General features: G+C 41.5%; 3 protein-coding genes across 3 annotated transcripts; 1 reads left to right on the forward strand and 2 right to left on the reverse strand.

Annotated features, from left to right (window-relative positions):
• Window positions 1-6,639: 6,639 nt before the first annotated feature.
• On the reverse strand, window positions 6,640-97,343 carry ntsr1 (neurotensin receptor 1 (high affinity)). The gene is made up of 4 exons (XM_085345120.1): window positions 96,660-97,343; window positions 56,753-56,954; window positions 39,468-39,552; window positions 6,640-6,895 (listed from the first exon to the last, which is right to left on the reverse strand). The coding sequence occupies exons 1-4, from the start codon at window positions 97,341-97,343 to the stop codon at window positions 6,640-6,642; spliced, it is 1,227 nt and encodes a 408-aa protein (XP_085201246.1).
• Window positions 97,344-123,464: 26,121 nt separating this feature from the next.
• LOC146610770 (uncharacterized) lies at window positions 123,465-128,615 on the forward strand. The gene is made up of 6 exons (XM_085344846.1): window positions 123,465-123,878; window positions 124,120-124,216; window positions 124,591-124,701; window positions 125,149-125,315; window positions 126,231-126,645; window positions 128,512-128,615. Exons 1-6 carry the CDS (start codon window positions 123,523-123,525, stop codon window positions 128,557-128,559), a joined length of 1,194 nt encoding a protein of 397 aa, XP_085200972.1. The 5' UTR covers window positions 123,465-123,522; the 3' UTR covers window positions 128,560-128,615.
• A 3,021-nt stretch (window positions 128,616-131,636) lies between these two features.
• LOC146610771 (uncharacterized) lies at window positions 131,637-136,675 on the reverse strand. Its single transcript, XM_085345075.1, has 10 exons — window positions 136,655-136,675; window positions 136,260-136,345; window positions 136,079-136,111; window positions 135,893-135,982; window positions 135,410-135,481; window positions 135,213-135,301; window positions 134,998-135,100; window positions 134,648-134,750; window positions 134,516-134,568; window positions 131,637-131,834 (listed from the first exon to the last, which is right to left on the reverse strand). The coding sequence occupies exons 1-10, from the start codon at window positions 136,659-136,661 to the stop codon at window positions 131,637-131,639; spliced, it is 834 nt and encodes a 277-aa protein (XP_085201201.1). The 5' UTR covers window positions 136,662-136,675.
• Between the last annotated feature and the right edge of the window lie 7,504 nt (window positions 136,676-144,179).

Below are 144,179 nucleotides of genomic sequence, written 5' to 3' on the forward strand. Positions count from 1 at the left end.
CTGTGGGTCAGAAAAAAATAATGTAACTCTTCAATCTTATATTTTTATATCCTCCTGAAGCAGAGGAAAAATAAATCTTCCCGTTTACCTTTTTTTTGGTAATTTCCTTCCTTTTTGGAGCTAAAAGAGGCCACCCAAATGCATGAGGTATTAATGGTATGCCAGGACTTATTAGGATAGCTCAAATAAGTCAAAAGAAAAAAGAGCAAAACACAAATGTCCATTACAGAGGACATAAATAAACAGGGTGGTTCTCAGGAGAATATTACCAGGCTGTACAGGTGCTGGCAAAGTGAAACTTTCTTTATCTGTTGCTTGTCGATTTCTGCAGCAATAACAGCGTAAAATCTCACTTGTTTCTTGTCAGACCAGCATTATGGAGAGGATGTGCTCTGTAGTGAGTGTTCAGAACAGCTGAACCTCTGCTAATCATGTGTAATGATTAATTAGAGAAATAAAAGCTTAACTTTAAACAAGGGTAAACAGAGTGTGGTACTTTACTCGAATGAGGATCCAACTTTAAGACAAAGGACGAGTGTCGACCAAAGAGCTTTAAGCTGATTAAAATGAAGAAGTCAACTAAGAAGTCAGACTAGGAAAACTGGTGAGTTTAAAAATGATATAGTTTACGAAAGTATGTATTGTAATTACAAGTTTCTTCATGGTTGAACTCTGTATCTTATTCTGTTCTGGAAAATTAGTAAAGGTGTTCACTTTAGATAGTGGAGGAGCTGCAGTGTTGAGGTTCTGAAAACTGAATCAAACAGGAGGCTCAGACCAGAGGCTTCTGTAGAGTTTCATTACCTGCTTCACAGATAAACATGTGCTAATACCTCATGTTATCCCAGAAAATCCCAGACAGTTTGACAGGAATAAGACAGACACAAACTGTAATCTGCATCTCTCCATTCTTTATTATTTCTTTTTATATAGAAACAAAAGCACATTCTGAGAGAAATGTTATACACATCTGCAGAACAGAATCATATAGTAAAAAAACAAAATACATTGTTAATTTTAACAGCAAGTTGAAAATGTACAACATTAAAAAAACCAAAAAAAACAACATATTATATGTATAAACTTAGTGATGTTTATCATTTATATTTATTTATTTAAGTACTATATGCTCACTTTTAATTTGATGGATCTACATGTTTTTGTTGTTTTTTTTTTTAAACTGAGACTTGGGCAATAAAAGACTGAAATTTTAACTGTTACAAATATAAGTGGTGGATCTCACTAGCTAAATTAGCAAGAGCCAAAACATTGGGTGTGAAAAAAAATCCCCCTAATGTAAAGATGGGAAGATCTACTCTGTGACAGAAATAGTTGTAATTGTTTTTCAGTGTAAAATGACAGAGAATAGGTTTAATCCCTCATCTGCTGTAAGTTATCTAATTAAAAGATTAAGGAAATTGTGGAATTGGTTCATAATTCCAATAATAATTCTCAAAAGTGTTTTAAACTCCACCATGCACTCTTCCAGCTAATGAATAGGGAGCCCATTTAGCTTTAAACTTTAAATAATAATAGTGCACATAAGTAATTTGCACATATATGTTGCATGCGGAAGAATGTCCAATTCAGTTCAATTCATTTTCATTTATATATATATATATATATATATATATATATATATATATATATATATATATATATATATATATATATATATATATATATATTTCATATTGTAAGATAACAATATTAGAAAGAAATCCCAACCACACAACTCCCTATGAGCAAGCACTTGACGACAGTGGGAAGGACAAACTCCCTCTGGCAGAAGAAACCTCCAGCAGAACCAAGCTCACATCTGTCCACCATGACTGGGGGATAAGAGGAGAGAGCAAAAAGAGATAGGACAAAAGGCAAACTTTAGGAGAGAGAGAGAGAGAGAGAAGGAACGGCCATTTCTTTTATTCAGCAAGACAATGTCAAAATATTCTGTGCATATTTCATCAGCATGGAAGCACAGTAAAAGAGTCTAGGTACTAAACTGACCTGCCTGCTCTCCACACCTGTCACCCGCTGGAAGCAGTTGACACATCAGGAAAGGACAATACAAAAAATGTCATGTTTAGTCTTTTCTGATGCACGTAGGAATCAAATTCAAAATGAGCATATGTTTTTTTGCTTTAAATAAAGCAGCCACAGTTTTAACATTTGATATCATCTAAAAAAAAAATCTCACCTTCACCATGTCACAAGATAATTGTCTGATTGGGTTTCATTATAGCTACTTGCTAAATAGACACATTCTCATAAGCTGTGTGTTTGCCAACTCTTATTCGAATGTTCACAAAAGACAAAATATTCTACAAAAACATAAGTAATTAAGGTTTATTGATAATGTGTTTTTTTTAGAACAAAATTCACAAAGTGCTTTACAATACAGAATAAGATACAACAATTAAAACTGTATAAATAGATCAAACTAAATGAAAGCAAAAAGCCTGAACAGGCTTAAGTTTCTTTTTAAGGGTATCAACAGTGTCCACTGATCTTTGGTCTAATGGAAGTGAGCTCCACAACTTCCACTGGATATAAGATCTACATAGCTCAAATATGTAAGTCTCTAATAGACACTGGCTGCCAATCACTTGTTGGATGGGCATTTCACGCAGTGTTCCACTTACAGTGGGGCAAAAAAGTATTTAGTCAGCCACCGATTGTGCAAGTTCCCCCACTTAAAATGATGACAGAGGTCAGTAATTTGCACCAGAGGTACACTTCAACTGTGAGAGACAGAATGTGAAAAAAAAAAATCCATGAATCCACATGGTAGGATTTGTAAAGAATTTATTCGTAAATTAGGGTGGAAAATAAGTATTTGGTCACCTCAAACAAGGAAAATCTCTGGCTCTCACAGACCTGTAACGTCTTCTGTAAGAAGCTTTTCTGTCCCCCACTCGTTACCTGTATGAATGGCACCTGTTTGAACTCATAATCTGTATAAAAGACACCTGTCCACAGCCTCAAACAGTCAGACTCCAAAATCCGCCATGGCCAAGACCAAAGAGCTTTCGAAGGACACCAGGAAAAGTATTGTAGACCTGCACCAGACTGGGAAGAGTGAATCTACAATAGGCAAGCAGCTTGGTGTGAAAAAATCAACTGTGGGAGCAATCATCAGAAAATGGATGATAATCTCCCTCGATCTGGGGCTCCACGCAAGATCTCATCCCGTGGGGTCAAAATGATCATGAGAACGGTGAGCAAAGATCCCAGAACCACACGGGGGAACCTGGTGAATGACCTGCAGAGAGCTGGGACCAAAGTAACAAAGGTCACCATCAGTAACACACTACAACGGCAGGGAATCAAATCCCGCAGTGCCAGACGTGTTCCGCTGCTGAAGCCAGTGCATGTCCAGGCCCGTCTGAAGTTTGCCAGAGAGCACATGGATGATACAGCAGAGGATTGGGAGAATGTCAGATGGTCAGATGAAACCAAAGTAGAACTTTTTGGTATAAACTCAACTCGTCGTGTTTGGAGGAAGAAGAATACTGAGTTGCATCCCAAGAACACCATACCTACTGTGAAGCATGGGGGTGGAAACATCATGCTATGGGGCTGTTTTTCTGCCAAGGGGACAGGACGACTGATCCGTGTTAAGGACAGAATGAATGGGGCCATGTATCGTGAGATTTTGAGCCAAAACCTCCTTCCATCAGTGAGAACTTTAAAGATGAAACGAGGCTGGGTCTTCCAACATGACAATGATCCAAAACACACCGCCCGGGCAACAAAGGAGTGGCTCCGTAAGAAGCATTCGAAAGTCCTGGAGTGACCTAGCCAGTCTCCAGACCTCAACCCCATAGAAAATCTGTGGCGGGAGTTGAAAGTTCGTGTTGCACAGCCCCAAAACATCACTGCTCTCGAGAAGATCTGCATGGAGGAATGGGCCAAAATACCAGCTACTGTGTGTGCAAACCTGGTAAAGACCTATAGTAAACGTTTGACCTCTGTTATTGCCAACAAAGGTTATGTTACAAAGTATTGAGTTGTATTTTTGTTATTGACCAAATACTTATTTTCCACCCTGATTTACGAATAAATTCTTTACAAATCCTACCATGTGGATTCATGGATTTTTTTTTCACATTCTGTCTCTCACAGTTGAAGTGTACCTCTGGTGCAAACTACTGACCTCTGTCATCATTTTAGGTGGGGGAACTTGCACAATCGGTGGCTGACTAAATACTTTTTTGCCCCACTGTAATTTGCTGTAGCAGAGGTATTACAATTATTTCTGGACTAGGAAAAATAACAATTAGAAAACATCTATGTAAAGGTTCTTACCGTATAGTTTACAAAACAACAAGTACATGTGCATTGTATTAATTTGTAAATTTTTTGTGTATTTTTGATTTAGGGTCAATTGATTTTGGGTCAATTTCTGTTTTAGGAAATCTATTGTCTGGCTGAAGTTCCAATGAGGCACATGCAAAAGAATATACAAACACAAACACATAGGAACACATTTCAAGTCGTATTACAACAAACAGCATATAACTGTCACCAATAATAATAAAAAAGGGTCAGTTTTTTAAAAGGAACAAACAAGACACAGAGGTTAAACCTTTTTGAAAACACTGACAACCTTTTTCTATATATGAAACAACACCATGTAGTTCACAAAGTTGTTGTTATGTGGAGAAAAAAAGGATTAACAACTATGAAATTGATATCCCAGAATATTCTGTGCATATTTTGCATATTTCGGCCCCAAAGTGTAGCCTTGATTTGTTTTTTTGTATTTTTGGAGGGGCGGTGATGTGAGCTGTTTTTGTTTATTTTTTCCCTCTGGGAAAAACTGCAATCATCTGGGGGTTATCACTTTATTTTTCCATCATAAGGTCAAGGTATTAGTTTGTTCAGTGCTTTGATTTATACCTAAATGTTTGGAAAACCCATGACACACCCATCAGCCACAGCTGCACTTTCTATTTAGCCAGTGCTTGTATGCTACAGGATCCTTTGATGTGTATGCTGGCAAACATAAAAGCAGGCTGCAAAAGTAAAACTCAAAAGTAAGACTTTTGCAATGAGTGATTCTACTTCTGTGATCTTCACCCTTTACCATTACTGCTTTTTTCTATTATGAATATCATTGATATCTCCAGGTAGGTTACATCAGTGCATAGAAGGTTCTGTTATAAATGAATTAAAAGCATGGGCTCTCTTGGTAGTTGCTGAAAATAACATCTTGTGCATCACATGGTTAACTGCTGCTAATTCACTGACACCACCGTATATATTAAATCAGAATAGGTGGTGTTGTATAAATTAGTGCTATAAGTTGTAAATCACTTGCACTACATGCACAACATATTATCTAAGAGCGGGTGATTAAAGTGTTTCTCTGACTTTACAACATACAACAAACAAGTTTAACATAGCAGGGCTTTTTCAGTATAAGCTGGCTTGACAAAACCTAAAACTCCAGTTAGAGATGCATAATGCGTTATTACAACACTGGTTATCAGCTTTCCTTATTAAACCAGTCTTTGTGCTTCGGGATCTGTGCACGGTATTATGCAGAGTGCTCTCTGCCATTTATTTCTTCAGCATCACAGCTTCAAATTAGAGCTAAAACTTTGACCTTGATGTATTCAAACATTAGTGTGTTACCTGAGTACTGCCCCATGGCCTGAAATATCAAGATCAGGAAATCACATTAGGTTTTATTTATGGGGGGATCAAAGTGTTTTAATGTTACTGGGTTTTTTTTATGTTGCTGGGCTTTTTTTATGGTTTTTATTTTACTGTTCACCTCCTCACTGATAAGTAGCCTATAAACAGATTCCCCCCCCCCCCCCTTTTTTGTGTCCCTTTTTTGTGTAGATAAAATTCTCATTCAGCAGGTTGCAAGTATAACACTTATTCCATATCAGCAATGAGTCTGCATATCACCAGGAAAAGAATGAAAATTGAAATGAAAAAGAATTTAGCTGAAAAGCTTGTTCTGCAAAAGCCAAATCACACAAGAGAAGTAAATTTTAATGATGCAAGAGATTCTTCCTATACAGCTGTCAATACAACTTAGATTTTAGAGAAATACATGATCCTTGCACTGTTTCTAACATCAAAGCACTGTTTCTAACATCAAAGCTAGGTTTCTCCTCAGATGAATCCATCCGAAAGGAAGGTTACATCATAGCTGTTGTTGTGGTCAAAGTATTTCTACAAGGCGTTGTTTTTGAGAAAATACTTTTAGGAGTTACATAAGCTAAATGTTTAGAAAAACTGAATCAGTGAGGTACACCACCCATTAAATTCATTTCAGTGATTGGTGAAATAAAAACATATATGTACAAACATACAGTATAAATAATTTACATCAGTATCTTTTGTAAAGTCTTGCCTCCCCCCCTCTTCTTCCATCCATCGTATTTTCTTTTTTGATTTAACAATCTCATGTTAAAGGTATGAAACACAATAATCCATGAGAAAATGTGTCTGAAATTAAATCAGAGCATTTAATGAGTGAGAATTTAACCTCACATGACGATGATGGTGACCACATTCTCCAACTCAATGCCATAATTTCCTCTGGGAAAATGTAATCAAGATGTGGCAATGTATGAATTTATGACAAAGTGAAAGAAGGTGTGTTTATCTGCAGCTTAATCAGTATGCCGTCTCTTTAATGATGTTAGTGGAAAGGGTGTGGCTACTGGAGATGCTAATGGAGTGGCGGTTGAGGGGGTATGGTTGATTCCTGTTTGTGTGACGGCAGGGCATGCAGAAGTACCGCAACGTGGAGAAGAAGATCTGACGGTAGGTGGCTGATACCAGGTTGTACAAGACAGGGTTTATGGCCGAGCTGACGTAGAACAGGACATTGGTCAGCATGTAGAAATAGTGGTAGAAGTCATATAACTCACTGGAAGAAAACACAAGGGAGAAGTATAAGGAAATAGTTATATGTCCAATGTTTAAGTCTAAACATAAATATATTACTTTTAATGCTTTGCATAAAAAAGATACACAGGTGCAGTGTGACTTGTACAGCAAAGTTAGTGCATTTGAACAGCCTCCGGAGCACCACATGGTGTCGAGACTCATCCAAAACTGGAAAAAAAAAAAAATCTCAACTACATGTGGTACTTGTACTGCCGAAAAACAATAAAATCAATTAAAAAAAACATGGCAGTTTCAAAATACTAACTTTAATAACTGACATTCAAAATGCAATATCGACATAAAGATAGACTAGTATTGTTGCAGTCTTCATTATTTATTTTTTGCCTGACCCGTTTGGTTCTTTAGCCTTCAGAATTGATGTCTTAAGGCCAACAAAGATACCAAATGGATTTACTTTATCAAGTGGACCACCGGGGCCTTGCCTTGATTGACCTTTGTTGTTATTATTCATTTTATTTTATTTTATTTTATTTTCAGTTGTTACAGACGGGACAGACATGGCTAGGGTATAGGAAAACAATGGGGAGGGGGGGGGGGGCTCCCCTGTGTGGGTGTGTGTGGTATAGTGGGAAGAGAAGAGGAAGGCAGTCGGGGATGGCAGTCGGGGATGGGAGGAAAGGAAGGGAAGGGAAAGCAGCCCCTCCCTGGGGCCAGCTCCCCCACTGACCCCAATAGGCACCCCCACCATCTGGAACCCACCAAGGCCATCCAGACCGGGGCCCACGGCAGCAGCACCGCCAAGCTCCACAGACCCGGAGCAGCCCACCTGACCCCACCGCAGAGGAAACTGTATCCACCCCATCCCACATAGCAAGAAAGTCTGGCCCAGATCTGGTATCAAGCCGGCACTGCTGGCTGACTTCTGGCATGATAAGACGTATGTCATCCAAATATGGGCCAGGCCTGGCATAGATGGCACTGTCTATGTGATGGCATGCCATATCTGGCTCTATTGTGGTTTGGATTATGTGGTCCAGGCCCATAGAAAACAGATCTGGCCCAGATCTGGCATCAAGCTGGCACTCATGCCCAGCCAGCGGGTGGCTGTAGCTCAGGAGCTAAAGCACGTCACCTACTGATCGGAAGGTTAGTAGTTCGATCACTGGCTCCTCCAGTCTGCAAGTCAAGAGTCTGAATGTGTAACAATGTACACATAACCTCAGCGACACACCAACGAGGACCCAAGGCCCAGCTAGAGCCCCAGCATGGAGGCGGAGCACCCTGAGAACCCCAAGCCCCCACCTTACACCAGCCCTGCTGCATGCAGCCATGAGGAAAACGCCATCTAAGAGCCTCCAGAGCCCAGTTGCAGCAGATGGCCGCCCCTCCCTGAGCCTGGTTCTGCCGGAGGTTTCTTCCTGTTAAAAGGGAGGTTTTCCTTCCCACTGTCGCCAAAGTGCTTGCTCATAGGGGGTCATATGATTGTTGGGTTTTTCTCTGTATCTATTATCGTCCGATCTACTGTACAATATAAAGCGCCTTGAGGTGACTGTTTGGCGCTAGTAAAGTAAAAACCATGAGGTTTATATTTATTAGGTATGTGTGTTGTTGAATGAATGCCAAATGCTATCATTTTTCTGTTGAGTAAATTTACCTTACCTACAGGTATGAAGAAAGTTACCTTACCTCACCTTACCTTACCTTACCATGTGGACTGTATTCATTTCTTTAGTGACATCATCCAATTTGCCCAACAAGCACACTAAAGGGGAGGTTGGAATTTTACATTTCAGACACTTTGATAAGTCTTCACATATCCTGCGCCAAAACATCTGAACTGGTGGACAGAACCAAAGAGCGTGGATGTAATTGTCCGTGGATGTGTATTGCCTTGACAATGTTGCAGTCTTAAATACAATCTTTAGAACCTGATTACCCGCTGATTTACTGGGAATTTTAAGTTTTTGGTCTCTTACTCTTAATATCTTTAACTTGCAGACTTCAATTCATTAATTGTACTTACAGTGAAATTGTGATTTAAACAAATGACATAACAGAAAACGAGTAGTTTTGCAGTAAACAGTGCTAACTACTTTTCCTGAAAGTAGACTTAAATTCACCTCACCCCCCGCTATGTGCCAATTGTGAGGTGGGAACCTGTGACCACCAGGACTGTTAGGAGGTGGTCAGAGGAGGCAATAGTGGAACTACAGGGCTGTTTCGAGGTGACCGACTGGGAAACACTCTGCGAGCCTCACGCCGAGGACATCAATGGGCTTACTGAGTGTATCACAGACTACATAACTTTCTGCACCGACTCCATTGTTCCAGCTCAGACTGTTCATTGTTACCCAAATAACAAGCCGTGGGTGACTAAGGACATCAAAGCCCTCCTCAACAACAAGAAGAGGGCTTTCAAAGGGGGCAACAAAGAGGAGGTGAGGAAGATCCAGGTGTTACTAAAGGACAAGATCAGAGAGGCTAAGGACAATTACAGGAGGAAGCTGGAGTGGAAACTCCAGCAGAACAGCATGAGAGAGGTGTGGAGGGGCATGAAGACCATCACTGGATTCAGGCCAACCAACAGCAGGGGAGCTGAGGGAGGTGAGAATAGAGCCAACGAGTTGAATCTGTTTTTCAATAGATTCGACACCACAGTGTCTGCTCCCACCCCCACAACCTCACCTGTAGTCAGCCTGGAATCCAGAGCCACACCACTGTGCCAGCCTCTCTCTTCACATGGCGCTGTTGCCTCCTGTGAGATTCCTGACACCCCTCCCCCACCCATCACCTTCACTCAATACCAGGTTGAGATGCAAATGAGGAGACTTCACTCAGGCAAGTCTGCTGGACCAGACGGAGTGAGTCCCCTTGTCCTCAAGACCTGTGCCCCCCAGCTGTGTGGAGTCTTTCATAAACTGTTTATGCTGAGTCGGAGTCTGCAGAGGGTCCCGGTGATGTGGAAGACATCATGCCTCGTCCCTGTACCAAAGACGCCACGTCCCAGTGGCCCCCAGGATTACAGGCCCGTGGCACTGACCTCTCACATCATGAAGACCCTGGAAAGGCTCATCCTGGACCAGCTGCGACCCATAGTAAGACCACATCTGGATCCCCTTCAGTTCGCTTATCAGCCTTGTCTCGGAACTGAGGATGCCATCATCTACCTGCTCAATCGTGTCTACACCCATCTGGACCAGCCGGCGAGCACTGTGAGGGTCATGTTTTTTGACTTTTCCAGTGCTTTCAACACCATCAGGCCGACCCTCCTGGGTGATAAGTTAGCAGCGATGCAGGTGGATGCTTCTCTGGTGTCCTGGATTGTTGATTACCTGACAGGAAGACCACAATATGTACGTCTCCCACAGTGTGTGTCTGACAAGGTAATCAGCAACACAGGGGCACCACAGGGGACTGTCCTCTCCCCCTTCCTCTTCACCCTCTACACCACAGACTTCAGCCACTGCACAGAGACCTGCCATCTTCAGAAGTTTTCTGATGACTCTGCGGTGGTTGGATGCACCAGCAGGGATGATGAGACAGAGTACCGGGCTGTGGTTGACTCCTTTGTCACGTGGTGTGAGCAGAATCATCTGCAGCTCAACGTGGCAAAGACCAAGGAACTGATCGTGGACTTCAGGAAGACCAGGAAACACTTGACCCCTGTTTCAATCCAGGGGGTCAGTGTTGACATTGTGGAGGACTATAAATACCTTGGAGTACACATTGACAATAAACTGGACTGGGCTAAAAACACCACAGCACTTTACAGGAAGGGCCAGAGTCGTCTCTATTTTTTGAGGCGACTGAGGTCCTTCAACATATGCCGGAAAATGCTGAAGATTTTCTATGAGTCTGTTGTGGCCAGTGCGATCCTCTATGCTGTTGCATGCTGAGGGAGCAGGCTGAGGGTCGCAGATGCCAACAGACTCAATAAACTAATCCGTAAGGCCAGCAATGTTGTGGGGATGGAGCTGGACTCCCTCAAGGTGGTGTCGGAGAGGCGGATGCTGTCCAAGATAAAGACATTGTTGGATAACACCTCCCACCCACTCCATGACATGCTGGTCAGTCACAGGAGCACGTTCAGTGAGAGACTGAGATTACTGAAAAGCACCACTGAACGACACAGGAAATCATTCCTGCCTGTGGCCATCTCCCTGTACAACGCATCCACTTAACACACTGTTTGCTGCTATAACTACACATGTTTCTTTTTCAGCTATTTATTTATGAGTGACTTATGTATGTATGTATGTATATATATGTATATATTGTACTATTCTTAGTTAGTGTATTGTCTGTCTTGTCTTAATGTTGGTTTATAATGGAGCACTGTAACAAAAAATTATTTCCCCCAGGGATCAATAAAGTATTCTGATTCTGATTAAATAAAAACAGCTGCAAGGTGATGAACATTTATTTTAAACGTTATATTACAAAATTACAAAGATAATCATGACCATTAATATTTTGTAATGAAATGGTGTATTTTAAAGTTAACTAAGCTTCTTTAAATACAAAAATTACAAAAAATGGTGACATAGTAACGCAGGTTCTCTGAGTGGCGGGACTATATCACCGTACTACATATTTCATATGTATGTGTGGACTGATCTCGAACAGTATAACTCACATGGATTGTGTTTAAGACACACCACCTGTGGTGGCAGTGCAGTAATAGACACTTCTTTGGTAGACCAGACCTTAATAGGAATGTCTTTCTAAGCGACTTGTAGCTAGACTACATATTTCATATATAAGGGGACTTGAAAACGAGATTTACGAGATTCAGCTCATGTTACAGATTTACAGATTAAAGAAATAACACAATATATGCAAATCACTCAACAATAAATATCAAGGATTGAAAGAGGTGAGTAGAAATAAATATCAAGAAAACTGACAGCAACATTACCGAGTAAGAAAAGAGTGTATGCAAAAAGGATGTAACTATTGCAGTGTTTACAGTGTATGGAGGAGTTATACAGGGAGATGGCCACAGGCAGGAATGATTTCCTGTGCCGTTCAGTGGTGCTTTTTGGTAATCACAGTCTCTCACTGAATGTGCTATCCTGTGGCTAGCCAGCACGTCATGGAGTGGGCGGGAGGTACTATCCTACATTGTCTTTATCTTGGACAACATCCACCTCTCCGGGAAGGAGTCCACCACGATCCCCACAATATTACTGGCCTCTGTTGGCATCTGTGACCCTCAATCTGCTGCTCCAACATGCAACAGCATACAGGATAGCACTGGCCACAACAGAATAATATAAAATCCAGAGCATTGTCCAGATGTTGAAGGACCTCAGCCGCCTCAGAAAATGGAGAGGACTCTTGCCTTTCCTGTAAAGTGCAGTGATGTTTTTAACCCAGTCCAGTATACTCCAAAGAATTTATAGGTATTTATAGTTTGAGAGTCGCACACAGGCTACATTCACTACACTTAACTCCAAAACAACAACTGAAGGAATAGAAGAGGTTACACACTTGTACTGCTTATATACACTGCAAATCCAGCATGTCCAAATTAACACTGTCGGATTTGATTTCAACACTATTAAAGTGTCTATATGGGTCCACACCAGAGAGTGTTAATTTAACTCTTTTTGGAGAGTTGGTACGTTAACTCTGATTTAGTGTTAAACACCAAATCTGTCTGGAGTTGATAATTTAACACTTGGTGTTAAGAGTTTATATATTAACTCTCAAAGAGTATTTTAGTTTAACTACGTAAGAGTTATCTTCTAATTCATTCTAAAAAGTGGGAATTTTACTGTTCTGAACTTCTAGAAATTTCTTTTGGAAATAAACATTTACTAAAAAGACGCAATGGTTTTTGAAAAACATTTATTCTGAACTGTGCACCACAATTTCAAAACATTTTCTGAAAGATGTAACAGTATACATGTTCTCACTTTCATTAGAATTTTGTTTATCAAAAGGTCTGACATGGTAAATGCAAATAACAGCATTCTCATCACTTATTTCTTCAATACAATATGCATGTCCTTCATTCATCCCTTTGTGGAACTTCAACGCACTTCTGCTCTCCCCCATATTCCATCTTCACAAGCATATCCTGTGCGGAGATTGAATAAAAATTAGTTGACACTAATTAATGGCACAAATAATCCAGTAAACAATTGCAGCACAGTAAAAAAAAAAAAAAAGGAATCCTCTTTGAGCCATTACTTGTGTAAAGTATTTTCCCAAAAGACAAGGACACAGGCAACAGGTAATACTGAACTAAATGTGAAACCTCAACCTTTTTCATTTTTACCTAAACCGTGTGCACAAAACTCTGGAGGGATCTAAATGCTACCGTAGAATCCAGTCAGGACGTCTGCTACTGCTGTTTGCTCGTGTTTTTTTGTTTTTTTTTATGGGCGATCGTTTTCAGGCTTCAAGTAGCACCATTATACCAACATTTCACATTCTAGACATTGTTTTAGGTGTATTTGACCAAAAGTTTGACTGAAAATTCACATGCAAGCTTTTTTTCAAGGCTGTGGTATTTGCCCGCAAACAATACCTTTCAGCTAGCTAAAACAGAATATTATGCTATCACCGAGCAACATGGCTAATGCCTTTCACACAGCTTTGTCTCAACTCCAAAGAGCCACAGAAGTAAAAGCTCATAATAATAATTGAAACAATCTTTGAAAAAATGACTTACCAAGCATGGCAAACAACTCAAATATGTAGAGCAAAATGTTCTGAAACAGCTTCACTTCAGCTTCGATTGGAGCCGTGCTGGGGGCGGAGTCTGTGAATTTACTCTGTTGGTGTCATAGCCCCTGTAGGAGTTCAGAGTTAAGAGGTCAAGAGTTAATGTTTCCATTGTAACACCTCCAGATTTGAAATAGAAACACTCATTTTTAACACTCGATTTTAACTACTATCATTTTACACCTCGGAGTTACATTAAAAGAATGTGACTCTGCTTAGAGTAAAATTAACTCTACTTTTGCAAGGAGACTATTAACACCAAAACATTTAACACTTTTGAATTTGCTGTGTACCCATGGCAGCAATTAGTGTGTGTGTGTGTGTGTGTGTGTGTGTGTGTGTGTGTGTGTATGTGTGTGTATAGACACTTTTTCCTCTTAATAAATAATAATATAAAAGCTACATTTTGTATTTTTCTCTGTGTAACATAAAAAAGTAGTAAGGGGTCAAATACTTTTCACAGCACTGTGTTGCACTGAACCTATAATGCTGATTTTAATCCTTGTTGGTCCACTACCAGAAACCCTTCCAACATCATTATCAGATCAACTTTTGAGGAAATTTGTAATCTAGGCTGCCCGCCAGTCTACAGATTTATTAATGATGTCAAAGCCCCTGCACGAAAAAGGGAAGAAAAACAATTTCCTACAAACGCTAGAATGTCCAAGTGGTACAAACTTAATCTTCAGTTGGCTGGAAAAAACACAGTATTTCTGATTCCTGTCTGGATGGATAGCCACAGAGAGAGTGCTACTGCAAGTGGAAATTAATCCTAAATAAAAGGAGCATTTATATTTCATATGAAAAGCTGAATATCACACTCCTTTCACAAATATTGCACTACTGTGGTGCAACAAAAAATGCATAAATTCAGACATAATTACATATTTCAGAAAAAAAAATCAATTCAGAAAAAAAGTTTTTAATTTACAAGAACATTTTTTTTTGCGAGGGACAACAGGGACACCATTGAACATGACCTTTTTGTTAAATATGCACTCAGGTAATTCTGTATACAACGTTTATTTAAGGAAGGTTGACATGGACTATAAGTGAGTCTCTGACAGAATTTTGAATCTCTCAGGTTTATTTTACACTAGTTTCCTGAGTTTTTGTACAAAACCAAACATATTTACCAGCTTACTCAAGAAATACTTCCCTCTGCCTTCACTCACTTCTTCTTGTTGATTTACAGTCATTTACAGACAATCTGATGTTGGCTCTCTTACATTGAATGGCTTTGATGCATGCTCTTTAATAGTGTAGCCTTTAAGTGTTTGAAAAAATGTTTAACTTAAAGTTTATATTTCAAATACCAAAAATATTTTAGGTTTACGTTTCTACAAAAACCATCCCTGTTTATCATTTCAAGTGTCTTAACTTTTAATGACGTATACATATATTGTATATAGCATACACTTTAAATGCAAACATTATAACAACTTTGCTCATTCCAGAGGAGTTTAACATCATTATATACAAAAGAACCCTGCGGTGAAGGACTTTGTTAATATAAGGCAGAATGTTGACCTGCACTTTAAGTCCATAAAATTGTGTATGAAAGCAAATTGTATCAGATTCCATTAGCAATGTTGACAAATTAAATAACACAACCCTCTGACAGACAAGTTGCAACCATAGGGCAAAAGAAATGGAAAAGTCTTAATTTCTCCCCTTCTATGACTAGTATCCTTATGGTGATGTTTTCACTAATTTTGAAAAAGCATAGAAAACATTATGGAAACAAATATGATGCTCAACCAATACATAAATTTTTTTTCATTATCATTGTGCAAAAGGTTATTTTGCTAAAAAGCTGTATGCTTTTATGATTGCCTGTTCAAAGAGGCCAAGATGACATTCAAAGCTCGTTACCCAGCGTGTAAGGCTGACATCCAGCTGTGTCTTCTGTATATTCTAGTATTTCAAGTAAACACATTTTGACAGTAGATTCACTAGCTTTTGAAGACGAGCTTTCCCAGTGATACGCAACTGCAAACTGTTTCTGTTACTGTCAAGCTCTTAAAATTCTTCACACAGTCTCTGAAAAATTGATGTTTTGCTATAAATCTCATTATCCAAATATGAATGAGTGGTCCAATTTTTAGAATTCACCTAGATTAGTGGACGATGAAATGATGTTTCAGATAAAGTTTTTTGATGGGTAGAGTTCTTTGAGGCTTTGGTCGTGTTGCATAATAATGGGCTTTAAATACTCTGTCATTGGTGACTGAGTATGAGAACACAATGTTTATAAAGTTCAAGAGCAACAAAATCAAGCTCCAGAGCAAATCCTCTGGTACAAGTCACCAAATATTAAAGGTATGTTTGTGTTGACATCAGATCTATCCCATGTCCTCCCCACACACTTTTCTTGTCCAGGTAGACATAGTTAAAAAATATATTCTATTTAAAAAGCTTTCTTTAGACAAAGACCTGAAGACCAAAATAGTTCTGGCCAGATCTGAATGAGGGTGGGGGAGGTTCAATTTGTCATGTTGCAACGAGCTTAGCTTCTGTCTTGCTAGCTTGTGCTGCGCTCAGTGGATCTGCGCTCGACAGTGCAGCCTAGGCGGAGTAGTCGAACGCAGATCCACTGAGATCTCAACACAGACAGCATCGTCAGAAGAAAAGTTGATAAAAAAATTTAAAATTTTGTATTGTTCGATACATATTCATACCGAACCGAAAGCACTGTATCGAACGGTTCAATATCGATACGAGTATCGTTGCACCCCTAATGTATGTATATATATATATATATATATATATATATATATATATATATATATATATATATATATATATATATATATCTATACTTAACACCCAGCACGCCCCTGCGGGCGGTTTATCCTTCAAGCTTGGGTCCTCTACCAGAGGCCTGGGAGCTTGAGGGTCCTGCGCAGTATCTTAGCTGTTCCCAGGATTGCGCTCTTCTGGACAGAGATCTCCGATGTTGTTCCCGGGATCTGCTGGAGCCACTCGCCTAGCTTGGGAATCACCGCACCTAGTGCTCCGATTACCACTGGGACCACTGTTACCTTCACCCTCCACATCCTCTCGAGCTCTTCTCTGAGCCCTTGGTATTTCTCCAGCTTCTCGTGTTCCTTCTTCCTGATATTGCTGTCATTCGGAACCGCTACATCGATCACTACGGCCGTCTTCTTCTGTTTGTCTACCACCACTATGTCCGGTTGGTTAGCCACCACCATTTTGTCCGTCTGTATCTGGAAGTCCCACAGGATCTTACCTCGGTCATTCTCCACCACCCTTGGGGGCATCTCCCATTTTGACCTTGGGACTTCCAGGTTATACTCGGCACAGATGTTCCTGTACACTATGCCGGCCACTTGGTTATGGCGTTCCATGTATGCCTTGCCTGCTAACATCTTGCACCCTGCTGTTATGTGCTGGATTGTCTCTGGGGCATCTTTACACAGCCTGCACCTGGGGTCTTGCCTGGTGTGATAGACCCCAGCCTCTATGGATCTTGTACTCAGAGCTTGTTCTTGTGCTGCCATGATTAGTGCCTCTGTGCTGTCTTTCAGTCCAGCTTTGTCCAGCCACTGGTAGGATTTCTGGATATCAGCCACCTCCTCTATCTGCCAGTGGTACATACCATGCAGGGCCCTGTCCTTCCATGATGGTTCCTCGTCTTCCTCCTCTTTCTTGGGTTTCTGCTGCCTGAGGTATTCACTGAGCACTCGGTCAGTTGGGGCCATCTTCCCAATGTATTCTTGGATGTTCGCTGTCTCATCCTGGACTGTGGTGCTGACACTCACCAGTCCCCGGCCCACTTCCTTCCGCTTAGCGTATAGCCTCAGGGTGCTGGACTTGGGGTGAAACTCTCCATGCATGGTAAGGAGCTTTCTTGTCTTTATGTCAGTGGCTTCTATCTCCTCCTTTGGCCAGCCTATTACCCCAGCAGGGTACCTGATCACGGGCAGGGCGTAAGTGTTGATGGCCCGGATCTTGTTCTTACCGTTCAGCTGACTCCTCAGGACTTGCCTGACCCTCTGCAGGTACTTGGTGGTTGCAGCCTTTCTAGCGGCCTCTTCATGGTTCCCATTCGCCTGCGGGATCGATATTGAACCGTTCGATACAGTGCTTTTGGTTCGGTACGCATATGTATCAAACAATACAAAATTTGTCATTTATTTTATCAACTTTCCTTCTGACGATGCTGTCTGTGTTGAGCGCTCAGTGAATCTGCATTCGACTACTCCGCCTAGGCTGCACTGTCGAGCGCAGATCCACTGAGCGCTCAACACAGACAGCATCGTCATAAGGAAGAGCGCAGGGCAAGCTAGCGAGACAGAAGTGAAGCTCTCCTTGCAACATGGCAAATTTAACCTCCCCCACCCTCATTCAGATCTGGCATTTAGAATTATTTTGGTTTTCAAGTGACGTATGACCCTGAAGGTAAGCGCGTCATGGACTAAAGTAAAACAGTATGTTGGATGTGCCACGCAATGCTCAATTACATGGGTGGGAACTAGTGTGTTAGTGCAGTTAGCTCGTTAATGTGTTGGCCGTCTAGCCCCATGCACGAGGCGATCAGGGGTAGCTCATTAACGGAGATTTGCCGTGTTGTGGCGTTAAGGTCATTTCAATGAGATTAACGCTGACATCACTAGTGGGAACACAACAAATATGACTGCACATTTACGCCGACATCATCCTAGTGCAAAGACAAGTGGAAGCAGACAAAAACAACAAGCATGCATGCTACAAACTTTACCCGAGTCATTTAGACAGCCGTTAGCACATGATTCTCCTTATGGGGACCTGATATGTTTAATATCCTGCTGAGAATATAGCCCAGAAGAAGCGTATAGTATAGCTTTTATTTTGGAAAGAGCCATTTCTCTGTAATAAACTCTCTTGTCCAAAGATGAGGGATTCTTCAATCAGATACAGGGCTCGCAATATCGCTAGCCCGACGTCCTGGGGCTAGCGATTTTTCCAGTTGGGCTACCAAAATCTATCTCTGCCCTGCCCGTCGGGCTATTGTAGGAAGGAAAAATATATGTCAATGCTTTTGCATTCTTTCGGAAATGTAGCTGGGTAATTATGCCATTGGCATCGGTGAGCCACTGTCAATATGTGACATGTGACATATTGAAATCGCGTTTGAATTTGCGCTTGTTTTTTTGCTTTCACTTTGCAATCGCGCGAACTGTGTATAGAGAGCGACAGTACTGATTGGTGAGTGATGATAATTTGTGCACCAATTCCTCTGACATCGTCTTATTGATCGTTAGCTTACTACGCAAACATGACAAGTGAAATCTCCCGCAGCAACCTTAAACATGTGAGAGGTTGATCGCGCAGAGAATCGCTGAGCTTATGTGAGTGCGTGTGTAAAAGCAGCAGGATATATATTTTAGTTCTGCTGAGCCAAATAAGACAGGTCAGGGTGAAGAAGTGACAGCCAAAGAAAAGCTTACCACAAAACGGAGAAGTTATGACAAATCAGACTATAAGGCAAAAAGAAAGTGCAGCTTTATGGTTTCATGGACAAAATAATTTCTGTGGCTGCGATATGATGAGCTATATAACCAGGGGTGCACATAAGTGGTCCGCAGGTGCGCATTCGCTGTCAAAATAAAAAACACGCACAAGGGTTAGGGTTAAATTTAAAAACTGTATTTTTGAGTTAAAATATATATTAATAATTTTAAGAAATGACAAATTAAAAAGGCATGAACATTTTTTTTTGTATCGAAAAAATATCGAACCGTGACACCAAAGTATTGAACCGAACTGTGAATTTTGTGTATCGTTGCACCCCTAATAAAAAAAAAAACACCCAGCACGCCCCTGCGGGCGGTTTATCCTTCAAGCTCGGGTCCTCTACCAGAGGCCTGGGAGCTTGAGGGTCCTGCGCAGTATCTTAGCTGTTCCCAGGACTGCGCTCTTCTGGACAGAGATCTCCGATGTTGTTCCTGGGATCTGCTGGAGCCACTCGCCTAGCTTGGGAGTCACCGCACCTAGTGCTCCGATTACCACGGGGACCACCGTTACCTTCACCCTCCACATCCTCTCGAGCTCTTCTCTGAGCCCTTGGTATTTCTCCAGCTTCTCGTGTTCCTTCTTCCTGATATTGCTGTCATTCGGAACCGCTACATCGATCACTACGGCCATCTTCTTCTGTTTGTCTACCACCACTATGTCCGGTTGGTTAGCCACCACCATTTTGTCCGTCTGTATCTGGAAGTCCCACAGGATCTTAGCTCGGTCATTCTCCACCACCCTTGGGGGCATCTCCCATTTTGACCTTGGGACTTCCAGGTTATACTCGGCACAGATGTTCCTGTACACTATGCCGGCCACTTGGTTATGGCGTTCCATGTATGCCTTGCCTGCTAGCATCTTGCACCCTGCTGTTATGTGCTGGATTGTCTCTGGGGCATCTTTACACAGCCTGCACCTGGGGTCTTGCCTGGTGTGATAGACCCCAGCCTCTATGGATCTTGTGCTCAGAGCTTGTTCTTGTGCTGCCATGATTAGTGCCTCTGTGCTGTCTTTCAGTCCAGCTTTGTCCAGCCACTGGTAGGATTTCTGGATATCAGCCACCTCCTCTATCTGCCGGTGGTACATACCGTGCAGGGGCCTGTCCTTCCATGATGGTTCCTCGTCTCCCTCCTCTTTCTTGGGTTTCTGCTGCCTGAGGTATTCACTGAGCACTCGGTCAGTTGGGGCCATCTTCCTAATGTATTCTTGGATGTTCGTTGTCTCATCCTGGACTGTGGTGCTGACACTCACCAGTCCCCGGCCCCCTTCCTTCCGCTTAGCGTACAGCCTCAGGGTGCTGGATTTGGGGTGAAACCCACCATGCATGGTAAGGAGCTTTCTTGTCTTTATGTCAGTGGCTTCTATCTCCTCCTTTGGCCAGCCTATTACCCCAGCAGGGTACCTGATCACGGGCAGGGCGTACGTGTTGATGGCCCGGATCTTGTTCTTACCATTCAGCTGACTCCTCAGGACTTGCCTGACCCTCTGCAGGTACTTGGTGGTTGCAGCTTTTCTAGCGGCCTCTTCATGGTTCCCATTCGCCTGTGGGATCCCCAAGTACTTGTAACTGTCCTCTATGTCTGCAATGTTGCCTTCTGGTAGTTCAATCCCCTCAGTTCTGACTACCTTCCCTCTCTTTGTTACCATCCGACTACACTTCTCCAGTCCGAACGACATTCCAATGTCATTGCTGTATAGCCTGGTAGTGTGGATCAGTGAATCGATGTCTCGTTCACTCTTGGCATACAGCTTGATGTCATCCATGTACAGGAGGTGGCTGACAACTGCTCCGTTCTGTAGTCGGTATCCGTAGCCAGTCTTGTTAATGATCTCACTGAGGGGGTTCAGGCCTATGCAGAACAGCAGTGGGGACAGAGCATCTCCTTGGTAGATCCCGCACTTGATGGTGACTTGTGCTATGGGCTTGGAGTTGGCCTCTAGTGTTGTACGCCACATCCCCATTGAGTTCCTGATGAAGGCTCTTAGGGTCCCATTGATCTTGTACAATTCTAGGCATTCCAGTATCCAGCTGTGGGGCATTGAGTCATAGGCCTTCTTGTAATCAATCCAGGCAGTGCACAGGTTGGTCAGTCTGGTCTTGCAGTCTCGGCTGATTGTTCTGTCTACCAGTAGCTGGTGTTTTGCGCCTCTGGTATTCTTGCCAATTCCTTTCTGTGTCCCGCTCATGTATTGACCCATGTGCCTGTTCATCTTAGCCGATATGATGCCTGACAGGAGCTTCCATGTAGTACTGAGGCAGGTTATTGGTCGGTAGTTGGAGGGGACCGGTCCCTTCTTGGGGTCCTTGGGGATCAGGACCGTCCGGCCTTCAGTTAGCCATTCCGGGTGTCTCTCGTTAACTAGCAGCTGGTTCATTTGTGCTGCCAGACGCTCGTGGAGTGCAGTCAGCTTCTTCAGCCAGTAGGCGTGAACCATGTCGGGCCCTGGTGCTGTCCAACTCTTCATACTGGAGACCCTTTCTTGGATATCTGCCACTGTGATGGTTACTGGACCCTGTTCAGGGAGGTCGCTGTGGTCAGCCCTCAGATCCTCTAGCCACTGAGCATTGCCGTTATGGGTTGCATCCTTCTCCCATATGCTCTTCCAGTATTGCTCCGTCTCCAGCCTTGGTGGTGCTGTTCTCTTATTGTTCCCTTGCCACTGAGAGTACACCTTTGCTGGTTCTGTGGAGAACAGCTGGTTTATTCTCCTGCCTTCTATCTCTCTGGTGTACCTCCTCAAGCGGCTGGCCAAGGCTGTGAGTCTTTGCTTGGGAGTTTCCAAGGCCTCAGGTATGGACAGCTTGCTGTATTTCTTAGGCACCTTATTTGTCGCACCTTTCTGCAACTCCGTTAGTTGGCTAACCTCCCTCCGTGCTACTTTGATCTTGCCCTCTAGCCTCCTTCTCCATGGAGGGTACTGCCCCTTGTCGCTGTTCAACTTGTAGCCAAGCATCTCACTGATCACTGTTGCCGTATTGTAGATCAGCTTGTTAGTGTCGGTAATCGTGGTTGTAGGTATTGTCCGTAGTGCTGCATTAACATCATCTAGCAGACCTTCTGAGGGAACTTCATGTAATCTTGGTAACCGGCTACGCGGGATCCAGGTTTCAAGCTTGGCCATGATCCTATTTTTCAGGTCAGTTCCTCTCGCACTCAACGATCCTTCTCCTATCGCACTTGGGGCTATGTACCCAATCTCGGGTGGGGGTGATGATATCTCCCCCCTGACCTGGCGTCCTGACTCCTCCTTGCCGTATGTATGTATGTATGTATATATATATATATATATATATATATTCAAATAATTTGTGTACACAAGCAATAGACATATGCTTTCAACTGTGTAATTTAAGTGATCTAGGTAGCTCTGTTTTGGAAGTTCAGTTAATGTTAGCAATTTCTTTGGGAGTTTATATGTGCTTTGTGTCTGGGGCCCCCGTATATAAATAAAACCATGGTTTTTTTTACATTAGTAATTCCTATTGTGCATAATTTTATATTGTTTTTGATAATAAATTAATTAAAGCAACAAAACAACCTGAAAAGCCGGTTGGGAGCTGAAAGACCTGGCTCTTTTTAGTGAGCCGAGCCGGCTCTTTTTAGAGAACCGGCTCTTTTGGTTCAGCTCACTAAAAAGAGCTTGAATTCCCATCACTACTCTCAATAATACCTCCCCTGGAGGCATAGCGTAGGCACACCAAACAGATCACACCACTCTAGTGTTGACACTTATTTTAACCTTCATTTTATGTTCATTTCATGTTAAACAATTTTGTGTTCTCAGTCAAAAATGGCCATTACATTAAGACTCATGATACAAACTATAAATATATATTATCATTAGTTGTTGTGTTAGATTTTTTTCTTCAACCTAAAGCCTTGTTCTTCTTCTATTTGTTATTTATGGCCTGTAAGTTTCATTGATCTGAGGTTATATGCCTTGAATTAGAATTCTAAAAAACATCATATCTGGAATATTTTGTCTCTAGGAAATAATCAGATGAAACATAATAGAAAGTTACCAAGAACATTTGATTTCAATCCATTTAAAAATGTTTATACAGTCAAATAAAGTAACACCTGTTGTCTTCCCAGTCAAAAGTGACTGGGAACATTTTATTAATGAACAAAAGAAATTATCACAAAATTACATTTGTGTCAGAGACAGCTCACGTTATCTTATGCTTGGCTCTTTTCAGGAACACCATCTGCAGGTTTATCCATATAAACCTGCGTGTTCCAGGCATAACATTCTGGTATCATGGTTGCCCATATCTTTATGTCATATTTAAACTGGTTGCTTGGCATATACTATTTGAAAGGAGAGTGCTTCCTACAAACAGAGAAATGGTCATTAACTGTGACGTTTCGACTTTGGATATATATGAGTGGCTGGCGCTCCACACACTTCTCCCAGACTTCTCTGATCACTGCCATTTGTCTTGTTGACGGCGACCTGGTCGTGTATCATGATTGTCAAAGCGAATCACCCATAACAACATGTTAAACTTCTTGAATGACATGGTGGCCTGAAAAATTGTCTGACCATACTCTACATCCCATAAACTGCTGGTAGAATCCATTCTGGATCTGTGCACACCACTCAAAATCAAAAGACTCATGTATGCTTTCACATCATTCTGGATTATTTCCTTTCAAATGTCTTTGTAAGTTTGTTTTTTCCCTTCCAGGTTGGTTACGTTTACCACTGTGGTTTTGATGGACTGTCATAAACAACTCAAAGCAGGATTTGTCATCAGTCCAGGATGCGGCATATTTTCTAGGTCCTGAGACATTTTCAGCTGAAAGCCTAACTTGATTCTCAGGTGGGGATCATTTCCAATTCTTTGATTTAATTGTGACCATTATCACTGAATTCCTCCTCATCAGTCATTTCTTGGTCTGTGCCATCTTCCGCTCCTGACACTTCCTCCTCTAATCCATCCTCACTGTGAGTTTCCTGGTCTCTGTCTTCCTCATTAGTGTGTTGATCAAATATGTAATCAAGAGCCTCACTTAGGATCTATCGACATGCCACGATGCCATCACACAGTTGTGAGCAAGGCATCAAAAAAGCATTAAACACTACAGCTAGAAAAAAAGTTCAACGCTACTGAAACAATGTAGCCACTAAATCGGCCAAATTTGACCAAAACACAACATAACATTTAAAGATTACATTTTTATTTTAAAGTATGAGTAAAGAGTTCATTTCACTTTTTTAAACATGCATTACATGACTTACCATTTGATTTAATTTCTTACAAAAAGAAATACAGTGAACAATATTGATATACATATATGTCATGACCACATCGTTCAGTAACAAAGACAACTGAATATGATTGGAAACCTGGAAATGAAACAGAAAGGCAAGACATATGTTTTGATTGCATGTTGGGGAGAGGGCATGGATGTGGCCAGGGGGTTATTCCCTGCAATATTCTGAGCAGACAGACACTTCATTTCCTGCAGTCTGGTGATTATTTTATACACCAGTGCACATTCATTTCTTGGCGTAGTTTTATTTATTTATGCAAAGGAAAATACAAAATTAAGCAATAATGCAATTATCTTAAATCAGTTAAGCAATAATCGTAAAGCTCTTAGGCTATATGTGTTGTTTTCAGAGGTTCATTGTCCCTTAGAGCTTCCTGCTGAATCAACACATAAGCATGATTTACTATACTCTTCTCTTTTTTTTCTTTTTGTTGCCTCACAGCATGAAGGATCTAGGTTTCCTTGTGGAACTTGCATGTGCTCCCTGTCCAATCCAAAGTCATGCATATTATATTGATTAGTGATTCTAAATTGTCTACAGATGTATGTCTATAGATAGATGGATGTAGATGTAGTTGCTTTTTAGCTCAAAGTGAACCATGAGTGTTAAAAAGAAAAACTGCCATTTTTTGGGTTAGGGAACTGGGAGATCTACAGGTTAATATAGACAGGGATACAGTGTGGTCTAATCTGAGTTTGACTTCTAGGAACCTGGCGCATCAACTAATTCATTTCAAAACCATACACAGAACATATACAGTGGGGCAAAAAAGTATTTAGTCAGCCACCGATTGTGCAAGTTCCCCCACCTAAAATGATGACAGAGGTCAGTAATTTGCACCAGAGGTACACTTCAACTGTGAGAGACAGAATGTGAAAAAAAAAACCATGAATCCACATGGTAGGATTTGTAAAGAATTTATTCGTAAATCAGGGTGGAAAATAAGTATTTGGTCAATAACAAAAATACAACTCAATACTTTGTAACATAACCTTTGTTGGCAATAACAGAGGTCAAACGTTTACTATAGGTCTTTACCAGGTTTGCACACACAGTAGCTGGTATTTTGGCCCATTCCTCCATGCAGATCTTCTCGAGAGCAGTGATGTTTTGGGGCTGTGCAACACGGACTTTCAACTCCCGCCACAGATTTTCTATGGGGTTGAGGTCTGGAGACTGGCTAGGTCACTCCAGGACTTTCGAATGCTTCTTATGGAGCCACTCCTTTGTTGCCCGGGCGGTGTGTTTTGGATCATTGTCATGTTGGAAGACCCAGCCTCGTTTCATCTTTAAAGTTCTCACTGATGGAAGGAGGTTTTGGCTCAAAATCTCACGATACATGGCCCCATTCATTCTGTCCTTAACACGGATCAGTCGTCCTGTCCCCTTGGCAGAAAAACAGCCCCATAGCATGATGTTTCCACCCCCATGCTTCACAGTAGGTATGGTGTTCTTGGGATGCAACTCAGTATTCTTCTTCCTCCAAACACGACGAGTTGAGTTTATACCAAAAAGTTCTACTTTGGTTTCATCTGACCATCTGACATTCTCCCAATCCTCTGCTGTATCATCCATGTGCTCTCTGGCAAACTTCAGAGGGGCCTGGACATGCACTGGCTTCAGCAGCGGAACACGTCTGGCACTGCGGGATTTGATTCCCTGCCGTTGTAGTGTGTTACTGATGGTGACCTTTGTTACTTTGGTCCCAGCTCTCTGCAGGTCATTCACCAGGTTCCCCCGTGTGGTTCTGGGATCTTTGCTCACCGTTCTCATGATCATTTTGACCCCACGGGATGAGATCTTGCGTGGAGCCCCAGATCGAGGGAGATTATCATCCATTTTCTGATGATTGCTCCCACAGTTGATTTTTTCACACCAAGCTGCTTGCCTATTGTAGATTCACTCTTCCCAGTCTGGTGCAGGTCTACAATACTTTTCCTGGTGTCCTTCGAAAGCTCTTTGGTCTTGGCCATGGCGGATTTTGGAGTCTGACTGTTTGAGGCTGTGGACAGGTGTCTTTTATACAGATTATGAGTTCAAACAGGTGCCATTCATACAGGTAACGAGTGGGGGACAGAAAAGCTTCTTACAGAAGACGTTATAGGTCTGTGAGAGCCAGAGATTTTCCTTGTTTGAGGTGACCAAATACTTATTTTCCACCCTAATTTACGAATAAATTCTTTACAAATCCTACCATGTGGATTCATGGATTTTTTTTTTTCACATTCTGTCTCTCACAGTTGAAGTGTACCTCTGGTGCAAATTACTGACCTCTGTCATCATTTTAAGTGGGGGAACTTGCACAATCGGTGGCTGACTAAATACTTTTTTGCCCCACTGTATTACATCCCTTAAGAGATTCCAGATGAAACTACAGGCTACATATCACTGTCACATATGCAATGATTCGTCACCAGGCACGTTCTTACACATTTTTTGGGACGGTCCAGTTAGATCCGACTTTTGGGTCTTGGTAAACTCTGTGCTATCGAGGTGCTGGAAGTCTTTTATATCCCTGATCCTGGTCTTTGTCTCCATAATGATACCTCTGAAATCTCCTAAAAAAAATACAATGCAAAATATTGTTCGCCGGATTCACATCCGCAAGGAAGACAATTACAAATGTCAGTCCTGACATTTGTCATCCGTATCATTAATCTTGAACATACCACAGCAAAATTAAATATTTTAGACATACTCGGGAGAAAAGAAAAATCTATTTTGTTGTTCTGAAAATAAAGCCAACATAGTAGTGCTTTAAACCCGCATCTTTTAACAGTCGCCTGGGGCAACCCTCTGCCCTGACCTCTGTAAAAACTCTCCTGAGACTCAATCACTCATTTCGAGTTATATTGAATAAAACATTTTTATAAATTCTCAGTCCATTTTGTAAATGTTTTTTTTGAGTGTCAGAAAGAAAGATAATATCCCTCATTTGTCATATCCAGTTTTAAAATACCAAGATGATAGCAAAAACACTTGGGTATCAACAGTGGCTTTTATACTGTACACAGCAAAATCTCCAGTGTTAAATTAACACTTTTGACAGTGTTATATGTTTAAAAGTAACCTAGTCAGTTTTGAAGATTAACAATGGCTAACACTGAGCAGTGCTGATTTTCTAACACTGGAATATTTCTAACATTTTGAGTTATTTTCCAGTGTTAGAAAATCAGCACTGCTCAGTGTTAGCCATTGTTAATCTTCAAAACTGACTAGGTTACTTTTAAACATATAACACTGTCAAAAGTGTTAATTTAACACTCAACAGTGTTGTATTTAACACTCAGAGGTGTGGACCCATATAGACACTCTCCAGTGTTAATTTAACACTGGAGATTTTGCTGTGTACGATTTCAGACACTAATAAAAGGAAACCGAGGTCCTACCCTGCACTAGTGCTGTCACAATATCAGAATTTTACTTTACCTGTAATCTATATATAATTATGGTCAAAACTATTCACCACTGTGCAATTTGTATTTAAAATATAATTAAGCTGAAATAGGGCCCCAAACTGCAATGCAGTAACACAACAGTCACACCAACAAAAAGACAATAAAGAGTAATTAAATTAGGTATTAATTACTCATTATTCAGCTCAACCTAACAAAGTTACAGCAGCTTAACTGCTAACTGTGCAAGTGACTCAGTCTTACTTAACAGGTTTAATGCGAAAAGTGTGTGAAGTGATCGAAATTTCAAGAGTCTTCCTTTCCTCTATAAACTGCAATATGAGTCATGAGTATGAGTATAACTGTGGTGTCACTAAACTGATTATGATTTTATTATATTTAGGGGATAAAGTAGGCTGGAAGGATGTGGAACAGCATTTCAGGACCTTCATGACTAGATAGGCTTGTAGCTATCAGCCCTGCTGCTGGGTTAATGCCCTTCCGATCCAGCTCTTCTCATGTAATGACCTTTCTTGTGGCACCTCATCAGCATTCTTGAGACTCTTCTTGGGGGAGACTGCAAACGTGTTTGCGACTGCACATATGGATGTGCCGGATGTGAAAAAGCTGTAGGTGCTCTAGGTCTGTAGATCACATGCTAGTGACAAAGCCATTAGCAAAATCCAAAAATGGAGAAAAAAATCAGTTAAGAGGAATAATCTGTGGCCACAGCCTGAGAAATGTTATTCAAATTCATGTAAATAAATTGTTATTTAGCATATAATTCCTCTACTGTTATGTTCAGTGCCACGTGATATCACAGTGCAGAGCAACTACCTAAACTTTATTCCTAGTGTCAAATCTTCACTGCCTATGACCCTGACTCCTCTGCAAAAGGAATACCCAAATCAGTCAAAGTTCTTATCTCCCTGGTATGACTGACAAACATGCACCCTAAAGCAGATAATCTGTAAGCTGGACACGAAATGGTGTCTCACTAATTTAGAGGATCTTCATTTTGCCTGGAAAAAGGCAAAAAGATGTTACTCTGTAAAAAAAAAAAAAAAAAAAAAAAAAAGACAAAAAAGCCCTACATAAATTCATCACAGAACAGAAACAACATTGGTGAAAGTTACAAATGATCTTCTCTCTGACAGTGGACTCTTCTTCATGTTTCTCCTGCTAAACCTCAGTGCAGCTTTTGATACTGTTGACACAGTGTTATACTTATCACCATTACAGAGATAAGAACATGCTGTTGATAAAAAAAGGTACTGCATAAAACTTACATAAAACTGAGGTTGTTGTACTCAGCCCTTACAAATCTTAGAAACTGTCAATTCAATTCTGTTTTATTTATATAGTGCTAAATCACAACAGCAGTCACCTCAAGGTGCTTTATACTGTAAGGTAGAGACCCTACAATAATTCAAACATAATGTTGAACCAGATACTCTGGATGGCGTTAAGAGGGCAACACTTATAGTACTGCTTTCTTGCATGTGTGCAATGTCTCTAAAATCAGACAGATTGGGTCTCAGAGTGATGTTGACAAAACAATTCAAGCATTTTTTACTTTTAGTAACAAAGTCAGTAAGAAGGGAAACTCAACTTCAATTATATATACATTCAATTTTGTGTTTACTAGATTCTTTTTAATTAGAGATACTTGTACTTATTAGAACAGTTTTGTGACTTTGTAATATATTGTATTTTTTAATTTAGTTTAGTTAATTGCTATGTTTACTGTCTTAGAGCCACTGTGACCACATCTTTTTCTCTTGGATTAATAAAGTATTCTGAATGTGAAGGGGTTGACTATTGTATGTCATTATACACTCAACAAAAATATAAACGCAACACTTTTGTTTTTGCTCCCATTCCCCATGGGATGGACGTAGAGACCTAAAATTCATTCCAGATACACAATATAACCATCCCTCCCAAACAGTGGTCACAAATCAGTCCAAATGTGTGGTAGTGGGCACATCTGCTATATTGAGATAATCCATCCCACCTCACAGGTGTGCCACATCAGGTTGCTGATCTGACATCATGAGTAGTGCACAGGTGTACCTCAGACTGCCCACAACAAAAGGCCACCCTGGAATTTGCAGTTTTTTACGCTATTGGGGGTCTGGGGACCCAGAACCGGTCAGTATCTGGTGTGACCACCATTTGCCTCATGCAGTGCAACACATCGTCGCATGGAGTCTATCAGATTGTCAATTGTGGCCTGTGGAATGTTGGTCCACTCCACTTCAATGGCTGTGCGAGGTTGTTGGATATTCGTGGGAACTGGTACACGCTGTCGTATACGCCGGTCAAGCACATCCCGAACATGCTCAATGGGTGACATGTCCGGTGAGTATGCTGGCCATGCAAGAACTGGGACATTCTCAGCTGCCATCTGCCCTGAACAATGTGAACCATGATTCATCCGTGAAGCGCACACCTCTCCAACGTGCCAGACGCCATCGAATGTGAGCATTTGCCCACACAAGTCTGTTACAGCGACGAGCTGGAGTCAGGTCAAGACCCCGATGAGGACAACGGGCATGCAGTTGAGCGTCCCTGAGATGGTTTCTGGCAGTTTGTGCAGAAATTGTTTGGTTGTGCAAACCAATTGTTCCAGCAGCTGTCTGGGTGGCTGGTCTCAGACGATCTTGGAGGTGAACCTGCTGGATGTGGAGGTCCTGGGCTGGTGTGGTTACACGAGGTCTGCGGTTGTGAGGCCGGTTGGATGTGCTGCCATATTCTCTGAAACGCCCGTGGAGACGGCTTATGGTTGAGAAATGAACATTCAATGCACGGGCGTCAGATCTGGTTGACATTCCTGCTGTCAGCATGCCAATTGCACGCTCCCTCATTGCTTGTGGCATCTGTGGCATTTTGCTGTGAGACAAAACTGCACATTCCAGGGTGGCCTTTTGTTGTGGGCAGTCTGAGGTATACCTGTGCACTACTCATGATGTCAGATCAGCATCCTGATGTGGCACACCTGTGAGGTGGGATGGATTATCTCAATATAGCAGATGTGCCCACTACCACACATTTGGACTGATTTGTGACCACTGTTTGGGAGGGATGGTTATATTGTGTATCTGGAATGAATATTAGGTCTCTATGTCCATCCCATGGGGAATGGGAGCAAAAACAAAAGTGTTGCGTTTATATTTTTGTTCAGTGTATATCAGGTCATTCTAAAAAATCCCTGAAAAGCCTTCAGTTGATCCTAAATCCAGCAGCGAGAGTACTGACAGGGACTAGAGAGAGCGCATATTTCTCCGATGTTAGCTTTTCTTCATTGGCTACTTGTTAAATCCATAATTTAAAATTCTTCTCATTACACACAAGGCCCTGAATAATTAGGCATCATCTTGAAGAGTTCATAGTAGATTACCACATGAATAGAGTACTTCTCTCTCTTACAGCAGGCTTACTTGTGGTTCCTAGAGCCCCTCTTCTATGTAATCAGCTCCCAGTCTGGATTCAGGAACAAACAGCATCTTGACTTTAAATATTAGTCTTAAAATTTTCCTTTTTGATAATTTAAAGTAAGGGCTTGATCAAGTGACTCTGAACCCTTAACTTACTTATCATGTAAGAGGCCAAGCCTTCTGGGTGCTTCCCATGATGTATGGAACTCTGTCACTCACCTCTTTTCACTCTCTCTGTGTTCATATGATATTTTGCATTTAATCATTAGTTATTATTAATAACTAATGATTATGATAAAGAGCCTGGGACAGTGGTATAATGCCAATCTCAATGATACCTGGCAACTTGAACAACTACAGCAGAATATGGCTAATGACCTCAGGCGGATTAACAACACTGCACTCCCAGGGAAACTGAAGCTCTGTTGCTTCCAGTTTGGGTTGTTACCCAGACTACCGTGGCCGTTGACAAAGGTCTCACTCAATCATGCCAATCAATTGGAGAGGCTAGTGAGCTCCTACGTTAAGAAGTGGTTCGGACTTCCCAAATGACTCAGCAGTGTTGGGATACTATCATTGCCTATCCCTAGCCTGGTAGAGGAGTTTAAATGTGCAAAAGTGAGGCTTGAGATGTCACTCATGGACTCCCGGGTCTCACCTGTTTCAGAGAACTTTGTGCATATTTTGTTAGTTTCAACTGAAGGGTAAGACCTCTGCTGTAGAAACTTCACTGCATGCCAATGTTCAAGATTTTTCCCCATTTGCATGCAGATATTGAAGCTAATGTCTACATGGAAATGAGATGTCAGACATCAAATGAGACAGAAATCAGCTATGGCATGAAGTGGCAGACTCGACTCAGAAAAATACATGAATGATGTATTTTATTTGGAAAGTCTTCTGAACAGTTCAAGTCATATTAAAGAACCCTGTAACATAGTCAGTTTTGCATCTCTAATGAATAACTAAATGTTAAACTATCTGCTTGATGTTAACTCATAATGAGTAATTGCATTTCAGAATAAATGTAACACTGACCCCCGCATGAATGCGTCAAAAAGAGTTCGATCACATCATTATATTCTTTATTTACATATTCATGTTGTTGTTTATTATGACAAATATGTTTTTGTGGAATACAGTTTGACAGTTGAACATATTTAAATTCAGAGGTCCTAATTGAGCTGTATGTGATTTTCTGGTGTTTTTACTGAGGTTGAATACTACAAACTTATTTGTTAAAGTAAAGCTTTCTCACAGTTTCCCTGACAAAATGACAGTTATGCTACATGATCAAGATAGCTGCCAATACATTCTTTTAGACTTCATTCATATTTTTATCATCATAAAATATGTGTTACTGTATCCAAAGAGATTAATTAAGAGTTTCTTTCAGCTACAAGCAAATCAGGTTCACAGCTTAATATTTGGCCCTGTTGTATAAGGGCCATTCTGTCATGGTCCTGGGTCTATAACCCAGTGTTTTGTGTTTTTGAATTATTTATAGTTATTTATCCGGTTGTTCAGTGATGACGCGACGAATCCTACTTCCGGGCCTAAAGTAGTCTGCGTTTAATATGGCTTTTGGGTTGTTAACATGTTTAATGTTTTGTATTTTCTTCTATTTGATCTCAAAAAGCTCCTAAAACAGTCAGTGATCACTGTTGACTTCCCTCGGCCTTTATTACCGCTAATCATTTATTTAAGCTCAGTTTTTAAAACCTTAGGATGTAACTACAGCCCAGCCCATGCAGCAGTATATGAATGACTAACCTCGTATTGTGGATGGATTATCTCAGTTGTTCTCCTGGCTGAAGTTTGGTCCTTTTACAGCATCCTGCCATGCGATTACATTTGTTCCTGACCACCGAGAACACTCACGTTAACTTTTATCGAGTGGAAAAAAAGTTAGCTTGTTTATATTATGCTAACATAGCTGTGTCGCTAGCGGTCACGTAGCACATCATTATATACCAGCTAGCCCAACTTCAGTAACCCTACAAACGTCACTGCTGTTTAGTTTTCTGTCTTCATTTATGCTGGAAGTGATAGTAGAGCTGTACGATTTAATTTGTTTCCAAACCGCCGCAGTCAGGACGTGTTATATTGTATTTAGATAGAAGCTAGCGAGCTAACTCCCTGACTTCTAACTCCGTTAAATGTCATAAATTCCGTTTTCATGGATGCCTGGACGTCAAACTCAATTGTTACACCTGGTAGAGCAGAACGCTGATCATTTTATTAAAGATGAAAGACTTTAGACAGTTTTTCAACTCTCAGTAATGCCATAGTGATCGTTTGATATATGGACCTGCAGCGGAGTTTAGACCCAGACACGGCTAGTGACGTCAGACTGAACAACCGGATAGTTTCTAGTCTGTTGGGTTCCGTCTCTGTGTCTCCCCTGTGTTCCTTGTGTCATGTCTAGTCAACTTCAGTTTTCATGTCCGTTCTTCCCCGGTTCTCATTCTGTGTCTCATGTTTCCTGTTCTATTTTGACAGTTCCTTGTCTGGTGTGTGCAGCGTGTTCAGTTTTGCTTCTCCCCAGTCTCGTTGTGTGTGATTACTCCCAGCTGTGCTATCGTCCTGTGTCTCATTCCCCCGTTATCTCTCTGTGTATTTAAGCCCTGTGTTTCCCTCTGCCTGTTGTCACGTCGTCCCTCATGTTCCTGTGTGTCTCTCCCATGTTCCTTGTTTCCCCGAGTGGTTACTAGTTAGCTCCTGGCTCCTAGTTTTTCTGTTTATTGTTTTCCTAGCTCCCTAGTTTAGTTTCTTGTTTAGTTTACGTTTTATGTTTGCTATGCTCAGATGTTCACATCCATGTCCAATCCTGCCAGCCACACAATGCAATCTTCACAGAACAATGCGACCACACCATAGACCCAGCAGATTCTGCTCACCTCGAGAGGGAAAGGGATCTCACTCGCTGTGAGCCCAGGAGCTGGCCAATCTCATCAGTTCATACAGACTGTTTTTCTTTGAAGCTCGAAAACTTTGATTTTGTTTCTAAATCTGAAGAAGCAGAAGTTTCTGTTTCTGTTTGTGTTGAACCCAAACTGGGCCCCAAATAAACTGGACTGTGTGTTTCCCAGCTCTCAGAAGCTGTGTTTTCTTTTCCTAGGGTCACCCATTCAAAAACTGTGTATAGTGTTTTGTGCCACTCGGTCGGTACTCTGAGACTGTCTCCACTCTTAGCTGTCCCCAACTGTTCCTTGGGTGGGAACAGCTGGTGTCCAACCGTTACCTGTTCCCCAGGTGAAGGCAGCCGTGACTCAGTCTTCCTCTGCACCTGTATATGTCCCTCGGGTAGAGGCAACTTGGCCTGTTCATGAGTCTGTACTCGTTCCTAGGGTAAGGGCAGCTGGGACCCTGCCTGTCCTTGCACCCGTCCATGCTCCTTGGGTGGGGAGGGCTGGTAATTGGAAGGAAGGAAACAGGTTCTGGCTGTTGTGAGGCCAGCCCCTCACAATAACTTCAGCTGCTGCCGTTAGAGCATCCTGATCAGGCTTTGTAATTTGCTCCAACCCAGCTTCCTTTGCAGTCAGCTGGTGGCTCAGGTGAGCTGTCTCAGTTTTCTGTATCACCAACTGGGAGCTCAGATGAGTCGACCCAGCCTTCACCTGTTTCAGCTGGGAGCTCAGGTAAGCTTATCCAGCCAACTAGATACTCCACATTGCTGTTGATGCCAGTGGAGCCATTTGAACAGACTGCGTACACTGCACAGCCCCAGCCATAGCATCCTGGGCTGGCTGTGTGTCCTGCACAGCTCCACCTCACTCTGTCTCTGCCAGAGGTTTCTACACTGTCTGATTCAGGTCCTGTTTCTGATCTGCTAGAGGTTTCCACACCATCTGGTCCTGTCCCTGTGTAAGGGGCTGCTAGCCCCGTTATGTAAGGGTATAGAAGTGCACAAGCTGCCTTGAACGACTAGGGGGTAGTGGGATCTGGGTCCGTGACCTCCCCTAGTACAGTTGACCTGGATACTTACTACTGTAAGAATGGTTTTAGCTGTTGCTAGCGCAGAAGGGGGGGGGCTCCAGGGCTCAAACCTGCGAACAACGGCTGCCCGGAGTGCACTACGCTGTCGAGCATTAACTCAGCCTAGCCCCACATACCTGTACCCAACCAGATAACCCAGGTGCCCCTATTCCAAGACAACCTGGTTTGACAGAAACATACTACAGTCACTTTTAAATCACGTGTAACCCTTTTATTTGTTCAACTGGCCCTCATGAACCTACACCGTACACCAATGTTAACGGGGCCCTGAAGAACACAAGTAACAGAAAGAAAAACCCCAAAACACTCAAAAAAATAAAGAAATCCAATAAAACAAATAAAACAGGCCGTTATTCCCCAAAGTGGTGAGTTCTCACCCCCCTACCGAAAAAGGGCCCAACCATCACAATTCAGAAAACCAATGAAAGGTTAACACAGAAACTCTCTTATTTAGGATGGTTAACACAGCTTTACTTCTTTAAAGTAAAAGTCTGATCCAGTGTCAGCACCTGCAAATCTGAGGCCATGATCCTCAGCTGGAAAAGTGGGGGAACTCCACTAGATGGGAGAAAAGGATTCTTTTGAATGACACATATCTGGATAACCTAGGCAACTAGAGCAATGTTGGTACATGTTGGTATTGTGAGAGATGGAATGTACGTTATCATCTACCCATTTTCTTAACCATTTAAAATAACATTCATGTGCTTTTTGGGAGGAATCCAGAATAGAAAGGCTCAGGAGATTTAAATCTGAGAGTTTGTCTTTCTTGCTGTGAGGGGACTGTGCATACAACTATAAAGTTCTATACTAAAATACAAAAATGGAGTAGTTGTAATTGTATTAAAAATTTAAAACTTATGGGGCAGTACTTTTTAAATTCATTATTTACAGCGGGGAAAATAAGTATTTGACACATCAGCATTTTTATCAGTAAGGGGATTTCCAAGTGGACTATTGACACAACATTTCCACCAGATGTTGCCATCAAGCCAAATATTGAAGTCATACAATCAAATCAGAACATATAAGTATACAAGTTAAACCATAATAAATAAAGTGAAATGACACAGGGAATAAGTATTGAACACACTTTATTCAATACTTTGTAGAAAAGCCTTTGTTGGTGATTACAGCTTCTAGACGCCTCTTGTATGGATAGACCAGTCGTCTGCATTGCTCAGGAGTGATTCTGGCCCATTCTTCCACACAAACGGTCTTTAGATCTTGAAGGTTCCTTGGGCCTCTTTTATGAACTTTAATCTTCAGTTCTCTCCATAGATTTTCTATGGGATTTAGGTCAGGTGATTGACTGGGCCATTCAAGCAACTTGATTTTCTTTCTTTGAAACCACTTCATTGTTTCCTTGGCCTTGTGTTTGGGATCATTGTCTTGCTGAAATGTCCACCCTCTTTTCATTTTTAGCTTCCTGGTAGATGGCAGCAGATTTTTATCCAGAATGTCCCGGTACATCTCTCCATTCATCCTGCCTTCAATAATATGAAGTCTGCCAGTACCCCTTGCTGAAAAGCAGCCCCAAACCATGATGCTTCCACCCCCAAACTTGACTGTTGGTATGGTGTTCTTGGGGTGGTGAGCAGTGCCATTTCTTCTCCAAACATGGTGTGTAGAATGACTGCCAAAAAGTTCAATTTTGCTTTCATCTGACCATACTATAGTCGTCCAATAATCCACAGGCTTCTCCAAATGCTGTTGCGCAAATGTTAACCGAGCCTTGACATGCTTTTTGTTCAGCAATGGAGTCTTGCGTGGTGAGCGTGCATGGATGCCATGGCGGTTCAGTGCATTGCTTATAGTTTTCTTTGAAACAACAGTACCTGCTGATGCAAGGTCTTCCTGAAGTTCTGTCCGAGTGGTTCTTGGCTCTTGGAGAACCCTCCTGATTATTCTTTGGACTCCTCGGACAGGGATCTTGCGTGGAGCACCTGATCGTGGCAGGTTTATGGTGAACTGATGCACTTTCCATTTCCGGATAATGGCCCCCACAGTGCTCACAGGAACATTCAGCATTCTGGAAATGCACCTATAACCATTCCCATCAAAATGCTTTTCAACGATAAGATTACGAAGATCTTGAGAGAGTTCTTTGCTTTTACCCATCATGAAGTCTTTCCTGTGTGCCTTCTGGGTAATGAGGAGCCTTTATAGGCCATCAATTAGGACTAAAGCAGCTGATATCAATTAGTACTGATAGGGGACAGGATTTCTCTATCAATACTGACAGATTTCAGGTGATCTCCTGGCTTTCTATGTCATTTTGCCCCTTGTTATCTCCATGTATTCAATACTTATTCCCTGTGTCATTTCACTTTATTTATTGTGGTTTAACTTGTATACTTATATGTTCTGATTTGTTTGTATGACGTCAATATTTGGCTTGATGGCAACATCTGGTGGAAATGTTGTGTCAATGGTCCACTTGGAAATCCCCTTACTGATAAAAATGCTGATGTGTCAAATACTTATTTTCCCCGCTGTATCTGAGAACATTAGTTACTTTTATGTCAATAATATAAATTGTAGATTATACAGAAGCAGAACAGAAGACCTTGGTTAATTCACCAAACATATATTATAAACTATTTTGATAATTATTCATTATTCATAATTATTATGCACATCATCTAAAGTGTTTTGTTTTTTGTTTTGTTTTTTTGCAACAAGCAAACATGCTCTGCAACTTGTGTTGCTCTAATGGGGCGCCAGCCACAGAAGCCGTGTGGTTACTGTGTTTCATTGAATAGGAAGTGCATTTAATTACTCTGGATGTATGATTTTTCAGCTGCCACATTTACCAGCTGGTTATCCATTATTCATATGGAACAGAAGAAAGAGACTTTTTGAGTAGGACCATTCAGCTGCTGAGATGTTGTTTGTTTGATTTGATTAATGAAACAATGCAAAGGTTAATTGTGGGGGGGGGGCAAGAACGAGAGGTTGAGATTTTTAAATGAAGTCAGTCCAATTAGGATGAGATATATATAGACACTGGATAGATAGATAGATAGATAGATAGATAGATAGATAGATAGATAGATAGATAGATAGATAGATAGATAGATAGCTCCGTCTTGTCAGGCATTGCTAACATCTGGTCCTATAATGACCCCATGTAGGCCAATTATGGATCTTCGGGTCAACATTATGTCAGCAGCTGTTCTCCACCGTGAACTATGTTTAAAAACAAACATCGCTCACACCTCACAGATGACAGCTTACAGTCCTGCGTAAAGATGAAAGTGACTTCGTACCACGGCAGACCCGCTGCTTTTCAGCATCTCTTTATTGACCACTTTTCACACACGGTTGCTGTACGCATACAGCCGGCTGTAGCTTTTCAGCTCACAGCCCGACACATACCAACACAACAGCATAGATGGCACAGACGTTAAGGCAGCGAGGCGTGATTGCGGGTGCTGCTCAGGTGCGTCCGCCTCCCCTGCAGCGGCGCAGCAGGCCACACCCCGCCACACACATTAAAAAGGTAAAATACATATTTAGGCAGAATTTTGCAAGTATATATTTTTCACTTTCTAGCAGCATAGTGCTTTTTTTCCAATTACTTTTTGAAAGTCAGGTCAAGGCTCCAAAAGCCCAAAGGCGATATAAGGTTGGCGGCTCACAACAGTTTATGTTTGCCGGGTCATTTTAGTTCGGCTGGGTGTCTTTCCTTTTGTTATATTTCTTTAAGAGTTCAAATTTATGTGTTAATTACATAAATTAAATGTAATTTTCTCTGTAGCACTTCATGGATTTTATAAGCAACAAACCTTAGTTGCTCTGTGGATTTTTTTTAAAAGCAGTTAAAAACTTTTCTGTTCAAACAAGCCTTTTGTTGATCTACATATTTTATATTCTTTACATTATTTACATTTGATCTTTTAAATTGTGTATAATTCCTATTGATTATATTGTTTATTTTAATATTTGTGTACAGCGCTTTGTGACTGTCTGTCTGTGAAAAGCACTTAATAAATAAACTTTACTTATTCACACAAAGCATAAAGGTAAAAAAAAACAATGTATACAGTGTTATCTTCATTTTAGATTTCAAAAAGTATTTTCGGCTCCCAGTGTTTTCTTTTGCGTGGAAACCGAGTCCAAGTGGCTCTTTGGGTGTTAAAGGTTGCTGACCCGTGGACTAAACCAAGTAGTGAATGTTCCCTTGCATGAAAGACTGAGAGGAATCGTTACTCACTCTGACCACTCAGTCACGTAGCAAAACATGAGACGGCGAGCGTGATAGGGCAGCCAGCAGACCACAAAGGCTATTACCACAGCTCCTGAACACAAGGAAGAGGGGAAGTGTTAGACACCAGTAACTAGGCAAACAGACACAGAAAAACAGAAAATTGATTTGTTAATGGAAAATACTCATTTGCACACTGTGCAGGATGTTGACACAAGTAATTAGGAATCAGGCTTAAACAAATGCTTTGATTGTTGATTTATACCAAGGACATCAGAACAAAGAAACCAGTGAATTTTTGATTTAAAAGATCAACAGAACAGTATTGTGACAGTGTCAATAAATTTCCTGTACACATCACTGAAATTATTTTTCAGTTGAATTTTTGAAATCAAAAACCACATGGATTGAATCCAGTATCTCCTGTCATAATTTGTTAACAACCAGATGATTTATTTTGTAATAAAAGAGAGACCTTTTTTATGGATATTGGAAATTCCCTGTACTGATTATTTATCATGTTCATGATGACGCACTATGTCAACCAGCTGGCAAATATTTCAGTTTCACTTAAAACTCAGAGTAGATAATGCTGTAGGAGTCTTTCTGATCCAAAAGGGACTCGTACACTGTCAAAAATATTCAGGTAGAATATTCATTTTTAATAACTGGACAGGATCATAAATGTTCTGCTCAAACCAACACAGAGAGACTGAGACAATAAACACTATTATCAGCACTATGTGCTTAATTTATTTGATTAATTTACCCCTTTTTCCTGCAGATCTTTGCAGCTCGACCAGTCTGTTTCTGTTTTTATGGAACCTCCGTAATTGCTATAGTAATTACTATACTACCGAAGTATAGTATTTGAGTAGCCCTTAGCTCATGCAAATGTTTAACTTATGTGGACCTTGTGGTTAAGTTTGTATAATTCAATACTTGAAAAATGTATGTAAAAGTCAGACAGAACAAAAGAACCATTAATATTAGGTATATTTAAATTAGTTGTACATCATCAGTTGCATTATATATGACTAAAATCCATGTAAGAAAATTGATGAAATAAACTCAATAAATAGCCTTCAGAGACTGAGAGAATGATACAAACATTTATTGATAAAAGTTGAGCAAGGGAATTTACATATAGAAAAAAAGTGCAATGAACCCCAAGATTACTACTTTGCTGGATTCCATCCAACAGATTACATAAATACCCTCAGAACTCATCACCACACAAGGGTATTTGATTTGGAGTAACACAGGAGGGAAGAAAGACTCCTAGTTCAGTATTCTTTGGTCACTGGATACAGCATACTGGGGACCACTGTATTTGACCATATGGAAAAACTGCTTTGACGACCTCTTAAATCTTGCAAAATGCTGTCAGTGTCACATAAACTCCTTTTTTCCAAAAGAGTAAAGTACCTAGAGTAGTAGTAAAGAGAGTTGACAGTTTGTCTTGCAACCGGAAGATTGCCGGTTCGAGCCCCGGCTCGGACAGTCTCGGTCGTTGTGTCTTTGGGCAAGACACTTTACCTACCGCCTACTGGTGATGGCCAGAGGGGCCGATGGTGCGATATGGCAGCCTCACTTCTGTCAGTCTGCCCCAGAGCAGCTGTGGCTACAACTGTAGCTTGCCTCCACCAGTGTGTGAATGTGAGAGTGAACGAATAGTGGAACTGTACAGCGCTTTGAGGGCCCAAAAAGCGCTATATATATATGATCGGAAGGTCGGCGGTTCGAATCCACTTAACGGCTACCCTGAGGTACCCCTGAGCAAGGTACCGTCCCTACACACTGCTCCCCGGGCGCCTGCTTAGTGGGCTGCCCACTGCTTCACTGAGTGAATGGGTCAAATGCAGAGAAAAACAAGTAATTTCCCCATGGGGATCAATAAAGTATCCATTATTATTATTATTATTATAAATGCAATCCATTATTACCTAGATATGGCTGACGATTAAAGTTGAAAGCATAAATGTGAAACTCGCATTGGATCTCAGCTATAGCTAGGCATTATCCCCAAATAGCAGATTACTGTATACCTAACATGTAAGTTCACATCTCAGACAACCTCACCTGGACCACCAACACCACCTCCATCACCAAAAAGGCCCAGCAGCGCCTCCACTTCCTGAGATGTCTGAAGCGGGCCAACCTCTCTCCTCCCAACATCACTATGTTCTACAGAGGGACAATAGAGAGTGTTCTGACCAGCTGCATCTCCGTGTGGTTTGGAAACTGCAATGCTGATGATCTCAGCAAACTACAACGGATTGTTAAAGCAGCTACCAAGATCATTGGAACATCTCTCCCTCTGCTACAGTCATCTTTCAAATCGCTGCATCAGTAAGGCCTCAGGTATCGTGCTCGACCCGTCACACCCCTCACATGGACTCTTTTCTCTCCTCTCATCAGGCAGACGCTACCGCAGCATCGGGGCCAGATCCATCAGACTCCTGAACTCACTACCAGCCCTCCCTTCCCCCCCCACCACACACACCCACACAATCTGTTAACTGACTTTTTTTGCACTTTGCACACCACTACCTCTGTAAGACACGCTACTCTATGTGTAGCATCCCTGGCTGAATGATGGTCTCTTATACTGATGCTTCACAGAGGTTTTATTGGAAAAGTTTTTATTGAAACATTCAGTGAAGACACCGTAAGAGCTAGGAGCAAAACAAAACCAGCAATATTAATACCATAACATCAAAGGAAACAAATTTCTCCTGCTCACATATAGCATTTACATCAAATTTACATCACTCAATTCATTATATCACCTCACTAACTTACAACTACACATAAAGGTCAAGGTCAAGGTTAACAACATAAACTCTATTAAACGACATTTTGATTGCATGTAACTTATTCCGTTAAAGGAAACATTAACAAACCTTGTGCCACTGTCAGCCAGGTACTAATTGGCAAAGTAAACGTACATATTTTTCACTTTAAGGCACACTATTTACCATATCCTAAAAGAAACGTTACTAACAGCCCTTTAGCGGTTTTGTGCCAGTTTCCTGTTTCAAAATAAAAGCACGGATTTCAAAAATAAAACCAAAGTGCCTTTCAAACAAATGTAAAAAATATTTACCAAATTTAAAGGTCATTTACACTATGGGCAATTTATGCTGCCCTATGAACAATCTTATTCACTCTGGGTTGAACTGGGTTTACAAGCTGCTACACTGGTCACTTTAAACCACACCAACTGTAAATTCTAATTGTAACTCTCAAGCGGATATTTATTTATTTTCTTCTCATTTTTATATCTATTTATTAGCTTGCTTTGCACTGATGAAACCAGAGCCTCATCATCTCATCTCTCTGTATGCTGGACTGGATATAGCAGAGATGACAATAAAGTTTACTTTAACTTTGACTTAATGAATGAATGAATGAATGATTGTCTGTGAAGGTTCTCAGTCATCCAGGTCATCGTAGTCAAAGGAGCTTGCAAAGAAAAGCGTCTGGACTTCTTTAAGTTGCTTGAAGACGTTTCACCTCTCATCCGAGAAGCTTCTTCAGTTCTAAGGTCAAATGGTGGAGAGTCCCAGATATAAACCTAGTGGGAGTGACCCCCCACAGAGGGACAAAAGGACCCCCTGATGATCCTCTAATCGCCTGAGCCAAGGTGGGAAACTGGGCGTGGGTCCCAATCAGCCAGAGTTTCGGGTGTGTTCATTGTGAAACCTGGCCCCACCTTATCATGCGAATTCCTGAGGTCAGATGGCCCAGGATGTGAGTGGGCGTTAAGGCGTCTGGGAAGGGATCTCAAAACTGGATTATAGATGGCAGAGAGTTGGTGTCGTAAACCCCCGCCTCTGTTCAAAGATGGTCGCTCACAGTGGACATAGATGGCTTCTTTCACTCCTCTTTCAAACCATCTGTCCTCTCTGTCCAAAATGTGAACATTGGCATCCTCGAAAGAGTGTCCTTTATCCTTAAGATGCAGATGGACTGCTGAGTCTTGTCCTGTGGAGGTGGCTCTTCTGTGTTGTGCCATGCGCTTGTGAAGTGGCTGTTTGGTCTCTCCAATGTAGAGGTCTGAGCATTCCTCGCTGCACTGTACAGCATACACCACATTGTTAAGTTTGTGTTTTGGCGTTTTGTCTTTCGGGTGAACCAGTTTCTGTCTGAGCGTGTTGCTGGGTCTGAAATACACTGGGATGTCATGCTTGGAGAAAACTCTCCTGAGTTTCTCTGATACGCCGGCTACATAGGGGATGACAATGTTGTTGCGTCTGTCCTCCCTCGCTGGTGTCTGATCTTCTTTTCTGTGCCTCTTTGCTGACTTTAAGAACGCCCATTTAGGATAGCCGCACGTTTTGAGTGCTTCCTTTACATGTGTGTGTTCCTTCTTTTTCCCTTCAGGCTTAGAGGGAACATGTTCTGCCCGGTGGTGTAGGGTCCTAATTACTCCAAGTTTGTGTTCCAAAGGGTGATGGGAGTCAAAGAGGAGGTACTGGTCCGTGTGTGTGGGCTTCCGGTAAACTTCGATGTTGAGTTTGCCGTTCTCTTCAATGTGCACAGCGCAGTCCAGGAATGAATGATTGTTTTTACTTTTACTGTAAAGATCAGTGAAAGTGTAAGTTTCTTGAAAAGTATAGACATGTGTGTACTTAGTGATGAAACATTAATGTAACATTAAATGTGTGAAGATTGTTATTTTGGTCTTCGGGTCAGGCCATTTTGAAGTTGTAGAGCTTGTTAGCGTTGTGTTATGGTAAGCTGTCAACAGGTTTTGGACCCATTGTGCAGGACTCAGGAAATGGGCAAAGTGAAAACACCTGGGAAGCACAGCTGAACAGCTATTCCACAGTCACCTACTCCACAGGTGAGGGCAGCCATGGCCAAGTCCTCCTCTGCACCGGAATCTGTTCCTTGAGTGGAGGCAACTGGTATCTGGCCTGTTCCTACGCCTGTCCCTGTTCCTAGGGTGGGGACAGCTGACACTCAGCCTGTCATTGCACCCACTGGGAGGGGGTGGCTGGTGTTCGGCAAGCACCAGCACTGTATCCATTCCCATGAGGAAAATGGCCAGCACTTCACAGTAGCCTTAGCTGTGGAGTTGTGTGCAGGGGGTGTGATCTGCACAACTTTAGCCAACTCCGCCTCCACCTGTCTCAGCTGGGAGCTCAGCTGAGCAGTCTCATTGTTCTGTCTCTGCTGAGAGCTTGAGCGAGCCGACCCAGCCGCCTGCGTCATCTGCTGGGAACTCAGGCAAGCTTATCCAGCCAGATATGATCTCCACATCTCCACATCACCATCTGGTTCTGCTCCAACAGAGCTCTCCGCACCGTCTGGTTCTCATCCTGTTCCACTAGAGGTTTCTGTGCAGTCTGGTCCAGCCATGTTTCCACCAGAGGTCGTTGCGCTGTCTGGTCTGCACACCTGCCAGATCACATCCTGCGCGGAATGCATGTCCACATCCTGCTCAGCCACAGCCTGCACGTACTCCTTCTCCTCCTCGGCCATCAACCAACCACACCATCACAGGCCACCTTCCAGGCCACCTGAAGTTTTATTTGGCGCCGCCATCGTCCTCCAGATCTGTGGGCTAAGGAGCCTCACCATCAAGGACAAACCCCAGACCTGCCCTGGAGTTGCCGCCGCTTCCCATGTGATCGGCCTCCTGAATCATCTCATCGCTGCTGCTTCTTATAAGGCTTTTATATTTTTAAAATGTTTTAATGCTTTGTATCTTGTTCTATTTAATCTCAACAAGCCCCTTAAACAGTCTGTGATCACTGATGGCCTCTCAGTTTTTATTACCACTAATCATTTTAAAGTTTAGTTTAGATTGCATTTGTCCCTGACCATCGGGAACCGTTAACATTAACTTTTATCGAGTGGAAAAAAGTTAGCGTTCATCCTCCAGCTTCACTGTTTATATTATGCTAACATAGCTATGTCGCTAGTGATCACGTAGCACATTGTTATATACCAGCTAGCCAAACTTCAGTAACCCTATGAATGCCACTGCTGTTTAGTTCTGTTTTCATTTATGTCGGAAGTGATAGCAGAGCTGTAAGTTTTAAATGTTTCAGAAATCCCTCAGTCTGAACATGGTATATTATATTTAGATGGAAACTAGCAAGCTAACTCCCTGCTAACTTCCAATTCCATTAAATTGAATAAAATCTGTTTTCATGGATGCCTGGATGTTAAACTTAATTATTACACCCGGTAGAGCAGCCACACTGATCATTTTATTACAGTTGAAAGAATTTAGACAGTTTTTCAACTCTCAGTGATGCTGCAGTGATTGTTTTACTTAGGGACCTGCAGCAGAGTTTGGGCCCAGACACAGCTAATGTCGTCAGACTTAAAGACCTGATAGTTATAACTTGGTATTTTAAAGATTGGTGGTTCAATTCCTGGCTCCTCCAGTCCGCATGCCAAGCATGCAAGACACTGAACCCCAAGTTACTTTCTGATACATTCATCAGAGTGTGACTGTTAGAAGGAAGGCACTAACGTATAGAAAAAGTGCTTGTGTGAATAAAGCACTTTGAGTGCTCAAGTAGACTGAAGTGCTTTATAAGAACCAGTCCATTTACTTGTGTGACACAGACTTGACATCAGGCTGAACTCATTGATTTCACCACAAAACATTTTTATTCAGATTTCATTGTTTTGGAGTAACCTGTAAGAATGAATAGTTAGTGATAGAGCAAAGTTTGTGATCTCCCTAGGTTAATTATCTATTACCTCAAAATCCCAGTGTGGCTGAATAATTGGTGGCAGTTGCTGCTGATAATGCCTACTGTTGTCATTTATGTCTGCTGGTTTCCTAGCAGCTTCTTAAAGATCCCCGCTGTCATATCCAGAATGCAACATAACGCATGTAGTTAAAGAAACCTCTCTAAACAGTGTTTATTGTTCTCTGTTATTTCCTATCACTGCATGATAGGCAGGCAGCAGAACATAGACCCCAAAGATATTCAAGTGCTGATTTTTATGTCTGTGAGTAGAGATTATTACTGGGTCAAACATACATTTACTCTTTTATATCTCTGGGTATGAGATTCTATCTACAGCAGGTGATTGATAGTCCTTTGTTTTCCATCCTTTTGTGCCCTGTTAAGAAATACTTGTCTCACAATATCCCACAAAGTTGGCAACACTTAACATTGATATTTTTGTTGTTGATTCCTCAGTGGGTGTAATAACATCCGCTGTTTGTTGAGACAACAGGGCAATTTCCTGTCTTTCCATAACCTTAAGTACATAAACAAACTGAAGAAGTAAAAACAGTGTGCATTTGTGTGTGCATGAGTTGTTGTCCCCACAACATGAACAATACCTTACCACATTAGTTATGGTTGTGTTCTAAATTAGTCTCCAGAAAATGAATTTAAATTAATGTAACGTCCTGCTATCATGCATACATGAACATGTTTATTTATGCGTGTTTGCATTACACCCATATAGTCAATCAATAAGTCAGAGGCAGATCTTTTTTCTCTGTAGTCTCTAGCACAAAGACAACGTAGTCCTCAGCATTCTGCTCATTACTATTTGTCACTGTCAATACGTCTGTTCAGCAATTCTGAAATCATGGTACCTTCCTCGGTCATGGCCTTTTTATTCATATTGCTAAGTAGAACTTAACCATAGCACTATGGTGAAGAGTAAGCTCAAATATTTGGAGCCGTACTTGTCTAATAAGGTCGTCTGCAACCTTCCACCCCCACCCCCAACTCTGGCTCACCAATCCCTGGGGCCCAATGTGTAAATTCCTAACTACCACTGTACAAATACACAAACAAAAGAAAAGTGTACTCACTCTTTTGGACAGATTTATCTGAGTGTCGATAAAATTTAGTACCCATTAAATTATCTGGAGGGGCATTTGTGAATAATTCATTGTACATTATAAATAGAGGTAGGCATGTTGGTAAACATAAAATACATTTATGATTTTATATATATATAAAAAACCCATAACCTGTGAAACAGTTCTGGTGTGTGTAAAAGTCTTTCTCATCTTATCCCTACCTTTTTGGACTTCACTTGAAAGCATGTTTCCCTTATAAATAAAAAGTTATGTTGTTTTTATAATTATATAAGGTTAATGTCATGGTCCTGGGTCGGTGACCCAGCATTTTGAGTTTATTGTTATTATTTTCTAGTTTCTTCTGCTTTTATATTAGTTCTTAGGGTTTGGTTCTGGTGTTCAGTGTTTTATTATCCCTACCTGGCTGTAGCTCAGGTGGCAGAGCAGGTCAGCCACTAATCAGAAGGTCGGTGGTTCAATCCCAGGCTGCATCCTGGCTGCATGCCAAATATCCTTGGGCAAGATACTAACCCTGTGTTTGCCTACTGGTGGTGGCGCCTGTGTCCGGCAGCCTCGCCTCTGTCAGTGCGCCCCAGGGCAGCTGTGGCTACAATGTAGCTTGCTATCGCCTGTGTGTGAATGGGGTCCTATGGACTAGAAAAGCGCTATACAAATGCAGGCCATTTACCATTTACCTGTGTCTTCCCCTTGTGCTCTGTTCGTTTGTGTTGTAAAACAGTCTGTGAGTTTCCCGTTTTACTTTGAAGGTTTGTGTCTCGTCGTGTCTAATTAGGTTCAGCTGTGTTCCCCTCTGGTGTGTCATTCCCTCATTTCCTTGTGTGTATTTATAGTGTGTGTGTCTGCCTGTGCTCCTCGTGGGTTCGTCTGTGTTATTCTGTGTTAATCAGTGTTTCTCCGCGTCTCTCTGCCCTGCTTTCTCCGTATCATCCCGTGTCCTTAGGTTTGTTTATTAGTTTTTCCCAGTTTAGGTTTACGTTTGGTTCAGCCCTCGCTTTTGTTATGTATTATGCACTGTAAATAAACTCACTCACATCATTGCCGCTGTCTGCTACTTGGATCCTCCTTCTCATCACCACAAGACTGCTGCCCCAGCCGTGAAAGTTAACTTATGAAACTTATAAGTATTCATGAATACTTCCTCACTGTGTTTATGTACTTGTAAGCTTGAGCTGATCAACCTGTAAAGTCAAAGAATATGACCGTTAGAGCTTGTTCCGGTCAGTGATAGGTACATCCTTCCTGTCCCCTTGGTATTTTCCCAACACGTTCTCATCCCAAAGCGTAACATATTATGCCATGTGAGAAATCGTCGGTATGTTACGTTTTTGGCCACCCAACACGTCTCTATGTTACATGTTTGGAAACGTCAGGAAACATGAGAACCATTTGGAATGAATCTACATGTACATTTCGTTTTACTTTATCATCATTAATTACTTTGGAAAACACTATCTAATATGATCAAGTCTGTGGTTAAGATTAGGGTTAGGGCTGGAATACACTGCTGGAACAAATGTTACCGCCGGGAGCGTCATTCTATTGGATTCTATCCACAATCCAGCGCATATCATAGGGAAGCAGAAGGTTACCTTTCGCGTTCCTATGGGACGCCTCGGGATGTGACAAATCGTTGCTATGTTACGCGTCGGATTGAGAATGGTCTGAGTTTTATTTTATTTTATTATTATTTTTTTTACATTTTATTCTTTGTTTATGTGAATAGGTCTCTTTATTTTATTCCATCTATGCCTTTAAAATGAAGTGAGAGCTACAGCCTTCCTCATAGTGCTCTGGCCGAGCCCATTAGATTTGCAGATGTTTAGATTTGGTTCTTGTTTTCCGACAAATGATCAATTTCTGGAAAACCTCGATTGCAGGCTGGTGAATTGTTATTAACTTGAGTGAGCCATGTTTTGTTCTGCTACTGTGCTAAGTACACACACACACACACACACACACACACACACACACACACACACACACACACACAGGCGTAGAGTGATATCTGATTAACATATGAGAGAAGGCAGTATGACCATAAAGAACTGAAAATTGCAGTAGAGTGTCACTCTATACTGAAATAGAATGAGTTGGGGGAGTATTTGCTCTGTATGGCTGTTTATCCTGCATTAAAATTAGAACAACACTTGCAAGACCCCTACAATTCTAAAAGCTTCAAAATGTAAAGCTATATATATGTATATATTTCAAAAAGCATTGTAAATTGTAGGTTGTTAGATGTTAAATACATAAATGTGAGCATTAAAAAAGCCAATTACAGCTAAACCAAACAAACCAAATTTATTTGAAGAGAAATAAGATCAAAAATTGAAATTCAAGTACTGAACAAGTCTCTGACCACCAATATTAATAATGACCCAATTCAAAGTTCTACCAAAAGCAAGCACAGATAATGTACTGGCAATGCTGGGAAGGCAACTGAAATCTTCTGGGTGATGGGTGATAAAGGCAGAAACATCAGTGACAAAACCCTGGGGGCAGATTTCATGAATCTTTACTAGATTTGTGTTTTTTGTAGTAAAAGCTTTTTTTGAATTGTCAATGATGAAACAAAGACAGGTTATGTTTTGACTGGGTTCAGAATTTGGACCTATTCAACTGTAATTATCGCACACACATATGAAGAATAATTCTAATTAAGTAAAGGACATGGAGTGGGAGTAAAAGGAAGGGAGGGACTGGTCTGTTCTCATAACCCAAGACCACATTATATGTGAGACATATTACAACTAAGATTTGCCTGTCTCTGTATGATAATGATAGCACTCTAAGTCAGAACAGTACGAGAAATCATTACAAAATGTATTTTTTCTGTATTTAATTTGCCTGATATTATCCAGCTAATTGGATTGTCACTAAAGTGCGACATTACTTTGAGTACAGCAGGACAGATCACAGCAACTACTGCTATAATTGGGAATATTAGAAAAAATGGAACCCATTTGAATACAACGTTCCCCCTTGATCCAGTTAAGTTTGAAAGTCATTCTGTGATTTGACAAATGGGTCCGAAGAATGAAAATTGAATTATTATAGAAAGACATTATATGTTTTATTACACAGTGAATTTTTCATGAAATGCCAGAGATCAGGTATCATGTGTCGTTTCATCAAACAGGGGACGAAAGATATTTTCAATGACTCTCAAATAAATGGAAATATATATTCCAGGGTTTTTTGCCAGTGTCATACGAGCCAGGTATTACAGTTTTTTACAGCCGCTAGGACACATTTCACAATACTTAGGTCACTTCTGCAAAACTCTTCACACAATTCTCCTAACTGACCTTCAGCTTGGCAAAGCAGTTCATTTCACATTCAAAATGCACTACAACTACCAAAGCACTTTATTCAGGTCTCAAATAAACTCATTCTTCCAGAACACTAGCAAAGGTTGACAGCCGACAAACACACTTTGTCACCCACAAAACAATGACCTAAAAAACACTAACAACATGTAGCATTACACAGTGTTTTCTTGTGTAAAACAAGGACACATCTCTGTTTATAATTTCAATATATGTTACTGGAATGAATCAGACATCATGCAGAATTCGTTAATATTTGTTTATGTATTTTTTTTTTTTTGCACTAAGTAATCCCAAAATACAAGAATTTGTATACACACCATCCACTGATACACATACAATAGTAATGCTAATCTACTCGGTCTTCTCCATTTGGCCACAGGTTCTCATCCACATCACATCTTATGTCATCTAGGGCAATACACCTAGGAAATAATCTTCTGGCATGCCAAAATTGAAGGAGTAACACCTGTGTAGATGTTCATCTACAATGAGAATCAGCTGTGGCTGGTTAAACTGCATTTTTAGATTTAAAATATGTTTCAATAAAATATTGCTGTTTAATTTTGCTGTCTTTTTAAGTTTTGCATTGTGTTATTGTTTTGGCCATAAGTTTAACAGTTTTGAAAACAGTATGTAAGCACATGCAAAATGTCCTGTACGTACAAAGATTTTTGGCAGTTGTTGTGTCTGAGTGAGAAAATAATTCATGAAATTTGAGAGATGTAGTCATTAAATGCATTTTGTGCCAAAACAATGATAACTGGTCCTCAGTTTAGCCCACATAGACCTCTGTTGTGCTCACTGTGTGAGGAGTTTTGCAAAAGTGACCTAAGTATTGAGAAATGTGTCCTAGCGTCTGTAAAAAACTGTAAGTGAACCAGGCCCAGTCAGTTAAACCACTGCACCCTTCCTGAGCTACGGGTAGAGGAGGTAGAGCAGGTCATCTGCCAATTGCAAAGTTGGTCGTTTGATCCCTAGCTACTCCAGTCTGCATGCCAAATATCCTTATGCAAGATACTAACCCCACGTTGCTCTCTGATGCATTCATCAGAGTATAAATATGGGTGAATGATAGAAAGTAATGACATAGAAAAAAAAGCATAGAAAAAAGTGCTTGTATGACTGAGGCAAGTTGTGTAAACTGCTCTGAGTGCTAAGACAGAGTAGAAAACTGCCATGTAAGAACCAGTTCTTTTAGAAAATGTGTGTATGAAGTAGCTGGCTATGGTAGTTGAATATGACTCCTATCAGGAAAAATGCTTCTGGAAATTCTGCTGTTTCTTTTAATGGGTGAAATCAAAATATCCTTTTTTTTTTTTTTACAATTTCTCTGAGCAGTGTATGGTCTGACCTTGGGGAGAATTTCTTGGGACTTCCACTCCTGGGAAGATTAGCAACTTCCATTTGTGAATAATCTTTCTCATTGTAGAATGAGAGACTTGAAATTATTTGGAAAGAAGCTTCAAACCATTCCCAGATTGATGGGTGGCAAAGACCTGAATGCTTCAGAACAGCAAACTGCAAAAACTTCTGCTTTATATTTACAGATGATCAGTTAATCAAGTGCACCTGATTAGCAGTACCTGGTTGCTAGTTACCCTTGTAATTTCTATGGAAGCAATAAAGTCTACTTAGTTTTTCACACAGTGCTTCTTTGCTTCGGCTTGTGTGTGCCCAATTGCTGAGGATTTTATTTTTAATTATGTCCGGATGTGTAAAGCTTTAATAAAGAAAGAAGGTGTACTTTTTTTTTTCATACAGCTGCATTTTATTGACCACAACTATTGACAACATGGTAAATAATTATCAGAAGAACAATTGTTACCACACAGAAATTACATTTTTGGACTAGAGCTGTAAAGGGTGGATTATCTCAAAATATTACAGATAGGCCACTTCAGAATCTGGACTCTAATAAAATTTTTTAACAGTTTTTCATTTTGCCTCTGGCCTCTGGCCAGGAGAAGACAGCAACATTTCTGGAAGATGCTTTTTTATCAGAGCTTAAACCTGCATTTGTGGATGGCACAGAGAGCTGTGTTCATAAACAGTGTTTTCTAGAAGTCTGACCCCATGTAATGATTTACATGCCAGAATCGTGCTGAATGAGGGCCCAACTATAACAGGCATCCAGTATTTATTTTCAGACTTGTCCCTTGCACGTAGAGATGTGACATTCATAGTTTTCTTGAGGAACATTATTCTGAAATGGATTCATAATCTGTAGGTGCGTTTTTTTTTTTTTGTAGATTGGTGAACGGCTGCCTATTTTTCTTGGAGAAACTCTGAGATGTCCTTTTTATACCTGATCGTGTTGCCAATTAACCTAATTAGGAGCAAAATCTGATTCCAGCGGTTTTTATCAAACTCAAAATATGGCAACAGTTTTTATGATTATGCTTAAACATTTGGGGTTTTTTTTGTTGTATTTTGAATAGAATATGGGTTTAAGATAACCACTGCATCCTGTTTTTATTTACATTTACATGTCCTCTCACCACTACTGTTCTCCCTCTACACTAACGACTGCATCTCCAAGAACTCGGCTGTCAAACTCCTAAAGTTTGCAGATGACACCACTGTCATTGGCCTCATTCAAGATGGTGATGAGTCTGCATACCGGCAGGAAGTTGAGCGGCTGGTACTCTGGTGCAGTCAGCACAATCTGGAGCTGAACACTCTTAAGACTGTAGAGATGACAGTGGACTTCAGGAGACATCCCTCAACTCTGCTCCCCCTCACCATATCAGACAGCCCTGTGTCAACTGTGAAGACCTTGAAGTTCCTGGGTACAACCATCTCCCAGGATCTGAAGTGGGAGACCAACATCAACTCCATCCTCAAAAAGACCCAGCAGAGGATGTACTTCCTGAGACAACTGGGGAAGTACAGTCTTCCACAGGAGCTGCTGATCCAGTTCTACACTGCGGTCATTGAGTCTGTCCTGTGCTCCTCCATCACAGTCTGGTATGGAGCAGCCACTAAACAGGATAGGAGCAGACTGCAGCGGACTGCACGGGCAGCAGAAAGGATCATCGGCATGCCCCTGCCCTCCATCCAGGATCTGTACCTCTCAAGAACCAGGAAACGGGCAGGGAAAATCATCACAGACCCCTCACACCCTGGACACAGACTTTTTGATCTGCTGCCCTCTGGCAGACGGTACAGAAGCCTGCAGACCAGGACCACCCGACACAGGAACAGTTTCTTTCCCCTCGCCATCTCCCTTCTTAACAGTTGACCTGTCACACTGCTCCCACTGCCAGACTGCAGCTGCACCTTATGTACATTTAGTAGTATTCACTCCACCTCATTCATTTCTGTATTATATGTATATAAGTTTAGATTCGTTATTTATAGTTGGTTTACACAGCTTTGTGTATGTATGTGTAATGTGTATATATAGACACGTGTGTGTGTGTGTGTGTGTGTGTGTGTGTGTGTGTGTGTGTGTGTGTGTGTGTGTGTGTGTGTGTGTGTGTGTTTTACATTGCTGTGCTTGAGAGCCACCATCTACCGGAACCAAATTCCCTGTATGTGTCTGCACATATACTTGGCCAATAAACACGATTCTGATTCTGATTCTGATTTTACAGTGTCCCAACTTTTTCACAAGTTTTGTCACTGTGGGAAAAAAAGTTAAATGTAGTAATGCTGCATTGAATCAGTTAAGGCTTCTCTCAGCTGTGAATCTCAAAAGCTTTGTACACATCAGTGGAATTGCTTGTGCCAAAAGTAAAATGACTGCAGACAACAATACAAATAACCATTAGTTTTAAATATAGATATAAATTAAACTTTACTAGATTATTTGACAGGCTAGTGGTGGGTAAGTGATGCACTCCCTTAATTTTAAGTTTAACTAATCATTTTTAAATATATTTGGTTGTTCTAAGACAGTATTAAATGGAAATAATCCATTCTCTGTTTTACTTTATGATGGGGAAAGAAAAGGGGCAGTTAAGCGAAACTGAAGGCTAATGAAAATACGTTAACAAACATTTGTAGCTTTTGTCTAACAAAAAAGTTGCTCATGCTTAGGACCAGTCTTGTGTACAGCCAAGATCACCCTGAAATAACATCATTAGATTGCATGTAGTTTGCTGTGAGACTGTCACTGTTGAAGTTTAGCATTTTGTAATGATGAAAATCAAGGAAATTTTAACAGCAGGAATCCACCGGGAAATTTTAGGTGTAGATGTAGTCATAAAAAGATGTTGGAAGACATGTTTAAAAGGGTTGTTTCTTCGGGTCTCCGATGATGACTATTTGCAGCTCATAATTTATCCACATTTGATTAAAAGGATATGTCTAAGGATAAGCCTCCTTTGAATCATTTGCAGGGCTGGAGTGATGGGTGTGTGGATCACTGATAGACTGATGAAGCTGCTGAGTTAATGCAGGTGGATATCGATAAAGTGCACATGCTTGCGTGCATGGAAGCTTAGTGAGTTTTATGCCTCTCATAGTGGGTGATGGAGTGTACCCAAGCACAAAAGGTTGAGGACAGCTTAACAGGCTATTAATATCCTCCAAAGCTTGAAGTCTGTTAACACCAGCATCTAAAATCCAAGGCTATATCACAACATTTTGTGAACATTTCTCATTTATTTAAAAAATGGTGGTCTTCATAGTGATAACCTTGTCATATAAGTAAATCTCTATCATTTAATTTTCAAGCTGAACATTGGCTATGATAAAAGAACACCACTGCACTAAAAACCTCTGCAAATGGTGTCAAATAAATCCTGGTCATTTGTAATTCAATCTTTTTTTTTTTTTTAAATCAGGGAGTGAACCATGTGTCACGGCGGGTGAGGAGAGCCGTGTGAAAATAATAAATGAGGATCCAATCGCAGGCAGTAGTGGAGAAGTGAAGGTGGTTTATTGAACACGAAATAAATATGGACAAACAGCAAATGGAGCACGAACTAAACTAGACTGGAAACAACTAAACTACAGAGCACAAACCTGGACAAGAATGAGAACGAGCAGAGGAGCTGGACAGCAGGGAGAACACACGGGTGAGACATGGTGGATACACAGACAGACCAGCAACTACAATGACAGAGGACACGACTTAAATACACAGAGAAACACAGGGGAATTACACACAGGTGGTGGACACAGCTGGGAATAATCAACAAGACGAGACAGAGGTAAAACTGAACACACTCACATGAGACGCAGACCTTCACAATAAAACAGGAACAAGAAACCATCACACTAAGACGCAGACTCTACACTGAGAGACAGACAGAAAATGACACATGGAACTAAACTAAACCTGCAAAAACATGACAACTCAAAATACTGGGTTAAACTGACCCAGAACCGTGACACCATGACTGGTAATTGCTTAAAGCTTTTTAAAAATTAGATTTATGAAAATGTATTTTTGCTCATTTAAATAAACTATAATAAATAAATGATATGCATTTTCAAAATGTCAGAATTTACAGAATTCTAGTGTTTTACAGAAACATCAATAACTCTCAAGAAATGAATAAAAGAGGATATAAAACATGTTTTTACCTTTTGTATTACCTAATAGATCCCTAGGATCCGCTATATACGTTTGTCTCTATACACTGAACATACTTTGTACAAATTTGATATAATTATAAGATATCACTATTTTTACTCTCACATTTACATGCTATGCTATGAATAGAGCCATGTTTTGTAGGGGCAGGGATAGCTCAGTAGGTAAAGTGGTCGCCCCATGATCGGAAGGTCGGCGGTTCAAATCCACTTAACGGCTACCCTGAGGTACCCCTGAGCGAGGTACCGTCCCTACACACTGCTCCCCAGGCGCCTGCTTAGTGGGCTGCCCACTGCTTCACTGAGTGAATGGGTCAAATGCAGAGAAAAACAAGTAATTTCCCCATGGGGATCAATAAAGTATCCATTATTATTATGTTTAGTTGCATGTTCAATGACAGCAGAAAATGTCTTGATGCCTCAAGTCAAAGGAGAATGACCAAACTGCTTTGAGCCGTTAGCAAAGCAACAGAAAACTAATAACCATTTGCTACAATTCAGGTATGCAAAAAAATGCACAACCTGCTAACCCTTGAACAGCAGCAGAAGACCACACCAGATCCCATTCCTGTCAGAAAAGTGTTGGAGTGTTTACTTACGGAGAACAAGAACTCCATGGCGTAGCGACTGAGCACGGTTGGACTCCACAGTGAAATTCAGCATGGTGGGATTTGCACCAATCATGCAGACACGGTTGTCTTGCTCAGCCTCACGGAACATCCGCAACAGCTGATTGGCAATGACCCCATTCAGAACAGATATGGCCACCATCGGTATGACAAAGGACAGGAATGCATTTACCTGTTCAAAAAGAGAGAAGGCTGTAAACACTGGAGATTAGTGCTGACAGAAAAACTATGTATCTGCTTCACTAAGATAAAATGTATATATGTTATTTAAAAAGCAAACAAATAGAACAAAACCCCCCAAAACAAAACAAAAACCCAGTGTCCCTCGAGGCTGATGATTGGCCCTACCGCCATAATAGGTTGGAGATTAAAGATGGCTCCCGTGTTTCTTCTGTTTGCATCTATATCTATATAATATATGTTTGGCCCATCTTTCAGTTTACTTCTTGTTTTATGTCAAGATTACCTGTATGGAAAATATAAATATCTATATATCTATATATATATCTATATATATCTATATATATAAATATCTATATATCTATATATATATATCTATATATATATATATCTATATCTATATATATATATATATATAGAGGCATACATGGAACGCCATAACCAAGTGGCCGGCATAGTGTACAGGAACATCTGTGCCGAGTATAACCTAGAAGTCCCGAGGTCAAAATGGGAGATGCCCCCAAGGGTGGTGGAGAATGACCGAGCTAAGATCCTGTGGGACTTCCAGATACAGACGGACAAAATGGTGGTGGCTAACCAACCGGACATAGTGGTGGTAGACAAACAGAAGAAGACGGCCGTAGTGATCGATGTAGCGGTTCCCAATGACAGCAATATCAGGAAGAAGGAACACGAGAAGCTGGAGAAATACCAAGGGCTCAGAGAAGAGCTCGAGAGGATGTGGAGGGTGAAGGTAACGGTGGTCCCCGTGGTAATCGGAGCACTAGGTGCGGTGACTCCCAAGCTAGGCGAGTGGCTCCAGCAGATCCCGGGAAAAACATCGGAGATCTCTGTCCAGAAGAGCGCAGTCCTGGGAACAGCTAAGATACTGCGCAGGACCCTCAAGCTCCCAGGCCTCTGGTAGAGGACCCGAGCTTGAAGGATAAACCGCCCGCAGGGGCGTGCTGGGTGTTTTTTATACAGTGGGGCAAAAAAGTATTTAGTCAGCCACCGATTGTGCAAGTTCCCCCACCTAAAATGATGACAGAGGTCAGTAATTTGCACCAGAGGTACACTTCAACTGTGAGAGACAGAATGTGAAAAAAAAAATCCATGAATCCACATGGTAGGATTTGTAAAGAATTTATTCGTAAATTAGGGTGGAAAATAAGTATTTGGTCACCTCAAACAAGGAAAATCTCTGGCTCTCACAGACCTGTAACGTCTTCTGTAAGAAGCTTTTCTGTCCCCCACTCGTTACCTGTATGAATGGCACCTGTTTGAACTCATCATCTGTATAAAAGACACCTGTCCACAGCCTCAAACAGTCAGACTCCAAACTCCGCCATGGCCAAGACCAAAGAGCTTTCGAAGGACACCAGGAAAAGTATTGTAGACCTGCACCAGACTGGGAAGAGTGAATCTACAATAGGCAAGCAGCTTGGTGTGAAAAAATCAACTGTGGGAGCAATCATCAGAAAATGGAAGACATACAAGACCACTGATAATCTCCCTCGATCTGGGGCTCCACGCAAGATCTCATCCCGTGGGGTCAAAATGATCATGAGAACGGTGAGCAAAGATCCCAGAACCACACGGGGGGACCTGGTGAATGACCTGCAGAGAGCTGGGACCAAAGTAACAAAGGTCACCATCAGTAACACACTACAACGGCAGGGAATCAAATCCCGCAGTGCCAGACGTGTTCCGCTGCTGAAGCCAGTGCATGTCCAGGCCCGTCTGAAGTTTGCCAGAGAGCACATGGATGATACAGCAGAGGATTGGGAGAATGTCATGTGGTCAGATGAAACCAAAGTAGAACTTTTTGGTATAAACTCAACTCGTCGTGTTTAGAGGAAGAAGAATACTGAGTTGCATCCCAAGAACACCATACCTACTGTGAAGCATGGGGGTGGAAACATCATGCTATGGGGCTGTTTTTCTGCCAAAGGGACAGGGCGACTGATCCATGTTAAGGACAGAATGAATGGGGCCATGTATCGTGAGATTTTGAGCCAAAACCTCCTTCCATCAGTGAGAACTTTGAAGATGAAACGAGGCTGGGTCTTCCAACATGACAATGATCCAAAACACACTGCCCGGGCAACAAAGGAGTGGCTCCGTAAGAAGCATTTGAAAGTCCTGGAGTGGCCTAGCCAGTCTCCAGACCTCAACCCCATAGAAAATCTGTGGCGGGAGTTGAAAGTCCGTGTTGCTCGGCGACAGCCCCAAAACATCACTGCTCTCGAGAAGATCTGCATGGAGGAATGGGCCAAAATACCAGCTACTGTGTGTGCAAACCTGGTAAAGACCTATAGTAAACGTTTGACCTCTGTTATTGCCAACAAAGGTTATGTTACAAATTATTGAGTTGTATTTTTGTTATTGACCAAATACTTATTTTCCACCCTGATTTACGAATAAATTCTTTACAAATCCTACCATGTGGATTCATGGATTTTTTTTTTCACATTCTGTCTCTCACAGTTGAAGTGTACCTCTGGTGCAAATTACTGACCTCTGTCATCATTTTAAGTGGGGGAACTTGCACAATCGGTGGCTGACTAAATACTTTTTTGCCCCACTGTATATATATATATGGCTCTTCCAAACTCACATTTAGTCAGATTTACAGTGAGTGATGCTTCCTCGAAACGCTTAAAAACAGTTAAGAGGGTTTGGAGATGACTGCTCCAGGAAGCAGAATAAATGACCACATCATCTAATTAGGCCTCACAGTTAGGGACCCCGGCCAAAACCTTAGCCATCAGGCGCTGAAATGTCGCTGCCGCATTATGCAAACCAAAGGGCATCACGGTATACTGAAGGAAGTGATCGGGGGTAACGAATGCAGAGATCTCAGACGCTCTTGCAGTTAAAGGAACCTGCCAATATCCCTTTAATAAATCCAATTTGGTCACATAAGTAGCGGATCCCATCCGATCAACACAGTCATCCATCCTAGGTAATGGGAAAGAGTCTGCTTTAGTGGCCGCATTCACCTTTCGATAATCCGTGCAGAATCGAGGAGTATTGTCAGATTTGGGCACTAACACACATGGGGAGCTCCATGCGCTAGCACTTGGAACGGCTAAGCCATGCTCAAGGAGGTAATTGACTTCTCTCTGCATTATTTCCCTTTTTACTGGATTCACCCGGTACGCATGTTGTTTAATTGGCTTATGCCCCTCCACATCAATGTCATGACTTAAGACAGTCGTTTGACGCTGGTGATCAGAGAAAAGTTATTTTTTGTCAGAGTAATGATATCAGTTTGAGCAGTTTCAGGTAAATCGGCAACAAATGATTCAAGATCATTTAAAATTACTGCATTTTTCAGCCCACTTCCTAATGCAGCATCATCCCTCCCAGATAATCCGTCATCCGACAGTTTGTAGGCGGGGAGGATGGCAACAGCGCACACCGGGGCGCTGTTGTATTTTGCTTACGGGGATAGAACAGTTTCTTTTTTTTCTTTTTTTTGCCTGTCCCATTTGGTTCTTTAGCCATCAGAATTGTTGTCTGAAGACCACCAAGGATACCCAATGGATTTACTTTGCCAAATGGATCATCGTGGCATTGCCGTATTGGTCCATTTGATTGACCTTTGTTTTTATTGTTTATTATATTTTATTTTCAGATGTTACAGACGGGACAGACATGAGTGAGGGATAGGAAAGGGAGAAAGAAAGAGGAAGGAAAAGAAAAACAGAAGGGGAGAGGGACAGTGAGAAAGGGGGGGAGAAAAAAAATCTCCTGGATCACCTGTTGAGAGAAGAAGAATAGAAAACAAGCAAAAAAAACCCCAAAGCAACATACTAAACACAACACCATCGCATTAACCTAGCTAAGTGTAAACAGCAGTAAATACTGAATATTCAATGTTGCTGTGCAGCACGCAGGACAGACAGCGCACAATGTGCTTTGAAGTAGCAGCCAAGAAAGGTGTAATTTAAGTCTACGAGCAGTGAACACCCGTGTGCATACCTGTGTGGATCAGCGCGCTTGTATTCAAATGGTTTCCACATGTAATGGTCTGCAAGAGGATGTAGCGAGCCATAGCCCTGTCCCCCAGGGCATGAAGCAGGCATGGAGGAGATCCAGGCCCCAGACATCCAGAGGCTCCCAGAGCACGAGAGCCCAAAGAGGACCACCGGAGGGGCATCCGTGCCACCCTCATGGGAAGGGCTGAGATTCCCCAGACGAGGCGTCACCCAGTATCCACCGAGCAGAAGCTAGAGGGGGCTGCACCGGCGTGCCCGCCGGCTCTGCCGGCAGCCAGCTGTGCCAGAGTGAATCGAGCCGCAGGCCCAGAGGCCCCCTGCACCCCGGAGGAGGCCTGACTGAGCAACAGGCGCCAGGCCCCGCCAGGCAGCCACTGGGAGTGAGCCGGTACATACCTGAGCGCCCAGCCCCGGACACCAAGAACCACCAATGCACCGACCCCTGAGGGCATCAGTCACCGGCAGGGAGTGTGGTGAGGGGAGATAGGCCTTGGAGGGCCTGGGAGTTCCCAGAGAGGTGGAGTCTAAGACCCGACCTGACATATAGACACAGACAAACAGGCACACACAGACACAAACATGCATTCCCACCCTCATGCACACATATACAAACACTCAGCACTCACCCAACGGAAGGATTGACATAAATGGACATGTACACACAATCACACTCCCCAAACATACTCTATACCCGGGGTCCAGGTACCCTCGCCCCCAGAGGGGGAAACAGAACCCAGACCCAAGAGATGTTACCCTTCCCCCCGGGGTGGAGGCAAGCAGACCGTCCCAGGCTCCGCAGCAGCAGGGAGGCCAATCGGACAGCTAACATCTCCTCCCAGCCCCCCCGCTCCAATGACTAGCAGAGAACGGGGGTGTGTGAAGACCCCATACCTCCCTCCTCCCGCTCATGTGTAGTGTTGCTGCGTGTTGTTCTAAAGTGCATTTAAAACAAGGGAGAGCATGGCCATACCACCCTGAGCAAGCCCGACCTCGTCTGATCTCGGAAGCTAAGCAGGGATGGGCTTGGTTAGTACTTGGAGGGATAGAACAGTTTCAACGTATTCACATGACAAACCCTGGTTTTTCGCCGCCGATCTGGAGTGCGAATCACATAATGGTTATTGTCGAGTTTACATTCAACACTGTAAGGACCAGCAAACTGTGTTAGTAAACTGGACCCTACCACAGGCAGTAACATCAACACCTTCTCCCCTGGTTGAAAACTTCTATCTACAGCTTTTTTGTCAAAACGAGCCTTCATTTTAGTTTGCACTTGCTTTAAGTTTTCCCCGGCTATTTTCCACGCTAGGCGAAGCCTATCTCGAAGCTGACTCACATAGTCAGGTACACTACACGGCCAGGCCAAAAGAAATTGCCCAGCACTCGGTAATAAGTTTTATTTATTCCGAGGTGCCCAGCCATGCCGACGTCATGTGCTAAGTTTAGCACCTGATCACGATGCTGAGATGGTACCACCACCTGTGTAACACCTGATGTTCCACTCTGATCAGAAGACCACCGCCTCATTAACACGCCATCCTGCAGGAAAAAACGGGGAAGGGTGCTTTCCCCAGCCGTGACAACGGCTGAAAAACAGGAACTCAAAGACTTGTCATTTTCCTGAGCGCTTACCAAAGCTTCTTTATTCACATCGCCGCTCAATGCCGGTATTAATTTTAGCACACTGCATTTATCCCCCACACTGTCTTTCTCCCGTACAGGAGGTTTTTGCTCCCCAGCCACAAACGTATCTGCGATACTAACCACATCAGCAAATTTGTGCGCTTCCGCCCGCGTAACAGCGCAAACGGGAAAAAACTGTCGCTTTTGGATCAGCAGCAACAGGTGTATCCATCACTTCAGGCGGTGGAAACACTTCCCCCCCGGCCAAATCGTTGCCCAAGATAAAGGACACACCTTTAAACAGCAACTGTCGTCTTATGGCGACCTTCACAGGTCCAGTTGTGATAGGTGAGTGTAGATATACTCTGTGAAGGGGCGCCCGAAGAACAATTCCCCACACCAACACATCCGTGTGGCAGGCGGTTTTATCCGACAGTGGCAACACATCATCTAACATAAAAGATTGATGTGCCCCGGTGTCTCGGAGAATGGTGATAGGAACCCTGTCCTTCTCTTCTCCTGCCACCGAAACGAAGCCTTGGGAAAGGAAGGGTTTAAAATGTGACTCTACCTCCATTTCTGGGTCACACCCCTGCATCTGATCAGGACCGATAGGTGGGGAAACTACTTTAATGAGCCCCACGGGTCCCTTAGACCCTCTGCGCTGCTCTTTCTTCTGCAGCGCAGGACAACTGGCGATCAGGTGACCAGACTCAAGGCAATAAAAACATTCCCGCTTTTCAGTTTCCTCCTGTCTCGCCCTTCGGGTCTGTTTAGGAGATTTTTGTCTCTTTTCCTGCCCTCCCCTCACTTCTCGTCCTGCCCCGGTTGGAAAAATGACTTTATGTGTGAGGGTGAATTCATCTGCTAAAACTGCTGCTTTTGCCAGGAACATCACCTTCTGCTCATTTAGATAAACTACCAACTGATCCGGGAGACACTTTTTAAATTCTTCTAAAAGAACCAACTCCTTCAATGCCTCAATATCCTTCACTTTGCTGGCTTGCATCCAGCGTTCAAACAAGCGATGTTTCTCACGGGCAAACTCCACAAAGGTTTGTTCAGCGGTCTTTTCACTTTTACGAAATTTCTGACGGTAAGCTTCAGGAACTAATTCATATGCGTGCAGAATTGATTTTTTTACAATATCATATTGGAGGCTGTCGTTAATGGAAAGGCTAGTACATACTTCCTGAGCCTTGCCGATTAACTTACGCTGGAGTAGCAGCGCCCAAAACTCCTTAGGCCAACTCAATGCAGCTGCTATACGCTCAAAAACGTTAAAATAGGAATCAACCTCAGCCTCCCGAAACGGAGGTACTAGTTTAACATGTTTGGTGATGTCAAAACTTGGTGAAGTAACTGTGGATGTGTCAGGGCGACTCGAGACAGGTGTGGAGGCAGCGGAAGCAGGTGTCTAGACAGCGGCGGGCTTACGCAACTCCAACGCTCTGACCCGGAGGTGCATAGCTTGCACCTCGAGCTCTTTAGCGCGAACCTCTACCTCGCTAATACGGAGGGTCAAACGGAGGTCCTCCATAGACCCTACTGCCTGAGGCTCCTCAGCCGCCCCAGACCCCACCTCTGCCGCATCCGACCCCGCCTCATCCGCATCAGGCTCCACCTCAGCCGGAGACACGCCAACGGGTCCTTTGGCATCTGGCTCCGGCTCAGCCTCCGGAGCCACCTCCACGCCGCCCCTACCAGGCCGCTTTACAGCGGCCTTCGGGGAAGGGAGAATGCCCCGCTCCACCAAGCCTGCACACAAAGCATCCTTCACCTCCGGTTTACGGGCATTATAGGACACTTTACAGGGAGTGCAAAATTATTAGGCAAATGAATATTTTGTCCACATCATCCTCTTCATGCATGTTGTCTTACTCCAAGCTGTATAGGCTCGAAAGCCTACTACCAATTAAGCATATTAGGTGATGTGCATCTCTGTAATGAGAAGGGGTGTGGTCTAATGACATCAACACCCTATATCAGGTGTGCAGAATTATTAGGCAACGTCCTTTCCTTTGGCAAAATGGGTCAAAAGAAGGACTTGACGGGCTCAGAAAAGTCAAAAATAGTGAGATATCTTGCAGAGGGATGCAGCAGTCTCAAAATTGCAAAGCTTCTGAAGCGTGATCATCGAACAATCAAGTGTTTCATTCAAAATAGTCAACAGGGTCGCAAGAAGCGTGTGGAAAACCAAGGCGCAAAATAACTGCCCATGAACTGAGAAAAGTCAAGCGTGCAGCTGCCAAGATGCCACTTGCCACCAGTTTGGCCATATTTCAGAGCTGCAACATCACTGGAGTGCCCAAAAGCACAAGGTGTGCAATACTCAGAGACATGGCCAAGGTAAGAAAGGCTGAAAGACGACCACCACTGAACAAGACACACAAGCTGAAACGTCAAGACTGGGCCAAGAAATATCTCAAGACTGATTTTTCTAAGGTTTTATGGACTAATGAAATGAGAGTAAGTCTTGATGGGCCAGATGGATGGGCCCGTGGCTGGATTGGTAAAGGGCAGAGAGCTCCAGTCCGACTCAGACGCCAGCAAGGTGGAGTACTGGTTTGGGCTGGTATCATCAAAGATGAGCTTGTGGGGCCTTTTCGGGTTGAGGATGGAGTCAAGCTCAACTCCCAGTCCTACTGCCAGTTTCTGGAAGACACCTTCTTCAAGCAGTGGTACAGGAAGAAGTCTGCATCCTTCAAGAAAAACATGATTTTCATGCAGGACAATGCTCCATCACACACGTCCAAGTACTCCACAGCATGGCTGGTAAGAAATGGTATAAAAGAAGAAAAACTAATGACATGGCCACCTTGTTCACCTGATCTGAACCCCATTGAGAACCTGTGGTCCATCATCAAATGTGAGATTTACAAGGAGGGAAAACAGTACACCTCTCTGAACAGTGTCTGGGAGGCTGTGGTTGCTGCTGCATGCAATGTTGATGGTGAACAGATCAAAACACTAACAGAATCCATGGATGGCAGGCTTTTGAGTGTCCTTGCAAAGAAAGGTGGCTATATTGGTCTAAAAACACAGAAGAAAAGAAGGCTTCCCAAAATAATGGGCAGCTCACCCCTACTTGCTCCGCACTTCACACACATGCCCGACCTTTTAACCAAATAGCTATTGCTACGGCTGCTCCGTCTGGACCTGAGGCAAGTGCAAGGGAAGTCTGCCACACACCCCACACCGCAGCTCTTCGGTCGCCCTTTTATAGTTCAGGTCGACAGCAGGAACCAGTTACATCAGGCCGTTCCTTAGGTCCACCAATCACAGCCGGGCCCCTGCACAGGTGAATTTGCATACACATGCATACACACATTAAGAAACAGATAACCCACCAACACAGGCACTTAACAGGCCAGTACTGCTCAACCTAATGCATTAGCTCTGGCTCCTTCCCCACCAGAGAGGTGACTTTCCATGTCCCAGTTGCTAGTCTTAGGAGCTGGGGATTGTTCCGTGAGGGTCTCCGCACTTGCTTGTGGTGCCAGGGTGGGCCATGTCCCTACTTTGAGCTAGGCCTTCAAGCAGCCTCACCAGGACTGGCTCCAAGTCCGGGCCCCTGTAACCCTATGCCTATAGCCCCTGGGATCCCTGGGACACACAAAACCCTATACCACAACAAGGTAGTGATTCGCGGAGGGGGTTATGATTTTGAACTATATAAATAAAATTGAACTCAATTGAAAGACTGCACATAAACATTAATCATGGCAGCATGGGAACATGCACTAACCACAAGATCCATAGAGGCTGGGGTCTATCACAGCTGGCAAGCTCGAGAAACACCAAGGCCTGAGAGAAGAGCTCAAGGAGATGTGGTAATCATTGCACTCTGGGCAGTGACCCAGAAACTGAGTGAGTGGCTCCAGCTCATCTGGGAAACGATGCCTGAGATCTCTGTCCAGAAGAGCACAGTGCCTCAAGATACTGCGTAGGACCCTGGTAGAGGACCCTCATGATAATTTTTGGTTTATTGTATGGCTAATATATCATAAGCTTCCAAAATTTATCATTGCTATGTATCATTAGTTTCATTAATTAGCATTACCCTGTTGTTCAAATACGGTCACTTCTGGTTCCAAAATAAACAAGCAAACATAAAGAACACCAAAAACAAACAAATACAAATAAAAAATGGAACATATAAAAATGCTAATGTTTTTTTGGGCTTAAAAATTCAAACACAAGAAAGTCTACAGTTTCATATTTTTGATACAGCACAATACCTGAAAGGTGCCACTGTATATGGCAATAATAATAACAATAAAATGAATATATTTTAATAATAATAATAATGCAATAATATTTGTTATACTTTATGATGGTGGGTTGGCAGTATTTATTGACTTCTGTCAATCATATGTGCATCATTAATAAATAAAAGGGAATTGTACCAGGGGCTAAAAGTGACACGATGGTTTGTAAACTAGTGTCAGGATTTGTGTGAGCTAAATGCTATACAGAGAGCTTGTGAGTGTGAATGCGCTGCCACAAACAAGCAACATGCAACTCTAATAAAAACAGACACATGGAATATGCAAATTGCAGCACAGGCTTGAGGGCTTTAAAGACAACATGTTTTCCTGCCACTGGACAAAAATCCATGATAACCTTTTGGCATGTTGTAATTGAAGCGATCTGAGGGAGAATGGAACTCTTATTCCTCATGGGATCTGTTTTTCAGGCTTTAGACAGGAGGTCATTCTCAGTTTTTCTTTCTTTTTTTTTTCAGAGCACACCAGTTAATAGCATAAAAACTATATTAGAAGTAAATTGTGCTGGTTCGATGGATTTAGAAGGGACCACAATGAGGCATCTTTAATAGAACAGAATGGAATTGATCTTTATTGTCATTGTTGTAAAAACAATGAAATGCAGTTTGGCATTTCTCCGTGTGTGAAGTACACAATATCGTAAGTATCTCCCAGACAATAACACAGACAAATTTACATTTACAAAAGAAAGATATGTCCAATTTATACATACACCTGCATACATATGGATACACCCATAAATACACACACGCACATAAATGCATATATATACAGTGGCTTGCAAAAGTATTCGGCCCCCTTGAACTTTCCCACATTTTGTCACAGCCACAAACATGAATCAATTTTATTGGAATTCCACATTAAAGACCAATACAAAGTGGAACGAAAATCATCAATGATTCCAAACATTTTTCCCAAATAAATAACTGCAAAGTGGGGTGTGCGTAATTATTCAGCCTCCTTTGGTCTGAGTGCAGTCAGTTGTCCATAGACATTGCCTGATGAGTGCTAATGACTAAATGTCAGTACAAATACAGCTGCCCTGTGACGGCCTCAGAGGTTGTCTAAGCGAATATTGGGAGCAACAACACCATGAAGTCCAAAGAACACACCAGACAGGTCAGGGATAAAGTTATTGAGAAATTTAAAGCAGGCCTAGGCTACAAAAAGATTTCCCAAGCCTTGAACATCCCATGGAGCACTGTTCAAGCAATCATTCAGAAATGGAAGGAGTATGGCACAACTGTAAACCTACCAAGACAAGGCCGTCCACCTAAACTCACAGGCCGAACAAGGAGAGCACTGATCAGAAATGCAGCCAAGAGGCCCATGGTGACTCTGGACGAGCTGCAGATGGGGGAATCGTGCACTGCACAAAGTTGGCCTTTACGGAAGAGTGGCAAGAAGAAAGCCAGCGTTGACAGAAAACCATAAGAAGTCCGTTTGCAGTTTGCACCAAGCCATGTGGGGGACACAGCAAACATGTGGAAGAAGGTGCTCTGGTCAGATGAGACCAAGATGGAACTTTTTGGCCAAAATGCAAAACGCTATGTGTGGCGGAAAACTAACACTGCACGTCACTCTGAACACACCATCCCCACTGTCAAATATGGTGGTGGCAGCATCAGGCCAGGGCAACAATGGAATGGTTTAAAACAAAACATATCCATGTGTTAGAATGGCCCAGTCAAAGTCCAGATCTAAATCCAATCAAGAATCTGTGGCAAGATCTGAAAACTGCTGTTCACAAACGCCGTCCATCTGACTGAGCTGGAGCTGTTTTGCAAAGAAGAATGGGCAAGGACTTCAGTCTCTAGATGTGCAAAGCTGGTAGAGACAGACCCTAAAAGACTGGCAGCTGTAATTGCAGCAAAGGTGGTTCTACAAAGTATTGACCCAGGGGGCTGAATAATTACGCACACTCCACTTTTCAGTTATTTATTTGTAAAAAGTGTTTGGAATCATGTCTGATTTTCGTTCCACTTCTCTCGTGTACACCACTTTGTATTGGTCTTTCACGTGGAATTCCAATAAAATTGATTCATGTTTGTGGCTGTAATGTGACAAAATGTGGAAAAGTTCAAAGGGGGCCCGAATACTTTTGCAAGCCACTGTGTGTGTGTGTGTATATATATATATATATATATATATATATATATATATATATATATATATATATATATGCATGCGAACATACTTACACACACATATTTCCACCTACACTCCTACATATATATACATATATATGTAGTGGGTGGAGTTGGGGGGCTGTTGCAACTATAATAAATAGTGTTATAATAAATACAGTTTGAAGAGATAGGAATTTTGGTTGCATTAAAGTATACATAGAAATACGGTTGATAAATAAGGTGTAATGTCCATGAGTGTTGGCAGTGCAGTTATCCTCCAATCAGGGTGGAGGTAGGGCATGTTTGACAGCCTATGGGTAAAAACTCCTATTGAGTCTATTTTTCTTTGACCTGATGGACCTGAAGCGTTTATCAGAGGGAGGGGGGGGTGTCCAGGGTGTGAGGGGTCTTTGATGATGATGCTGGTTTTCTGCTGAAGTCTGCCAGTATAAATGTCTTGGTTAGTGCCAATTGCCCGCTCTGCTGCCTTCACCACCTGCTGCAGTTTCCTCTTGTCCTCCGCGGTGCAGCAGTTGAACCAGAGTGTGCAGCAGTAAGTCAGAAGGCTCTGGTGGTGGAACGGAAGCAGTTTCTTGTCTCAGGCCCAGTACAGTCTTTGATGTGCTTTCCCTACCTGGTGGGAAATGTTTGTTGACCAGGTAAGGTTGGCCGAGATGTGGACTCCCGGCCGCTTTCTACCCTTTCTACCTCCTTAAAGCTTTCTACCCTTTTGTACCTTCTCCCCATCAATGTAGAGGGTGGAGTGCTTAGATCGCTTTGTTCTCTATAGTATATTATACGTATATTACACTTGTGTCACATCACTTGGAGTTATTTCTTTATTCATTAATATTTCAGTTTTCTTGCTCTAGACCACTTCAACATGTGAAATGGTGGAGCCAGTCCTTAGCTTTGGTAGACTACATTTGAAGATGAACAGGTGCTATGAAAAAAAGCTTGGATGAGATATTTGAGATGCATTATTCATATTTTTGAGATGGCTCTATGACACAGACTGGGCTCTATATACCCTGATGGCTGACGACTGAAGTGAAGTTGCTGGAAATTTTGCACAAATCAAGCCGAACAGGCTTTCCTTAAAACAAACTTTTATCAGATTAATTTTCAACTGACCTTAAGCAGATTCCAGTGGTGTGATTTCATTACAGATAAAAACCCTCACTTCACAGATGAGAAAATCTTTAGGGGTGAGGAGAAAGATTCAGAATGACACAAAGCTGATCCTTTCTATCACATTAGGTTATGTATTTTCTGCTGCAAGCACTAGTATATGCAAAATGAGCTGAACTGGAAACTACAACACAGATTATATGTGAATCACTGGATAAGACTAGGTGTAAAACATCCCTGTGGCCTGACAAAATGACAAAAGGATTATAATGCCTGTGTTTTACAGTCTAGCACAAAGACAGTTTTGGCCTCAATGACTTTCCACCTAGACAACTGTTTATTGCTTTTTGAAACTCATCCACTGGAGTTAGAGGAGTTACTCAGTGAGTCAGCTGTCGTCAGCAGGTAACTGCTATTCTTCATCCAGTAATTGGAGTTACTGAACTTTGTCTTTTGACTGTGTTTGTGCTCTTTTGTGGCTTTTGGAACATTTTTATTGCACTAGCAAAGTACATGGCCCACTGTTGCGCCACAGACAGAAATTTAGTGCTTGGGCTAGAGTTAATAACATCATATTATAGTATTAGTATGATACCTACTGCTTTGTTACTTTGTTGCCCTGCACATACATGCTTTGTTACTAGCAGGTATTTGTAGGGCATACTTTGGTCTTCACTTACGGCGTTACCCTAGACCATTTGTACTTAAATTAAATTGGGTTGAGTAACCTTGCAGTGTCTCTTAGAATGATTTTTTTTAACTTGTTTTTATTATTGATTCTGTTTTGTTGTTGACTCTGTTCTTTCTTCTCTCTTTCAATTTTCATCTTTCTCTAATGATAATATTTGTAAATTCTTTATTTTTGCTCATTCTTTATTAATTCTTTTAGTGCACATTATCTTGTAATTATAGACCAGGTCTCTCCTTACAAAACCACTTATCACTATTTTGTTTCTAGCTCACTCTGACGCTCCCGTCAAAAAGCATTATGGACAACCACTGGTTTGATTGTCCATAGAGAATATTTTAAAGAATTTTTCCATTCTCATAATGAGGCAGTGAAAGAATCCAGATCTTCTTATTTCACTAATCTCATAAATTGTAACAGAAAAAAACTAGGGTATTATTTGAGCCTATTAACAGCATTGTTTTGTCCCCACCTGAGCAGGCTGTCATACTCTGTGATGATGGCTGTAATACATTCCTTAATCAGTTCGTTAATAAGGTGATGGACTTGAGATCTAAAAGTTCTTCCCCTTATGAAGAGGGCCCTCAGCATCCTGAGTCAATTACCTTATTAGCTCCAATTCCACTAAATGACTTCACTACAATAATGGGTAAAATTAAGCCTTCGTCTTTCTCATTAGAGAACAATTTGGAAGTCTTATGGTACAAGCACTTGGCCTTCATTGCTAACCATTATTAACAGTTCAGCTGTGTTCCTTTCGTACTGTACGCATGCTGAGGTAACTCCTATACTTAAAAAAATCTTCATGCCATCTTTTTTGGTATTTATTAGTCTTTAAATTAAATTGCCATTTATCAGCAAATTATTAGAAACAGTTGTGGAAAGATCCTTATTATTTTGATTACAGATCTCTGAATGTATTTCTGCTGCAGAGGCAAACTGCACAGAAAGAGTCTGTTTGACGATATCTGTTAAGCTGTTTGCAAAAAAATGCATCTACTTGTTTAAGACACCTGCACCAAATTTGACACATTCACCATTGGAAAGGGATGTAAAAAAGGTTTAGGTGGTTCATGGGATGTTCAGTACTAAGCAATTATTTTTTCGCCATTAGCTGGAATAAACCGCAGCACAGTTTTTAATCTGTTAATTTAAGATTTAAATACTGATTTGCTGAAAGTGCTGAATGGTGTTCCAAGTTGTTCCGGCCTACATTGAACCTTGGCTTCAAGTGTGTATTTTCTTTTTGCATTGTTACTAGACCACGATAATTAAATGTTTGACATTTTGAAGTTTAAAATAAATAAATAAATAAGTAGATAAATGAAATCTGTTTCTTGCTTGTTGAGCCCAACAATTTTAAATTTTAGGAAGCCAATTTTGGACTTGGTTTTTACATGCTGCATCACAGTAGACATGAGGTCCCAAATTAAATGATATTACATGACCTCCTCCTTAGCAGTTGCCAGACACTTATCATGACTGCTGCAGACAATAGTACAAATACTTCCACAGTGTAACAGGGGTCTTTCTCTGCCATCAGGCTTGTGGTTACAACAATAAGACCGACTGAGTGCCACAGAGTCGGCAACAGAAAGAAACACAAAAAATATATCAGATATTTTTGTTAATTTTTTAATAAAACAGGGAAATTTGCTTATTGCTACTAAACACACACTATATGCTAGTCTTGTGTTTGACAATAGAACTGAAACAAAGAAATGAAAAATTGTCATATGCTCTGATTCAAAGGTATTTCAGCATCTTTTGTGATTTGCCATTCAATGAAACTTGAAATAAAGCCAAACATCACCCTGTATGGCATCACTCTCACTGGAACCTTTTCTGTCTTGTCTGAACATTTTGATGAAGTCAGTGAAAATATATATTGCCATCTCAATGCAAACATATATTTCTATGGAACTATCTCGGATTATTCTTCTAAAGCAACTACTGCGTTGACTGGTGGAAAAGCAATAAGATTGGAAGCCTATTAATAGAGATAATGTGAGAGATAGTGATGAAACAAAGTATCTAAAAAGAATGCTGAAAACAGAAGGTATTAAAAGCACATTCAGAGAAAAATTAGAGAGATGGAGCACAACAAAAGTGAGTGGGTGAGATTTGGTGCTGTTGAAAACCTTTTGCAACAAATGCGATGTTGTGCATCTTTTATTTAATCAATTTGGCAAATGCATGAAGCAGTAGTTTGAAGTTCTTGTTTACTGTTACCGAAGAATGATGAAAACATCAACAGTTCCACTGAGAAATTATTTAAAATCCTCAATAAAATTACATTTTAGTGCCAACTTTGATTTTTGGCCAAATAATTTTCATCCAACTGTGCTACCTTTGCTGTACACAAAATGGAGAATAAAGTCAGCATTAAAGATTAATGAGGGAAAATAATGAAAGGGTAAAAAAGAAGAAAGGGAGAGGAGGGGCTGTTTGACATCTTGCTGCAGCTGCTGTGGAGCTGCCTGTATGGTGAAAACGTGCGCTGATGTCTGACTTGTTAATTTGTGTGGATATTCGCTTAATCAATGTATGTGTAACAGCTTTAGCATCACTCCTTCCCAAAGGCATTCACTCTCCACCCACCACATACTCGCACAGAGGCACACAGCGATGCAGTGCTGTTGTTTTTCAAAGGGATAATCATGAATGAAAAATGTTAATGGTTTTAATGAACAGGCTGGCTGACTTCTGAGGTTCCCCCTGCCTCCTAGACAAGAATGACTGATTAAAGCTGATAAGGAGAACAGCAGAAGCGGTGCAGCAAAACAAACCCTTAGCCTTAGAGTGAGACCAAACTCCAGCTTTAGTGCGAAATTCTGGAAAGCCAAAAAATGGGGGCGAGCTAATGTGGATAATTGGGAGTAAAGTGCAAGAAAACTGAAATATTAGACATTTAATTATGGTGAAACCTTGTTCTGACATTTGACACATGCAGAAGAAATATTAAACCTATCTGTCTACATACACTTTTTTTTTCAACTGTATTTCTTTCTCGTGACTTTTTAATATGTTTTTATTTGTCTTCCTGTTTCAGTGCTGTTCACCGTGCCAAACCTAGTCTTACAAGATGAACTTTTACACATTTTCCATTTTGGCGTACATGAAATAAAATAAAATATATGACAAGGAGGGGCAGGTTGTAATCCAAGTCAAACTGTGGAAGTCACTATAGTCATGCTTCACTAAAATATAAGGAGGACCAATCAGCATCTGCCAAAAGCATACACATATAAATAAGTTTTGCAGAAATGAAAAAGATTACAAAAGCGGGCTCAAAGAATGAAGAGAGGCAAATGAAACTCTGTAAATCAGTTCCACATTTGGAACCTTGTGGTCAAATTTGTATAAGCGGTTCTGCTTTCTGTTAGATGACATAACTGTCTTGATTATCATGAGTAGCTCTCATGGAATGATTATTTTAGTGTCAAATGCTGCATTAGGAGCAGATGTCCATGCTCCTATATTTCTTCAGGGTTATTAAGCAAATTATCATTATATCTTCTATTGCCTTTACAAATCATTCCGTTCATGAAATTTAATTTATTTCCTGGTGTTCATCGTGCTTCTTTCTCTTTAACCCAGTAACGCCAAGTGTATCATATTTGATGAGCTTTTGTGATTTTTTTATGTCCTGAAAAACCTGAATAAATTACACAATAAATATTTAAGCAATTAACTGCACAAAAATGTTGGATGTAGCAAAAATGAACTATTTGATTTCTTCTTCTATTTTTAACTTGTCAGAGGGTTCAATAAAGACTCCAGTTTAAAAAAAAACAGAACTGAAATTTGTGGCAATTAGTTCATGTTTACAGTTAAAAAATAGTTTTTTGTCTTGAATCAGTTTTACACCAAGAAAATAACCATTTGTTTACAGTTTTGTATTTCTGCAATTTCATCGTCCCAGAAACCCAGAATCAGCTTTGTAGACCACGTCATCTCAAACACTAGCTAAGGCTCCTTGCTTACCTGAGAATTCACATCACACAAAAACGAGTCTGCATCACCAGTGGTGAACATTTTCAGGTTCCTGTATTCACCTGCTATCCAGCTCACACAACAGTCGATTCTAGTGCATATGTCTATATGTGGTGGGTCAACAAAGCAGGGGCTGCATGTCATTTTTTTGGACTATGGCTGGATGAGTCTCAGTGGTTAAGGCTCATAAGATGCTCAATTCAGTGCTTCACTCACATGTCTGGCTTCATGTTTGGACCATGGTTTTCCTTTCCCAGTCAAGGTAGTGACCTCCTACTGAACCATTTCACAAAGCTTTTTTCAAAACATGGATTTTTGCTATAGAAAATTGTAGCAAAAACTCAGTCAGCTGAGGCTCAATCAAGACTGCAAGAAGTTCTCTCTTTAAAAAGTTAGTATTTTCAAGACATCTTGCTGTTACTCAAAGGGACAAAGTGAAGTGCCAAAATACATCAGATGTGGCATTTTTTCCTTCTGCTTGATAAGTGAGCTGGTCTGCTTCCTCCAATAGCTTTCAGCAGTTTTCTCTGTTCATTGGCCACCTTATGTGACAATAAATTACATCAGTGGTTAGAGATTATTTTGGCTTTGAGGTTTTACGTTTCAAAAGTGTCAGTGTTCAAAAGTTTAAAGATGCAAAACTTCTCTTTCTCTTACAAATTCATCCCTATGAGCAAATCCATTCCAATTAAGATATTGCTGTGAATTTTAAATGCTTGTGCGACTGAGCACACAAAATAATGTGTTATCACCAGAGCAGCAGATATACTGTAGTGTGCTTAGCTCAGATTTAAATGTGTGGGTGTAAACCCATAGTGTCTGCAAATGGAAACGTGATCTGACTGCTGAACGAGTGTGAAGGGGTTCCAGCTTGTGACAAACAAGAGGACTAATGCTTTTTTAATTCACATGTAGAACAGCCAACGTTGTATGCCTCATGGAAAAAAATTTCACCTGGAATACCCATTAATATTCCATTAAAGCAGGAAATTGAAAATCAAAGGAACCTCTGCTAGATTTCACATAATAACTGCAAAGTGAGCCAGAAATGGAAACAATGGAAGCATCAGCTATTATTCTCATTTTTTTGTCTCTCGACGCCATCACCTTAGTCACAAGACCCTTTACACTATTAGGCAAATATACTGACAGGCATGTATATTTGGCTGCAAAGCTCGGGGAATTTTGCCTTAATAATGAATGATGGCCAGTGGGACAGAGAACACTCAGCCTCATTAGTTCTTAGTTCTGTTCTTAGACACGGACTAATGGTGAAGCCCTGACTTTAGCATTTTAACTATCACCATTCACCATTAATGGATTTACCCAAGAAGGCACCAACTGCAGACCATTAGAAAGAAGAAAAAGTTGATGTACTGCCACAGTGGCTTCAGATTTCTTGGGGAAAATGAGAATCAGAGTGAGCAGCAACATTTAGTAACGTTTGAAATTAAATTCAAGTATGTCCAGAAGATGAAAAATCACTGTGGTTTGTTGTCTGGACTTTTGTAGGCTTTTTTCTTCCTGAGTCTAACTCACTCGTGGTGATGATGATCCAGTTTGTGCAATCTTAGTTGCCATAATTTCTCACAAAATTGACCATTTTTAGAAACTAAGTATAATCTTTGAAATCTGTCACATGTATTTTAGCTTTTACCTTGTCTGCAGCATATTTCTATTTCTTGTCATCATCTGGTCCTTTTGCACATTGCCACAGATCAGCAGCTTATTGTATCATACTACAGCATTTTAGCTCCTTAATACTATTATACAAATATATTCAGGTTTATACATTATATTCTGTTGAATTTAGATTGTATTTAGATGTTTATTTAACAGTTTTATATTACTGAGCTATGTTTAATGTTTTGGTTTCTGTAACAAAGAAATTTCTCAAGTTTTTGGCATAAATGATCTTATCTTATTAAAATAAACACAGACACCTTGGCACAAACATCATGCAGCCAAAGCCACACAGCTGCCCCTTGATACAGCTGAGTTTTGATCACTGTTCTTAACAGCCTCTTTAGATATTGGCCCTGTGCAGCTCAGCTTTCAGCTTGGATCAGCTAGACAAAGCTCATGAGAGATGGCAGATGCTCGATTGGTGTTAACAGACTTGCTTTCATGTCTGTGAGCTGCCCCTATGGATAAAGCCGCATTAATATTTATCTCTCTGGTGAGGTTTCGCATTCGTGCTACAGCTTGATTTATCCAGCACAAATATGGTGGTCACTAAAGTCATATACCAAAAACTAATTGATATCTATTATCACACCACCATTTTAAAAAAGCTTTTAGTATTCTTTCTGGAACGTGTCATTTACTACATGGTCATAACAAATTTATGCAGAATGCAATCATGGTATGATTAGTGCATAAAAAACAGACTGAACAAAATGTCCAGTCTATCCCAGGTACTAGGTAAATAAGCTGGCAATGTCTTCAGTCATTTGATAAATAATTACAACTTAAAAAGGACAGTTTTATCAGTATGTTAGTAGCACAGGCTGAACAAAAACTGGTTTAGGAACCTCCATTTCTGCTGCGGCTGCAGATTGTACTTCAGCACCAGTAGCACAAATCATGAACACAGCCTACTTTAAGTGACTTTATTAATAATGAAATATTTATAGGTTGCAGTAGATACAGAACTTCCCTAATATGGAAAGGCTTTAGCGAAGCTACACTGAAGTGCCAGACAACCGTATAAACCAAACACACTGTAGAAAAGATGGAAAGCGCAACCATAATGTCACCCATTGTTTTCTGGTACCTGTTTGAAGAGAACATAACTAACCTGTTACTGTGTAAATGTACATTTTGTTAGAAAACAATAAAACAATTAGAGAAAAGGGATTTACAGATCAGTTCCAGAAACATAATAAAGTAATGACGATAGAGATCAAATTCAAATTCAAATTCAAATTTTATTTGTCACGTACACAGTCATACACAGTACGATATGTAGTGAAATGCTTGGACAACTGCTCGTGACCTAAAGAAAGTTTCACTGTCCTCAGTTATAATCAGATACTCGCTGTGTTTTCAACTGAACTGATAAACAAGGGATGCACTGCCAGCTAGGACTGAGAAAAAGTTGCCAATACATTTTAATGCTCCCACAAACTGTTATTGTCAACGACTGTTATATTTTGTGAAATGGTAGAAATTTTATTTTTTTCTCTACCTCTCAGGGTCTCACATGATGAATGCTGTTTACCAGAACCAAATGCTGTATGCTGTGTGCTCAGTAAACATGCACTTTATCATTCTGGTTTCTGGACCCAGTGCATTCACACAGTAATATACTGCAAGTGATAGCAGTCATTTGGCCAAAAGGACACACAGCGTGGTCAGTAATCGTTTATAACACACAATGGTAAATATACAATATCTCAATCTCAACCTCTTTTCTTTTTTTTAAAATCTTTAGTTGGAATGGGCACGCTGCATCATGGAACCAGCTGTACGTCTTACCTTTCTATCACACAAAGCTAGTTTATCCCCACAGGGTAGTGTAACAGCATAATTCAAAACCTTTGTTGCTTTCTCAATGGAAGCATGTACAGGACTGCAGTGCTGTTGAAGAACAGAAGTTAATACAACTTTCATGTCTTTAGAACTACTGCATCCATTGTGTTATGCATCTGTCGTTTTCTAAGGAAACACAATGCATATTTAAAAGTGTTATCAGTCACACTATGCCAGGGTTTTACACAGAGAATAAAGTAATCATGGAGACAATAATTATCTCTGAGCTTTTCAGTCTCTCACCCTCACAAAGACTTTTTATTGTTTACCAAAGAGTCTCTAATCGTACAAATAGAATATTTTTTCTGTAGTCAGTTAGTGGGCAGTGAGTTATGGCAAGAACACATAATGCATGGCAGTTTTGTTTGGTTCAACAACATCAAGGATGTGGGGATTTATTTACTTAAGCATTCTCGGACTCTTATTACAGACAAAAGCAAAACACATAAGTGTCACAGAGAAGATGGTCAGTTTTCAAAATAAAACACCCCAAGCAGATTAAATGCCCTGAAATGTTCCCAGTGTGATTAAAAGGTACAACCAGTCCATTTCCAGGGAAATTAGATTGGATGTTTCTATAGTCAATCACATACCTTGATGCTGGGAACATGCAGACATATAATATTAACATCTTTAATAGGATAACCGTTCATTTTGTTGTGTTTTATGTACATATAAACTTCCCTAGCAATAGGAAGTAGCAAGTAACCATTAGCAACTGGTGTAAGCTAGTTAGCAACTTAGCAACTGGTTGACTTCAAAGCCAAATAGTAGGCATTTTAATACATTTTTCAAATGCTTTTTCCTTTTTTTCAGGAAGATAAGATGACGATGAATTTCCTGAATGCTTTTGGAGTTGAATAAAAAGTGGACATTAGATTCAAATTAAGTTACATTTTTGTGCATCTCAGTTTTGATGAACTGCAAAATTTGGCACTTGTCTTGGTGGAGGATATGATTGCTGAGTGACCTTCTGATTAGCGATGGTAATCAACAAACAAAATGCTTCAAAATGGGTTTGCTTATACTTTTAGTTTATTATTTTTGCTCTAAAACCAGTGAAATTAGATAATTTGCAAGGTGTTGGAAAATAGCTCCTGCTGATATCTATAACCCAGATGTGGTGAGTAAAGAAATCAATCTAGTTTTGAGGAGCTCAGTAGCAACATTTTGAATTTATGTGCATTTCTATCAACTTCTGCTAGTCAGTAAATCTTTGGTGAGTCAAAGCAGAGTTAATCAGGCTAATTCTCAACATGGAGGCCATTAAACCAAATGAAGTATGACAATATCAAGGTCATATTTAAAAAAGTAAAATATAAACAGCTGGATTGAGATACATTTACAAAATTTGCATTAAAGAAAGCCTGTTTTGAGAGTTTAGAAAGCTGAAGTTTTTATTGAGGAAAATTAAAGATCAGATTTAGACCTCTCTGCACTGAAACATACATCGTCTCTCTTCCACAGCATGTCTTTATCCTGTTTTTCTTCTCTCACCCCAACCGGTCGCAGCAGATGGCCCCGCCCCTCCCTTCCTGTCCGATTATTAAGTGATGACGTGACAAATCCTACTTCCGGGACTAAAGTAGTCTGCATTTAATATGGCTTTTGTGTTGTTAACATGTTTAATGCTTTGTATTTTCTTCTACTTAATCTCAAAAAGCTCCTAAAAAAGTCAGTGATCACCGTTGACCTCCCTCGGCTTTTATTACCGCTAATCATTTATTTAAGCTCAGTTTTTAAAACCTTACGATGTAACTACAGCACAGCCCATGCGGCAGTATATGAATGACTAACCTCGTATTGTGGATGGATTATCTCAGTTGTTCTCCTGGCTGAAGTTTGGTCCTTTTACAGCATCCTGCCATGCGATTACATTTGTTCCTGACTACTGAGAACCCTCACGTTAACTTTTATCGAGTGGAAAAAAAGTTAGCTTGTTTATATTATGCTAATATAGCTGTGTTGCTAGCGGTCACGTAGCACATCATTATATACCAGCTAGCCCAACTTCAGTAACCCTACAAACGTCACTGCTGTTTAGTTTTCTGTCTTCATTTATGTTGGAAGTGATAAGAAAGCTGTACGTTTTAATTCGTTTCCAAAACCCCGCAGTCAGGACATGCTATATTGTATTTAGATTGAAGCTAGCAAGCTAACTCCCTGCTAACTTCTAACTCCGTTAAATGTCATAAATTCCGTTTTCATGGATGCCTGGATGTTAAACTCAGTTGTTACACCTGGTAGAGCAGAATGCTGATAATTTTATTAAAGATGAAAGACTTAAGACAGTGTTTTAACTCTCAGTAATGCCACAGTGATCATTTGATATATGGACCTGCAGCAGAGTTTAGGCCCAGACACGGCTAGTGACGTCAGACTGAACGATCGGATTAAAATGGAGTTTTTCCTTCCCACTGTCGCCAAAGTGCTTGCTCATAGGGGGTCATATGATTGCTGGGTTTTTCTCTGTATCTATTATTGTATGATCTACTGTACAATATAAAGCGCCTTGAGGTGACTGTTGTTGTGATTTGGTGCTATATAAATAAAATTGAATTGAATTGAATAGATCAGCCTGACTTAGATTAGGTCAGGGGTGTCCAACTCCAGTCCTCAGGGGTGTCCTGTCCTGCAGGTTTTAGATGTGTCCTTGAGCCAACACAGCTGATTTAAAGACTAAATGACCTCCTCAACATGTCTTGAAGTTCTCCAAAGGCCTGTTAATGAACTAATCATTTCATTCAGGTGCGTTGACCTAGGGTGATATCTAGAACCTGCAGAACACCAGCCCTCGAGGGCTGGAGTTGGACACCCCTGGATTAGGTGCTAAAAACATCTTAATTTGACACAACTGCTTCACTTTTGAATCTATAATGTACACTCGCCTTAAAAGAACTGATCTGAAGATGATGGTTATTTTGAGAATTTCTCATTTCACAAAATGTTTTGGGTTTTTTACCCCCATTGGTAAGCCCTTCTTTACATCGGTCTCCTTTTCCTTTCTCATATCTAAAACTGGGAGCAATTGGTACAGTAACGAATATGAGAGGAATACAAAATGATAAACGAAGAGGGAAACAACATGTGACAAGAAGAAAACACAAGTAATGCAAAGTCTGTTAACTACAGCTGTTTCTTTCACTTTTGCCTATCTCCTACTGAGAAGCCAAAAAGACACAAAGAAAACGTCATCATTGGAGGCCAGCTCATGCTCTGCTTTGCACATATATTGTAAATTTTCATGAAATTTACAAAATTAAGTTTTAAAGTTTAAATTTAAGAAACTGTATGTATCACTTGACTGGGCCATCTGTTCTGTACCAATTTTATATCTGCAACTCTCTCATGGATGATCTGAGTTATGACCTTCTTCAATTCTTTTCAGTTTACTTAATCCCCTGGCATTCAAACTTGCAATTTTTTATATTCTCCCACCCCCAGCAAAAACTCTACTCTACCATGCTGGGGGAGTCTGAGGACATTAAGTCCAAAGGGACCATACTATTGACGCTGCTCCAAGGAGCTGTGGCTGCAAAATGGTTGGTGCCTGTTGTGATGGTAATGCCCAAAATCAGATGATGGACACCAGAATGAACGGAGCCATCAAGCTGAAGAACGAGTAATATCAGGCTAGGAAGCAGCTGATGAGCACATTTTACATTTTGTTTGTAAGCCTTTTTTTCTCAAAAGTTCTGTTAATGGTATGGTATCCAAGTTCAACAAGCCAGTACTATTTTTTATATGAATTCCTTCAGTATTTACCAGCTAACATACATTTCTTCTTTGGCTCAGATTTGTTTAATTGCTGAGGGCATGGTCCTCAGCCGGAAAAAGGTGGAGTATCTTGGTGTCTTGTTCATAAGTGATAGAAGGGAATGGGAGATTGACAGACAGATTGGTGCTGCAGACGCAGTGATGCGAATGCTGTACTGGTCCATCGTGGTGAAGAGAGAGCTGAGTGTAAAAGCAAAGCTCTTGATTTACTGGTTGATCTACGTCCCTACCCTCACCTATGGTCACGAGCTGTTGGTAGTGACCTAAAGAAGAAGATTGCGGATAAAATATGAGCTTCCTCCAAAGAGTGGCTGGCCTCTCCCTTAGAGATAGGGTGAGAGGTTCAGCCATCCAGGAGGGACTCAGAGTAGAGCCGCTGCTCCTCGACATAGAAAGGAGGCAGTTGAGGTGGTTTGGGCATCTGACAAGGATGCCTCCTGGGTGCCTCCTGGGTGAGGTGTTCCGTCATGTCCCACCGAGAGGAGGCCCTGGGGCAGACCCAGGACATGCTGGAGAGATTATATCTCTCGGCTGGCCTGTAAACAACTTGGTGTTCCCCCGGACAAGCTGGAGGAGGTGGCTGGGGAGAGGGAGGTCTGGGCTTCTCTGCTTAGGCTGCTGCCCCCGCAACCTGGCCCCAGATAAGCGGAAGAAGATGGATGGATGGATGTTTAATTGCTTTGGTAATTCAGGACTATACTATATACTATAAAATGTTACTGAATTTTCAGTCACTGTTTTACCACAGTCACTGTGGTATGGCAATCAACTTTTTGTTTCGTCTCTGTCATGTTACTGGCAATGGTTGTGACAGCGTTGCAATTCCTAACGAAGTGGTCATCGATACTGTCAAGTTTAGATCAAAGCTCTAAATGTCTTTAGTTCCATTAGCCACGCTTTCAGATCTGCCATGTTACTCAGAGCTTCCTTGTAATGTTCTGGCAGAGAAGTGTTGGTTTTTGAATTTTTTGAGTTGCAGGTGAAAATATCATAGTTTTTGATTACATGGCTTGTAGTCCAAAGCCCTTTGAACGGTCAACAACACTAGAACAGCATTACAAAAATATGAGCACATTGTATAATTCAACTGGCAATAGCTTAAAATGAGGTAGAAGTGAAGCCTTTTTTTAAAAGCCTAAAGAAAAAAAAAAACTTGTCATCTTTTTGTCCATCCATCCATCCATCCATTCGCTTCTGCTTATCCTTCTCAGGGTCACAGGGGGCGCTGGACCCGATCCAAGCTGTCATAGGGCGAGAGGCAGGGTTTTTGTTAGATATAAAAATCAAACTTAGATATAGAATAGGACATTTTCCAGGGGAAAGATTAGCCAACCATGGATATCTGGATCTGGTGTTGAGACAACAAGTTTTTGAGCATAACAGTATCATCTACTATAGCAGTGAGGCTTTAAAAACCAGTGCAATCACAATCCATTACCTATATAACTCATTTCACAAAACGTCAGACTATGCTGCACTGTTTGTATATTTCTCTTGACAATTTGTGAAATAATAATAGGGCTAGGATGTCTGATACAACCAGCTTTAATCAAATATCTTATATAACTGTGATAGAGTTCAAATTATGGTTGCTTATAATCAAGTAAGTATTGAGGTTCAATAGCAGGTCCACTATTTTTCACTTTGTATATAAATTATGCTTTTCTGTTGTACAGATCTTTCTGAGTAGGGCTTGATAATATCCAGACTGGAAAGGCTACAATGAAACTGAATGTTCATTGTTCATTGAATGTTCATTAATAGAAAACCTAAATATTGATCTTTGAACACTATTATCAGTTTGCTCACATAATAGTATTCAAACTTTTGGATGGTTTTCCTTCTTTTAGAATGTAGAAGGGTTTTTATTGGCAAAAAACCTTAGAACAGGGATATTGTTTATATCTATGTTGCCTCCTCTTCAGTTCACAGTCAACTGTGTATCATAGCTTTTTCTTTTCATATTAAATGCACAATCTCACTTCTCCCCAAAAATCAGTAAAAATCTCATAAACACATATTTTATTCACAATAAAAGAGAGTGCATATTAAATGTTTAAATTTAGACATTTTGCGAAAAAAATATTGGGACAGGATTTGATGGCAGCAACATGTCTCAGAAAAGTTTGGAAGAGGACAACAAAGGGCTAGAAAAGTAAGTGATACTAAAAAAGCACTCACATAAAAAGCTTGCATCTCTGGTGGTATGGGGATGTATCAGTGCCTATGGAATTGTCATTTTACAGATCTGGAAGGGCACCGTCATTGCCAAACGTTATAATGGTTGCCTGGATGGGAGGAACATATGCTTTACCACCATCATATGCTGTATGTTGGTACAGCCATCTTCTGTTTTGAACCGTGGTTATGAAATAACACTGTCTATGAAGACCACACAAAGGTTTAAAGATTTCTCAATCCCTAACATGCACCTGGAGCTATAATTGAGGATGCAAGTGTGTCCTTTGTGTCTTTTTACTCCTTCTAAATCCAGTATTCAAGTATTGTTACTATGTTTTAGTTATTTAAGACTGTCAATATAACTGGCCTTCATGTATGAATATGTACTATATTGCCAAAAGTATTTGCTCTTGTCTGCTTTTACATGCATATGAACTTAAGTGAGAGTCCATTCTTAATCCATAGTGTTTAATAAGATGTCGGCCAACCCCTTCCACAGGTTTTTTGTCCAAAATGTCTTGGTATGCTGAAGCATCAAGAGACCTTTTACTGGAACTGAGGGCCAAGCCCCAAACCCTGAAAAACAACCACTCACTATATACCCCATCCATCAAACTTTACACTTGGCACAGTGCAGTCAGACATGTACCATTCTCATGGCAGCCACCAAACCCAGACTTGTCTATCAGCTTGCCAGACGGAGAATCATGATTCGTTGCTCCTGAAAACACGTCATCACTGTATCTGACACTTAGCATTGTGCTTGGTGATGTAAGGCTTGGATGCAGCAGCGATGGAAACCCATTCCATAAAACTCTCTGCACACACTGTTCTTGAGCTGAACTGAAGGCCACATGAAGTTTAGAGGTCTATAGCGATTGACTAGCTTAGTTGCTGTCATTCCCAATAGCTCCCGCTCTGTTATAATACTATATTATAATATTATAAGCTAACTGTGGAATATTTAATAGTGAGGAAATTCACGTATGGACGTGTTGCACAGGTGGCATCCAATCACGTAACCATCCTGGAACTCACTGAGCTCCTGAGAGCGACCCCTTCTTTCACAAATGTGTATAAAAGCATAGGATGCATAGGTGCCTGATTTATACACCTGTTGCCATGGAAGTGATTGTAACACTTGAATTCAATGATTTGAATGTGTAAGTGAATACTTTTGTCAATGCAGTGTGTTAAAATTTGTAGCTATTTTATCTATTTTGTGAATTTCATGAAGAGAAGCAGTAAACACAATAGATCAGAATCTAGTAGACCACAATAGAAAACGGGCAGTGGCGGTGGTGGCATGCTGTTTACAACCAATTGAGAGGCCGTTTATCTGTTCTACGAGCACAGTGTTCCCATAATGGCCAGTTTGAGGCCATTATGGGAACACTGTGCTCGTAAAACTAGGAGATTGTAATAGTTCTCTGTCACTCTCAGCAGGGAATAATCCAAATATTTGTATCAATTGACATAGTTTAAACAAAACACTCTGCAGAGGCTACATGCCACATGTCATGTGCTGTTTTATAATTGTATGCAGACCCAATCCCTGACGTAAACAAATCTGTTTTTTGTCTGGTGTTATGTCTAACATCCTTAAAGCAGAACCCAGAGAAATACAAATATGCTTTTACACTATTTCAAATATTATAAAATTTACAATGCAAATTGAGAGATTTGCTCTCTCTCTTTTTTTTTCACAATAAATGTTCAGTACCAAATAACTTGTCATAATTTTTAATTCTTATGGGGAGGTATCTGAGAAAACAAAACAAAAACAAAAGCCCTGAGCTCCAATAGAAGAATATACTTTTAAGTCACTACACAATATGAGAAGGTAAGGCTGACTTTTTAAACTGTAGACCAAATCAAAGTACCTGGTCTTCAGAACTTGGTGGCACACAAATGTATATAATGTATATAATATAATGTCACCAAAACATTTTTTCTGTGAAGCGGTCTTTGGACTCAGTACTTTCTGTCAGCTCTGTGGTTAAAGTCATAGTCAGTGACACTATAATAATTTAGCAAATTCTCAGTTGTTGATTCATCCCAAGACTTGTTTCAAGTTAAGAGAGCTTATGCTTATAATTTGTAAGTGGTTCGAAATTACACATTTTAAACTTAACTATATATTAATGAACTCCTCAAAAATAAAACCAGTATCAGTTTTTCACATATGCAAGAAGACACATGAAGAAATCAGTCATCAACATTTTCACCTAAAAAAGTTTAATCAATAAAAGTTCCTGCATCAATGCGACCTAGCTAACTTTGAAGTTGGCAATGGGAAACAAAGTTTTTCTGCCTTATCTTTTTCGATGACATAGGTGTGTCTGTTTCTCTATTGCAATGATTTTACTTCAAGACTCTGCTGCAGTTCTTTATTCTCCATCATGCACATGGCGTGGAGCAGATACGTGCAGAGAGATGGAGAGGTGATGTAATATGAAGAGCACAACTGTTCCCTCTAAATTATTTTTTGTTAAGGAGATAAAAGAAGACAGGCAGATGGTGGTGGATTTTTACAATGATGGAGGATGGAAATGGCTGTCGTGAACATGTAATTTAAGAAAAGGGAGAAACAGAGTAACAAAAGAGTAGAGGAAGGTGCAAACAGGTGGACTTCATCTTATGCAGAAGGCAAAATCTGCAAGTGTCAGGGTCCCTGTGCCTACCCGGTCGGCTCAGTACGGCTACATATGTTTTGTATTCCTTTTTTTATTTTTTCCCTGCTCTCTCCTCTCCCCTCTTTCCCTCCTCCCTCTGCCTGGGCGGAGCTTACCTGCGGGCTCCTGCCCTTGGCCCACGCACCTGTGGCTCATTACGAGTGATCCAGCTCCTTTATAAGACGGCAGCCCTGTGTTTCTCGTCGCTGGACCGTTGCCGACCCTCGTCAGTGTAACCCCAGCTCAATGACTTCAGAAGTGTTTCATAGCGATTTACCTAACCACCCATTCGTGTCTCTGTGTACAGATTCCCTGGACCTACCCCTGTGTTACCCGAGTGAGTGGAGTGTGAGGAGGAGTGGACGGAGAGTGTGCGTGTCTTTCCCGTTCGTGTGTGGACCCCCGGAGCCCGGCTTTCCCCTCACTTTTGTAAATAATCACCTGGTGCATCATAATAAAGACTCTTGTGCTTTCAAGACCTAGAGCCTGCGCGTGAGTCCGTTCAGTCCCGTTGTGACAGCAAGAGACAGAAGAAAGTGGACAAGGAGAATTGATGGTGGAATGAGGAAGTACAAGAAAGCACTCAAAGAAAGAGGTTAGCAAAGAAAAAGAAATGAGAAATGACCCATTAGGCCTCTGGAATGACCTTCTGAAAGCCCTGATATCAACCTTACTGTGGCCTATACTACCAGGAAATTAACTAATTTAATTCTACCAATTATGTCCAAGAAAAGGATTCTAATATTCAGCCAGAGTTATGTCAGAAGCTTGTTTATGTTCATATCAAAATTGCCTAATTGAGTTGCAAATTGCTAATGGACATTTAACCAAATATTAGTGAGAGTGTTTGTGTACTATGACCCTGTGTGGATTCCAACTTGTGCACCCAAATCTTGTTTTTTTTTTCAAGTTATTAAATATGTATGCTGTGCAATTCATCAATCATTAAAAATGTAAAATAACACAACATTCATGCCTATGATGAGTGTGTGCAAACCTCTGACCACGACTGCATATCTTCTGTAGTGATTTAATACTAGCCACAAATAGGATTTGAAGTGAGTTTGATTATGCGAACATTTTACAAATAGAAATCAGTTAAATATTTCTCACATGCAGTACAGACAACGCAAGACATTGGTGATGAATCTCCATCTGATCCTGAAAATTCCTATTGTGGGAGGAAGGAATTACTAGGAAAATAATCGTCAACTACTAGGAAAATAATCGTCAACCCTACACAGCTTGCTTCTTCCAAGCCAAAAATAACTATAACAAGTGAGAAGCAACAAGACACACTAGTAACGCACACACACTAGTAAAACAGATCTAAAAGATCTGTCGAGAGTTGTCATAAAGTAGCCTCTGTATGGAGCTAGAAAATCAAATGTCAAATACCAGCAGGGGCTTCAAAGCAGCACAGCACTTGAGTGAATACACTCTGTTGCTTTCAATGAGGCTGGTAGAGAGGCCAAATTTTATTATGTCATTTAGATTTCAACTACCACTGCTATGAGAATGTAAACATAACCAAGGCTCTGTTTTTCTTGCAGTCCATTAAGGTCTTGACCAATTCCTGTGAAGAGGAAGACCAGGCACGAGAGGCGGGATATACTATAGTCGGAGAAGGGATGTTTAAAACACGGGTTCTTACTTCATGAAGACACACAGGACAATAGTGAGATTCAGACTTCATTCTGCAGTACAAAGGCCATTCAATCAACCAGCTGACTCTTGGGTGTTCAGCTGATCAACCATACTTTTGGTCACAAAGCAGATGCTATGTAACTTTGTAAAATCATTTTTGAGACTATGTTGTAGCCAGTGTTGGGAAGGTTACTTTTAAAATGTATTCCATTACAGAATACAGAATACATGCCCCAAAATGTATTCTGTAACGTATTCCGTTACGTTACTCAATGACAGTAACGTATTCTGAATACTTTGGATTACTTAATATATTATCATGCTTTTTACAACAACGTGAATGTACTATTGCTGTGTGATTTATTACTATTACTGAAGGTCCGCGACTCCGAACTGTAGTAAAGGGACCTCTGACTAATACGGCGGGGTCCCTGTCGGCTCGTAGCCGAAAAATAGCTTTACTTTGTTGTCTGGGTCAACTTTTATTGCGAGAGACAGAGAGAGGCGTTGAAAGGCTGCTCCAACGGAACTTATTGTTTCGGAGGAAAACACGAACACGGTGTACAGTCGAGTCTTAATAGCTTACTTACAACTGGGCTCGTCAGGCACTCTTCTTGGCTGAAGTGGTTATTATTATATTTACATGCTTCCAGCTCCCGTTTTTGCTCGATGACAACTCGTAGTTTTCCACTCCCCTTTTTCTCCCTCCTCGCGCTCACAGACCCATAACGTGTATGACAGTCCATTCTCCCTGCAACACGGACTACACTGCCCATGATGCTACATTCTTTAGAGCTATGCTTGTAGCATTCTGCCTGTTAGCTTAGCACAACAACAACAACAACAACAACGAAAAGGCGCTCTCTCACCCAGGAAGCACACAGTCGCAGAGAGAGAGAGAGCGTCGCCCTGTAACCATGGCAACCGTAACGCTGCCGCCTGGAACAAGGGAACGTAGCTGTCAAACAAAACCCAAACAGTCCTGACCCGCGACAAAATGAAACAGGAAAGTACCGCAGTGTAATCCATTTATTTCAACAAAGTAACTGTATTCTAAATACCACCTTTTTACAGGTTTTATTCTACGTTCATCTCATTTCAGTTCAATTCAATTTTGGTTATATAGCACCAAATCACAATCTTATGGCGCTTTCTATTGCAAGGTAAAGATGCTACAATCATAGAACGAAAGCCACAACAATCAGACCTTGAGAAAGAAAAACTCCCTTTTGATAGGATGAAACCTCTTGCACAAACAGAGGAAGGAATGACAGCCATTTGCTGTGACTGGTTGGCAGTGAGGGGAGCGAGACAGAGCAAAAGAAACACGGTGGAAGAAAGCCAGAAATTAATAATAACTAATGATTAAATGCATAGTGGTGTATAAACACATACGCCAATGAAGACGAAGCACTCAGTGCATCTTGGGAAGGCCCAGCAGCCTAGGACTATTGCAGCATAACTAACGGAGGGTTCAGGGTCACGTGATCCAAGCCAAACTATAAAATTTATCAAAAGGAAAGTTTTAAGCCAAATCTTAAAAGAAGAGAGGGTTTCTGTCTCTTGAAGCCAAAATGGGAGTTGGTAAAAAGCAATTTGGATTTGAACTCTATACAGATTAATTTTATTTAAGCAGCAACACACAGTAAATGGTTCAGCAGCGGGGAACTTGTCCACAAGTCACAAAGTTTTAGAAATGTAGATAGCCTATTTGATTTTTAGCTGAAAATAAATCGGCATTGTCCAGCGACCATTCATGACTGTTTAATTATAAATACTCTCATGTGAAATATAACACCAAACAAATACCTAACTGTGACTTTGTGTAAGAGAAAACCTGGAGTTTTTTAGGCTTGACATAGTCATTTTTTCATGTTTTTCTAAATCTGCTTTCTGAAATAGGGCCCTGTAACGTATAGAATTAAATGTTCTTTTTGTAACTAAAAAGACTAAAACCTTCAATTTGAATGATCATGAAGTGTTAAACATTTTGTTTTTGTTTTTTTTGCATTTTTTATGCATTTGAAAGTGTTATTTCACACTCAAGATCTATTTAAAGAAACAGCATGTGTACTGAACTTTGAAAGCCCATAAAAATGTGTACAGTGGCCAGACATTACTAATGCAAGTAATATTGCGAGGCACAGTTATTGGAAAGGAAAAATAAAACTACACCCCGATTAACAATGCAGGAAAAAACACACAGTGAAAGGAACATTTCAGTCAAGCAGAAAAAAAATGTAAACATCCTTCTCCCTCCATGAATTGGTCAGGTTAAAGTCAATGTCCTGCACTAACAATGAGACCCTGAGTAACCCACTCCCTCACAGCTTGAGACCACTCAGTGCAATAGCAGTAAACATGCTCACAGGTATACCAGCCCAGGAGCAGTTCACACAGCAGTACTGCACTACAATACTGCATATAGATGAATCCCTGCTACACTGGAATGTCTTCTTTACTTTCAGGCTCCTCACGCTCTGCAACAATTAAGAAATAAAAAAAACAAAAACAAATTCACATCCTTGCACATTTAGATTTCTCTCCCCATCTTACATTTACCTTGCATATTTTACACACATACACACACATTTTACAGTTCTTTTTCCTCTATGATGGAAGGAAACCAACTAAACATCAAGAACATTCTGGAAATCTTTTGTGTTTTCTTCCATTTACTTATATTAATGGTAAATGTCCAAATATTGTGGCTGTTATCTTTTTAAAATCCACTTTGTTCAGGTGCAGGAAGTTTAATTATACATGTTGCCACGGTGCTTTTTCACATATGAAATCTGCCAGTTCTACAGGGGGCAATAATTCTCTTGTCATCTGTATGTAACTTTGATCTAGCGGAGTACTATTAGTTTACCCAGCAAATATTTGTTTCTCGGGTAGCTTTTTCAAGTAATTGATAAAAGGTCAAATTGACTGATTGATAAAATATAATTACTCTATTGGATTCTAGCCTTGCACACCTGTTGCTTTTTTTAGTTGGCAGTCAAGGTACAGGGTAGGGGCCCTTTCATACTAGGACCCAGTATTACAAAGAACGTTCAGTATAGCCAAAACTTTGGATCCTCCCACTGTCCGTGCACACAGATCCGAAATTCTTCCAAGAATGGTGACTTTGTTTTCTGGAGAATTGACTGGTCAGTATGCACTGATATTATACCAGTTCATGTCTTATCCGCTCTGGAACAGGTCAATTCCTTCAGCATAGGTTAGACCTGAACTGCCTTTGTAGTACTAAAATGTTAACACCAAAAGTAGCTAGATAAGCCCACATCCCATTTTGAAGTAAACGCCTCAAGTGTCCTTTGCTTTAGTCCATCTCCACAACACCTTACATACCCAAACTACAGCCTCACTAGATCATGACTGGTGCTTCCCCCAGTGCATTCCCTTTTTTATTTTTATTTTCTTAATTTTTAAATTGTAGAAATGATACAGAGCCTCTGTTGCTTTAAATGCTTTCATAACCAACCCAAAGTTCTTTTAGAATTAAACTTTGCTACACGGCAGAAATTGCTGTGTTTATTTTGACATGGCAAAACTGAGATGAGACAATAAATTATTTTAAACAGTCACCAGAACAGAATAGAATAGAATCTTCAGCCATTTCTGTTATAAAAAAGACAAAAAAAAGTGCATTTTAAATGGCACTGAGAGGAAGTCCTCATGTTAGAGATGTGAAAAGGCCGCATAAGAACGTTGCAATGGTGGCTGTGGAATAAAGTAAAAATAATAAAGTCTCCTTTTCATGTGTTTTGCACTTGGTTTTACTGTCTTTTTCACTCTCACTCGCTGCTTAGGTTTAGGAACTAAGAACTACTTGGTGAGGAAGTTCAGTAAAAATACATGCACCTTCACAGCAGCTACCCTTTGCACTTTCTCACTAATGCACTGCTGCTAAATGACACCTGGTGTGTCTAGAACATACCAGCATTTACTAAATGATTTGTTTTTAATGCTTTGTTGAAATTGATCCTTTAACAGTGTAAGCCATGTGGGAAAGCCATGAAGGAAAATCATTTTCCCAGTCCTGATGCAACTTGATTGGTCAGTTGGAATGACATTAATTATGATGTTGTAGGAACAACACCATATACTGTCACGGTATGCAGAGACAGGCCGTGCGATGGTGTGTGTAATGGACCCAGGTGCGTACACAAGTGAGTAGACGGGAGTGAACTTAACAGAAAGCGAGCCTTTATTATGGCTGGAGACAAGGTGTACAAACAAAGCAAGGATAGCGTGGCTAGGCTATAACTAAACTGGGAAAACTAATACTGTGACAAACTAAGGAAACTCAGAGACTATGATGTTCGCTGCAAAGACTGACCGGGAAAACATGGAGGTGAGAACACAGACGACGCGACACGGACTGTATGAAACACAGAGACTAAATACACATGAGGGATGATCAGGGGAAGTGGCCACACATGGGAGCACAGCTGACACACATGAACCTAACGACAGGACAGGAGAGGTGAAACTAAATACACTGACATTGAATACAGACTTTCAAAGTAAAACAGGAAACATGGAGATTAGACATGACATGAACTAAACATAACCATGCAGACATGACTCATGACAGGTAAACGCACGAACCAGGGAGACTGAGTACAGTGGAAGATGACAGAAGCAACAGCATGAACTTGACAACACAAGACACACAGACATAAACACATGAAGGGCAAGGGAGGCTTAATACAAGGGTAATATAATTACAAATGAGCTGGAATAACTTAATGAACCTAAACAAACAATAAACATCAAAATAGACTAAACACAAAACACTGGGTCGCACGACCCAGGACCATGACATATTCAACACATTTGTAAGCTGTTGTTAGCTCTAGTGAGAGAACAATGCCAACAAGGACTAACATCTTAGTTAAATATTAGTATAGAAAATATTTAACATTTTTGAGAGATTTTGTTTGACAGTTTTAAGAAGCAGATCCAGGAGTCCTGCATTATTTATATTTGCCATTTAAAGTACAGTTTAACTCACTGTGCTGCAGTTTTAAGAGGACTGAACTCCTAACCCAAGCAGAGTTAGAGCCATGCTCCTCTTATTAATCACCCTTCTGGCTTCCTCCTCACTCTCTAACCACTTCATCATTCTCCTTCTCTTCAATTTTCTCATGCAAGCGCGCGCGCGCACACACACACACACACACACACACACGCACACCCTTTCTTTCCCTTCAGAGTATTGCACTGTTGTCCAAACAGACCGAGCGTGCGGTGACCCTCTACTGCAGCAGTGCAGCACGGTGCCTCCTGAACCGCTTACATCGAATCTATCATAGATGGACAAAAGAGAATATGTACACAAACACTCAAAATGTTATTGTAGCAATTCGACTGTGTGATACCATCTGCTGCCAGACCCCACCACCCCAACTTATATTTCTACAGAGAACTGTGTGGAAAATGTGGACTTTTTAATGCAGCCTGGCTCACTTATAGCCTGAATGAAAGCAATGCTAGATAATCTATCCTTGGCACAGTTTCAGTTAGTCATGCAGGAGTGATGAAAACAGAAAAAACAAAAAATGAGACATTGAAGGACATCAAAAGAGCAGAAAAACAGATATGGAAAAATATATTCAGCATGATGCAGAGAAGCAGGAGGCACTAACCATGATGATCGCTGATGATTACACTGGAACCAAAATCGCTTTTCTCCACAACCTCAACAAGTTTTCAGTCAATGTGAAGTATGTGGACTGTCAAGCGAAGGGAGACTGGCCTAATCACTTACACAACCTCTAAGCTTGTTGCTCTGTGGGAAGGCCTGGAGACAGTTTTGAGAAATATCTTTTCATTAGATGTGGGTGCCGCGCTCTCAGTAAAAGCTCATTGTCTTGACTTCTATCAGTCACCTACACATCCAGAGCTCAAAGGACAACTGCCATAAAGCACTTGTAGATTATTCCTAGGGTAACTACTGTCAGACACAGATCCGCCTACAACGCACATAGTCCATGGACTGAGGCACTTAAGGCTCTCTTCTCTGGCATTTCAGACAGTTGCTCGAGAAAACAGAACCATGATATTTAGCCCTAATTTGTGTCCCTGTCCATTACCATTAATTTCACAGAGTTTAAAGCTATGATTCTCAAAGTTTTGGTGGTTGAGAGCCAATTTAATGGGGACACATTGGATTGAGGGATGCATGGGTTAAATGCGACACAGTGGTGGTAATGTCATGTTTTGAGGCCAGACAGCTGGCCATCATTGATAAGTTTCACATTATGCATGTCAAATTTCACATTTGACATTGTGACATTTCACATGTAATAAGGGTCAAAATCATTAATTCAATGGTATGATTGAATTGAATTATTGAGACTGACATATAGAGCTGCAGAGTGACTCTGCAAACATGCTTACACATCATATGTAGAGTTAGAGTCTAGCTGATATTTTTCCGGGCCAAGGGAGTCCGAACAGAATGTCTTAGATAATACGTAGAATCAGTAGGCTGAGAATTGTTAGATAATATTAATGCAGTAAGGTTAGGTTAGGGAGGTGTTTTTCTTTCTCTATCTTTTTCCAGAAAAGGAGCAGATGGTAGATGAGGTCAGACGTGGACAGAGTGGAGGAGAAGATCCGCAGAGGAGAAGACAGTTTCCCAGAAGAAGATAGTCATAACAATACTTGTTTTTGTTGTGGTATAAAACTGTAATGCCCGCTTACAGGCCCATTCTTTTTGTGAAGCAGACCACCGATTCACATTGAGGTCCCGCATGCTGTAACTTATAATTTCAACTGCTGTACTTCCTTAAAGAAAGAAAAACGAACAGCAACACCCTATTTGAATTATATTTATAACTGGTCTGGTCAGGGGGTTGTGTATAGGATTGTGCTTTATGTTGTTTTATGCTGTCATTTTGCTCTATTTTATAGTTCTCTAGCAATTTGGGAAGTGGCTATTTCTTTTCTTATTCCTTGGCAGTACCTGTAGTTCCTGGTGTTAAGATATTTAGTCTGCTGTGATGATGAGTTGAATTTCAAAAAGAATACTCCCTTAGTGTCCTCCTGTGCTTTTATATCATATCGTATAACATGGACTGTATGAATGAATGTAAAGTGACATATTCTTCTCTTGTCACCATCAAAGAGTGCATAATGTATTACTAAGACGGCTAGTTCCCTACATGAAAGCAACCTACAGCAGTTCTGTGGGTGCTTCCACCCTCAAAATATTCAGTTTGCCAATATTCAGTGTCAAGGTCTGATATTGTTTCTACAAGAAGCATTTCAAGAAATAGAATATCTTTGGAACCTGATCTTTTTCATTTTCACAGCTTGCCTAAGCTGTAATGGTCAAATCTCTGGTGCTCTGTGTGAAAAAATATAGCTATAACCTGCCTTTCAAGTGTCTTTATGAATGAATCTCTAATCATTCGAACTCTACCAGCTTAAAAACAAAGAAGAAAGTGAGCCAACACAGACAATGACATCTGTAGCAGCATACATGCTGTGCTTTCTTCACATGTGAAGATGATTTAGGCTTTAGTGAATTTGCTCACCAAATGTTTATTTTCAACAGATATATATAAATATAAAAAAAAAATGAGGACTCGATAGTTTAAATAATTTGACTAAAAGAATTATTTGCTGATTTGCAGATCATTTGCTTGCAGTAGGAAAACACTGTTTTTGACAGACTTCGTTGACCCTACACGGTTTAATAACTAAAATGTTTTCATGAGTAGGCCACCATTTAGTTTTTTTTCTCGAAGAAACAACAACAACAACAACAACATGTATAGGTGGGCACAGACGATAATGGTAAAGGCGAAGTTGCGCGTAAAGCCCTGTTCTTTAAAGCGCTACAGCACACACTCCCACATGTTTAGAACGATCCCTCGCAGCCGTCTCACCTACTACTTGTGGCTCAAGTACTACTTGTACTGTAGATTTTTACTTTGTCTCGATGCGTAAAGAAACCACAGTGGGGACCGATAATTGCGATAATAAAAGCTTTCCAGACACCCACCTGCAGCACGGTCTTCACCGTGACCGGCGAGACCACAGTGGTGCATATCATCTCGCCGTTACGCATCCTTTGGCCCATGATGAAGGGCATCGGTGTCGCGAGAGCGAAGGAAGCGAGCCACATGGCGCTGATGAGTTTCTTGGTGCGGCTGCGGGACATGATGCTCTTGGCTTTGAACGGGTGGCAGATGGCCATGTAGCGCTCCACGCTCAGGCTGGCGATGTTAAGCGCGGTGGCATAAGAGCAACTGTCCCGGAGGAAGTAGTAACCCCTGCACACGGCGTCCCCGAACACCCATGGGTAATGGAACCAGATAAAGTTGTAGAGCTCAATGGGCATGGAGAGGATCAGAATGAGCAGGTCGGACACGGCGAGACTGGCCAGGTGATAGTGTACGGTGCTCTGGAGGTTCTGCAGCGTCTTTCTGGTAATCAGGGTATAAATAGTGATGGAGTTGCCCAGGGAGCCTATGGCGAACAGAGCCAAGTAAATGATAGTGACAATGACTTTTGCGTACACATTCGTATTAACTTCCAGTTCCTCCTCATTACTTGTGGGACCGACGGTGCTGTTATCAAATGGAGGCAGTGAGTTATTCGCAAAAAGTTTCTGCGCCAACGAGCCAAAGCCGATCAAGTCGCTCCCCGAGAGCGTGAAGTTTAAATCCATTCTGCTTTTCTTCATGAAGGTATGGAACGAAAAGGTACAACTGAGCAAGCCGAGTGGATATGTGCCGACGCGACTCGCTCTGGTTTAAGTCAGAGGAGACCACCCTTTATAATTTGGCACGACAGAAGGCGTGCTCGCTTATTGGTGCTGCTGCGATGACGCACGACCATTCACTTTGTCCGTTAGTTCCATCTTGTCCGTTTATGGTTCACCTTGGAAACAAACAGTGCGATGCAACAACGCATCAAGAATTAAAGGAATTTAATTTCAAGTATGGTTTCTAATATAATTTTTTTCTTCTTTGCTGTTTTTCTCTGTTATTTTATTTTGAACCCTTAACTTTCTCTCCAAGAAGCTTTTGTCCTCTTTCTTCTCTCAGTCAGCCTTACAAGTAGAAAGAAATGATGTTATGTGTAAGTCGGAGACTCCACAACAGGGTACCAGACTTTACTCTGGGCCCCAGATAATGATTATGCTCATGATCCACTCCCAGTGTGAACTCCTTTGGACAAGAAGGAGAAAAGGATTCTAATGGTTATTTCACAGCAGTAGGCTCACCTCTTTTTGACATTTTTCCCACATTGTTTATCACAAAGTTGTACATCTAAATATTTTAATGTTCTTCTATGCATATCATTTCAGTTTTCCTCACGCCTGGTTGCTCACTATTATTCATGTGTTGCTCATACATTATATAAGGCTTTAAAGCATTGTTTATGTGTTGCAAGATAATTTCTGTTGTGTGACTCTGCTGAGCATCAACAACCTGTCCATGACACCCTCCAAACTCTGATGAAACAGAACATAGCTTTCTGGTTGCTGCCCTGGGTCCCCTACAAAGCAATACAAATGTATAGAATAGAAATAGAACCAGTGGATTATTTAACAGTGGCTATTGTTTTAGTTATATGATTAAGATTTGTGGGATTCATAAAATAATATTTCTCTATAAAGATAATTTCATAGTCATTTGTCTAAAAAAGGGGGAAAGGAAAAATCCCAACATGCAACATTCAGCATGGTGCAAAAGTCTGAGCCACTTATGATTTCTGTATATTTTGATAGGAAAACAATCATATATTTTTACAGTTGCAACAGGCTTGAAAGTCAACATTTGGTATGATCACCTTTATGCTTCAACACTCTCTTAGGCAGCTTTCCTGTAATTTCTTTAAGGAGGCTTCAGGAATAGTTCTTCAGGCTCAAGGAAATGTTGGCTGCCTTTTGTTCTGCTCTCTGTCAGGATGATCCCACACTGCTTCAATAATGTTATGTTGGTCTAGGATCTGGGAGGCCAGCTCATGATTGATGTATGCTTTTGTATCCAGACCTGCTTTTTCCGCACTGACAGTTTGTTTTGGGTCACCATTGAACTGACAATTGAAACTGTTGCCAATCAGATGCTTTCCAGATGAAATTGCATAGTCAATCAAAATCTGATGTTACGCACTATAGAAACGCACTGTGATACCATTCTCCTCACCTCATCCTTAATGATAATTTGAACCAAAAATTTCAAATTTTGTTTAATCACTTCATAAGACATGTTGCTTCTGACTTGCTACTGGCTTCTTAACAGCCATGTTTCTACTGAGACCATTTTTGATAAGGCTTCAGCAAACAGTAGGTGGATCAAATGAGGGGCTAGGTTTAGATGCATGTCTCCAGTGCTGTGTCAGGTCTTTTGCGCCTTATTTCATACTGCATACTACATACCAAAATGACTGCTCTCCGGGGGTCTAAGTGTTTTAATAACACGACTTTTAGATACTGTTCACCGCTTATCCTTTTGACCTCCACTTGTCCAGTTTCCTCAAATTTATATGGACATACTGTACAGCATGCTTTCAGGCAAATTTTCAGGTATTAGCTCTTTGGGAATCACCTTGCTGATACTAAGGTGCCTAATGATGCAATTTAAAGTGGACATGAAAAACATGAAACATGTATAAAGGCTAATTTACGCCGTGGAGGAGAGCAAAACATGAGGGGTGGTTCAAGACTTTTTCACATTTCTGTATGTGTTTTCTTTTTCCAAATTCACCAAATTAAAGAATAATATTGATTGATTGAATATTGAACTGTTTGTGGAAAAAATATTTTTTTCTTCTTCTCCTATTTTTGTAAAACACATTTTATTGGTGTGATATAAGATAACAATCCAATAGTAATAGCAGGCAAAAATACTAATAGTGCTAACTCCTTTTTATAATGTTTAGTAACAGAGTTAACTTAAACAGATTTGAATCATGTACAATTTCTAGGCAGTCACTTACCCTAGGTTTGTTTTAAAGGAAAAACAGTGTGTCAACATTAAATTGTAAGGAGAAGCTTCTTAGTTTTAATAATGAAAAGACAATTTAAGCACTTATTCAAACTTCATGACTGAATTAGTTGTTGTTAAAAATGTGGGGAATTTGAAAAGTCATTTATAAGCACTACCTGCTTTTAGGTATAGCATAAAATGTTTAGAAAGTCTTTATAATTAAAATATAAGATCTAAAATATAAGCTTTTAAAAGAAATGTCATGTCTCTGACTGTCCGCTGTTGACCCTTTTAGCAGTGCCCCTGTGACTTATATTGTAAGTATCTTATGTTGCTGTCTCTCAGTAAAATTTTGGCACAATAAAACTGGTGTGAAAGCCACCCCAATTTTTTGTCAGACATATGTATATTTTATCCACAGCTACAGTTAACAAAAAATGAAGCAAATATGTTCTGCTAGAGAGTATTGCAGGGAAACGTTTTAAAATCTGACAGTCTTCCATGGCATCCCCATTCTTAGTTCACAGGCAGAAAGGAATGAAAAAGAAAATAGAACCTTAGAGAAAACGAAAGTTAAGGTGCCATAATGGTAGCGATGTGTCGTTTGTGAATGAGCTGGTTCTAAGAGTCGATTCTTTCTAGCGAATGACAAGAGCTGACTCCAGCCAGGGAGAGCCACATCTTTAGCCTACCCTACTGAGACCTCATGATATTGTTTTGATTGCCATACCATGTGGCCAATCACATGCAAAGACAGACCATTATGTGAAAGAAGGAAGGTGGGCAGCGATTTCAGAGACAGCATGTTGGGAAAATAACAATATTTTCAACGTTACTTTCACTAAAAAGTGATGAAATGAGTAAAACATGAAAAGAAGCATCTGACTGCATTTCACTGGTATTGGAAAATGCAAAGATAAAATTACATTTATTTTTTCAACCATTTGCCATTTTGGAGGACAATAGATTTAAAACTTTTTTTCCAGGCCTTAAACTCCATGTATTTTCTACCTAGCAGTTGCATATGCATAAAATTTAAGTTTTTATGAAAACACTGAAGAAAAAATTGCTTCAAAAAACACAAACCATTCATAATTGTGAAATTAGGAGAAGGCTCTGAAGAGGGAAACAAGCCAAAAGAGCACAATCTTTGAAAAGAGCCAGATCTCATCACTACATCATTGATACAGCATATTCTTACAAAAGCTACAGAAAGCTGCAAGCAAACCTAAATTTGCACATCATCTTTCAGGAGCTCCCTTTAGGGGTGACTACAGCAGAACATCTGCCTCCACCTCACTGTATCCATACCATCCTATTCTGTCAAACCAACCAGCCATCCCTCTTTATCTTTATGTCTGACAGCTCCATATTCAACATCCTTTGCCCATTATATCCACTCTCTGTCTTCTTTAGCCTTCTCAGCTTTGTCTCTTTAACTTTGTCTTATCCTCTGTTACCTTTAGCTGTGCGTCTTGTCTTTTTGTCAGTGTCACTGTTTCCAAACCATACATCATGGTAGGTCTCACTACTATCTTGCTGCTATTCCTGTGTCATAAATCACCCCTGGCACTCTCAACCTGCTGGATCATTTGTGCAACTTCATTAGGCGATGGGAATAGGTAAGAATTTAGCTATTCCGATTCCATTATAGATATTAATTAGCGATTCGATTCCTCATCAATTCTCTTATTGATTGTGATTGGGTTCCTAGTGGCTCTGTTTTCTGAGTAACTGCCATTGCTAAGCAGCAATAAAGAAATTACATTCATGCAAATTAATTGCATGCTGTGTATCAAATGTTTCTGCATGTTTGTTGAGGTATTTTCCCTATTTGTTGTGATCAATGTAGGAGTCATTGCTTAAAAAAGTAATTATTACACATATTATGCAGAACATGTTTCTTAACAGTAATCCAGTACCCTACTTAACTACTACAGGAAAAAGTAATTTATTATATTACTCATTACATTACTTTCATGTTACTCTGTAAAATAGCGGAAACACACTGTCTCATAATCACCATTCAACAAACATAAATCTGTAGCTACAACCCCGCAAACCGACACAAATCCCTAATAAGGACAAACATCTTTAAGATCTTTCTTTTAGTAGACTACAAAGCTGACCGCACAAAGCAAAGATGAAAACCAGAACACACACACACACACACACACACACACACACACACACACACACACACACACACACACACACACACACACACACACACACACGATTGCCACAGAGATTCTGATTTGTAAACATGAACAGGTAGAAAGGGAGGCTTCAGCCTGACTGTTCATCTCTTTGTTACTTGTTGAAGTAAAGGGTCCAGCTGCTAGGGTTGGCATTCACCCAGCTTTCACTCTGGGTTCTTGGCTAGCTTAGTGTTAGCATGCTGTGGTTGTTTCTTTACTAGATTGCCATGTATCTTGTCTTTTTGTGCGATAAATATAAATGTCCATATTCACACTCTAGACTGCGTGGCTATTTCTTCCTCTGACTGTGAACTGAAATCAGCTGATTGTAGCGCGCAGGCATACTAACCGTTCTAAGGAATGGGCTACTGGGAACTGATTTTCTACAAGAAAATTTCCATTCCTAATCTTAAGTTTCTTCCTGCATCAGGAACTCAAGCCTTGTTCATTAAGGACAAACCTGCTGCTGAACCATGCAGCACCTCTGTATGGGTGCACTATAACATCATGATATCAAGATACTGGACATCAGACCTGGTTTTGTTCAAACCTAAAGATATGCCCCAACACCTTTTGGCAGTTCCCCTCACTATGACAGCTGTACTTTCCTAGTCATCTGGTAACTTCCATGCCACCTAGAGCCAGTCTTATCTCCTTCCTAAACTCTGCAGAACATCCTTTCTTGTTCTACTTCCACTGTTTAATCCTTGCCTCTACTGTCACTTGTTTCCCTGTCTTCATGTCAAAAGTCATCCTGTAGACTACAATTCAATGTGTGCTACATTGTCTCCTACCACCATCTTGCCTTCTTTTACCTTTTTCATATTAAACCTTTTGCATAAGATGCTGTACATTGTCATGTTATGTCCCTCTTTCTTCCTGAAATATCTCTTCACAACAGCCATTTAAATCCTTTTTTTGTTTAAATCCACTACCATCTGGCCTTCTGCATTTCTCTCCTTAATTGGAAAATGACATCATAACGAGTTGCTTTCTTAGTCCCCCACTGTTCTTGGACTTTTATTGCCCACTGAAGATAACATCATATAAATATTTGTAGTGTCTCGGTGACTGTTCAGGGGGTAGTCTCCAGAACAGTGAGAAGGGCTCCTAAAGAAGTCAGTGGCTTCCTAACTTAGCTGCTAGCATAAACCAAACATTTAGCTATCACAGAAAATGTAGTAGTTATTTAATGTTAAAGTTGTTATGGCTTCAGCTGAACTAAGGATATCAATAGTCGTCTTACTTGGAAAACCAAAATCAAACCTGGCCTATTTTAGAGCAACCTGTTCTCACTCCCAAAGCGTAACATTTTACGCTAGGTGACAAATCGTCACCATATTACGCTTTCGGCTACCCACCACGTTCCTAAATGACGACCTCGGAAAAAAGAGGAAATATGAGTCTGGACTGAATCTACACATGTTCGCTCTTTTTCTTCAAATCGCTTAGAAACACGCTATTTAACATCATTACAGTCCTGGTTAAGGTCAGGAATAAGGTTATGGTCAGGGCTAGGGATAAGGTTAGGTTTAGGGCTGGAATACAGGGCTGGAACGTCTATTACCGCGGGAGCGTCATTGCACTGGATTCCAGCCATAACCCGCTGCGTACCATAAGAACGCCGAAGGTCTCCTTTCGCGTTCCTCAGGAACGCCGCGGGACGTGACAAAACGTCGACATGTTACGCCTCGGGAGTGAGAACGCTCTGTTTAGAGAAGTGCTGGATCAAAACTAAAGGCTGTAAAACCATGTTAGGTCGAACATACAAGGTAGATGCAAGGTGTATTTTAGTGGAGCTTAATCCAAAGACAAATTTTGCAGGTAGATCCAGATGCTGCAAAAGTATTCTACCTTGACAATACCATTAAGAACTAGCAACTTGGTTATGATATAGAGGCTATTTTACACAGAATAAAATAGAACAGAACAAAATAGCCCTTAATTGTGGCTGCTCCACACCAAATGTGCATGGTATAAAAATATACAGGTGTGTCTTAAAATATTTCCTATCACCTCTGTGTGTCTTGGACACAAAATGCTTGAAAACTACTGCTTGTTAGCCTGATAGTAAATGAGATAGAAATTGTCTTAGCCTGAAACAAAGTGCGTGATCGTTAAATACCAAGCATATATGCTTCACTTAATTTTGTCAATACATGAATAAGTGTCATGGTAGCATCTACATAGAGCCATGCAAAGATTATCTGTCACACTGTTGTCAAGAGGACTAGTAAAACTCTCAGTGTCACTCAAATTGATCCATACAGAGCCTTCATTCTGTGTTGGTCATTAATAGATACAACCACAGAGCAATAATGTGACTTTTTTGAAAAAATGACTTTTTGTGAAACAGGGATATCTTCTTCACCTTCTTCTTTTTTTTTTTTTTTTTTTTTTTTTGCCTGTCCCGTTTGGCTCTTTTGCCATCAGAATTGTTGTCTAAAGGCAAAGAAAGATGCCCAACGGATTTACTTTACCAAATTGACCATCCCAGCCTTGCCGTAATGGTCCATTTGATTCACCTTTTATTGTTTCTTTTATTTTCACTTACTGAATACGGGACAGACTTGACTGGGGGAAAGAAGGGGAGAAAGAAAGAGGGAAAGAGAAACAGCTGAGAAGAGGGACGGGGGAGAAGGGCAAAAGACAAAAACCAACAGAACGGGCAGAGAAGAAAAAAATGCATATATCAATCACCTGGGTCACCTGCTGAGAAAGAAAAAAGAAAACAAGCAATAGAGAACAAGAGCAACAGAACAAACAACACCACAATGATACATGGGAATACGACAGCAAATACCAAACACTAAACACCACTGTGCAGCACACAAGACCAACAGAACACAGTGTGCCCTGAGGTAGGAGCCAAAAAGGGTGCAGTTTGTGGGTGTGATCACCCGTGTGTACACCTGTGAGCATGGACGCGCTTGTTTTTTGTTTTTTAAAAGGTTCCTTCTTGTAATAATCTGCTAGAGGGTGTGGGGGGGCCACAGCCCCGTCCTCCAGGGCATGAAGCAGGTATGGAGGAGATCAAAACTCCAGACATCCAGAGGCCCCCAGAACACAAGAGACCAAGGAAGACCAACAGAGGGGCAGCCGCGCCACTGTCCCAGAAAGAGCTGAGGAGAGTCCCAGATGAGGGCTCACTCAGCAGCCGCGAGCAGAAGCCAGGGGGAGTTGCAGTGACGCGCCCGTGAGCTCCGCCGGCAGCCAGCCGCGCCTGAGTGACCGAGCCCCAGGGGGCACCCCACCTCCGAAGTGGCCCAAGCGAGCCCCAGGCTCCAGGCCCCGATAAGCGGCCGCCAAGGAGTGAGCCGGTGTGTACCTGGACGCCCATCCCCGGACACAGAGAACCACCAACGCACAGATGTCTGAGGGGGTCCGCCACTGGCAGGGGAAGTGGTGGTAGGGGGAGATAGGCCTCCAAACCTTGGAGGGCCTGAGATGTCCCCAGAGAGGTGGCGCCTGACACCCAACCTGACATATAGACACAGACATACAGGCACACACAGATACAAACATCCATTCCCACCCTCATGCTCTCATATGCACTTACTCCACACTCAACCAACGTGGAGACAGACATAAAGAGACGCTGTACACACGATCACACTCCCCAAGCGTACTCTACAAACCGGGTCTAGGTACCCTTGCCCCTGGAGGGGGGAACTGCACCCAGACCCAGGTGGTGTTACCCTTTTCCCTGCGGTGGGGGGAGGCAGACCGCCCCGACTCCGCAGCAGCAGGAAGGCCCCACACTCCAGACCGCAGTCGGACGGCCAACTCCTCCTCCTAGCCCCCCCGCTCCAGCAGGTCGCAGAGAACGGGGGTGAGAGAAGACTCCAAACCTCCCTCCACCCGCTCATTGTAGTGTTGATGCATTTGTGTTCTAAGGTGCATTTAAAACCCAGGAGGGCATGGAGCTACCTGCCAGAGAGCAGCAGGTAAGCGCATGGTCCCTCCAGCTAGCCCTCAATGTCTACGTGTATTTAAAATTGAGAGGTGGGCAACGACGCCAGGGGTGGGGTGTACACCCTGATGGTACTTTGGATTCCGTGTATCGTGCCCACCCCCAAGATCCTATATGTATGTGTAATGAGAGTGTGAGTAATGTGAATGTCTAAGTTGTGGGATAAAATTGAGGCAGAGGCAGCCAGAAGGGGACAGAGAGGGGGGGGGGGGGGGGGGGGGGGGTAGCCTCCTCTGCACCCTGGTGACATACCCCTACTCCAAGGTCCTGCATGTGTGGGTGGTTGTGGTGGAGCGGGAAGAGGGAGGCAGCTGGAGATGGGGAGGGAAGGAAGGGAGGGGCAAGTGACCCCTCCCTGGGGCCAGCTCCCCCGCTGACCCCAGTAGGCACTCCCATACTCCGCGACCCGCCAGGGAAAGGGGGCCCAGGCCCATCCAGACCGGGGCCCAGTGCAGCAGCGCCTCCCGGCCCCACAGAGCCCGGGACAGTTCACCCAACCCCACCACAGAGAAAACTGCACCCACCCCATCATCCACTCATCTTCCAGACTACATAAGACAATAAACACCCAGGCTGAGATCTTCCTCCACCTCTCCTGTATCTCCCCCTCCTGCAGAGGGAGCTCCTGAGGAGAGGAAAGCTCCTGCAAGATGTGACAATCTCCCCCACCAGTTGAAGAGCCCCCCAGGTGGCTCGATGCACCGGCGGCACCCTGCTCCAGGGCTGGGCCCCCATGCACCCACCCGCCCACAACCCCTGCAACACACCAACCAGGACCCAAGCCCCCGAGGCCCGGTCCGGGTCCCAGCCCAGAGACGGAGCACCCCCAGAACCTCACGCCCATCCCGGACCCACCCAGGGGCAGCCAGGCTACCAGGTCAGTAACCCACGTCCGTCAGCACAGACCCTCCCCTAGCCCCGCTGCACGCAGCCGCGAGGAAACAGTCACCTGAGAGCCAACAGAGCCCCTAACCGGACATGACCGCTACTCCGGGTTGAGCCCCCCAAGGAAGATGCCTCCGGGGAACCCCCCGACGCCCTAAGCCTGTCCCTACCCCCACACCAATCACAACAGTGAAGGCGGGACCAAACTATGACCCCCCACCCCCACTAGGTGATGGAGCTGATCAAAGGAGCCCAGAGCAATTGATCTGATGTGGTGGCAGAGGCTGTATCAAGGCTAATGTAATCTAATAGATAATTTCTATATTGGTTAGAATTAAGATTATTTTTATTTTTCCAGTTCATGAGGACTGTTTTCTTGGCTATGCATAGGGCAGTGAAAACCATATGGGCTATATTCTTTTCTGAAGTGACATTATCTAAGCTGCCCAACAAACACACTAAGGGGGAAGTTGGAATGTTACATTTCAGACACTTCGATAAGTCTTCACATATCTCGCGCCAAAACTTCTGAACTGGTGGACAGAACCAAAGAGCGTGGATATAATTGTCCGGTGAATTGGTTTGGCAGTGTGAGCAGTTGTTGGTAGACGTAAAGCCCATCTTGAACATCCGATGACCTGTATAGTGCACTCTATGTAATATTTTGTTTTGAATTAATTGAAGACTGGGATTTCTAATTAGATGAAAGGTTTTTAAGCAAATCTGAGACCAGAAGTTTAGGTCTAAGTTAACTGATAAATCCGCTTCCCATTTTGCAATAGGAAGTGATATTGATTCATCTGTTTTAGAAAGCATTCTGTATATTTTGGATAGTAATTTGGGGGTTTTAAGAGTAAGAAATTGAACCACACTTGGTGGTGTTTGTAGTTCAACTTGACCCGGTTTAAATTTCTTTTTTACTATGGATTTAATTTGTTGATATTCTAAAAATCTTTTCTTGTTGATCCCATATTTTGTAACTAGTCCGTCAAATGAAATAAATTCTGTTCCTTCTAGTATATGTTCTAAATATTTGATTCCTTTACCACTCCAATCTGAAAAGTTTATCATATTATTGTTTTGTAATATGTCAGGGTTGTTCCAGATAGGTGTACGTTTGCATGGGATTAATGAAGACGCCGTCAATTTTAGAAACTCCCACCATGCTGTCAGAGAAGAGCTGATGTTGATGCTTTTAAAGCATTCATGTTGTTGGATGTTTGAGCTGATAAATGGTAGGTCTGAGATCTCTAGATTATTGCAGAGTGCTTGTTCTACATCTAGCCAAGGTTCATCTAAGAGGGTATGTTTTAGCCATCCTGAGATAAACTGAAGCCTGTTGGCTAAGAAGTAGTGCTGAAAGTTAGGCAGTTCTAGTCCTCCTTTATCCTTGGTCTTTTGTAGTGTTTTTAAGCTTATACGTGGGGGTTTATTTTTCCAAAAGAATTTGGACATACATGAATCTAGAGATCTGAACCAATCTTGTGGCGGTTTAGTTGGGATCATTGAGAATAAATAATTTATTTTTGGTAAGACCATCATTTTTATAGCGGCAACCCTTCCCATGAGTGATATGGGTAGACATTTCCATCTAGCCAGATCATCTTCTACCTTCTTTAAAAGTGGGATATGGTTTAATTTAGTTAGATCTGCAAGCTTGGGAGAAACATTAATACCTAAATATTTTATATTTCCCGATTGCAGTGGTGTAGAAGAGGAATTATGGAAGGAGCAATTAATCGGTAGGACTGTAGATTTTGACCAGTTAATTGAGTAATCTGATATTCTTGCAAAAGAGTTTATCAATTCAATCACCCCAGAGATATTGGTTTGTGAATTTTGGAGAAAGAGTAACACATCATCCGCATAAAGGCTGATTTTATGTTCCACGTTCTTGCATTTTATGCCCTTAATTACTGAATTCTCTCTAATTGCTGCTGCTAGTGGTTCAATAAAAATTGCAAACAGTGAAGGGGAGAGTGGGCATCCCTGCCTGGTGCCCCTCAAGAGACAGAAGCTGGAGGATGTCTGGTCATTTGTTCTAACACAAGCTGTTGGGGAATTATATAATATTTTTAACCAGTTTATGAAAGAAGATCCAAAACCAAATTTGTGTAAAGTTGCAAATAGAAATTTCCAGTTAACTCTGTCGAATGCTTTTTCTGCGTCTAAAGAGAATATTGTAGTTTCTAGGTTTTTACTGTATGAGTAGTCTATCAAATTAAGTAATCTACGTGTATTTGTTGATGAGTGCCTACCTTTTATAAAACCAGTTTGGTCAGGATGAATTAAGAGGGGGGTTATTTTCTCCAGTCTCTTTGAGAGAGCTTTGCAGATTATTTTAAGGTCTACATTTATAAGGGATATTGGATGATAGCTTGAGGGATATACAGGGTCTTTGCCTGGTTTTAGCAGGAGATTAATGTTTGCAGAATTCATATTTGATGGAAGTCTGCCCTTTTCTTTAATTTCCAGCAACGTTCTGTAGAAAACTGGTGCTAGAATCGACCAGAATTCTTTGTAGAATTCTGCAGGAAAGCCGTCTGGACCTGGAGCCTTATTATTGGGCATACTTATCAGGGCTTCCTGGAGTTCACCTGGTGTCAGTGGTGAATCCAGTGCCATTGCTTGAGTGTCCAATAATTTTGGAAGAGTTATGTTGTCCAAAAACTGATCAATTTCTTTTTTAGATGGGTTTATTTGTGTTGAATACAACGTTTTATAGAAATCCCTGAAAATGTTGTTTATTTGTATCGGTTCATATATTGTGTTCCCAGATGAATCTTGAACAGCACATATAGTTGTTTTTTCTTTATTTATTTTTAGCTGGTTTGCTAGAAATTGACCGGATTTATTACCATGTTCATAATTTTGTAGGCGTAGTCTTTGTACTAAGAATTTTGGGTTTTTTTTTATCAATTATCTCATTTAATTCTAGTTTTGTTTTGCGTATTTTGTTCAATGTTTCCTGATCTTGGTGGGACGCGTAGGCTTCTTCTAGTGATTTGATGTTTTTTTCTAATTCCTGAATATTTTTTTTTCTTTTTTCTTTTTATGTGATGAGAAAGAAATTATTTTACCTCTCATCACAGCTTTCCCTGCTTCCCATAGAACAGAAGCTGATGTTTCGGGAGTGTCATTATAGTCCAAATATGAAGTCCACTCTTTTTTAAAATATTTAATAAAGTCTTCATCTTTAAGTAGTGATATATTAAATCTCCAGTTTTTTCTTGGCGTGGTATTATTCTTGTGCATTAGTGTTAAAGATACAGGACCATGATCGCTGACAGCTATAGGGTGAATCTCAGTGTCTGAAATGTCGTTCAGCAGTGAGCTGCTGACCAAAAAATAATCCAGACGAGAGTAGGAGTGATGGACATGTGAGAAAAAAGTATATTCCTTACTGGTGGGGTGAAGGGAGCGCCATGCATCGCAAAGACCAAAGTCGCTCATATACTGTTTGATTATATTTGTGGACTGGCCAATTACGCTGAGTTCCCGCTGTATTGAGCCTATCCATGTCTTCATTTAGTCCAAGGTTGAGGTCGCCTCCAAGAACAAGTGTGCCATCTAAGTGTTCAGAGAGTGCACTGAAAAAACCGTGAAAGAATGAGGGATCATCAACATTTGGACCATATACACTTGCAATACATAGCTTTTTATCAAGTATAGATAGTTTAATGATTAAGAATCTGCCCTCTGGATCTATAACTGTATCGAGTACTGTGAAATTAATTCTTCACCTTCTTCAACTATTCCTCACCTTATTAAAAATTTACTCACCAACTACTAGATTGTATTACTGTGACTTTGGGACCTGAAACCCAGTTTGGACCCGGAAACAGCTAATAACGTCAGACTTACACTTTTATTATTAAAATAGGTTACTTTTAATTTTATTAATTTGCACAAACAAAACTGGGGGTCAAAACAGCTCACATAGCTTAATAGTAGGGGTGCAACAACACTCGTATTGTGGCGGACCACCAGGTGGCTCCACTCACACCCAAGTTGAAGGGAAGTGTTGGGGTGGAGATTTTGGCGCTCACTTTATGTGAAGTTCTGAGAGTCAGTTAATAAAGTTGGAGTGAGACACTGAGACCTCTCCTGTCGTTATTACATACCTCCACATTGGTGACCCCTGTAGCGAACATGCTAAGGCTCGACGACGAAGCCAGCTCCGGCCTGGAAGCATCGGCTGCCACCAGACTTTCACCTCCGCCGATGGCTGCGTTTGCTGTGGCACTTAAATTGCCGGATTTTTGGCTTCACGATCCTCCTTCATGGTTCGTGCACGTAGAAGCTCAGTTTGCTCTTCGTGGAGTTTCAGCCGACAATACTAAATACCACCATGTGGTGGCCTCACTTGACCCGCTGTCAACCCGCCGCGTGATGACTCTCCTCCGGGACCCCCCAGCCCAAGGCAAGTACGCCGCCCTCAAGGCGCTGCTGCTGCGGCGCTGCTGCTGCGGCGCTACTCCCTCTCTGATGCTGAGCGGGCCGAGAAACTCCTTTCCTTTGCGGGCCTGGGCGACGGCACCGCTCTCAATTCAATTCAATTCAATTCAATTCAGTTTTATTTATATAGCGCCAAATCACAACATAAGTCGCCTCAAGGCGCTCTCGAGCTCATTGGAGAGCATGCTGTCCTTGCTGGCCGCGGATGACGGAGGATTTCTCTTCACCCACCTCTTTCTCCGACAGCTGCTGGCTCCAGTGCGCGCTGGCCTTGCCAACTCCCCGCTATTGGCCACGAAGGATTACCGCTCCCTTGCGGAAGAGGCGGATCGCATCCTCCTGGCTACCAGGACTTTCGGCGTCCAGGCGATTGTTCAGGACTCACCAAATCAAATCAAATCAAATCACTTTTATTGTCACATCACATGTGCAGGCACACTGGCACAGCACATGCGAGTGAAATTCTTGTGTGCGAGCCCCACAAGCAACAGAGATGTGCAAACACAACAACACAAACGAGCAAAATACAAGAATGGCCAACCTGAAACTAATAAATATATGTACAATATATAATAGTGTATGCATTTCTGGATGTGTATACTAAATATTTTCCTACGTGTGTGTGTGTGTGTGTGTGTGTGTGTGTGTGTGTGTATACACATTTTTACAAATTAAATAGTAAAAAAAATAAAATAAATAATAATAATAATAATAATAAAATATATAAAATATACAGAGTTGAATATGTGCAAAACAAGTGGCATTTATATAGAGTGTGGAGTGCATAATGTTGAAGTTCCAGTAGTGAAGCTGAGGTGTCTATGACGTGTTCAGCAGTCTGATGGCCTGATGGAAAAAGCTGTCTCTCAGTCTGCTGGTTCGGGACCGGATGCTGCAGAACCTCCTTCCTGATGGAAGCAGTCTGAACAGTTTATGGCTGGGGTGACTGGAGTCCTTGATGATCCTCCCCGCTTTCCTCAGGCAGCGCTTCCTGTAGATGTCTTGGAGGGAGGGAAGCTCACCTCCAATTATCCGTTCAGAGCACCGCACTACTCGCTGGAGAGCTTTGCAGTTGTAGGCGGTGCTGTTGCCATACCAGGTGGTGATGCATCCAGTGAGGATGCTCTCAATGGCACAGTGATAGAAGGTCCTGAGGATGCGGGGGCTCATGCCGAATCTTTTCAGTCTCCTGAGAAAGAAGAGGCGCTGCTGCGCCTTCTTCACTGTTTTGTTTGTGTGTACTGACCACGTAAGATCCTCAGCCAGATGTACTCCAAGGAACCGGAAGCTGCTCACTCTCTCCACAGCAGCGCCGTTGATGGTGATGGGGGTGTGTACTTCTCTATCAACTCCTTTGTCTTTGCGACGTTGAGGGTGAGATGGTTGTCTTGACACCAGTGGGTCAGGGCGCTGACCTCCTCCCTGTAAGCCGTCTCATCACCGTTGGTGATAAGACCCACCACTGTAGTGTCGTCCGCAAACTTCACAATGATGTTGTGTTTTCCCCCGCCCCTTCACCGATGCTCCAGGGGCCCTCCGACTCATCCACGGTGGCCGGAATCGCTGCATGGCGGCACCGCGGAAAGGGGCTTTGTTTTTATTACCAGCGTTTTGGAGCGAAGGCACGGCGCTGTCTCCCGCCTTGCAGTTTCCAGACCCAGGGAAACGGGCATGTCAGCGCTCTGTAGCAGCCGTGACCGCTGGCAACAAGGAAAGGCTGCTTTTCTTAGAGGACTCACGCTCGGGGAGGCGTTTCCTGGTGGACTCCGGCTCACAGAAGAGCCTTCTTCCCCCGGCTGGCTCGGACAGGCTAGCTGAGGGCTGCGGGCCATTGCTAACAGCGGCTAATGGCTCTCCCATCAAAACCTTCGGTGAAAGGTTGGTGACTGTTTGTTTTTAAGACCGTGACTTTCAGTGGAACTTTGTTGTTGCTGCTAGCTCTGTGCCTATAATAGGCGCTGATTTTCTTTGTGCTCACGAACTGCTGGTTGATGTTGCTAACAGACGTTTAATTGATGCTGTGTCATTTTCCTCATTACCCTGTTTGACTCGGGGTGCTCAGCCCGTGGTGCATGCTAACTCAGTAGATTCGGGTGACGTTTTTCAGTGTTTGCTTTCTGAGTTTCCCCTTACTCACGGTCCCCACTTTCTCGAGCACGGTGACGAAGCATGGGGTGGAGCATTACATAACTACAGTAGGGCCCCCGGTGTTCGCGCGCGCCGCCTCGACCCTGCCAAACTGGCTGTCGCTCGGAAAGAATTTGCCACCATGGAGCGTCTGGGCATCGTGCAGCATTCGAACAGTGCCTGGGCTTCTCCGTTACACATGGTGCCTAAATCTGATAGTCGGTGGCGACCTTGTGGGGATTTCCGCCGTCTTAATAATGTCACAGAGAACGATCGTTATCCCATTCCCCAAATCCAAGATTTTTCCGCTCATCTTGCGGGGACCTCGGTTTTTTCGAAGATCGATTTGGTACGGGGATATCACCAGGTTCTCGTGCACGCGGAGGATGTCCCCAAAACCGCCGTAATTACACCTTTCGGCCTTTTCGAGTTTCTGCGCATGCCGTTTGGCCTGAAAGGTGCCGCCCAAACCTTCCAGCGGTTGATGGACTCGGTCTTGCGCGGGCTGCCCTTTGTTTTTGTATATCTTGATGATATACTGGTGGCCAGCAGCTCGAAGGAGCAGCACATGTTCCATCTGCGTCAGGTTTTTCAGCGTTTGGCGGAGCATGGACTGATTATTAATCCGTCTAAATGCCAGTTTGGGTTGCCCGTTCTCCATTTTCTTGGGCACCATATTTCCGCCGAAGGCGCGGTTCCGTTGCCTGACAAATTCCGAGCTGTTTCGGAATTTCCACGTCCCACAAAGGTTAAGGCACTGCAGGAATTTTTGGGGATGGTGAATTTTTACAACCGTTTTCTCCCCAGAGCGGCACATCTGCTGAAGCCCCTTTATGGGGCGTTAAAAGGTAAGAAAGCTAATGACTCCGTTGACTGGTTTCCGGAAAGCATCCAAGCGTTTTCTGATGCTAAGTCAGCGTTAGCTAATGCTGCCCTTCTGGCCCACCCATCCCCCTCAACGGCGATTGCGTTGACCACCGATGCGTCGGACATAGCGGTGGGTGCGGTGCTGGAACAGCGAATCTCGGGTGTCTGGCAACCGCTCGCCTTTTTCAGCCGTACGCTACGTGACAGCGAATGCAATTACAGCGTTTTTGACAGGGAGCTACTGGCGCTCCACCTGGCGACTCGTCATTTCCGTTTTTTTCTCGAGGGTCGTCACTTTACCGCATACGTGGACCACAAACCCTTGACGTTTGCCATGTCCAAGGTTTCTGATCCATGGAGTGCACGCCAGCAGTGCCAGTTGGCAGCCATTTCTGAGTTTACCACGGACATTCGGCACGTGGCTGGTAAATACAATCATGTGGCTGACTGTTTGTCCCGTGCGCTGGTTTCTCCCGTCTTTCTTGGCATAGACTACTCCGCCATGGCTGCCGATCAGAGCGGTGACCCGGACATCCTCACGCCTAAATCCACCCAGACGGGCCTCATACTAGAGGACAGACCCGTGCAGGACGGTGGTCCCCTCCTCGTCTGTGACGTTTCCACCGGCCGCCCTCGCCCAGTGGTTCCCGCTTCCTGGCGTCGTCAAGTTTTTGACTCGGTACATGCTCTCTCTCATCCAGGGGTCCGGGCCTCTGTTAAACTGGTCAGCTCTAAATTTGTTTGGCCAGGCCTTCGCAAATCTGTTAAGGAATGGGCGTCAGCGTGCATTCCCTGCCAGCGTGCGAAGGTTCATAAACACACCAAGGCGCCCCTGGAGCCGTTCTTCATACCCGGCAAACGTTTCGATCATGTGCATGTCGATCTGGTGGGTCCTCTGCCGCAGTCACAAGGTTTTACGCACCTTTTGACTGTTGTTGACCGGACCACCAGGTGGCCGGAGGCGGTCCCCCTGGCGTCCACTACCGCAGCAGTGGTGGCCAAGGCATTTTTGTCAACCTGGGTCTCGCGTTTCGGCCCACCCGCGGACATTACGTCAGACAGAGGCCCCCAGTTCATTTCCGAGCTTTGGTCGGCCATGGCTGATGGACTGAGGGCTAAAGTCCACCGCACAACCGCATACAACCCGCAAGCTAATGGGATGTGTGAACGGTTCCACCGGTCGCTTAAGGCTGCTTTTCGCGCCTCCTTAAAGGATGGCAATTGGGTTGACCGCCTCCCGTGGGTTTTGCTTGGGCTGCGCTCTGCGGTTAAGGAGGATCTCGGCGCTTCCCCAGCTGAGCTAGTGTTTGGTCAGCCCCTCCGCGTGCCTGGAGAATTCTTGCCCGAAAATCCTCCTCCCTGCTTTGATCCATCGGTGCTATCTCTCAACCCGCTTTTGCACTCGCTTCGGGTTCCTGGTCCGGTGGACCATTGCGTGCCTGACACCTTTGTTCCAAAGACTTTAGAGACTGCTAAGTTTGTTTTTGTCAGGCACGATGCCCACAGGACACCGCTGCGGCCGCTGTATGACGGCCCATTCAGGGTTATTGAACCGGGCCAGAAACATTTTGTTTTGGATTTTGGGGGTCGAAGGGAGACTGTGTGTGTTGACAGACTTAAACCTGCACATGTTCTTCCGGACAGTAATGTAGTGCCGGCCCAGGCCCCTCGCTGTGGCCGCCCTCCTTCGATGGGGTTGACAGACTCTGGTTTTCCCCCCAGGACTACCCCCGGACCACCGGCGTTTGAGCCTCCTCCTGCCTTTCCTGCTCGCCTTCACCAGCCTCGTTCACAGGATGGACCTTCCTCTGCCTGTTCTCTCCCTCCCAGGTTCAGTCATTCGGGTCGTTTGCTTAGACCCAGTGTCCTGGACTGAATAGAGATCTAACTGTGTGTCCGGGGGAGGGGGGGGGTATGTGCGGCGGACCACCAGGTGGCTCCACTCACACCCAAGTTAAAGGGAAGTGTTGGGGTGGAGATTTTGGTGCTCACTATATGTGAAGTTCTGAGAGTCAGTTAATAAAGTTGGAGTGAGACACTGAGACCTCTCCTGTCGTTATTACATACCTCCACAGTATCGATATTGAACCGCTCGATACAGCGCTTTCGGTTCGGTACACATATGTATCGAACAATACAAATTTTTTTATTTATTTTATCAACTTTTCTTCTGACGATGCTGCCTGTGTTGAGAGCTCAGTGGACTACTCCGCCTAGGCTGCACTGTCGAGTGCAGATCCACTGAGCGCAGTGCAAGCTAGCAAGACAGAAGCTAAGCTCATTGCAACATAGCAACTGCCTCATTGCTACCCGAAATTGAACCTCCCCCACCCTCATTCAGATCTGGCGTTTGGAACTATCTTGGTTTTCATGTGAAACATGACCCTGATGGTAAGCGCGTCATGGACAAAAGTAAAACAGTATGTCGGATGTGTCACGCAATGCTCAATTGGTGGGAACTAGCGCGTTAGCGCAGTTAGCTTGCTTGTTAACGTGTTGATGCCGTCCAGCCCCATGCACGGGGCGATCCGCGGTAACTCATTAACGGAGATTTTCCACGTTATGGCGTTAATGTCATTTTAACGAGATTAACGCTGACAGCACTAGTGGGAACACAACGAATATGACTGCACATTTACGCCGACATCATCCTAGTTCAAAGACAAGTGGAAGCAGACAAAAACAACAAGCACACATGCTACAAACTTTACCCGAGTCATTTAGACAGCCGTTAGCACATGATTCTCCTCATGGGGACCTGATATGTTTAATATGCTGCTGAGAGTGTACCCCAGAAGAAGTGTATAGCTTTTATTTTGGAAAGAGCCATTTCTCTGTAATAAACACTCTTTTTCAAATATGAGTGATTTCTCGATCAGATAGATTTTTTTTAAATTATTAATTTGTTGTTTCAGCAACATTAAATTTAATAACTGTACTTTTGAGTTAAAATATATATTTATAATTTTAATAAATGACAAATTAAAAAGGCATGAAATATTTTTGTATCGAAAAAATATTGAACCATGACACCAAAGTATCGAACCGAACCGAACCGTGAATATTGTGTATCGTTGCACCCCTACTTAATAGTATTTCTGTTTTAATGTAAGCTTCCCCTCACTTATTGGTCACAAAATTAAGTAAATGATTAACAAAGAATTTGATTTATTTTTTTATTCTAGAATTCAATGAAAGCAACAAAAAGATAGTATTAATGTAATGAAAATGCAAAGTTAACATATTAAATCATGAATATCCCACTGTGGAGTCATACGTGGTAAAAGATTATGGCTTGCAATGGGGCATAACACAAGAATTCCTTAAACATGTTGTTGTTTGATAGTAAAAGTTGCCATCCCCTGCCCCAGTTGAATGATTATGATTTATTTGCCCCATTTGCTGTGCTGCAAAGCTGCGTGTGGGCAAAAAGACTGATAAATGCCAAGAAGAAGCTTCTGAAATTAAACTATTTATGGTGTTGTCCAGTCTTGTGGTGAGCTTAGCAATTGAAATAAGCAACGGGTTTCTCCAGAATTTAAAAAATAGATTTTAAAGTTGAGCTGTAATTATTCTAAATCTTTCCTTTCATTGAGTTTTTTTTTTTTTTTTTTTTTTTACCAGGAGGAATGGACTGGCATTTAGAAAGGATGGCAGGGCTGCAGCTAATCTGTAGCTAATGAGCTTTTCTTTGAACGTCAGTTGATGGGTTGGACATAAAAGAATAATAAAAAACAGTTTTTCACTTGAAATACAGATATATTCTTGCATACCTTAATGTGGAGGCAGTGTGGTGTGTATGCCTGCAATGTGGTGGCAGAAAAACCCCCCATTTGATTTAATGTAGGATAAAAAAAAGACTCTGCGATTGTGTCATCAAAACTAAGAGATTGTACTTTCACACAAGCTGACAAATACACCTGACTCCTTTAAAGGTTGCCAAACTTTTCCTCTAAACCATAAGATAAATTCACTAATTAACATTTAAGAGTTATTTTATCAAGTTCAAGGATCTTATTCAAGTGCAGCATTTAGTGCAGGAGAGCCAGAATCTTGCCAAAAATGAATTTCGTTAAAGTATTATTGTTCAATTTGCTACTGTTTGCATACAAACATCGAGCTATTTTATCATTGGAGATTATATCTGTTATTATTCATTATGTATGCAACAGATGCACAAAATAAGCAGGTCAGAAGCTGTGAAAAACCTGGCTGGTGACCTCCAGATTTCACAGAAATGCCAGAAAGATGATACGTATGATATGCAATATGTGTAATAATAACCTTTTCATTGCAGTGTTACTGTCCATAGAGATGATGTGACACTACCACTGTCGTCATTCCCATGGTCTGCCAGCAAGTATTAATTACCAGGTAGGGGTGAAGGGTAAATTCAATGTATAGAAGATTAGAGGGAATTTACAACAACATCACACTGAAGCGATTATGATCATTACTATCATAGCTATTTTTAATATGGAAACAAAAGTGTAAAAGAGACATATGGGAAATACAAATGGTTTCTCTTAAAAACAAAAATACTCCTTATAGAATGAATTATTTAAAGCACTCTTTAAATTCCACTCTTTGCCCAAATATAGACAGTTTTGTGTATTTCATATTTAGCATGTCCAATAGAGCTGAAAGATGGTTAGTTGGTTAGTGGGTGAAGAAAAGCAAGCATCCCTTTTAAGAAGCTGGTAATGTCATGAAGTCAAAGAAATTGAGGTGGGGCATCCATTTGGAGCATCACTTGTGCAAAACACCGGAAACTGCAAGGACTATGGATGGAAATTAGCAGCTAGATCTAATACAATCCATTGATTCTCTTACTAACATTAATGTTTTTCTACATTGTCACTGACAAATAAATACAACCTCAAATCTAAAAAAGTTGGGAGGCTGTGTAAACTGCAGTTAACAGAAGGCAATGATTTGCAAATCCCACAAACACACATTTTAGTTACAGTAACATGTAGCAACCATATCAAATGTTTTGACTGAGAAATAAAATTATAAAATTACTAGCCCAACAAGTGCATCCCAACCAGTAAAGTAAAAATCTGAATTGTTTTATCCTAATAAGACAATGGGGCAAATTGTACTGACAAACGTGTCAGTATTACTGCACACAAGGATCATTTAGAGTTGCCAAATCTATACAATTTCATTTTTAATTCTAATGCTAAGGTTAAATGGAAACCTGGCGAGATCAAACACGCTGCTAAACTCTTAATAGACCACTGTGTACTTCATAGTTCACTGTCTATGATAAAGTTAACTTTGAAATGTCTTTTAGAGTAAAATTCCTGTAGGAATCATATTCATTTTCTATGTGGTAAAAGCTCCCAGTCCTAGAGGAGTGGGGCATCTGCTAGTTACGCTGCAGGTGTGGTAGAGCTAGTGGAGATGTGATTTAGTTTCTAACTGCTCAGTTGATTCGTTTTTTTTTTTTTTGCAAACACTTATAAAGTTTGCAGTCAAAGAAACCTGATGGAGTTTGTATCTACAGCTACAGATTTTACACAATAAATCAACTTTGTTATCAGAGACTGAGGAGATTTTTGACTTTGAGTTATTTGGCTTTTTATGCATAAAAAGACATTAAATAATAATTGTTTTGGGATTTTTGAGAAGCAAATGGGCCATTGTAACATCAAAAACGATCACTATGGATATAGTATATACCAAAGTTGTTACACTTTGTCTTGATCTGTCGTATAGCATTACATAATAAGATGCACTCTGTTTACATGCTGTTAGTCCATATCTGAGTTGTTCGCTTATGCCTGAAGTTTGCAAGTGCTAAAAGATGGATCTTTGAGACCACAGTATTTTCCCCACAGTTATAGCAATAATAATATAGCAATAATTAATAACAGGGCTGGGAGATGAATTTAATTGTGAAGTCATAATTCTGTCTTTTAACACTTAATAGAATAGAATAGAATTCAACTTTATTGTCATTGCACATGCACAGGTACAGGGCAACGAAATGCAGTTTGCATCCATCCAGAAGTGCTTTAGTGATATAGATATATTACAATATATATTAGCAATAATATAGATATGTAAGTATATTACAGAAATGGGTCTATTATGGTATGTTATAATGTACACGGTATGAAGTATGTTGTGAATATTCTATAACTATAAGTATGTACAGGCTGTAGTGAGTACAAGCTATGTACAGGATATGAACAGGATATAAATATGAGAAACTATACAGAATATGAAATAAATAACTTTACAGAAATCTGAGATATACAGCTATACAGAAATGGGAACTATGCAAGTTGTAAACAGTTGTAGGGTTAAAAATTATCGTATGTACAGAATGATTATTTACACAGAGCTATACAAGATAAGTGAGGGTGTGGATAATTTCTACAGAGGCTATATAAAGTGCTAGTGGTTGTGAGTGGTGGTTCAGTCCATGTTATTATTGTGTGTTTGAGGGTGCACGATCTGATATCCTCGTGTCGGTGTTGTTCCCACATCATCATAATAAATGTTGTTCCAGGGTCCACATTACAAGTAACCAATCACCTTCTTGTGACGTCATACTTTTGCGACTTCGAAAAATACCCGCCTTAAAAAAAACAAATGTTCTTCGAGAAACCGCCTTTTGTCCGCCAATCCAGCAATTTCAATTCCTCTCAAGATACTTTTCTTTAATAAATGGTAAGCATAATACATATGTTTTCCTTGAAATGGATAGCTGTTTGTTTGCTAGTGATAGGCTACTTGCGAACCAGTGTTCTCCAGACAGAGAATTGCGTGTCAATGTATTATGATTTATTATGAAAGTACAGGTGAATATAGCTCTCCCGTCAATATATTATGATATATAATAAATGTACAGGTGAATATAGCTGTCATAACAATGTCAGGCAAAATTGCAGTAGCTTCCCTGATCATTTTACAAACATAAGTGAAGAGAATCTGGACTAAAAGGCCTAGACTAATGGTTGTGTGCTGAATCTATGAATCAAACTATCACCTGGAAACATAATTAACTGGTCCATAGCTGTGAAACTGGACATGAGTTCTTGATTCTATGGAGATTAACAGTAATCCAGAAATTTACAAATTTGTCCTGGGACATCGTGTAAATGTTGTCCCTGGGACATCGCGTAAATGTTGTCCCTGGGACATCGCGTAAATGTTGTCCCTGGGACATGTCCCTGGGACATCGCGTAAATGTTTTTTTCTTTCTTTGGCTCTCGGAGGAGGCGGACGCACTTTTCTCCTCTCCCTTATCTTTCCTGCTAGTTCTTATGTCCTTGTCTAGTCTCGTGTCTTTTTTGTATTACTTTCCCTGGAACACTCTCTCACAGTCTGTGTCTAAAACCTAAAAGAGAATTATGGATTTAATCAACTGGTCTCTGAATGCTATTGACACCCTTTAACGAGAAGTCTGGGCTCGGGAGAACCCGAGTGCCCTGGAGGGACTTTCCCTGCCGGATACACGATGGACAGGTGGCAGAGGATCGTGTGCCTGACTGTCGATCGAGGACACTGAAGATATCTACCTATTCGGAACCATGATAACAGGGTTCTTGCTGATCGGAGCTGGCTTGGCCCTGGCTTATCGGAGAATTAAGAGAGAGGAACCGGCTGTTCAAACCCCCACAAGGCTGCCCGCTGGGATTGGAACGACAGGTGCGACTTCTCAGAAAGGGCTCACTGAAGGCAGCATGGTTAAGAGCTTGGAGGCGCTTATGACTGCAGTGAATGCTCAGAATAACTCCTTTGAGCGTATGTATGTTGGATTACATCAGGAAAGAATCAACTCAGAACAACATCTCTGGGCGGAGCTGGATTACACCTCGGATAAGTTGGCTGCGGTCGTGAGGTCTCAGAATCTGCTATGTGAGCAAAAAGAGTGACAAGACCACAGAATCGACGGCTAATAACATCACGGAGAAGCTCACAGCTATTAACGGGAGACTGAGAGACCAGTGTCGGAGTGTTAAAAAACAGCTTGAAATTCTCAATTACCATCATAACCCGGCTACCCCTTCGGCGCCAGCTCAAGGCCTCTAGCCGAACAATAACTCCCTGATAACGACTGTGTTGAGTCTGTTCCTTCCCATTCCCTACAAGGCAACCTGGGTTGGCTGGAAGACTGTTTACTTAGCCTGGCAGGGCGAAGGACACAACATTTAAGCCTCCACTGAACTATGGACACGCACACACATACATATACTGACACTGATAAGCACTCACTGACGCATCACCCTCCCTACCCCGGATCCAACGCCACCTCCAACGCTTACCTCCCCCATGATGTGGACATTGGGTCAGCTGGAGGCGCAGTCGAAAGATTGTAGCGGTCCCAGATCAGATGTACACACTGGAACTCTTTCCCATGTTGCTTGTCTGTGTTTATTGTGTTATGGTGTGTTGATACCTGTGCATTCCTGTATTATCCTTTTGTGTTGCACATTTCAATGTTTTTTTTCCTCGCTACCTGGCCTGACCTGTCTCCCCAATGTGATGTTTGTATTGTATGTACGGTCGGCAAGGTCTGTCATCTCGGTTGTGGGCAAAAGACCTGCAACTGACAAATAAAGGCTATCTCATCATGTTGTCCCTGGGACATCATGTTAAAGCTGCCAGAGACATACCATAGCTTCTTTTAGCCCCTGTTTGTTTTGAGATATATATATCTATATCTATCTATCTATCTATCTATCTATCTATCTATCTATCTATATCTATATCTATATATCTATATATCTATATATATTTTAATATTATATTTAATATTTACATTGTATTGCAAAAAACCCCAAAACAAGTTAAAATGAATTAATGAATATTGACTAATTAAACCTTTGTTATTTTTCCACCAGAAATGGACGATATAATTAGAAGAAGTGTTCTGAATGACGAAAAAAAAAAAGAACTGGAAAAGATAGACAACTTTGTGTGCATGTGTCACAATGCCAGGAGGACCCATTCAGTGTTGTGTTAGAAAAATTGAACTCATTAACCCTTCATGGACATTATAAATGTTTAAATGTGGCCTCAGGTAAAGACAGGAAAAGAGACTATTACAAATTCAACTGCATCAGAGCTGGGAAAAAAAGTCGAAACAGCTACAGAGCAGTGGGCTGTAAGGCCTATGTTTCATTTAAAGTACTCAAATGTTGGAAAGACCACACAGTCATCGTGCAGCGTACATATGATAAGCATGATGGGCATGATCCTTCGGACCCAAAAGACACACATTTCAACAATATTTCCAGTGATTTGAGGAGGAACATTGAGGAACTGCTTTCCCTTGGAACTAAGCCAGCCATCATACTAACTGAATGTCATAAATGGGCCAAAGAACATGAACACAGAGATCTTCACAACAGAGAGCATTTTGTCACACCACGTGACATTGACAGTGTTAGAACCTGCATGATGAGGAAGAAGCACTTTAACTGTGGAGACAGTCAAAGTGTACATACCTTACTTAATGGAAAACATCAAGAACATGTTCTCTTCTATCAACCATACACATCTGACCAAGAACTAATGATTGTTTTGCAGACACCTGTAATGAAATCAAACATGGAGAACTATGCAAAACAGTTAGTATTTGTTGACAACACACACTGTGTTAACCAGTATTCATTTCCCTTATTCACACTTGTTGTAAGAGATGATCATGGGCATGGAGTCCCTGTGGCCTATGCTATTGTCAGCAACGAAAGTCAGAAAACCCTGGAAACTGTTCTTGGAATAGTTTGTGAGCATTTCCCAACTTCCCCGAGGTAAATAATACATTGACAGCTATTAATTTTGAAATAATTCCTTTTCAAAAAAGTTATAACATGCCAGAATCTAATGCTATAGCTGCAGCATGGGCTGCAAAAAACTTTCCTTTCCAGTTGTTAAAGTTATTCCTATAGGCTGTATGCAGTATTTTATATAACTACTTGTGAGTTGAAATGTTTAATTTGGCATTGAAGTGGTGCTTTGAGATAGCAAAAACATTTTCATTTTTTTCTGTAGAGCATTTATGGTTGACAAAGACTTTGCGGAAATAAATGCTTTGCAGAAGGTTTTTCCAGAGTCAGCTATCCTTCTATGCTGGTACCATGTCCTGCAGGTAAACCACATTGTTTTCTTTTCACGTTGTCTAAGATGCAACTGAAACACATTTTTACAACAGGGTCCTGTTGTTATGATTTGCCTCATTGTGATATTCACCTACTCAGGTTAATGAATATAAAGGGATAAAATGGTGAGTGACTATGTCCATCCATTTAAGACCACAGTGCACTCATCTTCTGGTGGCTGCTTCCCAAAGCTCTTTTTGACATTTAAAAATATGTTTTCCTGGTTGATTTCTGTAATGCACAGGTCCTCTTGTCCAGTGAGTGACAAAGTTATTTTTGGACGTCAGCTTTCTTTTATGCTTTTTGTACAGCTGCTCCTCTGTCTCTCTCTCCAGATTAACTTTTTTTCCTCTGACATTCACAGGCTGTTAATCGATGGCTTTCAAAATCAGAGTCCGGGGTCCATGGGCTTTCTAACACCCAAAAGAGAAATGAAATCATTTCTTTCTTTTGTAAGCCGAAAGCTTGCACATCTGTAAGTGTAATTTGTCTATTTCACATTTTGATTTCTTGATTACACTAAGAGCATAATAACTTTCAGTTGCTAAAAAAAGTTACAGAGAGATACAAAATAGATTTTGAAACAATTTCTAAAACTGGCTTCTTATCTTGCTTATCAAAACAAGTACTTAAGCTGTGCAGACCATCATTGTGTCACCCACTGTGCAGTAGAACTTGTGAGTGGGATTCTTTCACAGACAGATGCTGAAACCAAATATGCTTATAGGTTTAGTGTTCCTTCTTAGCCATTGTAAGGGAAGAAATAATTGCTTCCTAATACAAAAACACGACATATTATTAATAACTTAAAATTCTTAATGTTATTCAATAAAAGGAAAAGGGCTTCAATACATAATATTAAAGATTTCAATAGGTCTGTTAAATGGATTGAAATATATTCTGTTGCATCCAATTCTCTTAGGAGGACGACTTTAAAATCACATCAGCAGAGTTCTGCCAGACATTTAGGCAATACCCTTTGGTGTGCCAGTATTTTCAGAAGCACTGGGAAGGCATTGGCCACATGTGGTGTGACTACAGCCGTCGCTTCAGTCACGCTCGCTCTGAAACAAACAATGTGATTGAAAGGTATGATTTATTATTTTGCCCTCATTCAATTGTATTGCTAAAAAAAAGATATTATGCATGTCAATGGAAAATTGTATTTAGTAGTCAGTATAATCTTTTAGTGATATAAGTTTGCATATGATAGAATACTGCATGTAGTTATTTGTATTAGGAAATATTCAACCATGTATACTTAGAGCTATATAATCAATTGTGTGTGATCTCTAACAGGCTGCAGGCTTGGTGTGCACTCCAGGAATGCACCCCCATGTCCTGGGAGCATGAGAGTTCGTACCTTGTTTTATTGTTTTACGGTAGGATTAACGTAGCTATGTCTGTTTTAGTTTAAGTGCTTCTTTACATATAGATGAACTGCTGGACTTCCTCACCATGTTATTTAGGGTGAGGGGGAGACTGCCCTCTTTGTGACCAAGGATGTACCTTTTGTGCCTTCATGTTATATGACCCTTTGATCAGCAGGACACACACACACACACACACACAGAAGTATAAAATAAAGACAGGGGCAGTGCTCAGCGCGAGTCTCTCTGTCTGGAGGCTGCCCTTGCTAGCAAGACGTTCTGTGTGTTTCTCTTCTCTGAGTCTTTACTGAAGAAGTGTTTTAGAACATTTTCCTTAACAATGCATTAATCCAAGAGGCTAAACTGAGTAGGTTCTTCATATCATTGCCAGAACAGGTTTTAGGCAAATCCTTTAAATTCTAGCAGTGTTTTTTTATGTTATCACAAACAAAAAAAAAACCCAAAACAGCGTAGGTGGATTTGCCTAAATCAGCTAAACCGGAACAGAGCATTCCTTTATAAAAGACGTGTGCAATAGGTATACCAATTTTTTTAAAGAAATAATACAGTCTTGATTTAAACTTTAAATTCCTTCAATTATAGTTACTAATCATTTCAAATAACTGTTTTTCAGATTTTTCCACCGCCTGAAATACCAGTTTTTATCTGGCTACAAGAATAGGCGTCTGGATGATCTGATTGAAGTGCTCCTAGGGAAGGCCGACGACTACTTCTCAGTCATAAAAACCCCGCAAGATGTGGGCCGCATGAAAAACAGGTTTGCTGACACCTTGTCTCAAGTTTCAGACTCTGCGTCAAAACTGATGGAAAGTGGTTGGGCTCTTAAAATTACAGTCAAGAACAGCCATGGAGTTAATGCATATCAAGTCCCGTCTGAGTCAAGAGAAGACATTGTGTATGATGTCTGCCCTGTTGAGTCCTACTGCAACTGTACATATGGCTTACAAGGACTTCTTTGCAAGCATCTAGTGTTACTTGCAAAATTAGCAGAGGTTGACAATGACATCTATCCAAACATGGAAACAGACATTTTGTCACTGCGGGTGAGGAGAGCGGTGTGAAAATAATAAATGTGGATCCAATCGCAGGCAGTAGTGGAGAAGTGAAGGTGGTTTATTGAACACAAAATAGATATGGACAAACAGCAATTGGAGCTAGTGATGGGACGTTCTGTATCGAGGCTTCGGAGCGTGTGTCGAGTAATGGAGGGGGCGTTTCCGCGAAGCGCGTATCGAGGCTTGCTTCATTTATGGGAGGAGCTGAAAATGATGACGTCCGAAGCCTCGCTGCCCGGCTGTACCACGTGACTGGTTCATGAAGTGGTTCGAACTTTGCCGCGAGATATGACAGCGATATAAACCCCTCAGACTTCATTCAAAAATGTGGGTGTTTGATGGAGAGTTGCGGTTAGTGAGAGTTTGGAGACCGTTTGGAGGTTTATGAGAGTGAGGAAAGTCAGGAGAGAATGGAGCCAGCTAAGAAGAGGAGGATGTCCTCCCCTGTGTGGGAACATTTTGCTCTTATTCCTCCCAACAAGGTATGTAAATTTCTACAGAAGATGTATTTTCATGATACTGATGGTGCAATACAATTTATGTTGAGCTGTCTTGACTTTTGTACAAGGTGAAGTGTTTGCTATGTGCCAGGGAGCTGGGATATAACAACAACACCTCATCCATGCTTAGGCACTACAGAGCTTTGCATGAGAATAAGGGGGACACCGATTGTGGAGCAAGACCAGGTGAGCCATCAAATGCAATGATAATATAGGATGCAGTAATGTTACTAAATGATATAACAATATTATACAACTGTAATAAGTTACGTGTGTGATATTTATATTTGTGCTTTATCTTTATTGTCTTTCCTCAGGAGAACAATCTCAAATAGATGAAGACCTGGTCAGCATGGTGATTGAGGACTCCCAGCTATTTAGCATTGTGGAGGACAAAGGATTCAAAAGATTTGTTAAATCATTAAATCCTAGCTATGTTCTCCCCACTAAAAAGGTCATAAAAGCAGTGAAAATTTTGTTTTTACAGAATAAAATGTGAACAGGCAGGACTGAGGCTCAAAGCCTCAGTGTGTAGCTGTCCATACCTCAACGTTACAAAAGCACAACCACTGTCCACACCCCAACCACACCTCACCTCACAGTAAATGATCATTTCCATTTCAAGCATTTCCAAATAATCATTTCCCATACTGCCACTATAAATATACACAGTATACTGCCATCACTACAATATACATGTTTTACACACTCCTTTTGTTGTTGACATTTACAGGCTGTGTGCAAAATGCCACACTCTTCAAATTCATGCCAGCTATTATTTTTACGTCCAGTAGGTGTCCTGCTAGAGCAAATGAAGCTTCATGAAGCTTCGCCTTGGGGTGAACCAATTGGATGAAAAGCTTCAGTGCTTCATGGGGCTTCATCTGCCCATCACTAATTGGAGCACTAACTAAACTAGACTGGAGACAACTAAACTACAGAGCACAAACCTGGACAAGAATGAGAACAAGCAGAGGAGATCGACGATGGCCAGCAGGGAGACCACACGGGTGCGACATGGTGGATACACAGACGGACCAGCAACTACAATGACAGAGGACACGACTTAAATACACACAGAGAAACACAGGGGAATTACACACAGGTGGTGGACACAGCTGGGAATAATCAACAAGACGAGACAGAGGTAAAACTGAACACACTCACATGAGATGCAGACCTTCACAATAAAACAGGAACAAGAAACCATCACACTAAGACGCAGACTCGACATAGAGAGACAGACAGAAAATGACACATGGAACTAAACTAAACCTGCAAAAACATGACAACTCAAAATACTGGGTCAAATTGACCCAGAACCGTGACACATTTCTACCTTGGCAAGAATTGCAGTGAAAGAAAGGCATTACTTTGTACACTGTGAGGACTTGAAAGTGATAAAAATGTCAAGTTTGTTTGGAAATCTGTGTTTTTTTGCATCGGCTGAAACACTTCAGTGCACTTGTTGTACGTTCTCTCACTATAACACATGTGCTTGCCTGAAGGTGGCTTGTAGCCATTTTAAACAAATGAAAAACTCTCTGAAAAGTCCTCTATCAACTTTGAATGACACTCCTGTAGTTGAAAGCACAGAAAAAAAATGCACAGAAGATGCGGTTGGAAAACTAAATGCTGTTTTAGACACAGTTAAACAGTGGGCATTCATTCCAGAGGGTATTACTGCAATGATAGATGAACTGCATACAAATGTCTTAAAAACAAAACAAGAAGTAGGCAAAAGTATATGCCAGTACGAAATAAAGACGACAGATAATGCACGCAAAATTAGGCCATTGCATTCTAGCAAGAAACGTTCGGCCAGCATCGACATTCCAACAGTCTGTGAAAATGAATGTGAACAGTCGATAACCACTGAAAGAGAGACAGCCTCTGGAGAAAATGAAAACCTTTTGGAATACAAAACAAAAAAGAGAAGAGTTAAAGCTAAGTATATGCACAAGTAGACTTTTGTGTGACATTTCAAAGGGACTGCATCCATTACTTCTGTTTATTGAAACCTAAAGCTGAATAGCTGTCTTAACTTTCTGCCAAGGAACAGATGAAAAGAAATTGTTTGCTCTCTCAAGCAGTTGTTATTTATGTGTGTTATTCATTACTTTGGCTTGGTTGCTGTTTTTGATACAAATTCATCTGTGCCAATTGTAATATTTTCATATGTTACTATTTTTATATTGCTATGCATTATAAATAAAGGATTACTTATTACTATTAAAGGTCTGCATTTTTTAATTGTTGGTATTATTTATAAAATATGCGCTCTTTAGTTTTTTGCTCCATAAAACGATACCTGTCACTTTTTGGACATAGAGTATCAGCTGTTGAGAACCCCCGGCTCATACAAAATAGAAGTAAAAGGTTTCAACATCCAGCCTTTTTATGATTAAATACAAAGTGTAATAATAGAGTTATCGGGGTGTGATTTTGTTAATAGTTAGTCTTAAGTGTAAGTTTAATAGTAATGATGAGTAAGAAAATATAGCCAGAATAATGGAATGAGACTAATACCTGACCTCACACTGAGATTTGGTATGAAGTGGCATGTTTGTGCTAATGCTGACATTGGGGCTCAGAGTTCCTCCGTGTGTATATATTTGTGAATGTTAACTTGGCTAATGTCCAAGGGTTTGATTGCTTTCCTGTTGGATTGTATCACAAAGAACGGGGGATAAGAGCACCAGTGGCCGTGCACACCCTCATCTCTCTCCTTCACCCGATCATTAGTGTTGGAAACCGGCATTAGCTCAGAGTAGATTAGACTTCAGTATAGTGCAAGTGATTTGATTTTATGATTATTTGATTCAGTTTTTTCTGTGTTCAAGCTCAATTACTTTAATAAAATATGTTGAATTCAAACAAATAAATAAATAAACAAATAAACTGTGTACATTACCCTTTTAAACCTTTCTGAAACAAGACAGGTAAAAACCAGTGTATAAAAGTTTACATAGGTATAAATAGCTCTAACACTTTACTCCAGCCTTTAACCTCATAGGACCTGGCGTCCGCATATGTGGACATCGCATTTTGGGTTATTTAGACCAAAATACTAAATCTTGATCAACAAGTGCCTGATATACAGTTACGAGGACATTATACTGCAACTGTTCTATCAAAATTTCAAATGAATGTCCTCATATGTGGCTCTCATTTTTCTCAGAAACAAAAATTAGGTAAAAAAAATAAATAAATCTGGTAATTCTTTCTTTTTACATTCATCGGGTTCCAATCGGCCCAGATATCAAAGAGAAATTAAAAATGCAGGCAGCACGGTGGCACGGTGGTTAGCACTGTTGCCGCACAGCAAGAAGGTCCTGAGTTCAATTCCACCATCAGGCCGGGGTCTTTCTGTGTGGAGTTTGCATGTTCTCCCCGTGTTTGCGTGGGTTCCCTCCGGGTACTCCGGCTTCCTCCCACCGTCCAAAGACATGCAGCTTGTGGGGATAGGTTAATTGGATAATCCAAATTGTCACTAGGTGTGAATGTGAGTGCGAATGGTTGTCTGTCCCTGTGTGTTGGCCCTGCGACAGACTGGCGACCTGTCCAGGGTGTACCCCGCCTCTCGCCCTATGACAGCTGGGATAGGCTCCACCGCCCCCCGCGACCCTGAAAAGGATAAGCGGAAGTGAATGGATGGATGGATGGAAATTAAAAATGCATGCCATGGAAGATTTCGGGTCTTAGGGGGTTAAAATGACCAGATCCCTGGGGCCTCTTTTCCAGGCCACTAAATTAAACCCAGTCAATTACCAATTGCACAGAATAAAAAAGTCCAAATCTTTAATAGAAAAGACAGGCAGAACTCAAACAAACGATAATCCAAATGAGGAGCATATATACACACTGGAAAGTAAATAATTATAAGTTATTAAATCAGACTAATTAAATACAGTAAAACTAATAAGGGAAGACGAACACAACGGAAATAAAAATGACAACAGTGTAAACATACCAAAACTCAAAATAAAACAGGAAAGCTACTACAAACCGAGTGTGACACAATTACATTCATATTGAAGCATATGTGATAATTTTCTTTCTTTGTAGTATTTTTAAGATATGTGTTAGAACAGTCATTATGCTGTTTGGATTAGGAACCAAACATTTTTGCCAAATAGTTAACTTGACACAAACTTAGAACAACAGTGAACAATTTTCAAGATTCTGATTTACAGAACAAACAAAAGGTTTCATTATTTAAGAGACAAGATCAAGTTTTTCACACAGGAACGAAATGACAGAATCCAGTGCAGCAGGGCCAAAGGTGTGTGTCAGCAAACTGAAGGTTGAGGAATCAGTCAGTTCATGTTTAAGGTTGTGTTGGATTTTGCAAAGAGTCTGTCTGTTATTAGAAAGTAAGATTAACAATATTATACCAATAACCCAAATACGGGGAAATGACAAATAATACGAAAAAAGATACTTTCATATTATTTTACTAACTTACTTTGTCATATCAGCACTTGAATGGTCGATGCCTTTACAGACCATGTCTCTTGTGACATCGCAGGCCAATCTTCCGGCAAACCCGAGGGCTAGCTCCCCAGCCTCCTCTTCACTCAGAACACTAAACACTGTTACTTTAGTTTTGGCCTTCTTAGGCCTGTCAAGAATCATTGCGGGCAGTTTGGCTTTACGGCCCTAAAAAAGAAAAAGTGCAAACACCAAAAGAGCAGAGAGAGACACACACACACAAACAAAGTTAAATGCTTTTGTTTACATGGTGTAATTGTGTATATATTGCAGCAAATGCACAATTTCCAGCCACATTGTCACTTCATTGATACGAGTAACCCGGATTTATTTCAGGTGACATCAAAATCACGAAATGTATACCTACCCCAATCAAACCTCTGAAAACATGAACTGACATGTTCTCTGCGTTGATTCTGCGCTTGATCTCGTCTTCTGTTATTGTGTAGGTTTTCTTTTTTGAGCTTGGTACAGATGAGCGACCATGCCCTCTGTAAACTGTACTAGTTCCTTCTGAATCAGTTTATCTGCATGGATCCTGTCAACATCATCATCAGCAGCATTATCTGTACTCAGACTTGTGCCGTATACTTCTGTTTCTTTTTCTTTGTCTTCAGTCTGTGTACCTTCATCTCTTTCAGTCTGTGTACCTTCATCTCTTTCAGTCTGTGTACCTTCATCTCTTTCAGTCTTTGTACCTTCATCTCTGACTGTCAGTCTTCCTATCTCACTGTTACTTGTCGATTTGCTGCAGATGTTCTCTCCCTTAGGAACTTTTCCTTTGTCATTCGCTGCCTGATGCTTTCCCTGATGACATTCTTCACTGGCTACTTCTGTTGCTCCTCCTGTATAGCCACCTACTATGCTGCACAACTCCTTTCCCTCTGCTGTGCTGCAATGTGCTGTTACATAAAGAAGAATGATATAAACAGCACTATATCAATTTAATTGTGAAGGGAAATCCCCACAATACGACACAGTTATGTCTAAAATAGTTTTGTGTAAAAACTGGATCTTGAAACGTCCACTTTAATTGCACAGTCCTGGTGTGCAAAGGCAAAATTACGAAAAAAATTTCACTTTAAACATTTTTGGACATTGTTTAGTTATATTGTGACTTACTCTCACAGAAGATACAGATGCCACAAACAGACTTTGAACAACGCATGTGCTTGTATGCACCACATTTCTGGCACTGCACCTGTGAATTTAAAAAAAAGAAGAAGAAATAAACAAACAAAAAACAAATGAACAAAGTCCATTATATAAACAATCTATATGGCTAAGGACATGTCATACAGGGAGTGCAGAATTATTAGGCAAATGAGTATTTTGTCCACATCATCCTCTTCATGCATGTTGTCTTACTCCAAGCTGTATAGGCTCGAAAGCCTACTACCAATTAAGCATATTAGGTGATGTGCAACTCTGTAATGAGAAGGGGTGTGGTCTAATGACATCAACACCCTATATCAGGTGTGCATAATTATTAGGCAACGTCCTTTCCTTTGGCAAAATGGGTCAAAAGAAGGACTTGACAGGCTCAGAAAAGTCAAAAATAGTGAGATATCTTGCAGAGGGATGCAGCAGTCTCAAAATTGCAAAGCTTCTGAAGCGTGATCATCGAACAATCAAGTGTTTCATTCAAAATAGTCAACAGGGTCGCAAGAAGCATGTGGAAAAACCAAGGCACAAAATAACTGCCCATGAACTGAGAAAAGTCAAGCGTGCAGCTGCCAAGATGCCACTTGCCACCAGTTTGGCCATATTTCAGAGCTGCAACATCACTGGAGTGCCCAAAAGCACAAGGTGTGCAATACTCAGAGACATGGCCAAGGTAAGAAAGGCTGAAAGACGACCACCACTGAACAAGACACACAAGCTGAAACGTCAAGACTGGGCCAAGAAATATCTCAAGACTGGTTTTTCTAAGGTTTTATGGACTGATGAAATGAGAATGAGTCTTGATGGGCCAGATGGATGGGCCCGTGGCTGGATTGGTAAAGGGCAGAGAGCTCCAGTCCGACTCAGACGCCAGCAAGGTGGAGGTGGAGTACTGGTTTGGGCTGGTATCATCTTTTTGGGTTGAGGATGGAGTCAAGCTCAACTCCCAGTCCTACTGCCAGTTTCTGGAAGACACCTTCTTCAAGCAGTGGTACAGGAAGAAGTCTGCATCCTTCAAGAAAAACATGATTTTCATGCAGGACAATGCTCCATCACACGCGTCCAAGTACTCCACAGCGTGGCTGGCAAGAAAGGGTATAAAAGAAGAAAAACTAATGACATGGCCTCCTTGTTCACCTGATCTGAACCCCATTGAGAACCTGTGGTCCATCATCAAATGTGAGATTTACAAGGAGGGAAAACAGTACACCTCTCTGAACAGTGTCTGGGAGGCTGTGGTTGCTGCTGCACGCAATGTTGATGGTGAACAGATCAAAACACTGACAGAATCCATGGATGGCAGGCTTTTGAGTGTCCTTGCAAAGAAAGGTGGCTATATTGGTCGCTGATTTGTTTTTGTTTTGTTTTTGAATGTCAGAAATGTATATTTGTGAATGTGGAGATGTTATATTGGTGTCACTGGTAAAAATAAATAATTGAAATGGGTATATATTTGTTTTTTGTTAAGTTGCCTAATAATTATGCACAGTAATAGTCACCTGCACACACAGATATCCCCCTAAAATAGCTAAAACTAAAAGCAAACTAAAAACTACTTCCAAAAACATTCAGCTTTGATATTAATGAGTTTTTTGGGTTCATTGAGAACATGGTTGTTGTTCAATAATAAAATTATTCCTCAGAAATACAACTTGCCTAATAATTCTGCACTCCCTGTAGTGTACCCGGTCTTTGGCTGCAATCACACACCAGCACTGACTGCACTTCCTAGTTCGATCTGCAAAAAATAATTTGTTTAAGTACAAGTTACATTTTCCAATGTTAGAGAAAAAGAAGGCGGCTAATTTTATCTTTACCTATTGAGGAAAATAAGTAGTGGCAAAGTCGGGACCTGAGCTTTGGGATTTCAGTGTTGTACTCCTCCACTTGTGTTTTACCGTCAATGAGAGATTGGGCAAACTAATAATTGACGAAGAAGAAAAAAAAAAAGAACAAAAAAAAATTAGATTAACAAAGAAATGGGTTTTTTTTAACACCCCCCCCCCGAGAAAAAAAAACAGAGCAACCAAAGCAAAGCATTACTGCTGAAATGGTTCAATCTACAAAAATTTTTTAGATTTTACCATCCTGCCTCTAAGGCTTTAAAAACTGAATAGGCAAAAATGTAAACATTACTTATATAGGTTAAAGCTATAGTTTTCAGTACCATTATGACATGCACTCCACATGAGTTCCCATCCTGTTGATGTGGGTGGCTCACATGTGACAAAGTCCACTCTCCAGTGCAGCCTCTTGCTGAAGCAAATGAGCTGAGAGATCGCAGTTATTACAAATAAAAAGCATATAGAGAAATCAATAACCACGTTCGGTAATGATTTCAATTAAATTAAATATGTTATGTTAAATATGTTAATTAATTACCTCCAGTTTTTCAACACCGCACTTTTTCTGACCTCCGACTCTCCAAATGAATTCATATAGACTATGGTCCTCTTGGGTATGTCACAAAACTGTTTTGTAAAAAGATGGATATGGTAGGCTTGGGCCTTGAGCTTTCCTAATGAGGGACACTGAAAAGTATCATGCACTAGAGAGAGTGCAAAATCTGTGCAACTAACAAACAAGGTCCAGTGGCTGCCGTTTTCCAGACAGGCTCCAATCAATTTCTCATACATCTGAAAGATGTTTTTCTGGAAATAAAAAGAATGTGACAAGTATGTTTTTCTGTCAAGAATGACACTGCAAAACTGCGAAAGCTTGTCAGGTGAGACTTGTAATTAATTCTGCAGATACACAAACATACAGAAAGTGTCATTTTTTGTTTACATTAATTAAGTTCTATAGTGTGTACGAAACAAATCAAGACCACAGACTCAACACGCACCACTCAATTTTTGGTGTTCTTTATCAGTTGGCCAAGACAGAAATGTTTTAATCTGTGTGCATTGCTTTTGAGCAAGTCTTTACACAGAAAAGGTTTCAGAAACATATTTTTCAGGTTCTTCTGACAAGGTTTCAATTTTGGAAAATGCTGTTTGTTTATAGTGGCAACTTATAAACCCTTTGTGATAAGAACATAGTTACCACAGTCCAAGTCATACCTTCAAAAAGTATGCACTTTGTGCTCTTGTGGACCCATCCAAAATTTTTCCAGTGATTTGGCTTGGTATTGGATAAATGTGAGGGAAATTCTATAAAAATAACATAAATACACCTATATTTTCAAATACATTACAAAAAACATAAACATGCTATGTCATTATGATCAAACCAGCTTTTCAACATACCTCACAGTGCAAATAGATTAGGCCATCTATTACCTTATAAAACAAATAAATAAATACATACAAATAAAAAAAGAACTAAGGAATACGATTCATTAAGTAAACTGTACAATAAAGTGTATTTAAAGCAGAATTTAACATTAGTTTTATGACAACATAAAAGGATGTTTATGTCAAGAGGTACCTCATCTGAAATGTTTGTCTGGTCAAACAGGGATTTCAAACTTGAAATACCAATAGAGTTTGGTCCAGCTACTCCCACAAGGTAATCTGTGAGAAAGCATATGCTGTAGTCAACAGATATCATTTTCTTTTTGCATGCTGCAACCATCATCCATTTCAGTCTTCTAGGAGCTTTGTCTGGTTGTAGTTCTTTTTTCTCCTCCTCTCCCCTCATCTATTAATTAAATTGTTTTCTGACCTTCCTAACTGTTTCCGACCTGTCTTCCCAATGTGATGTTTAAGCAATATATGTATGGTCATTAGGGGGTGAAATTTTTATTGCAGTTGTACGTGTAACATTGCATGTGATAATAAAAGGCTTGATTGGTTGATTATTCAACATGCGTTGATATTTACCTGACATTGTGAAGGAGTCACAGTTTCTGTAAGGATGTAAGAACATAACATGTGGATTTGTTACACTTCTTTTTCACAAGTTAATAACAATCAATAATTTTCATTCCATTATTAACAAGCTATCACACGATGTCCCAGGGACAACATTTACACGATGTCCCAGGGACAACATCTACACGATGTCCCTGGGACAACATTTACACGATGTCCCAGGACAAATTTGTAAATTTCTGGATTACTGTTAATCTCCATAGAATCAAGAACTCATGTCCAGTTTCACAGCTATGGACCAGTTAATTATGTTTCCAGGTGATAGTTTGATTCATAGATTCAGCAAACAACCATTAGTCTAGGCCTTTTAGTTCAAATTCTCTTCACTTATGTTTGTAAAATGATCAGGGAAGCTACTGCAATTTTGCCTGACCCAACCCCCGGGCCACGAAACACCCAAAAAGTTGGGGAACGCTGGTCTAGAGAACACTGGTTAGCTAATGCTGTCGTCAAGTAGCCTATCACTAGCAAACAAACAGCAAGCCAAGTGAGGAACATATGTATAATGCTTACCGTTTATTAAAGAAAAGTATCCTAAATTTACTTCAAATTCGGCGGACAGGCGGCGGTTTCTCGCTTCTTCACTTGTATTTCGAAATACTCGAAGGTGGGTATTTCGAAGTCACAAAGGAATGACGTCACAAGAAGGTGATTGGTCACTTGCAACGTTGAACCTGGAACAACATTAATTATGATGATGTGGGAACAATGCTGACACGAGGATATCAGATCGTCCGTTTGAGGGTACAGTTGTCCATTGTGTGTGTGTGTAGGTGGTTGTGTGTGTGTGTGTGTGTGTGTGTGTATGTTCAGTCCATGAGTTTAACGTGGGTCAGATGTCAGGAGGCAGAGTTCAGGAGTCTGACAGCTGTGGGGAAGAAGCTGTTCCGGTACCTGGTGGTCTTAGTCCGGAGGCTCCTGTAGCGCCTCCCAGAGTGCAGGAGGGTGAAGAGTCCATGTGATGGGTGACTGGGGTCTTTGATGATTTTCCCAGCCCTTTTCAGACACCGCTTCCTGTAGATGTCTTTTATGGCAGGAAGTGGTGCTCTGGCGATGCGCTGGGCAGTTTTCACGACCCTCTGCAACGCCTTCCGGTCCGAGGCAGAGCAGTTCCTGTACCAGACTGTTATACAGTTGGTCAGGATGCTCTCGATGGTGCAGCGATAGAAGTTCACCAGGATGTCTGAGGACAGGTGGTTCTTCCTCAGAGTCCTCAAGAAGAAGAGGCGCTGGTGAGCCTTCTTGACCAGCTTGGAGCAGTTGGTCGTCCAGATGAGATCCTCGGAGATGTGGACTCCCAGGAACTTGAAGCTGCTCACACGGTCCACAGCCGTCCCCTTAATGTGGATGGGTGGATGTGGAACAGGGAGAGATGGTCCGATTGTCCAATGTGGGGGAGGGGTGTGGCTTTGTAGGCTCCAGCCAGGTTGGAATACACATGGTCTAAAGTCTTGTCTCCTCTGGTGTGGCAGGAGACATGTTGGTGAAATCTGGGGAGGACTGTCTTTAAGTTGGTGTGGTTGAAGTTGCCAGCAACAATAAAAGCAGCCTCGGGGTGTTTATTCTGGTGTTTGTTAATGGCTGCAGAAAGTTCTTTCATGGCCAACCTAGCATTAGCGTCGGGGGGGATATACACGGCAGTGAGTATGATCGAAGTGAGTTCTCTGGGGAGATAATAAGGTCTGCATTTGACCATTAAAAACTCCGCATTAGGTGAGCAGTGACTCTCAGTAGTAGTGGAGTTCATGCACCAAGCATTGTTAATATAAATGCACAAACCTCCACCTCTGGTCTTGCCGGAGTCATCTGCTAGCCTGTCGGCTCGGTGTGTGTGGCGTCCTGCTAATTCGATAACATTGTCCGGGCAACTGTTGTTCAACCATGTTTCGGTGAAAAACATGACATTTGAGTCCATAATCTGTCTGTTGTTAGTGATGGAGAGCCGTATTTCATCCATTTTGTTTGCCAGAGAACGGACATTGGCGAGGAAAATACTGGGTAAAAGCAGCCGGTGTGGTGTTAGCTTTAGCTTAGCCCGTAGCCCTCCGCGCCTACCTCGCCTTTGTTTACGATCTCGGCGCCGTCTGCGTGCACTTCCGCCCGGCCGGGAGAGTGGGCAGCCTCCGGTGTCCTGGAGATCTCTGGGATGAGTCGGAGATCGGCGATAAAACTGTTGGAGTTATGAGTCCAGATGTCCAGAAGCACAGCAATTCTGGACGAATAATCCGGTTAATTACACAAGATTCACTGATTCATCATCTTGCATTCCTTTACCTTTGAAGCTTTACTGTAACCCAGACAGTCTCTGTCAGTCGAGACACTGGAACAGATATGGTGGCGAGATCAGTTGGATTTTGATCTGTGCCACTGGTGAGGAGCAGTCATCTGTTGGATTCAGTGAACGTGATTGTGCACATATCAATAAAAATGTTTAGTCTCATTGTGGATGTATCCAAGAACTATGTTACTGTCGCAAAAACCCCCAAAACAAAACAAAACAAAAAAAACTTCATAGCATCAGGTTTAAGGGCAAGCTCCTCGAGGATTAGTTCTGCCATTTCGACAGCCAGCGCTGCCCCACAGAGTTCAATGTGAAGGATAAAGAAAAAGTTTAGGAGCTAGCTTTGCTCTTCTGAGTACAAAACCATCTTGACGCTGTCATCTGTAGTGATGACTTTCAGATAAGCTACTGCTCCTATGGCCCAATTTGAGGCGTTAGAAAATACACAGAGCTCAGTACAAGTAGATCTAACTCTTCACTAGCTGTCAGCTCCAAGTCCTGAATGCCGTTAAGGAAGGATGACTGCCAAGCTCTGAAGCTCTCAGGCTTCATTGAATTTGTAGTTAGTTCAAAACTGTAGTTACTAATTTCCTGCATGCTTACATGGAGATGGAGTCTGAGAATGTTGCTATATATCCTATATCCTTTGGGCAGTATCTGAATACATCATGGACTCTGTTGTGAAGAACCCTTAAAAGTATGGTGAGCATGTGATGTGGTGTACTGAAGAAAGAATGGGTGTTGTCCTGTAGCTGGTTGATACTCAATTAGCAGTGAGTACCCTGGTTTTGAAAGGTGATGCATGATATTCTGTATTAGATTCTGGAAGTTCGGTTGACAGTGATGGCTTCCTAACACAGATGGGACTTTGGGTGCCTGGAGAATCTATGATGGATTTAAAACTGACATGCACGTGATTTTCAAGGTATGCTTCAGTTTGCTGTTTAATGATCGATGATGAGATGCTGCTCCTGATGCTCCGTGTATCGTCACATTTCATAGCTGCTGCTGCCTCCAAAACCTATGCCTCTGCAGCAGAAGCTGCATCTGCTTTTTCATGTTCCAGTGCTTCCAGATCTGCCTCAAGTCTGGTCTTTTCCAATTTCAACTTGGCCTTTTGTTTTTTTAGTTCAAGCTAGTGGTGGGTGCATTGATCCGAATATAGACTGTATCGATACCAAGTCGGCATCAGTATTGGATCGATACTAGCCTGGTGAGATCGATTCTTTACTTTGTTTGCAATGCTGTACTTTTGGCAAAGATGAAACAGCCAGGTCGCCGGACACGCCGCTCCTGTGTCAACGCAGAGCAGGCTCACTTTGTTCCCCCTCCCCTCTCTTCTGTTTAGGTGTTGTGCTGTCTCGTGACGTGACTTAGATGCTTTGGGGATTGTTAAGTTGTTTACATATTAATTATATTTTCACTAGTTGTATCATAGTTTCTCAGCAGTCCTTGTTGTAATTTGTTTACTGGTTTGCGTGGACTTTTTATTTTAGAAAATTCTTAAAAAAAAACCCAAACTTGATAACTAAAACATCACGGCAGACCCGATGGCATTTTCATGCTTTGCAGCATCATTTATTCTTACAATAGTCACATGGTTGCTGTAACTGTACATTTAACGGCTGCAGCTTGTTGTGTTGGGCTCTTGAATCAAACTCCCCGCTCAAGCAATAACGTGGAGCAACAACCATCTTTTACTTTCGCTTACTGTCGTGCTGATTACATGCCACCATTCCCTGACTAAAGGGTAAGTACTGCCGCCTAGTGGCGCATGATGTACATCAATATAGATTACACCACATCCCCCTTACTGAAGTTCTTTTGCTCTTCAAACAAAACATAACTGCATAATATATATTTTTTTCAATACAGACATACCCCAGCATTTCAGGAAACATGAACTCGGTATTTTCATAAACACTTTCTTTTCTCTTGTAACAGATGTCTAACCATTTTCCCTTTTAAACATGCTACTCTCAAAACCACAACTTAGCATTTGAAATACAACTTTTCCCTTTCCAAACAATTAGCTTCACAGATCAAGTCTTTTCGGTTTAATCACTTCCCTACCAGACCGGGTTCTAACCACACCTGGTGTATGGGGTGCGCTTGGCTCAGAAACAGTCTCTGTAGGAGTGGACTGGATCTGTTTTGCTTCGGTTTGAGTCTCTGTTTGCGGGATCAGCACAAGATGACTGCGGTTCCTTCTGATTGTCCCTTGGGGTTCACTGATGATGTACGATCGTGGAGTTGGGTGGACTGATGTCACTGTGCCCTGTGCTTTTGCATCCGTGATCCAGACTGGTTACCCTGGCAACAATTTATCCAGTTCTCTTGTTCTGTCTTTTCTTAAAACATTCAGTTTGTCTCAGCCTTTTCTCTCTCTCTGAACGACAAACCTGCTGAAAATCAGGCAGACGGGGCTGTAAGGTTTCGGGAAGCATTGGCAAGGTAGTACGAAGCCTGCGCCCCATGAGAAGTTGAGCCGGGCTGTAGCCATTTGCCAGTGCTGTTGTTCTGTATGCTAGCAATGCCTTGTATGGATCGCTAGCTTTTTTGAGGAGATTCTTGATGGTCTGGACGCCCCTCTCCGCCTCGCCGGTACTCTGCGGGTACCTGGGACTACTGGTGACATGCTCAAAACAGTAGTCCTTTGCAAAGTCTCTCATTTCTTGACATGCAAATTGTGGGCCATTATCGGTAATCAATGCTTCAGGTATTCCATGGCGTGCAAATATTGACTTTAAATGCACAATCACATTGGCTGAACGAGTTGGGCTGAGTTGAGCAATCTCGACATATCTCGAGAAATAATCTACTACCAACAGATAATTTTTGTCTTTTAGTGTGAACAAATCAGCTCCTAAATTCTGCCATGGCCTCTCAGGTAAACGTGTGGGGATAAGAGGTTCCCTCACATTAACCCTCTACTGTATGCACAGCCTGCACTTAAGGACACGTTCACTGATCTGATTACTCAAGCCTGGCCACCACACTGCTTGTCGCGCACGTTCTCTACACTTAACGGGTGACTGTGGCTCAGAAGGTTGGGAATCGCATCTGTAACCGGAAGGTCGCCGGTTCGATCCCTGGGCTCTCTGTCCTGGTCGTTGTGTCCTTGGGCAAGACACTTCACCTACCGCCTACTGGTGTTGGCCAGAGGGGCCGATGGCGCGATATGGCAGCCTCGCTTCTGTCAGTCTGCCCCTCACAAAAGCCCATGTTAGCATCGAGCTTGGAGAAATACTGCGCACCTGTGAGCATGCCTAGCGTTTGGTCTACAGAGGGAAGGATATATCTTTCACGACACACTGACCCATTTAATATTGTCATGTCCACACAGATGCGGACTTTCTTTTTGTCCTTTTTGGGGGCTACGACCATGCCACAACACTAGTCTGTGGGCTCTTCCACACGACTGAGTAAAACCAAAGTTACTTTCCCTAGTAACTAGTTACTTTGAAAGTAACGAGTAACTTGAAGTAACTGAGTTACTTTTGATGGAAGTAACTAGTAATGTAACTTAGTTAATAATTTAAAGTAACTTACCCAACACTGCCCACCACATACCCCCATCATCCGGCCGTACTCCGCTGAGCAAGCGAGGGAATCGGCCCGGATCATTGGTGCCCGATGCCCAATGCCCAGGCCCAGCGACGGGGAACTGTCCACTCGGGTGGTCACCCGCGCATCCAGCAGCACCTGTGACAAGGTGGTTGCGGGGGCCGCCCGTGCCTCCTTCCAGTGCACTGTTCACCCTTAAAATAATCATACGGTTGCTGTAACTGTACATTCAACGGCTGCAGCTCTCCCACTGCCAGCCGTACACATCACCACCAAAAACAACAACAACACAAGCAGAGCACAGGTTTTAAGCTGGCAAGGCGTGAGTGTAGATGGCTTGTAGACACCTGCAGCAGCATCGCAGACCACAATAATAAAGCATTTTCTATTTAATTATAAACGTTGCTAATTATGTCCTGGGTTTTTACTATTTAATAATAAAAAAAGGAAACATGACAAGAAACACTTACGTTAACGAAAATTAATTGAGATTTAGCAATTTAATGATGCATCCACCTTATTTATTGAAAAGTATCCGTATCGATGATACTGACCCATATTTACTTGGTATTGGATCGATACCAAAATTTGCAGTATCGCACACCACTAGTTCAAGCTGCCTTTGTGCACATATAGTTCTGGTATGCGCAGCTCCAGCTCCGGCTTTAGCAGCATCGCTGGCTACTGAATGTTTTAAGGAAGAGGTGTGCTTAAAGCTGGAGACTGTTGATACTTTGTCATTCTTGTCTGCAGTCTTGACATGCATAACTGCGCTGAAGAATCCCTCTGATGATATGGATTTTCACTGTACTGTTCTAGCTATATGTTAAACTCTCTGAGTGTGAACATTGATTAGCTTGCCAAACTCCCTTTCAAGAGCCAGGAAAGTGAGTGTGCTTGCTCCTTGGATGACTTGATACACAGCAATCACAGTGAAGTGACATCAATGAACTGGAGTAAAACTAGAAAGACACATAAAACAACTCTTAATAGACTATCATATAATCTGGCACTAACACAGTAGAGTACAAAACAAGTGTCTTATAGATATACAATCTAATATTAATACAACAGACAACAAGCTAGCAAGAGGTAAGCATACACTTGTATCATTAGCTTACAGGCTACGACGTACAAAACTACTACATTTGTAAAGAGGGGGAAAAATGTCACAAAACACACTATTTTTAATTTCTAGATAAACATAGAATTAATAGAACTTACAGCCATTACTTTCTGCAGGACTCATCTGTAGGATTGTTTTGGATTTTACATAAATTGCCTCAAAAGTGCAGGCATGCTTTTCTCACTGTTCTCTACACTTCCTGTTTCCAATAAATTCAAATTTCAAAATACTTCAAGATGTAAGCCTGTTTTTCTGAGCTTATTAAGAGCTGATTGTTTAGACATACTTACAGGACGTTGAGTACAAGCATTTTTTATTTTAGAAAGTGATGCACACAGAATCATCAATTTAAAATAAGCTAAACCTTAAACATCTGATGGGGGAAATTTTAGAAAAACAACACCTTTTGATAATTGATGCAATTTGCCAATGTAGTGAAACCTTTTCAGTGTTGTATTGCTATTCTTAGAAAATGAATGGTTCTAAAACATCCTCCAGCA

This window comes from Diplotaxodon limnothrissa, linkage group LG20 (genome assembly GCF_057381915.1).
Source record: "Diplotaxodon limnothrissa isolate DT_005_m linkage group LG20, D_limnothrissa_male_GT1.1, whole genome shotgun sequence".
NCBI classification, from domain to species: domain Eukaryota; kingdom Metazoa; phylum Chordata; class Actinopteri; order Cichliformes; family Cichlidae; genus Diplotaxodon; species Diplotaxodon limnothrissa.

What these genes read in the sequence shown, in the direction of transcription:
- LOC146610771 (XM_085345075.1), bottom strand. An exon ending in GTGGAGTGCATGTCATAATG is followed by an intron (nt 134,751 to 134,997) that starts GTACTGAAAACT and finishes GTCAATTATTAG; the next exon opens with TTTGCCCAATCTCTCATTGA. An exon ending in TGATTGCAGCCAAAGACCGG is followed by an intron (nt 131,835 to 134,515) that starts GTACACTACAGG and finishes TTTCTTTTTTAG; the next exon opens with GGCCGTAAAGCCAAACTGCC.
- ntsr1 (XM_085345120.1), bottom strand. Translation starts at nt 97,343, where the DNA reads ATGAAGAAAAGCAGAATGGATTTAAACTTCACGCTCTCGGGGAGCGAC. An exon ending in CGGTGAAGACCGTGCTGCAG is followed by an intron (nt 56,955 to 96,659) that starts GTGGGTGTCTGG and finishes CTTTTTGAACAG; the next exon opens with GTAAATGCATTCCTGTCCTT. An exon ending in TACGTGACTGAGTGGTCAGA is followed by an intron (nt 6,896 to 39,467) that starts GTGAGTAACGAT and finishes GTTTTCTTCCAG; the next exon opens with TGAGTTATATGACTTCTACC.
- LOC146610770 (XM_085344846.1), top strand. Translation starts at nt 123,523, where the DNA reads ATGATGAGGAAGAAGCACTTTAACTGTGGAGACAGTCAAAGTGTACAT. An exon ending in AGCCGAAAGCTTGCACATCT is followed by an intron (nt 124,702 to 125,148) that starts GTAAGTGTAATT and finishes CAATTCTCTTAG; the next exon opens with GAGGACGACTTTAAAATCAC. An exon ending in ACAAACAATGTGATTGAAAG is followed by an intron (nt 125,316 to 126,230) that starts GTATGATTTATT and finishes ACTGTTTTTCAG; the next exon opens with ATTTTTCCACCGCCTGAAAT.